Consider the following 116174-nt stretch of genomic DNA (forward strand, 5'->3'; position numbering starts at 1 on the left):
CACGCCTGGCTAATTTTTTGTATTTTTAGTAGAGACGGGGTTTCACCCTGGTCTCGATCTCCTGACCTCGTGATCTGCCCGCCTCGGCCTCCCAAAGTGCTGGGATTACAAGCGTGAGCCACCGCGCCCGGCCAAGCCCGTTCTTTCTCTTTCTTCCCTTCTTCCTTTCTTTCTTCCTTCCTTCCTTTCTTTCTTTCTTTCTTTCTTTCTTTCTTTCTTTCTTTCTTTCTTTCTTAGATAGAGTTTTGCCTCTTGCTGCTCAGGCTGGAGTGCAATGTAGCGATCTCGGCTCACTGCAACCTCTGCCTCTTAGGTTCAAGTGATTCTCCTGCCTCAACCTCCCAAGTAGCTGGGATTACAGGCGCCTGCCACCACGCCTGGCTAATTTTTGTATTTTTAGTAGAGACGGGGTTTCATCATGTTGGTCAGGTTGGTCTCTAACTCCTGACCCACTCACCTCGGCCTCTCAGAATGTTGGGATTACAGGCGTGAGCCACTGTGCCCGGCCTAGCCCCTTCTTTAAACATTTCTCTTTCTTTCTTTTTTTTTTTCTTTTTTTTGAGACAGAGTTTCACTCTTGTCGCCCAGGCTGGAGTGCAGTGGCACAATCTTGGCTCACTGCAACCTCTACTACCCGGATTCAAGTGATTCTCCTGCCTCAGCCTCCCGAGTAGCTGGGGTTACAGGCGCCTGCCACTGGGATTACAGGGGCCTGCCACAGCGCCCAGTGAATTTTTTGTATTTTTAGTAGAGACGGGCTTTCACCATCTTGGCCAGGCTTGTCTTGAACTCCTGACCTCGTGATCCACCTGCCTCAGCCTCCCAAAGTGCTGGGATTACAGGTGTGAGCCACTGCACCCGGCCTTTTCTTTCAACATTTAACACATAAGTTGGCTTTTTTTGAAGTATGTTGTTGTCATTTAGTGACACATCTCTAAATATTTACAATTTTTGTTGAAATGTTAGGCAGGGAAGAAGAACCACATTGTTCCACAGGGAAGAAGAACCACATTGTTCCACAGGGAAGAAGAACCCCAGAGAGTTTCATAGTTCACAGGGAAGAGGAACCGCAGAGTTTCATGTGCTGGAGTAGAAAGCAGGTGTATGAGTTCCACAATGGGACAGGGTTAAGGCAATGTACTGGTCCTGGAGTGTTTCCCTGTTGGGTTTATTTTCTTTAACCTGTCTTTGTGTCAAAATGAGATTTCACGTTCCTCTTAAAACATGCCATTTGAATACTGTGTTTTTGGCATTGTCCAAGGAAGACTGAAAACTTGTAGCATGAATAATGTATTTTTTTCACTTAAAATCTTGTGACCATATTAAATTGTATTACTTGTAAGAGACTGTGACGTTTCCTGTTTTAAGATAGAATACAAAGCTGTTGGCCAGGCGCGGTGGCTCACGCTTGTAATCCCAGCACTTTGGGAGGCCGAGGCGGGCGGATCACGAGGTCAGGAGATCGAGACCACGGTGAAACCCCGTCTCTACTAAAAATACAAAAAATTAGCCGGGTGTGGTGGCGGGCGCCTGTAGTCCCAGCTACTCAGAGAGGCTGAGGCAGAATGGCATGAACCTGGGAGGCAGAGCTGGCAGTAAGCCGAGATCGCGCCACTGCACTCCAGCCTGGGTGACAGAGCGAGACTCCGTCTCAAAAAAAAAAAAAAAAAAAAAAAGCTTTCCTTTGATACATTAAATGGTGCTGACGAAAGGAAATTTTTTAAAAAAAGCAAAAACTGGTTTAGTGGCTCCGCCCTTGAAAGAGATCAGCTGAACCCGAGTCATGTGACCCTCTGGCACCTCCTCCGTCGGCCGAATTGCGGCCGTATGTGCGGCTCTGTGGAGCGTGGCTGGGGTTGGGGGCACTGTGCCCCCAGCCCCCTGCTCCTTTGGACTCTACTTCTGTTTGCAGCCCCATTTGGCCTGCTGGGGGAGAAGACCCGCCAGGTGAGGGCCCTGGGGCTACAGCGATAGAAGTTTCAGGAAATGCTACCCTTGCAGGGTGGCTGGAACCCGGCATCCAGGGGCTAGGGGTGGAGGGTGGCTGCCAAGAGGAGGGTTCTTCAACCTGGAGGGTGTGGGAGATGGTCATGGGTTACGGAACGGGATTGTGGAGTAGGGCGAATGTGAGGGTGAATGTGAGGGGTCACCCCGACTCAGCCCTGGGTGACCCAGGTCCAGGCAAGTGTTGAATGTTTTCTCTTCCCAGCCCTGTGCCCTGACCTGCCCACCAGGGTCAGGGGAGTCCTGGCTGTACCCTCTACCTTACCCCTTTTCATCCTGCCCCTTACTCCAGGGTTCCCTCAGCTCCTGCACACATTCCTCTTGTCTAGTCCCCAAGATCCCATCCTTTCTCCAGCACTTTCCAAGCTCCCCTCCCCTCAAGCTTCTGTTTTGCCTGTGTCTCTCCTTGATCCTGTTCCCTCAACCCTCCACTACTCCATGTTCCAGGTGTCTCTGGAGATCATCCCTAACTGGCTGGGCCCCCTGCAGAACCTGCTTCATATCCGGGCAGTGGGCACCAATTCCACACTGCACTATGTGTGGAGCAGCCTGGGGCCTCTCGCAGTGGTGCTGGTGGCCACCAACACCCCCCACAGCACCCTGAGTGTCAACTGGAGCCGCCTGCTATCCCCTGAGCCTGATGGGGGCCTGATGGTGCTCCCGAAGGACAGCATTGAGTTTTCTTCTGCCCTTGTTTTTACCAGGGTGAGGAGGTTGGGAGAGAACCAAGGAGAAGAGTGCAGAGGAGAGAGTTCATCCCAATTAGAGGGTGGAACTAAAGACTGGGGGTGGGTGAAATAGACTCAGATATGAAAGCCTTGGTAGGAGGTGAGTGGGAGGTGTGGTCTCGGGAGAAAAACGGAGGCAAGCCCAGTTCCACCCCACCCCCACCCTCCAGCTGCTTGAGTTTGACAGCACCAACGTGTCCGATACGGCAGCAAAGCCTCCGGGAAGACCATATCCTCCATATTCCTTGGCCGATTTCTCTTGGAACAACATCACTGCTTCACTGGATCCTGCCACCCTGAGTGCCACATTTCAAGGCCACCCCATGAACGACCCTACCAGGACTTTTGCCAATGGCAGCCTGACCTTCAGGGTAAGGCATGGGAAATCAGAAAGAGCTCAAAAAGGCTGATTTGTGAGGGTGGGATTTAATGATGGAGGTGGCCCTTAAGCACAGGCATCCAGCTATTTCCCACACCTCCCATGCTTCTTCCTTCCTAGGTCCAGGCCTTTTCCAGGTCCAGCCGACCAGCCCAACCCCCTCGCCTCCTGCACACAGCAGACAGCTGTCAGCTAGAGGTGGCCCTGGTTGGAGCCTCTCCCCGGGGAAACCGTTCCCTGTTTGGGCTGGAGGTAGCCACACTGGGCCAGGGCCCTGACTGCCCCTCAATGCAGGAGCAGCACTCCATCGACGATGAATATGCACCGGCCGTCTTCCAGGTCAGGCTTCCTGAAGAGAGGCAGATGGGTGAGGAATGTAGGTGGGACACCATTGGGACCTAAAACTTATTCAACCATTTGCCATTTAGCAACACTTTCTTTGGGTCGTTTAAGAGCTAGGCACTGTGCTAATGAATCTGACCCAGTCTCCGCCCTCAGTGGAGACAGACAGGAAGTGCAATATGACTTACACTGGCAGGTGGAGATCTGCAAGGGGCCTGGGGGCCAAGAGAAGGGCTGAGTCCAGACTTGGAGGCTTGGGAAACAACTCAGTCCTCACCCAGTCGAACTCCCCATTTTTACAGAGGAAGGATTGAGGCCCTGCCTAGGACTCAGGACTCCTGCTGCTAGTCACAGAATAAGGCTGGGAGAGGCAGGGAAAATAGGGTTGGGCACAGGATGGTCCTCTTTACCCTCCCTTGTTTGCCTTTCTTCCCAGTTGGACCAGCTGCTGTGGGGCTCCCTCCCATCAGGCTTCGCACAGTGGCGACCAGTGGCTTACTCCCAGAAGCCGGGGGGCCGAGAATCAGCCCTGCCCTGCCAAGCTTCCCCTCTTCATCCTGCCTTGGCATACTCTCTTCCCCAGTCACCCATTGTCCGAGCCTTCTTTGGGTCCCAGAATAACTTCTGTGCCTTCAATCTGACGTTCGGGGCTTCCACAGGCCCTGGCTACTGGGACCAACACTACCTCAGCTGGTGAGAACAAAGGCTTGGGCTGGGGACTTGGGGAGTTGAAGTGGACAAAGGCTGAGCCTCCCAGCCTTTCCTCCTAAGCCCACTTACCTCTCTCTCTCTGCTCGCTCTAGGTCAATGCTCCTGGGTGTGGGCTTCCCTCCAGTGGACGGCTTGTCCCCACTAGTCCTGGGCATCATGGCAGTGGCCCTGGGTGCCCCAGGGCTCATGCTGCTAGGGGGCGGCTTGGTTCTGCTGCTGCACCACAAGAAGTACTCAGAATACCAGTCCATAAATTAAGGCCCGCTCTCTGGAGGGAAGGACGTTACTGGACCTGTCTTGCTGTGCCTCAGAACTCCGGAGGTTGGAGCATCAAGTTCCAGCTGGCCCCTTCACTCCCCCGTCTTGCTTTTCTGTGGAACCTCAGAGGCCAGCCTCAACCTCCTGGAGACCCCCAGGTGGGGCTTCCTTCATACCTTGTGGGGGGGACTTTGGAGGCAGGCGGGGGACAGGGCTATTGATAAGGTCCCCTTGGTGTTGCCTTCTTGCATCTCCACACATTTCCCTTGGATGGGACTTGCAGGCCTAAATGAGAGGCATTCTGACTGGTTGGCTGCCCTGGAAGGCAAGAAAATAGATATTTTTTTTTCACAGGGCTCCAGTCTCTTGACGTGTGTTGTTGGGCTGGGCTTGGGCTGGTTCCAGGGAATACTAGGGCTGAAAGATGGGCTTGGAAGGCAAGTTCCTGTTTGAGGCTCCATTTCCTTGCTGTGGAACCAAGGAACCTGCCAGCCCCGCTCCACCAGGTAGAGCTGGGAGGTTTCTATCGTCATCTGAATTAAACAGGGAAGGGACACTCGAGACTGGGGGACAAACAGGAAGAAAGAGCCAGCAAAGACTGGTAGTAATTTATTGTTACACACACACACTCACACTAGGTTAACATCAACCACCGCACCATCCAGGCACTCCCCAGCCACCACGTGTGGGCACAAACACATACACACCCCTCTTGGGAGGCAGATTTCCCTGTCTGCTCCCCTCTTCCCATGGGAGAGGCATGCCTTCTGGGCAGTTTAAAGGTGGGAAGTTACAGGGGCCTAAATAGGTGAAAGAGCAGCAGCTCTGGACTGGCCAACTGTAAATAGTAAATAAGCCAGTCAATGGAGGGTCCTGAATCCAGATCCCCAGGATGGTTTTCACCAAACACCACAGTCCCATTTGATGTGATGCCCAGTCTCTATCCTTAAGGCATTTCCAGCATCCCTGAGGCGCTCTGCTTAGACAACTGGCACAGAATTGGTCAGGGCTTTGGCTGTGGCTCTGCCTCCTGCCTCATGGGAAGCTGGGGAGTGGAGCAGAGACCAGCATTAGGGAGCCTTGTGGCAGTGGTAGGAGGCTGCTCAGGAAGGAGCTGTGCCTCTCCCCTGGTCGTGGCCCCATGCCCTCAGCATCCTTAAGAAACACGGCTCTCCACCTTTTTCCCTCAAGAAAACTAAGTCCATCCCTTATGACTGTGTCGGGCCCCAAAGGTGAAGGGCAGCTCCGGCAAGGGGAGAACTCTGATTGATTGGAGTCCCTGTTGGGGCAGTAGCAGGGTTCCACCCACGGCGGTCCTAGGCCTGGGGGCGAAGTCCAGGCCTGGCCACAAGGTTCAAAGACGTGTCAGACCCACGCCGCTACCCCCTACTCCGAGGGCGAGGGCGGAGCGGCTCAGCCCCAGGGGCGGGGCCTGTAGTCGGAGGCCGAGCGGGCGTGGTCCGGATAGTCCAGGCGGCTCTCGGTGGCAGTGAGCATGCGCTCCGGCTCTACCACGAACATGTAGTAGAGGTTCCACATCAGCATCGACAGCAGCGGCAGAAACGTCAGGCCATAGCCGAAGCCTCGGAAGGAGCGGCCCACGGCGAAGGTCAGCCAGTAGATCAGCCTATGGGGGCAAGAAAAAGGTCAGGCTACTTTCGAGGGAAGGGCGTCAGCCGATTGGCAATAGGCTAACGGTTGGGGGAGTAGATAGGGGAGGCAGATGCAGTTGGTGGGTATGGCTGGTACTTCCAAATACAGCCAAAGTTTATGCATTTAACATGTATTAGGCACAGGGCTAATTACTATAAGTGATTGATTTTGACTTCCCCACATCTTTATGAAGTTGAGTATGTTATTCCTTTCCCTCTTTTATTTACTTTTCGATTTATTTTTATTTTTTTAGAGACATGGTCTTGCTATGTTGCCAGTCTGGGCTCAAACTTCTGGCCTTGAGTGATTCTCTCACCTCAGACTCCTGAGTAGCTGGGATTACAGATGCGAGCCACCACACCTGGCTGTACAAACTTTAAAATGTTTGAGCAAATTCAATGAGTATAGTAAAATATCTTCCTCCCTTTACCGATTCCCACCCTATTCTCCCCCACCCCCATCCCAGACATCAATATTATGGTTTCTTGTGCACTGAGTGATTTTTTATTTATTTGTTATTATTATTATTTTTTTTTTAGACGGAGGCTCGCTCTGTCACCCAGGCTGGAGTGCAGTGGCGCGATCTCAGCTCACTGCAACCTCCGCCTCCCGAGCAGCTGGGACTACAGGTGCCCACCACGACGCCTGGCTAATTTTTTATATTTTTAGTAGAGATGGGGTTTCACCCGAGATGGTCTCAATCTCCTGACCTGATGATCCGCCTGCCTTGGCCTCCCAAAGCGCTGGGATTACAGGCATGAGCCACCGCGCCTGGCCTATTTTTTGTTGTTGTTGTTAGAGATGGGGTCTCTGTCAGCCAGGCTGGAGTGCAGTGGCAGCCCCCAACTCCTGGGCTCAGGCAGTCCTCCCACCACAGCCTCCCAAGTAGCAGGGACTACAGGTATGTGCCGCCATGCCCAGCTGATTTTTAAAATTATTTTTGTAGAGATGAGGGTCTCGAACTCCTGGCTTCAAGCAATTCTCCTGCCTCGACCTCCCAAAGTGCTGAGATTACAGGTGTGAGCCACCATGCCCAGCAGATTTTTTTTTTTTTTTTCTTAAAGACCAGTGTGCTTTTCTTGGAAAAAGAAGAAGAAAAGAGGAAAGAAGAAAGAAGAAGAAAGAAAGAAAGGAGGAAGAAGGGGGGAAAAGGAAGAAGGAAGAAGAGCCAGTGTGATAGTACATTGAGTGATTTTTTAAAAAGTGCATATATGAGCAAAAAGTTATTTTTCCCTTTTTTGAAGTATGGCAGCATACTATATAGACTGTTCTCTGCATGTTTATTTTTCCCCCATTTAATATATCCTGGAGATCATTTTATATCAATATAAAAATGGTTTTCTCATTCTTTTATAGCTACAGTGTGTTCCACTGTATTTATCCTTTTGCAGATGAAGAAACTAAGATTCCAAGGGGTTAAGTAAGACTGGTCCAAGATCACACATCTGGGAAATAGCAAAGCCATGATTTGAACCCAAACCTGTTTATTACCTTCCCTTCTGCCAATGTGAGGGACAGAGGTAAAGAGGAGAGCAAAGAAGCCACCTCCAGGAGGGCTTGAAGCCCAGAGGATGGGTCAGCCACAGATTTCGTGGAAGATTTGTTCAATACTCACCCCTCAATGGAGGGAGGGGAGAGCAACTTCCTCTTAATATATGAAGGATCACTTATTACATAATTCATGTGCCTCTATTCTTTTTTACCTGTGAAAGGGAGGGAAAAGTAACTGCTGCTTCTCTTCTGCACTAGGAAACAGCATAGCATAATGAACCCTTACCAAGTACCAGATTGTTTTTTTTTTTTGTTCTTGTTGTTTTATTTTTTGAGACAGAGTCTCGCTCTGTTGCCCAGGCTGGAGTGCAGTGGCCCCATCTCGGCTCACTGCAAGCTCCGCCTCCCAGGTTCATGCCATTTTCCTGCCTCAGCCTCCCGAGTAGCTGGGACTACAGGCACCCACCACCATGCCCGGCTAATTTTTTATTTTTATTTTTAGTAGAGACGCAGTTTCACCATGTTAGCCAGGATGGTCTCGATCTCCTGACCTGGTGATCTGCCCGCCTTGGTCTCCCAAAGTGCTGGGATTACAGGCACCCGCCACCACACCCGGCTAATTTTTTGTATTTTTATTAGAGATGGGGTTTTACCGTGTTAGCCAGGATGGTCTCGATCTCCTGACCTCATGATCCATCTGCCTTGGCCTCCCAAAGTGCTGGGATTACAGGTGTGAGCCACCACGCCCGGCCCCAAGTACCAGATTGTTTTAAGCACTCTACATGAATTAACTCATTTAATCCTCATAACAACCTCATTTTACAGATGATGAAACTGAGGCACAAACTGCTTAATGAACTTGTCCATGGTAAAGAAGAAAGGACCCTGGATAAGAGAGGGAAAGGACCTGGATTCTAGTCCTGCCACTATTGCCGACTGACCTGAGCAACTAACTCTTTTCCCCTAATCTGTTGTGATTTTCCCTTTGTAAAATGGGAAGTCTGGACCAGACGATCACTGACTCTTCCTTTAGCTCCCTGATGATTTTTACTGCTTAAGCCAACTTCTGAGACCAGTATTCCCCAAGAGTTTGAGATGGGAGGCTGAGTTACATGAGCAGGAACATATTTATTTTGGGAAAACCTACTGGGAGAAAATGCAAGGCTGCATGATGGTCAGGAGGCTGGTGGGACAACTGACTGCTGGACCACAACCAGAAGTGACAGGAAGACTAATTTTAGCTCAATAGGAAGAATATTTTATTTTAGCAAGCTACCTGGAATCCTGTATCAAAAGTAACAAGAGCAGGCCAGGTGTGGTGGCTCACACCTGTAATCTCAGCACTTTGGGTGGCCAAGGTGGGTGGATTATCTGAGGTCAGGAGTTTGAGACCAGCCTGGCCAACATGGTGAAACCCTGTCTGTACTAAAAATACAAAAAAAATTAGCTGGGCATGGTGGCTCACACCTGTAATCTCAGCTACTCGGGGGGCTGAGACAGGAAAACTGCTTGAGCCCGGGAGACAGAGGTTGTAGTGAGCCAAGATTGAGCCACTGCACTCCAGCCTGGGTAACAGAGTAAGACACCATCTCAAAAAAAAAAAAAAAAAAAAAAAAAGGAACAAGAGCGTATGTATTAGGGAAAATGGAAAGAAAAGACCTGCATTTGGGTTAAGAAATTCAAAGGTGCCCTCTAGATTAACAGTAGTTCATGTGAAAATACCCCTAAGGATTTTTTTTTTTTTTTTTTTTGAGACAGAGTCTCACTCTTTTGCCCAGGCCAGACTGCAGTGGCGCTATCTCGGCTCTTGGGTTCACGCCATTCTCCTGCCTCAGCCTCCCGAGTAGCTGGGACTACAGGTGCCCGCCACCGTGCCTGGCTAATTTTTTTGTATTTTTAGTAGAGAGGGGGTTTCACTGTGTTAGCCAGGATGGTCTCGATCTCCTGACCTCGTGATCCGCCCGCCTCGGCCTCCCAAAGTACCCCTAAGGATTTTAGGTGATGGCAAAGTCTGAATGAAAGGAGAGTAAGGCCCAGGCGCAGTGGCTCACGCCTGTAATCCCAGCACTTTGGGAGGCTGAGGCAGGCAGATCACCTGAGGTTAGGGGTTCAAGAACTGCCTGGCCAATATGGTGAAACCCCGTCTCTACTAAAAATACAAAAAATTAGCTGGGCCTGGTGGTGGGCGCCTGTAATCCCAGCTACTCGGGAGGCTGAGGCAGGAGAATCACTTGAACCCAGTAGGTGGAGATTGCAGTGAGCTGAAATTGTGCCATTGTACTCTCCAGCCTGGGCAACAAGAGTGAAATACTGTCTCAAAAAAAAAAAAAAAAAAAAAAAAAGGAGAGTAAGAAGGCTGCGAGGAGAGCTCACACGTCCTTGGTTTGTATGAAGAAAAAGATAGTACCGGCCGGGCGCGGTGGCTCAAGCCTGTAATCCCAGCACTTTGGGAGGCCGAGGCGGGCGGATCACGAGGTCAGGAGATCGAGACCATCCTGGCTAACACAGTGAAACCTCGTCTCTACTAAAAATACAAAAAATTAGCCGGGTGTGTTGGCGGGCGCCTGTAGTCCCAGCTACTCGGGAGGCTGAGGCAGGAGAATGGCGTGAACCCGGGAGGCGGAGCTTGCAGTGAGCCGAGATCGCGCCACTGCACTCCAGCCTGGGGCACAGAGCAAGACTCCGTCTCAAAAAAAAAAAAAAAAAAAAAAAAAAAGAAAAAGATAGTACCCTCACCAGGGCCCTCCCCTCATTGACAAATAGGAAGAGAAGGACAGTACCTTCAACCAGGGCCCCCAACCTTGACAGGCAGAAGTTTCTTCCCAGGACAATGAAGAAACCACGGCCATTTTGCAAAGTAGACACTAGCGGGACAGGGTGTTAGAGTGCGGGGATTGAGAGGTCGTGTCAAATATCTAAATTTGTCCTAGGCAATTCTGGAGGTCAGAATCTGGGCAAAAATGTTTAGTGTAGTATAAAGAACTGTCTAACAATTAGGACCTTTAAAAATGGAAAAAGACGGGTTTATATGAAGAACTGAGGCTGGAAGCAGTAGCATATGCCTGTAATCAGCACACTGGGAGGTTGAGGCAGGAGGACTGCTTGAGGCTGGGAATTTGAGACCAGCCTGGGCAACATAGTGAGACCTCATCTCTATTTTTTATTTTATTTTAATTAATTATTTCTTTATTTGTTTGAGACGGAGTCTCACTCTGTCACCCAGGCTGGAGTGCAATGGTGCAATCTTGGCTCACTGCAACCTCCACCTCCCAGGTTCAAGCGATTCTCCTGCCTGAGCCTCCTGAATAGCTGGGATTACAGATGCCCACCACCACACCCAGCAAATTTTTTTTATTTTTAGTAGAGCTGGGGTTTCGCCTTATTGGCCAAGCTGGTCTCGAGCTCCTGACCTTGTCATCCACCCACCTCAGACTCCCAAAGCGCTGGGATTACAGGCATGAGCCACTACACCTGGCTATTTATTTTTTTGAGATGAAGTCTAGCTCTGTCGTCCAGGCACGATCTTGTGTCATTGCAATCTCCGCCTCCTGGACTCAAGTGATTCTCCTGCCTCAGCCTCCTGAGTAGCTGGGACTACAGGTGTGCACCACCATGCCCAGCTAATTTTTGTATTTTTAGTAGAGACAGGGTTTCACCATGTTGGCCAGGCTGCTCTCAAACTCCTGACCTCAAGTGATCTGCCACCTCAGCCTCTCAAAGTGCTGAGATTACAGGCTGAGCCACTGCACCCAGCCTTGTCTCTATTTTGAAAAAATATATCTATTTTTAAGTTGTACATTTGGTCACAGGGGGTGTTCAACTAGAGACCAACACAGCTACTTGACCAGATTGCCACCGGAGTGGCTGCAATGGGTGCATTGATCTAGATGACACCTGAAAGCCTTCTTGTTCCACATGGTTATATGTGTCTCTGAAATCGGCTTCCATCTGCTGACCAGCTGAGGTAAGGTACAAGACAGAAGGTGGACTTATCTCCCCAGGGCACACATTTGGGCCAGTGTAGAATCTGGAAAGCTCCTGACCCTGGCTCTCCAGACATTCAGATGCCTAGGTTCTCTAGCACCATCCCTTCTCCCATGCCCCACCCCCTGCCCCAACTTACCGGGAGATGGCAAAGAGACCAGTGAGCAGAGGAAGCAGTTTGAGGGTATCCTGGGGCAGGTAAGTGGAAAGCACAGCCAGGTTGAAGAAGTAGAGGATAAAGAGCTGGACCGACTGGGCCACATATCGCCGGTGGATCTCCACCTCCTGCCGTGGCTCCCCAAAGGGCCGAAGGGCAGAAAAGCATAACAGACTCAGCCCGTACACCAGGATCCCTGGGTGGAGTTGGGAAACACAGGGTAGGGTCAGAAAAGGCAGGGAAAGGGTGCAAGAGGCAGTAAGCTGGGGGCAGGTTCACTGTGGGCAGTGCATGGGCTCTACACGGTGGGGTGGAGGTGGTCCTGGGAGGAGATGGGCATGCAGACTGGCAGGGGGTGGGAGACCCTGAGGGGCCCAGGCCAAGTGAAGGGAAACCCTCCTGCTCCCCACACCAGGCAGGCCCTGCCCTCCTCAAGTCCACTTCCCGATGCCCCCTTTCTTCTCACAAGCTCACCCAGCACAATGGGGAAGGTGGCAAAGACCCCGCAGCGCAGTGTGTAGATCAGGCGGGAACTCATGGTGGGCAGCCGTGGGACATCAAACGGCAGGAAGGCATATGCCCCGTATAGTAGGCAAGGGAAGAGGATGAGTGCGGCTCCCACGGAGGCCACAGCCCTTAGCCACTCACGGTCTCCACAGCTCCCGCAGCCCCCACAGGAACAGCTAGGTGGCCTCACCACTGCCTCAGCCCACTTGCGCTCAGTGGGGTCGGGGTGAGTGGCCCGGGGGGGCATGAAGGTTCGGCACTCGCCCTTGCCTGCCTCACAGCGCACGATAAGGTCTTCTTGGGGCTGCCGCTCAATGCACTGTAGGTCAATAGGCACGAAGGCACGGGCCGCTTTCTCAGGCAGTAGGTTGGCATCATCTTTGGGCAGCTCTTCTAGCTTGGTAAGTGGTTCTGACTCATGGGGCTCTGGTTCAATGTCCCGCCAGCCAGGGGGATCCGGGAACGGAGCACTGGGCTGAGGGCCAGTCCCCCAGGGCAAGGTGGCAGCCTCGCTTACTGTGCTGTCTAGACCATCCTCAGCCCCCTCTATGGCTGTGGGAGATCCAGCTGAAGACCCCACTCTGAGGGACTCAGCTCCCAGGGATTCGGCCTCACCTTCCCCTTCTGGCTGCCGGCCATTGGGAACCAAGGCCTGGGGTGAGCTCTTCTCTGGGGAATCAGACCTCTTCAATTCCAGCAGGGCCAGGGTCTCCTGTTCTGTCATTCTGGGGCCTCAGTTCTGGTATCTACCACAAGATCATGTCATCCTGCAGGGAGCAGAGGAAAGCTCTGTCAGAAACTCCTGTCTTCTTGTTATTAGGACAGGTTGACAGAACTCATACTCTCCAGGGCAACTGGCTTCATGGGTTTTGGCCCCTTCTGGAGCCTTAGGGAGAACGTGGTACAGAGGAAGACACTGAAACAGAGGGAGGAGGGAAGGAAGTGAGCAGCTGAAATGGAGGCACCCTTTCGACATCAAATGCCATCCAACAGGAGAGGGTGAGTCAAGGGACACAGGCCCTGGCAGCTGTGGCCTCAGTCAGCCTCCACCCACGCCTTCTATGCCCCTCCACCAAAACCCCTGGAGTCATGGCCACTCTAATGCAGGAATACGAGGCAGAAGAGGTGTCTAGAACTTTGCCAAGTTTCTTTCCCACCGATGATCTTGCTGTAGACGGAGAAGCTTCCCCTCCACTGTCCCATCTCCCCTTCTCCCTACACATCCCTGCTTGGAACCCTCCTGCATTCCAAGTGAGACCAGTGATTTGCCAACTAATCTGACCCAAAGAGCTGGCAGTTCCAGGCACCCTCTTCCTTCATTGGTACTTGGTCAGTTCCCAAACTCCTCACTAGCCCACCTCATCCATCTCTGCAGGGCCTGGGTCTGTTATTCCGATATTTAGGTCTGATCATGGTTGTTTTCTATGCCTTCTCTCCTGTCTTTCTCTCCTCCCTGCTGCCCTCCATCTCATTGCTTCTGGATGGGACTGATTCCCTTCCTTCATCTCAAGGGCCCTCCAAACCTTGCAGTTTAGACCCATGACATCCTCTTACTTTCCATATGGAGTGGAGGGTCCCCAGCGTCCATCCATCCGTCCGTCCGGGAAGGAGCTGCCCAGCTACCTGCTGGCTCTGCAAGTATTTCTCTCTGTCTCCCTCCCTTTACCTGTGTCTCAAAACCTGTCTGACCAGAGCAGGTGGGGCCCAGATTAAAGGGGCAGGCCCCGCCCTGCTGAATCTGCCGACAAAAAAAAGCATTACAGGAGGATGTCATCCTTTCTGAAAGTTGGGATGCAGCTGGGCAAAGGGGTAAGTTCACATTCTAGGCACCTGGAATGTGTAAGAGCTCGCAGCTCAGGAAAGCAGAGGGAGAAAAGTGGATTTGTGCAACAAAGGGTGCTCGGAGTAGGCTGGGATACCCAGAAATGGAATTTGTACACTTATTCATTCAGTAAATATTTACTGGACACCAATTATTAGCTAGGAACTGTTCTAGGCAGACACAGAAGAGAACAAGATGGCAGTCGAGGTCTCTGCCCTTGAGAAGCTTATGTTCTATTGGAGTAACAGATAATGAAGAAGCCTAGCAACTAAATCAATTAGACAATTTTAATAGGAAAGACCTCTTTGGTAAGGTAATATTTGAGCTGAAACCTGATGGGAAATCAGGAATATGAGTGTTACAGGCAGAGGAACATTAAGTGAAACACCAATGGATGGGAAAGACTTAGGCTGTTTCAGGAACAGAAAGAAGGTGGGTGGTTGGAGCCAGGAGCATAGCGGTAGAAGGGCAATTTATGTTCTCATTACAATTCATACACAGGCAAAAACAACAACAACAACAACAAAACAAACCACCCTTGCTTTTTAACTTAGGTTTTAAGCTAAAACAAGACAAAGCCGTCACGCTCCTAGCTGTGAGCCCACCTGCCCTGATTTCCAATGTGAGGATCAGGAGATAGAAACGTGAGGGACTAGCTTCTCATTTCTATGAGTCCTTATCCCTAAAGTCATTTGAGCTTTGTGAGGGCAGGGATAGTGTCTAGCTTGCTCACCTCTGTGTGTCTAGAATCCTGCACTGTGGCTGGAAGACGGCAGTTCAATAAATGTTACTGGCTGCTAAGAGATAGATATGCAAGCTGGAAATCTTTGGGAGGAGAGCTGAAGGTCCGAGACGCTTGTACAAGTCATTTCTTCCGGGGCTTTACTCCTACGTGATGCTCGGCCCTTTCCAAGGAAACTTTCACATGCACTTTTTGTTTGTTTAAATTATGGGGGGAAAGGGAAAGCTGGAGTCACTCTAACCAGTAATCTGAAAGAGGCTTGGCTCAAACGGGGAGGCGGGAAAGGGGCAGAAGGATGGACTAAATGACCATTGTAGGACAAAGCAGTCACGCTCCTAGCCGTAAGCTCACCTGCCCTGATCCAGTTAAGCTTTGGCCGCCTCAGTGGGTACACTGTCCGTTCTCTGATAGCTTTGCCAATAAAGTTTTTCGCAAGGGTTTGGAGAAGCCGGAAAGACGCCATGCTGCCCAGAGTTAGTTCTGGCAACTTCCCGGGAGGGAAAACGAGTTTCGCGAGATTTGGTAGCAGCAGGCCACTGGTCCGCAACTGTGCGGCTGCCATCGCGAGATTTGGCAGGCGGAGGAGGAGCTGTCGCGGGCAGCCGCCTCACAGCGATGGCGGCCGAGCAGGGCCGGTGGCGGCGGCGGCTGCGGCTACGGCCGGAGACGGCAGTGGTGGTGGTAGTGGTGGGTGGCGGGGGCCTGTGACCGGGAGCTGCCCCCGGACCCGGGCACCATGAGCCAAGGCCCCCCCACAGGGGAGAGCAGCGAGCCCGAAGCAAAAGTCCTCCACACTAAGCGGCTTTACCGGTGAGAGGGGCCAGGGCGTGAGAGCAGCCGCCGAGGGAAGTGGGGAGACGGCGAGGGGCGGGGCCTCCCGGGCAGGCGGGGCCCGGGTGTCAGGGTGAGGTGCGGGCGAGGAAGGAGGGTGCAATTTTGGAGGCGGGGCGGGGTCCCGTAGTAACTCGGGATGGAACTGAAAGGAGGAATTGGGTGGGTGGGAGGTTTGGAGGGAAGCACGTGGAGGAATCCCCTCTGCAGTGAGCTTGCTTGGGGCGGGCACTAAGCTTTGTGGAGTTGGGCTAATAGGGTGGGAATTGAAGGCTGGAATGGTTGGGTAGGTGAAGGTGGGGTCACAGGTGTAGAAAAACCCGGAAGGGAACGGTGCTTGGAATCCTGTGGGATTTACAAGGAAGAGTCTTGGACTGAAGTCCGTGGAGCTAGGTTCAGGTCCGTCCCTTGCCACTCTCAAACGGTGTGACCTTGGGCCTCAGTTTCATAATCCTTAAAAAGAAAGATTTGAATTGGATGTGCTCCGAAGTCCCATACGGCTCTAATTTTGAGGAGTCCGAATGAGAAAGTCTTGGCCTGGAAGGGTCACGAACGACTTTGTGTCCAGAGCGTTCTTGGGATTTGGGAGGCAATTCCGGGCACCTGGGGACTCCTGAGTCCTGCCTTCCTCCCAGCCTCATGACTGTAGTCTCTTGCCAGGCAACTTCCGTTCCTGGTTTCTGATTTCCATAATGCCACCCACGCTCCACAAGTCACATCTTCAGCCCTTCAGCCCTCTGTTGGGAACAGGCCCGAATGAGCTCTTCCCATCAAAGGTGGAGAATTTGTTGTGTAGGTCAACTAGAACATGGGCTGCACAACTGGGTCAAAATAGGATGACGCGTGGAAACTGAGTTTTGTGCCTTCTACTACAGAGTAGAGTTTGGGGTTTTCATTTAGCTCAGGCTTTATAGAACACGGATGTTTGCATGAGAAGACGACCCTCAGAGCCTTGGCCACATTTTGGCGGTGAAAGAGTCAAGAGCATGTTTTCTTTTCCTCTTTGAGTAGGCATCCTGCCTTCTCTGGCTTTGTAAGCCAGAGGCAGAGGGGAGTATAGGCTGCTCCAAAAATAGAACAGTGATTCAATCTAGAGGCCCCTGAGCTCCCACTATGGGCTGCCCCAAGCAGTCCCCAGGCGGGTGAGGAGTTGGCTGGGGGTGGCACGTGTGCCTCATCATGCTGCCGAGTGTCAGTGCTGCCTGTCAGACAGAGCGTGGGCAGTGTCTGCAATATTCCTTGTCTCCAGTTTTTGGGGATGGCTCTGGTCATCCTTCCGGTTGTTGTCAAATGTAGTTCTTAAACCACTATATTCGCAGGACTAACCTAAGCTGATGTGTTTGCCTGTGTGGCTTACCTATGTGCACATGGGTATCTGCCTGTAATTGTGTTGTTGGCTTTGAGCAGGGTAGAGGCAGCCAATCACTGTTTTTATAATTTATTATAGCAATGGTGATCAGTGGAAGGAACTAGGAGGAAAGTCTGATTTCTCTGCTTAAGATAAGTGTGTTGTTAGACTATGGACTTGTCACTCTGAGCTTCAGAAATTTGGGGAACTCCCACACCTAGCTGTTTATGGATATGAAATTCTGAAATATTTTAAGTCAGAAGAAAGGGCAGCAGGAGAAAGGAGCCTGGAAGCACCAATTAATTAATTAGGCCAATTCATTAGTTATTTGTTTTTAAAAACATTTTTGTTTTTGCTAGGCCCGGGAGTACAATAGTGAATGAAACACACGGCTAGATTTTGTAGTTTTTGTTCTAAGAGAGATTATAGTTTAGTGGAGGAGCTTATGATCTGATGGAAAATGAGAAAAAAGTGGTGAGCCCTCTCATATTTAAGCGTTTGCAATTAGAACTTCCTAGAATGGTGGTTATTTACCTTCTTTTGGATTAAGGATATAAGGAGAGCTGTGGAGCTTGTCTATAAAAATGTACACTCCCATTAGCTCTTTCCATGGCACCAAAGATAAAAGCCCTACCCTAGGGACTGAGATGGTATAAAGTAAATCACTGGTGCTGCCCCTGGCATCGAGGTCCAGGTTGGCCAAAAGGGCTTGGCATCCATCTCTAGGCTGCCCAGTTTGAAGAAACATGATTGCTTGTGAGAAGGTATCGATTACCATCCCACCCACTCTGCTGGGTGCTGGCAGTCACTTCACCCTGTGTGGGGCAGCGTAGTAGTGTGCCTCCTGAGCCACCACCACAGGGTGCCAACTGTTGTGGCCCACTTTCCCTGGCCCGGGAGCACCTCTTGGTTTGTTTGGGAATCTTCACTCTGTTTTTGTTGCTTTTGTGTCCACAGTTGTGCCTGATTCACATGTTCTTATAGCTCCTGCCTGATGTCCTCTGGGTTTTACCCTTCCAGATATGAGACCTACCTCTGGGACTTCTTGGCCATCCATTGTAGAGTTTCTGTGGCTTTTTCTTTGCTGTGATGACAGACTTACCTCTTAGTGCCTGGAGTCTCCCCCTCAGCCTTAGAACAAGAAGGATGGAGACTAACACTTGGAGTGATTACTATATACCAGGCACTGTTATGGGTGCTTTATGTATTAGCTAATTTAATCCTCACAAAGTAGGTAATAATATTCCCATTTTATGGTTGGGTGAAGTGAGATGTAAGGAAGTTAGGTATTTTGCCCAGGACCACATAGCTGGTAAGAAGTAGAGCTAAGATTTGAATCCAGGTGGTCTGGTTTCATGCCTACACTTCTAACCACTATGTTCAACAAATAATTCCTTCAGCAGAATCTAGGCTTACCAGAATCTTGCTTACAGCTAAGCAGCCAAGGAGCTCCCTCTACTTTCCCATCATACCCCACAATTCCATAGTAGAATTTTATACTAGAAATGCCTTTCCTTTATGTCAGGGATAATAAGGCCTTATATAATAATTTATTCATTCCACCATTATTGAATGTTTACCATATACCAGAGCGATATATAAATTATTATTTAATCCTCACAATGGTTCTCTGAAGTAGCTATTATTATCTTCGTTTTTATTGATGTGGTAACTAAGGCTTTAAAAGGATGGGTAATTTGCCCAAAGGCACAGAGTAAGACACAGCCAGGGTTCAAACCCTAGATTTTCTGCCTGGCATCACAGTGTGTGCTCTTACCACTGGGAGAGTCGACCTTACCATATCACAGAGTTTCTCTACTTTGACACTGTTGACATTTTGGGTAGGGTAATGCTTTATTGTGGTGGGCTGTCCTGTGCATTCCAGGAGATTTAAAGCACCCACTAAATGCCAGTGGCAACCCTCTTTCCCCCCAGTTGTGATGACTCTAAATGTTTCTACCATTGCCAAATGTCCCCTGGTGGGCGGGGGGTGGGGAGGGGCAGGGGTTACTGTAACAAGATGGAGACTGTGTTCACCTTGTTTTGTACAGAGCTCAGCCTGCAGCATTTTCCTTTTTTCCTCACCCCAATTCTGTAGCTCTTCCTCTAGAATCAGTGTCCCAGCATCATCCTCCGTGGACCATGCATATGGCTGAGGGGATATTTGCCTGTATTTCCCTGCAGGGCTGTGGTGGAGGCTGTGCATCGACTTGACCTCATCCTTTGCAACAAAACTGCTTATCAAGAAGTATTCAAACCAGAAAACATTAGCCTGAGGAACAAGTAAGCTAGAGACTCTAAACCACAGATCCTTACTGTTTCCCTGCCTATCTCTACCAGAAACCTTCTCAGATATATAAACACGTGCTCTGTTTTACCTGCTGACCTCATGGTACCTTAATAGTCTCTGAAATCTCTGGCCTTCCTAAGAGAGGAAATAGGATCCCTCACTCCGTCTGCAGGTTTTACATCTAATAGACTGGTGCCATAAAGTAGCACAGTCTCTACATCTAAAAAGTAGAGTAAAATAAAATAAAAAGAACGGCATTCGAGGCCGGGCACAGTGGCTCACATTTGTAACCCCAGCACCTTGGGAGACCAAGGCACAAGGAACACTTGAGCCCAGGAGTTTGAGACCAGACCTGGCAACATAACAAGACCCCGTCTCCACAAAAAAATTAAAAAATTAGTTGAGTATGGTGCCGCACACCTGTAATCCCGCACACCTGTAGTTAGGCTGAGGTGGGAGGATCATTTGAGCCAGAGGTTCAAGTTTATGGTGAACTATGATCCCGCCACTGCCACAGAGTGAGTGAGACCCTGTCTCAAAAAAAAAAAACAAAAAAAACCCAAAAATACATTTAAGTCAAGGGAGTCGGCCATACTGCATAATGAAGGGAAAAACGGGATAAAAAGGCAGAAAAAAAGGGAGCGAAGTGTGCAAAGGGAAAAAATGAGGATTATTAGAATATTTAGTGTTTCGTGCTTCTATCTTTTGGGGCTCCCACTGCCTTCCTAGGCTGCTGTTGTGCTGGGTCATATTGACCCTGCATGTCTCTTGGGAAGCACAGAGATTTGTTGGTGGGGTGTTGGCACACGACTCCTTGCCCTCAGTTCTTATGTCCTCACTCCAAGGGATGGGCTGTCTCTCTCATGCTCCTCTACACCCTCCCAGGCTGCGTGAGCTCTGCGTCAAGCTTATGTTCCTGCACCCAGTGGACTATGGGAGAAAGGCTGAGGAGCTGCTGTGGAGAAAGGTATACTATGAAGTTATCCAGCTTATCAAGACTAACAAAAAGGTAAGGGGAGGTCCTTGTCTAAAGAGGGAAAGCCAAGGAAGGAAGAGACAGCTAGGAAAGTGGGTGCAGAACATGGTTGGAGGTAGGGGAGCCTAGAAAAGATGGCAGAAAGAGGCTGGGCACGGTGGCTCATGCCTGTAATCTCAGCACTTTGGGAGGCTGAGACAGGCAGATCTCCTGAGGTTGGGAGTTCGAGAACAGCCTGACCAACATGGATAAACGCCATCTCTACTAAAAATACAAAATTAGCTGGGCGTGGTGGTGCATGCCTGTAATCCCAGCTACTCGGGAGGCTGAGGCAGGAGAATCACTTGAACCCCAGAGGCAGAGGTTGTGGTGAGCCCAGATCACGCCATTATACTCCAGCCAGGGCAACAAGAACGAAACTCCATCTCAAAAAAAAAAAAAAAAAAAAAAGATGGCAGAAAGGAAGGAGGGAAAGAGTCAGATGTAATTAGGATTGGAGAAGGAGGGGAGCCTGGTCCAAGATGGGAAGACCAGAGAGTTAGAGCTAAGAGTATGAGAGTAACTTGTGAGTGAGAGTAGATGGAGATGAAGTTCCAGAGCCAAGTGAGATGAACAGGGTAAGGGAGGGCGAGTGTGACTCTGAGTTTATTGCTTAACCAGCCCCTTCCCTTTCACAATCTGTAGCACATCCACAGCCGGAGCACTTTGGAATGTGCCTACAGGACGCACCTGGTTGCTGGTATTGGCTTCTACCAGCATCTCCTTCTCTACATCCAGTCCCACTACCAGCTGGAACTGCAGTGCTGCATCGACTGGACCCATGTCACTGACCCCCTCATAGGTCAGTGGAACCTGAAAGGTGGACTTGAGCAGATTCTCATGCTTCTACCTCTGGCCTTATCCCTCAGGGTTCATGTAGCTTGTGACCCAGCCAGGCAGCGAGAGTTCTAGCAGAACTACATACAAATGGTTTATGAAGTTTGGATTTATCCAGACAATCATATGAGTTAGGGTAAAGATCTTAAGGAAGGAGAGAGGTCTGGGATTGTGGACTAAGGCAGAGGAGGGACAGAAAGACCTAGAGTAGGTCTGGCAATGGAAGGTGATATTAATAACATTTCTTTTCTTCTCCCAATTGAATTTAGCCAGCACCGTTTCTTTTGACTTTAGAGATTATTTCCCAATGTTTGATGAAAGTTTTGAAATCTTTAGATATGTTGGGAAAATTGTGGACAGTCTTTCAAGATAGTGCAAGTTCCCTTTCCACCAGCTGAGGTACTGGCAGCTATAATTTTAACTCCTTTTCTAGTTGTTAAGTTTTCTCTTCAGTTCAGCCATCCTTTAGAGCTCCTTCCCCCAGCTCTCTCTGCTCTCTCTGTCCCCTCCATCACCAAGACAGGCATTCTGGGTCGGAGATGGAGGTTGTGTCCTTGTCACCACGTGGAGGAATTCTGTGATCAGAAGCAGAGCACCTGTGTTTTATGCATTTAAAAACATCTAGACTGGGCACGGTGGCTCATGCCTGTAATCCCAGCACTTTGAGAGGCTGAGGCAGGTGGATCACCTGAGGTCAGGAGTTTGAGACCAGCCTAGCCAACATGGTGAAACTCCATCTCTTTTTTTTTTTTTTTTTTTTTTTTTTTTTTTTTTTTTTTTTTTGAGACAGAGTCTCGCTCTGTCACCCAGGCTGGAGTACAGTGGCGCAACCTCAGCTCACTGCAAGCTCCGCCTCCCAGGTTCACGCCATTCTCCTGCCTCAGCCTCCCAAGTAGCTGGGACTACAGGCGCCTGCCACTGCGCCCGGCTAATTTTTTGTATTTTTAGTAGAGACGGGGTTTCACCGTGTTAGTCAGGATGGTCTTGATCTCCTGACCTCGTGATCCACCCATCTCGGCCTCCCAAAGTGCTGGGATTACAGGCGTGAGCCACCACGCCCGGCCGAAACTCCATCTCTATTAAAAATATAAAAATTAGCTGGGCATGGTGGCATGCACCTGTAATCCCACCTATTCAGGAGGCTGAGGCAAGAGAATCGCCTGAACCCGGCAGGTGGAGGTTGCAGTGAGCCAAGATCACGCCACTGCACTCCAGCCTGGGTGACAGAGTGAGACTCTGTCTCAAAAAAAACAAACAAACAAACAAAAAAAAACCCAAACCTCTAGACCAGGCGTGGTGGCTCATGCCTGTAATCTCAGCACTTTGGGAGGCCAAGGCAGGAGGATTGCTTAAGGCCAGGAATTCAGGACCAGCCTGGGCAACATAGTGAGATCCTACATCATCTCTACAAAAAATAAAATAATTTAACTGGGCATGGTGGTGTGTGCATGTTGTCCTAGCTACTTGGAAGGCTGAGGCAGGAGGATCGCTGAAGCCCAGGATTTCGAGGCTGCAGTGAGCCATGATTTCATGATTTTATCGCTGGTACTCTAGCCGGGGCAATACAGAAAGACTTTCTCTCCAAAAAAAAAAAAACCACCACATTATCTAAAAGACAAGATTCTTCTGGGACCATGTCCGTAGGTTACCAGCTAGCTAGAAGGGTCCACAGCTTTACAAAAAAAGGTCACGTAAAAGGGTTAGTTCCCTGCCCGGGCGCGGTGGCTCGCACTTGTAATCCCAGCACTTTGGGAGGCCGAGGCGGGCGGATCACGAGGTCAGGAGATCGAGACCATCCTGACTAACACGGTGAAACCCCGTCTCTACTAAAAATACAAAAAATTAGCCAGGCGTGGAGGCGGGCGCCTGTAGTCCCGGCTACTCGGAGAGGCTGAGGCAGGAGAATGGCGTGAACCTGGGAGGCGGAGCTTGTGGTGAGCCGAGATTGCGCCACTGCACTCCAGCCTGGGCGACAGAGCGAGACTCCGTCTCAAAAAAAAAAAAAAAAAGGGTTAGTTCCCCAAACCACTTTAGTTTTTATGTTCACTGATGTTTTCTCCATTCAGCCAACTGAGAAGTATCTATAGAAAACATTAGGAATGGCTTTTCCGAATGGAAGCAACCCATCTGAGTGAGGCAGTAAGGTGGAATGGATAAGAGGACAGTCTCTGGAGCCTTTTGTATCCTAACTCTGCAGCTTAGCAGCTGTGTGACTTATTTCCTCAACTGTAAAATGGGAGTAATAAGAGTAACCTCATAGGGTTGCTGTGAGGATTAAGTTAATACTGTAGAATGCTTAGGCAAGTTTCTGGCACATGAGAAAACTGCCTCCCAAAGATCTCAAGCTCTCTGAAGTTACCAGGCAGTTTCTTGGAAGGGAGAGGTGAGTGCTCAGGCATATTTGGCTTTGGCCATCAGCAGCCTCAGGCAGGGCAAGCCCACTTTTCTCCTTCATGGGCAGACTCTCTCTCCAGTAGGCCGCCTTCTCTGTGGACCTCCACTAGGAGCATCTGCCTTAGCCTCATTCACATGTCTTTCTTTTTTTTTTCTTTTTTAAATTTTGTTGTTGTCGTTGTTTTTGCTTTTTTTTTTTAATTGGCGTCATTCACATTTCATTCTTGGGCAAGTTAGTTTCCCATATTTATCCCAAACCTTTTACCTTTATGTGTGTAACTTCTACCCAAGACACTCATGACCCTATTCATACTTGAAGCTCATCCCTTCCTCCTTTCTGGAAGCCTTCCTGTGATGACCTTCCCGCAAGGTGCCATCCTAGGTTGAGGGCCCTAGCCCTCCTTTTCCAGTTCCTTCCTGTCCTATAAATGAATCTGCCCATAAGTCTCTGACTCCCTGCATATGGCCACCTGTGATCCTCTGTGTCTCTCCCTGTGTCCTGGATGAGTGTGTCTCTGCCCTGGAAGACAATGTTCCAAGACTGGCCCTGGATTCTTAGTCTCTACATCTCGGAGGGGTATTTCCTCATAGGTGCGGGGAGGCAGAAGAATGGGCTCACAAATCTCTTTCTCTTTGTCTCATAGGATGCAAGAAGCCAGTGTCTGCCTCAGGGAAGGAGATGGATTGGGCACAGATGGCATGTCACCGATGTCTAGTGTACCTGGGGGATTTGTGTAAGAATTTGCACCTTTCATTTTCTCTATTTTGGGGTGCAGGACAGGCCCAGGCTGCTTCAGTTGTTGGTAACACCCATTACATGGTTGGAGAGCAGGAGGGATAGTTTGGCTTCTGATAACTTTTTCCCTCCCATCTGTTTCAGTGATTTCTTCTTTTCACTGCCCTTCCATGAGTCAGAGAGGATCAGTGAATACAGGAAAAAGGGAAATTTCTTTGAGCTTTGAGCAAATGAAGATAATAATTCTCTTTCAGTAGTGGGTTGGGAAGATTTTAATTTGATATTTTTCTTCTTTGAGTGTTTTTTTTTATCTTTATAGACTGCTAGGTGAATAGAAACTTCAGCACAGGGATTGAAATTAGACATCAAGGGAGACTTACCTTCCTAACAGATGTTTCTAAGGATGGAAAAGTACTCTTTTGCTTTATAGCCCCTGGGGCCTCTCGTCCTGATAGACAGTGGTTTCTCATTAGGCTGCTGGTGTGTGGCTGTTGGGTGCATTATCTCTTACTGACCTGGGTCTCCTATCCCTGCCCCGAGCCCACTCCTGGACCCCTCATGAGCAATGTGTGCAGAGAGTCAGCTGTTTCATATATGATGGACCAGAGTGTATTAGTAGTGTCTTCTCTGTGAAATTGAGCATTTGCATTTCAGAACTAAATATCAGAGGTCTTTGCAAGCATTTTATGTGTGCTGCAGCTCCCCTTCATTGGAAAGAGATTATCAAGAAGAGCCTGTTCAGGCTGGGCGTGGTGGCACGCATCTGTAGTCCCAGCTACTTGGGAGGCTGAGGCAGGAGGATCATTTGAACCCAGGAGTTGGAGACCAGCCTGGGTGACAGCAAGACCCCATCTCTAAAAAAAAAAAAAAAGAAAAGAAAACAAAGAGCTTATTTACTTCACAAACACTAAATATTCTTTACATTTTGAACCTACCAGCAAGGAAGATAGTTGAACAATTTGCCCATAGTCATGCAGATTTAGGACTGTGCCAGAGACCCCAGCAACCTGCCTCCTAGCTCAGGTACCTTCCTTCCAGGCTCTTGTTACAGCTCTCAAAGTGGACTCCCAGATGTGGGGGAGGGTTTTCTGAAACTTAAAATCATCGAGTTTCCCTTCGTTTTCTGTCTTGTGCAGCACGATATCAGAATGAATTAGCTGGCGTAAATACCGAGCTGCTAGCCGAGAGATTTTACTACCAAGCCCTGTCAGTAGCTCCTCAGATTGGTAAGTTGTCCCCAACTTGGGCCTCCGAATCCAGTAGGATTTTCCTAGGGAAGATGATGTTGTTGAGATGGCAGGCAGTTCATACTCATTTTCCCCAGCTCCTCTTCATTCTCAGCTCTCGTACTTCACCTTGTTTATACCTTTTCCCTCTTGTAACACACTCAGAAAATGGTGGAAGGGGAAGATAAATGGGAAGGTCTTGAACTAAGAAGGAGTGAGGCAGAGTCGAAGGAAAAGAGAAGATGGCTTTCCTCTCCCTGAGGTGTCTTGTAGAAAGAGGAGCACAATGAGATAAAGCATAAGACTCTATTACAGAGAGAGATGGGGATTTGCATGTAGAAACAAGCACTCAGAGCTGAGATAGAGGAGAGGGCTCCATGGAGTTCCATCAACCTTGGAGGAGCCATAGTGGAAGCCACAGGAATGGTACTCTATCAATTCAGGTAATGCCTGTCACACCAGGTGGGCACAAGCTGATGGATATAAGAAGAGGTCAGTAGGCTGGGTGCGGTGGCTCACATTTGTAATCCCAGCACTTTGGGAGGCTGAGGCGGGCGGATCATGAGGTCAGGAGATTGAGACCACGGTGAAACCTCGTCTCTACTAAAAATACAAAAAATTAGCTGGGCATGGTGGCGGGCGCCTGTAGTCCCAGCTACTGGGAGAGGCTGAGGCAGGAGAATGGCGTGAACCTGGGAGGCAGAGTTTGCAGTGAGCCGAGATCACGCCACTGCACTCCAGCCTGGGCGACAGAGCAAGACTCCGTCTCCAAAAAAAAAAAAGAGGTCAGTAATCCTCTAGAGCAACAAGATTAAGCTGCTAATCACCTGAGACACCAGTGTTGCCTGCAGACTCAGCTGTTCTCCTGACAGATTCTCTGATGCTTAGCATTGGTTGGGCCTGGCAGCTTTGAGTGAGTATTGTGGCCTTAGACTGCATGAATTCTCTTTCTCCCTAGGAATGCCCTTCAATCAGCTGGGCACCCTGGCAGGCAGCAAGTACTATAATGTGGAAGCCATGTATTGCTACCTGCGCTGGTGAGTATTTGCCAGCTCTTTTTCCAGCCCTGCTTTTGTGTGCATATTATTCTGGCTTTGTTTTCCATCTTCCCTTCCTCCTTCCTCTAGCTTGTGGCTGAGATAGGGGAATGCTAAGATTGAAGGGTCCCTCCATTCAGGGGGACTCTGGTACAGCCCTGCTGCTTTTCACATAACCGCTGGATCTGTAGGCACTTGGGCAGCTAAAATAGCTATTTACTATCTTATGCAAAATACAAGATTGCTGTTTTCTTGAAGAAGGAAATAAATTTGATACAGTTGGTAAAATGTTGCTAAGGTGGCTTCTGGCAAGAGCATGAGAATTCTAGAGTGTGTTAATGTGGTAATATACGTGGAGGGACCAGCAGGGTGGGTCACTGCTTCCCTGGGTCTGACTCTTAGCTGTTAGAATAAAAAACAACATTTTTGGCAGGGCCTGGTAGCTCACACCTGTAATCCTAGCACTTTGGGAGGCCAAGGCAGGCGGATCACCTGAGGTTAGGAGTTTGGGACCAGCCTGGCCAACATGGTGAAACCCCATCTCTACTAAAAATGCAAAAATTAGCTGGGTGTGGTGGTGAGCGCCTCTAATCCTAGCTACTTGGGGAGGCTGAGGCAGGAGAATCACTTGAACCCAGGAGGCAGAGGTTGTAGTGAGCCGAGATCATGCCACTGCACTCTAGCCTGGGCAACAGAGCAAGACTCCATCTCAAAAAAAAAAAAAAAAAAAAAACCTTTTCAGGGCACCCAAAATTGATTAAGCTTAGGGCATTGAGTCGCCGTAACCAAAAGCACATGAGACTGATAGGTAAACCAGAATACTTTACCTGGAATGCTTTTAAGTTATACTGAGAAATAAACTGCCAGGAAAACAGAAGAATTCACCGTTGTCACCTAATCAGGGCTAAAGTTGAGAAGCCAAAATCATTCTCAGAAGAAGTTATATAATGAGCTTGGGCTTCAAGAAAAAGGAGTAGAGTTGGTCTTCGTAGCTTTAAGTGGTCGAGTACTAAAGTATATCCAAATAGTAAAGTAATCAGATAATAAAGTATAAAATAATGAAATACTAATTGTACCTCATAATTCCATGTGCCATGACTTTCGGTTCACCTGGCCAAGGTAACCTAGTTCCTGTATTAAGTTTAGCTTGTTGAGGGTCCCTCTCGTCTGGATCAGTTCAGGCTGGCCTTCTATACCTATACCGATACATTCATTCATTCTTTTTTTTTTGAGACGGAGTCTTGCTCTGTGCCCCATGCTGGAGTGCAGTGGCGCGATCTCGGCTCACTGCAACCTCCGCCTCCCGGGTTCACGCCATTCTCCTGCCTCAGCCTCCCGAGTAGCTGGGACTACAGGCGCCCGCCAACACACCCGGCTAATTTTTTGTATTTTTAGTAGAGACGGGGTTTCACCGTGTTAGCCAGGATGGTCTCGATCTCCTGACCTCGTGATCCGCCCGCCTCGGCCTCCCAAAGTGCTGGGATTACAGGCTTGAGCCACCGCGCCTGGCCCTCGTTCATTCTTAAGTATCATTACTAGGTTTATAACCTGGTGTATCTTTTGCATTTTTTTCTTTTTTTTTTTTTTTGAGATGAAGTTTCACTCTTGTTGCCCAGGCTGGAGTGTAATGGTGTGATCTCAGCTCACTGCAACCTCCACCTCCCGGGTTCAAGTGATTCTTCTACCCCAGCCTCCCGAGTAGCTAGGATTACAGACATGCGCCACAACGCCTGGCTAATTTTGTATTTTTAGTAGAGACGGGGTTTCTCCATGTTGGTCAGGCTGGTCTCGAACTCGCAACCTCAGGTGATCCGCCTGCCTTGGCCTCCCAAAGTGTTGGGATTACAGGCGTGAGCCACCGCGCCTGGCTATATCTTTCCCATTTCTTAAATGCCTTCCTGAGAATGACCCCGCCTTACTTGTCCTGGGTCCCTCATCATACTCATAAGCATGATTTAGGGTGGGTCAGTTCCAAAAGAGAGCCAGGCATATCCAAATTTGGGAGGTGCCCCCTAAGGGCATACCTGACTCTGCTAAAACAATTCTCTCTCATGGTTTATGGGTTAGACATTTGGGCAGGGCTCAGTTGGGCAATCCGCCTTCTCCTAGTGGCATTGTTTAGGGTTAGTCATTGGTATTCAGCTGATCGGAAGGTCTAATATGTCTGAAGCGTTGGGTCTTTTGGCCCGTCTCCTCTGTGTGGTCTTAGGACCACGTGTGGTATCTTCCACAGGGTAGAAGAACTTCTTATGTAGTGGCTCAAGGCTCCAACAGTGAACAATGACTTAAGAGACTTGGAAGCTGTTACTTCTATAATATTCTATTGGTCATAGCCCTTTCTCCCGCAGCCCCCTGCAAGATTTAAGGAGAGGAGATGTAGACCACACTTCTCAATGGAAGGAGTGTCAGATAATTTGTGGCTATCTTTAGTTCACCACAGACATTGGTTTCTTCTATTTTATACCTCACTTTTTATAATTAAAAACATGTTTTTAAGAAACAAGACACAAAATGTCATGAGTGTTAAGGTCATTGGGTTTTTTTTTTTTTTTGAGACAGAGTCTTGCTCTGTCACCTAAGCTGGTGTGCAATGGCGTGATCTCGGCTCACTGCAACCTCCACCTCCTGGGTTCAGGTGATTCTCCTGCCTCAGCCTCCTGAGTAGTTGGGATTAAAGGCGCATGCCACCATGCCCGGCTAATTTTTTTTTTTTTTTTTTTGAGACGGAGTCTCGTACTGTCACACAGGCTGGAGTGCAGTGGCGTGATCTCGGCTCACTGCAAGCTCCGCCTCCTGGGTTCACGCCATTCTCCTGCCTCAGCCTCCCAAGTAGCTGGGACCACAACACGCCCGGCTAATTTTTTGTATTTTTAGTAGAGACGGGGTCTCACTGCGTTAGCCAGGATGGTCTCGATCTCCTGACCTCGTGATCCACCTGCCTCGGCCTCCCAAAGTGCTGGGATTACAGGCGTGAGCCACCGCGCCCGGTCTGGCTAATTTTTTGTATTTTTAGTAGAGACGGGGTTTCACCATGTTGGCCAGGCTCATCTCGAACTCCTGACCTTGTGATCCGCCTGCCTCAGCCTCCCAAAGTGCTAGGATTACAGATCCCAGTACAGATGAGCCACTGCACCTGGCTGTGTTTGTTTGTTTGTTTTTAGTAAGACAGGGTTGAGGGCTGGGCACAGTGTCTCACACTCGTAATCCCAGGACTTTGGGAGGTTGAGGGTCACCTGAGTCCAGGAGTTTAAGGCCAGCCTGGTCAACATAGTGAGACCCCATCTCTACAAAAGAAAAGTTAAAAAATGAGCTGGGGCTGCGCGGTGGCTCGTGCCTATAATCCCAGCACTTTGGGAGGCTGAGACAGGTGAATTGCCTGAGGTCAGGAGTTTGAGACCAGTCTGGCCAACATAGTGAAACCCCGTCTCTACTAAAAATACAAAAATGAGCCGGGCGTGGTGGCAGGCACCTGTAATCCCAGCTACTTGGGAGACTCAGGCACGAGAATCGCCTGAACCCGGGAGGCGGAGGTTGCAGTGAGCTGAGATTGTGCCACTGCACTCCAGCCAGGGTGATAGAGTGAGACTCAGTTTCAAAAAAAAAAAAAAAGAGAGACAGTTGGATTGGGGACTTTTCTCTACCATATATTAGCTGTGTGACCTTGGTCGGTGTGCTTGTTCTCTCACAGGCTCTGTGTCCTCATCTGTGAATATGGACAATATTAGGGTACATTGCCTGACACAGTGGGTGCTCAGTACACATGTTTGTGTTTGCATGTTGGGAGGATTAACTGAAATAGTGCATGTAAATATCCTTGCACATAGTAAATGCTTGTTAAATGCTATCCATTATAAAGTATTCTATGCTTAAAAATAGATGAAGGATAGTGTATTTCAGGGATGGTAATAACTAAGTTTATAACAGGGTAGGATCGATATTCTCCTTTCTACATACAAAGGAGAGTAAGACATCATTTTTCCTCTGACTAATCTAGAAGTTATGTGTGTGTGCATTATCGGGAAGGACAGCTCATGAGCCTTTTACCCTGAGTATGTACATGGAAGCTGAGGCTGGGAGCAGCCTGTATTTACTAGTAACATTGTTTCCTAAAGCCCCAGCAGAGTAACATATCCTCCCCCTGCCAAGACTCAGTAGCTCACCTCTATCTCCTACAGCATCCAGTCAGAAGTGTCCTTTGAGGGAGCATATGGGAACCTCAAGCGGCTGTATGACAAGGCAGCCAAAATGTACCACCAACTGAAGAAGTGTGAGACTCGGAAACTGTCTCCTGGCAAAAAGCGGTGAGTGGGGCCTGTGAGGAGGAGGGGGGGTTTATCTGCAGTTGGTGCAGTAGGACCATAGGGACTGTGGGGCCATTCAGCATTTACTTTGGGCTCTTCTCATTTCAGATGTAAAGACATTAAAAGGTTGCTAGTGAACTTTATGTATCTGCAAAGCCTCCTACAGCCCAAAAGCAGGTGAGTGGAAGAGAGCATGAACCTGAACTGTCCTGTGAGCCCCAGCCATGATGCTTTACAGAAGGAACCTTGACAAGGGTGGACTGTCGAGTTCTGCCCTCAGTTTGAACATCCGTAGCCAATTCGTCCTTTCTTGGCATTCCTCACTGTTTCTCCCAAGGGTCCTGTGCCCATCCTCCTCCCAGCAGCTCTCCCTATGGCACAGAATGGGTGCTTAGGAGATGTGGAAGAGGGAATGGCTGAATGGGAAGCCTACTCACATCCCTTCCCCTGTTTTAGTTGCTATGGAGATCAATCCAGCACTACCCTTCCCTGCTGTGCTCTCAGGTCTCCCCTGCAGCATCCCATAGTCCTTTCTCTGAATCTTGTATTCCCTGCTCTTCTCCTTCCCCAGCCCCCACCACTGACCTCCCCTGTTAACTCCTACCCCTCTGTAGCTCCATGGACTCAGAGCTGACCTCACTTTGCCAGTCAGTCCTGGAGGACTTCAACCTCTGCCTCTTCTACCTGCCCTCCTCACCCAACCTCAGCCTGGCCAGTGAGGATGAGGAGGAGTATGAGAGTGGATATGCTTTCCTCCCAGACCTTCTCATCTTTCAAATGGTCATCATCTGCCTTATGTGTGTGCACAGCTTGGAGAGAGCAGGTAACCTTCCCTGTGTTCCTCTTTTCTCTTCCACTGGCTTCGGGGATCCTCACTCCCCTTTTCTGCAGCTCCTTATTCATAAACTTCCTTCCACAAGCAGTCTCTTCACTCCTGTGTCACTGCTTGGCTGTGGGCGAGTAAGGGCCAAGGGATCCTACCCTAAAGGAGCTCCTAGTAATTGAGTACAAGCAACAGCACATTTCCTTCCCCCTTCTCCTTACTGCCTCCCATAAATATGCACACCTTTGGCCAGGGCCTGTGCAGAGACAAGGGTCAGGATACTTAGTGATGATCCAGACAGAATTTTAGACCTTCTGTTGGAGGCATTTAGGCAATTCTGGAAGCCTTTCTGGCAGATGTGTATGTAGAGCAAGATTGGGAGGTAAGGAGGGATAGGACTGGATGTGAAGGCTCTTGAGGCATGGGGAGGAACCTCAGAGCCAGGGAGGAAGAGATGGGACAAAAGGATATGCTTATCTGAAGGAGCACAAGGTGAGATGGTACATTCTAGATTATGGAAGGGATAATAGGACACGTACAGTGCCTCACCCCTGTAATCCCAGCACTTTGGGAGGCCGAGGTGGGCAGATTGCTTGAGCCCAGGAGTTCAAGACCCAGCCTGGGTAACATAGTGAGACCCTTGTCTCTAAAAAGTTAAAAAAAAAAAAAAAAAAGAATCTTTGATGAGTAGTTGGATCCTTGGAAGAGTTGAGAACAGATGAGATGTGGTTGGAATTAGTGGTGCCTGCTCCTCATCAGGGCCCTAGGCCCCTAATTCCTGGCTTTGACTTCAGGATCCAAGCAGTACAGTGCAGCCATTGCCTTCACCCTGGCCCTCTTCTCCCACCTCGTCAATCATGTCAACATACGGCTGCAGGCTGAGCTGGAAGAGGGCGAGAATCCTGTCCCAGCATTCCAGAGTGATGGCACAGGTGGGAGAATGGGGGAGGTCATCACTATGGAAAGGTTGGTGTGGGGCATGGGGATGAAGGAAAGGAACACAGACTCGGGGGAAGTGGTGTTGGAGAGCACATTCCAGCTTCCAAGCTCCACCGGTTCCTCGGGCTCCACCTGACCTTCCTCTTTCTGCAGATGAACCAGAGCCCAAGGAACCTCTGGAGAAAGAGGAGGAGCCAGATCCTGAGCCTCCTCCTATAGCACCCCAAGTGGGTGAGGGCAGAAAGAGCCGTAAGTTCTCTCGCCTCTCCTGTCTCCGCCGTCGCCGCCACCCACCCAAAGTTGGTGATGACAGTGACCTGAGTGAAGGCTTTGAATCGGACTCAAGCCATGACTCAGCCCGGGCCAGTGAGGGCTCAGACAGTGGCTCTGACAAGAGTCTTGAAGGTGGGGGAACGGCCTTTGATGCTGAAACAGACTCGGAAATGAATAGCCAGGAGTCCCGATCAGACTTGGAAGATATGGAGGAAGAGGAGGGGACACGGTCACCAACCCTGGAGCCCCCTCGGGGCAGATCAGAGGCTCCCGATTCCCTCAATGGCCCACTGGACACCAGTGAGGCTAGCATTGCCAGCAATCTACAAGCCATGTCCACCCAGATGTTCCAGACTAAGCGCTGCTTCCGACTGGCCCCCACCTTTAGCAACCTGCTCCTCCAGCCCACCACCGACCCTCATACCTCGGCCAGCCACAGGCCTTGTGTCAATGGGGATGTAGACAAGCCTTCAGAGCCAGGTATTTGGACCACTTCATCATCCTGTTCTGGTCCGCACCTCCGTGCCATAGACACTCACCAGAGAGGCCACTTTCCTATCTGTGTGAATGACCTCTCGTCTCTACCCTTACCTTTGGCCCTCTGCCTGTGGTGTAGCCCAAGAGTTTTTTCCTGAGGGTCCGCTTTCCTCACTTCCTCATTCCCATCTCCCAACCCATTTGTTGGTTTTATTTCTCTTGCACTTCACCCTGCCCTGTGGGTTTGGGGCTTTCCTCCCTACACAACAATTGCAGCTGCAGCTTCCTTCCCTGGTGCCATCCCAAGTCCCTCCAGGGCTTCTGGAAGCTAGAAAAACTGGTACCCACCAGGGCAGGTGCATTAGAGTGAGACTTCTCTCCTGAGGATCTTCCCTGCAAAGAGAGTACCCATTTAGTAGCAGCAACCGTTTGTTAAGGCTACTCTCTGCATTGTTCTAGGGTGTTGTCTTATTTAACCTTCATAGCAGTCTTGTGGTAGAAGAGTTGTCATCCCTACTCTAGGCTTTTACTTCCAAAGTTGTTTTTTTTTTTTAAGACAGGGTCTTACCTATCGCCCAGACTGGAGTGCAGTGGCGTGATCTTGGCTCACTGCAACCACTGCTTCCCAGGCTCAAGCGATTCTCTTACCTCAGCCTTCTGAGTACCTGGGATGACACACATGCGCCAGCATGCCCAGCTAATTTTTGTGTGTGTGTATGTGTATATATATGTGTGTGTGTATATATATGTGTGTGTATATATATGTGTGTGTGTGTGTGTGTGTGTGTGTGTATATATATATACTTTTTTTTTTTTTGAGACAGAGTCTCACTCTGTTGCCCAGGCTGGAGTACAGTGGCATGATCTCGGCTCACTGCAGCCTCTGCCTCCCAGGTTCAAGTGATTCTTCTGCCTCAGCCTCCCAAGTAGCTGGGACTACAGGCGTGCACCACCATGCCCGGCTAATTTTTGTATTTTTAGTAGAGACGGGGTTTCACCATGTTGGCCACGCTGGTCTCAGACTCCTGACCTTAGGTGATCCACCTGCCTCGGCCTCCCAAAGTGCTGGGATTACAGGTGTGAGCCGCTATGCCCGGCCCCTCCAAACTTTTATACGTAGTGTTTTGTCTGTCTGGCACGTGCTTTTCCTCCCTTGCTCCCAGCCTGTCACTTAGCTAATTCTTACTTGCCCCCCCCTAGATTTTAGCTTAAAAGTCATTTGGTCTGGGACTCCTTCAAGGGTATGTTAGATTTGCTTCTTGTGGCCACCTGCACCTCTGCAGCCTCCAGTCATTTTCCACTCTGGTGAGGTTGCCTGTTGATTTGTCTGTCTCCCCAGTTAGTGTCTGAACTGCTTGAGAGCAGGACAGAATATATCTTACTTATTGCTGTATCCCCAGTACCTAACACAGTGCCTGGCACATGGATGGGACTTAAGAACTATCGAATGACTGAGTGAATGACAGAAATGAGGGATGCTCAGAGATGTGAAGGGACCTGCCCAGTGTTCTCACTTGCAAAGTAGAAGAGCTAGGAATTGAAAGTAACTTTTTTTTTTTGAGACGGAGTCTCGCTCTGTTGCCCAGGCTGGAGTGCAGTGGCGCAATCTCAGCTCACTGCAACCTCCACCTCCCAGGTTCAAGCAATTCTCCTGCCTCAGCCTCCCGAGTAGCTGAGATTACAGGCATGCACCACCACACCCAGCTAATTTTTGTATTTTTAGTAGAGACCGGGTTTCACCATGTTGGCCAGGCTGGTCTTGAACTCCTGACCTTGTGATCCGCCCGCCTCGGCCTCCCAAAGTGCAGGGATTACAGGCATGAGCCACCACACCCGGCTTGAAAGTAATTCTTTTCTCCCTCCCTCGTAGCTCCCCTCTAATTGTCTGCCCTGCCTTCCAGCACAGAGTAGGCACTTCATAAATCCTAGCTGAATGAATAGCTGTAGATCAACGTCACAAATTACTTGAGTCTATAAGAATCATATTTAAAAGGCACCATATTTAAAAAGCAACCTTGATAAAATGAATTTGAGGAGATTAAAAAGCAACAACAGTTAGTGGGCCTAGAAAAATTGAACAAGGACCTGTAAGTGGTTCCCCAGATTTTTCATATCCAAATTCCTCAGAAGGGCCCAGGCCAGGTGGAAGCATGCTCCCTGCACAGAGCTGAGGCCTGTTGCCAAGTGTCAGTTGTTTATCCCAGTTTTTTTCTCTTCCATTCACCCACCCCCCAGCCTCTGAGGAGGGCTCTGAGTCAGAGGGGAGTGAGTCCAGTGGACGCTCCTGTCGGAATGAGCGCAGCATCCAGGAGAAGCTTCAGGTTCTGATGGCCGAAGGTCTGCTTCCTGCTGTGAAAGTCTTCCTGGACTGGCTTCGGACCAACCCCGACCTCATTATCGTGTGTGCACAGGTGTGTAAGTCCACTCCATTGCCCCTGTCAGGTCCCAGGGTCTTGGAGGAGGGGATGAGCCAGGATGGGGCCTGAGGATCCCCCGAGATGGCCAAGGCAAGAATTATTGCCAAGCAATTAAGCACCTATCTGTGCTGGGCCCTTATGCTCTGACAGGGAAGGATTAGGCATGATCTTGGCCCTCACAAAGCCTGTGGCCAGGGAACAATGAGCGAGCTGCTTATTTTGCTTTGTATCCCCAACGCTGGGCATAATGCCTGCCATTATGAGTAATGCCAGTAGAAGTATGTGTTCAAGGACCAAACTTGATAAATACCAAAGAATCCAGAGAAGGGAGAGAACATTGAGTAGAAGATAGTGACAGAAGAGATGGGAACTTCTGACAAGAGTTGTGAAGATGTACTAGGCAGGGGAAACAGCTTAAGGAGAGTCACACAACAGGACCAAGCTCTTGTCAAGCCGGCTGCCATGGAGGCTGGGTGGGGCCATGGTAGCTTTCCCTTCTCAGGTTCAGAGTGTCAGCCTTGAACATCTAATTCCCAGAGGCATTTATTCAATGTTTTCTTCTAGGGGCATACCTGCCTTGCTGTGGAAGACTTTCTTCCCTGTGGGTCGCCCCAGTCCCTAGATGAGATGGTTTGGGTCAGGGCCAGGTGCACCCTTGGGTGTGTGCTTATGTCTGATGACAGTTACTCAGTCATCAGTCACTGAGGCAGGTGTGGTGAAGATGGAGATGCTGGGTCACATCCTCAGAGAGGTGTTCCAGTATGGGCACATGGGAGGGCTGGAAGGATAGGTTACTGCTAGACGTAGAGAAGCCATGTCCTTTAACATCCTGGCTTTTCCCACTACCAAGATCCAGAAAGTCCTTCTGGTTTCACTGCTTTCTCTTTTTTTTTTTTTTTTTTTTGAGATGGAGTTTGGCTCTGTCGCCCAGACTAGAGTGCAGTGGCGCTATCTCGGCTCACTGCAAGCTCCGCTCCCTAGGTTCACACCATTCTGCCGCCTCAGCCTCCCGAGTAGCTGGGACTACAGGCGCCACCACGTGCAGCTAATTTTTTGTATTTTTAGTAGAGACGGCGTTTCACCATGTTAGCCAGGATGGTCTTGATCCGCCTGCCTCAGCCTCCCCAAGTGCTGGGATTACAGGTGTGAGCCACCGCGCCCGGCCTGCTTTCTTCTTTCGTGAAGCATTCAGCTGGTGAAAAAGCTCAGCCAGGCTGGTCTCGAGCTCTTGACCTCAAGTGATCTGCCTGCCTCAGCCTCCCAAAGTGCTGGGATTACAGGCATGAGCCACTGCGCCCCGTCCGAATGTGGCTTTTTTTGTTTTGTTTTGTTTTGAAACAAGGTCTCACTCTTGCCCAGGCTGCAGTGCAGTGGCGTACCTCGGCTCCACTGCAGCCTTGACCTCCTGGGCTCAAGCAGTCCTCCCAACTGAGTCTCCCCAGTAGCTGGGACTACAAGTGCATGCCACCACGCCTGGCTAATTTTTTTTTTTTTTTTTTTTTTGAGAAGGAGTTTCATTCTCGTTGCCCAGGCTGGAGTGCAGTGGCACAGTCTCAGCTCACTCCAGCCTCCGCCTCCTGGGTTCAAGCGATTCTCCTGCCTCAGCCTCCCGAGTAGCTGGGATTATAGGCACCTGCCACCATGCCTGGCTAATTTTTTTTGTATTTTTAGTAGAGATGGGGTTTCACCATGTTGGCCAAGCTGGTCTCCAACTCCTGACCTCAGGTGATCCGCCTACCTTCGCCTTCCAAAGTGCTGGGATTTTAGGCATGAACCACCGTGCCCAGCCAGCCCAGCTAATTTTTGTATTTTTTGTAGAGACAAAGTTTTGCCTTGTTGCCCAGGCTTCTTTTGTTAATTTTAAAATCAAACCCACATAGGCCAGATCCCTCAGGGTGGTGCTTTCCTTGCTCACTGCTGTTCTGCACCACTATCTCTGGCTGAAGGCCTCCTCTCCCTTCTCTCTCCCCAGAGCTCTCAAAGTCTGTGGAACCGCCTGTCTGTGTTGCTGAATCTGTTGCCTGCTGCTGGCGAACTCCAGGAGTCTGGTGAGTGGGTCCCTGGCACTACCCTCCTTTCTTTTCTCTCTCATTGTCCCACTAAGCCCATTCCCCCTCCCCATAACCCAGCCCTTGGGGTAAGGAGGTTAATGGGATTCATTGCCAGCCTCCCTAGCACACAGCAGTCATTGTGTGGTCTAGGCCTCTCCGGTTTCCCACCCCAACACTGCTGTACTGTGGGCAGGTGGCCTGGTCAGCAAGGGAGTGTGCTCCCTGGGGAATGCAAGGGCAGAGTGAGAGGGCCCTGAGAGCCAGACCTAGCTGCTGCTGTTGCACTGATGCCTGTGGTCATTGAGAATTGACTTTGACCTACCAAGTTTGTTTGTCTGGTTCATCTCCTCCTACCACCTTCCAGCTGGAAAACTCCACCTGCTCTTACCTCCTAAGACTTGCCAAGGGCTATTCATTCATCCTGAGCCCCTCCTCTCATTTCTATCCCAATGTAATTGTCCCTTCTGTCAGGAAGCCTTCCTGACCTGAGCCATCCTTGTTCTTCCTGAACCCCTCTGCTCTGCCTGACTGGCTCTTACGTGTCCATCTGTCTTTACTTCACTCCCTCCATCTCTCCCCACTGTCCTAGGGTATGTCCTGTCTCATCGTCTCATCAGCCTGATAATTCCCAAAGGGAAGGGTTATGTCTCTGACTGGGAGTTCCCACAGGACAGATGGTCTTATGTGTCCTTCTTCTGCCCAGGTCTGGCCTTGTGTCCTGAGGTCCAAGATCTTCTTGAAGGTTGTGAACTGCCTGACCTCCCCTCTAGCCTTCTGCTCCCGGAGGACATGGCTCTTCGTAACCTGCCCCCACTCCGAGCTGCCCACAGACGCTTTAACTTTGACACGGATCGGCCCCTGCTCAGCACCTTAGAGGAGGTAAGGATAGCATTTCTTATGCCACAGCTCTGTTTGTCAGTCACAAACAGTGGCAAACCAGGGGTTCACGTCTGGGGAGGGAGGGGGCAGGATGCCCTCTTCCACCCAGACAGGGACAGTGTCCTTGGGGCTACAGGCTGTGCTTCCTTCTTCATTCAGTGAGCCATTTTAGCTTTTTTCCTGCCTTGGCAGGATGTCCTTCTAAAGGTCTGCCATTGGTAGTTTCTACTATTGTAGAACAACCACCCCCTTCCTTTTTCTGCCTTCTGTAAAGGGCAGAACAAATAGTTATTAGGGCTTCGAAATCTTTATCAGTCTCTTTTCTAACTCTGGGCCCAGCCTGCTCCGAACTGAACATCAAACAATCATAGAAAGTTAGAGCTGGAAGGGAATGTGCTGCCCCCTTAGTCCAGCAACTTTCACCCTTAAATCTCCATCACCACGTGGGCCATTTGGGGGCAGCAGAGGGAAGCCAAGCAGACAGGCCACCCAGTCCTGACATACACAAACCACCTGGCTGCTCCCTCCAACCAGAGCTGCTTGGCTGTTTTATATTTTAAAGTTCTAGATAAGATTTTTATTTGAGAGGGAAGAATGGTTTTACTGACCACAAAAATAAGTTGGGGCCAGGTGCAATGGCTCATCTCTGTAATCCCAGCACTTTGGGGGCCTAAGGCAGGTGGATCGCTTGAGCTCAGGAGTTTAAGAACAGCCTGGGCAATATGGCAGGACCCCATTTCTATCAAAAAATACAAAAATTAGCTGGGCATGGTGGTGCGCAGCTGTAGTCCCAGCTGCTTGGGGGCTGAGGCAGGAGGATGACTTCAGCCCAGGAGGTAGAGGCTGCAGTGAGCTGTAATCACACCACTGCACTCCAGACTGGGTAACAAAGCAAGATTCTGTCTCAAAAAAATAATAAATTGGAAAATGTGATCTAGTTTGGTCCCCTGGAGCATATGAGAAGCATTAGGAGAGAGATAGTATTAGAACTCAGGTCTCCTCACTTCCAGCCCGGTGTCCTTTGCTCTTGTTTCTTAGCCAAAGTCCTGGTTCTCTGGTTCTCCTAGGAGTTTTCTTGCTGTACCTACTCGTTTTCTGGCAGTTAGAGGCTCTGGGCCTTAGTGTTTCTCCTTCCCATCCCATAGACCACAAATCTTCCCCTGGAGCCCTTGTTGCTGAGGTGGCTGGGCCAGCAGGGAGGTGGGAGGGAGGGAGTGGGGGGTCCTGGAGGGCAGGGTGGCTCTAGAGGGCCCTGCTCAGCAGCGCTGGGCTCCTGTATCTCCCCACAGTCAGTGGTGCGCATCTGCTGCATCCGCAGCTTTGGTCATTTCATCGCCCGCCTGCAAGGCAGCATCCTGCAGTTCAACCCAGAGGTTGGCATCTTCGTCAGCATTGCCCAGTCTGAGCAGGAGAGCCTGCTGCAGCAGGCCCAGGCACAGTTCCGAATGGTGAGTCAGGCCTTCTGCTCCCTGTCAGCTCTGCTCCCATTGGGCTCACTGAGAAACCAGGGCAAGAGGCTCAGACCCTCTGGTGGTCTCCACCTGAAGGACATAGTAAGATGCCTAGGGAGGGGGGAGGGGAGGCTGGGAGGGAGGCCTGGGAGGGACTAAGGGATGGGACTGGTAGACAGGGACTGAGAGGGGGCTTTTTTTTGAGATGGAGTCTCACTCTCTTGCCAGGCTGGAGTGCAGTGGCGTGATCCCAGCTCACTGCAACCTCCGGCTCCCAGGTTCAAGCGATTCTCCTACCTCAGCCTCCTGAGTAGCTGGGACTACAGGCGCATGCCACCACGCCCAGCTAATTTTTGTATTTTTAGTAGAGACAGGGTTTCACCATGTAAGCCAGGATGGTCTCGATCTCTTGACCTTGTGATCCACCTGCCTTGGCCTCCCAAAGTACTAGGATTACAGGCGTGAGCCACCACGCCTGGCCTGAGAGGGGCTTTGAGCAGAGGCTGCCTAGCTCAAGACCTGTACCCAGACTGACCTGGGGTTGAGGCCATCTCTGTCACCTCTTAGTCTATGAATTGAGCAAGTCACTTAACCTCACCATGCCAGTTTCCTTGTCAGTTATGTGGGAACAAATAGAATCCACTTTATGGAGTTTTTTTGAAGATGGAATAATAGTGGATATGAGGTGCCTTGCACATTGTCTTATGGAGTATGTGTGTGCTTAGCAAATGCTCCCTCTGTTCCCTTTCATTCAAGAGGGATAAAGACTGAGGAATAGAAGGGAGTGGAGGGCTCCTGATACAAGGGGCCATGAAGGAACCTTCCCATCCCAGACGTGGTCCCATCCCACAGGGGCCCCAAAGGATGGAAAGTGGCCTGTGTTTCCTCTTTTCCATCCAGTAATTCATTCCACGAATATTTATTGAGAATCCACTTTGTGCCAGACATGACAGTATTCTAGGGACTGGGGTTACAGCAGTGAACAAGACAGTCCTTTCTCTTGTGGGCAACAATCTGGTTTTCACAGTGGGGCCTGCACAGCCTTGGGCATGTTTCCCAACACACCACCCTGAGCTAAGTGGCACCAGTACATATGGGGTGTTAGTGTCTGGCACAGGAAGTATGATGTGTCTCAGCAACCCCTCAGGGTTTCTTCTTCATCTCAAGCCAATCCCCTCCTCCACATTCTTCCTTTGCACCTGTCCCAGGGCCGGCAGCTTCCCCACCCTGTGTGAGTGCCATTTCTTGTGGGCATTCTGCTTGGCTGGAAAGGGGCGAAAGCTCCCCAGAAACTCCCTTCGTTACTGTCTGAAAAACAAGCACATTTTGTTAAACTTTTTGTGTTAAGGCTTTTATTGCTAGTCCATAGGGGAAGACATGGTGGGGGGGTTACAAAAATAATTATGGGGAAGTTAGACAGCTTCAAAAAATGTTAAGAGTTTTTGCAGGCATTTCCTCTAGCCTAAAGCTCCTGAAGACACTCTTCCTGTGGGGGGCAGGGAGTACGTGTAAGCCCTTCTCATGTGGTGCTAGACTCCACAGGCCAAGATAGACACAGGCCATGTTGCTTGCTGGGGCTGCCTCCTCCTCTGCTTGAGTCACAGGCTTCTACCCCAAAGGGCTTATCCCCAGCCAGAGGAGTGTTGTCGTTGTCATATTTATCAAGAGTTTTCTCTGTGCACAGCCTGGTTTGCATGTGATATCTCATTTAACCCTTGCAGCAGTCCAGTGAGGTAGGTGCTTGCATCCTCCATTTTATAGGTAAGAAACGGTAGGCTGGGTGCTGTGGCTCACGCCTATAATCTCAGCACTTAGGGAGGCCAAGGTGGGCGGATCACTTGAAGTCAGGAGTTTAAGACCAGCCTGGCCAACATGGTGAAACCTCGTCTCTACTAAAAACATAAAAAATAGTCGGGCATGATGGCAGGTGCCTGTACAAGTCCCAGCTACTCGGGAGGCTAAGGCAGAAGAATCACTTGAACCTGGGAGGCAGAGGTTGCAGTGAGTCAAGATCGTGCCACTGCACGCCAGCCTGGGTGACAGCGAGACTCTGTCTCAAAAAAAAAAAAAAAAAAGAAAAAGACAAAGGAACATTCCCAAGATCAGAAAGTATAGTCGGTGGTAGAGCCAGGGCTCTGGAGTTGGACACACTGTGGATTTCTTATCCTGGCTCTTTTGTGCTGCTTTAGAGACTTAGCTTCTCTGTAGGCCAAGTGGGCATTAGGAGTTGCGGGAGGTGTAGTACCTGCTGATGGGACCTCTGAAGGTAGGCTTTCCCTCTGAGGAACGCGTAGGCCCACATCTGTTTGAAATGCTGGGTTGGTAATATCAGAGCCTCATATTAGCACAGCTCCCTCTTCTTGGGTCCAGGTGGATCTCACCTACACTAGTTCTCTGGGGGAGCTTTTACACAAATGCCCCCATCCCCCTCTCTTGAATATGGGGTTTCACAATTACCATTTTAGTCTAAAAGCAACTCATGGGCTTTTTTCTGCAGTGGGAAAAGGAAAGTTTGTCTATAGTGCCTCCCTTGCTTACCAGTTTGCCCACAGGGCCTGTGAGAAAATGGCTCTTAGGTTGAGGCTGCTGCAGTGAGCCAAGACCTTGCCACTGCCCTCCAACCTGGGTGACAGTGAGACCCTGCCTCAAAAAAAAGAAAAAAGAAAGAGAAGATGGCTCTCACCTAGGCTCTGGCCTTCTGCTTCCATTCTTTCATTTGTCTACATTGTTTCTCAAGGGGACACTCTTGGCACCTTGGGCAGGACAATTCTTTGTTGTGCAGGACTCTGCAGGGGGTTGGGAGTGGATCTTGCAACTATAGACTTTATTCCTCTTTCCCTAGTCTTCCCACTAATGTGTTTTCTCTTTGTAATCCAGTCCAGGACCCACAGTATGTTTGACTGTCATGTATCCTTAGTCTCATGCAATCTCTGACAGTTCTCAGTTTTTCCTTTTCTTTCCTGACATGACACTTTTGAAGAGTACTGGTCAGTTATTTCATAGTGTCCCTCAGTTTGGGTTTGTGTGATGTCGTCTCAAGATGAGAATGAGAATTTTTTTTCTTTTTTTGAGACGGAGTCTTGCTCTGTCGCCCAGGCTGGAGTGCAGTGGCGCGATCTCAGCTCACTGCAAGCTCCGCCTCCCGGGTTCACGCCATTCTCCTGCCTCAGCCTCTCCGAGTAGCTGGGACTACAGGCGCCCGCCACCACGCCCAGCTAATTTTTTTGTATTTTTAGTAGAGACGGGGTTTCACCGTGGTCCCGATCTCCTGACCTCGTGATCCGCCCGCCTCGGCCTCCCAAAGTGCTGGGATTACAGGCGTGAACCACTGTGCCTGGCCCCAAGATTAATATTTTATTTTATTTATTTATTTTGAGACAGAGTCTTGCTCTATCGCCCAGGCCGTAGTACAGTGGCTCTATCTCGGCTCACTGCAACCTTTGCCGTCCAGGTTCAAGCAATTTTCCCTGCCTCAGCCTCCCAAGTAGCTGGGATTATAGGTGCCCGTCACCACACCCAGCTAATTTTTGTATTTTTAGTAGAGATGGGGTTTTGCCATGTTGGCCAGGCTGTTCTCAAACTCCTGACCTTAGGTGATCTGCCTGTCTTGGCCTCCCAAAGTGCTGGGATTACAGGTGTGAGCCACCCCGCCTGGCCAAGATTAGTATTTTAAAGCACCACTTTGATGATGCCACTTTGATCATCAAAAAGTCTTCAGTGGGCTGGGCGCTGTGGCTCACACCAGTAATCCCAGCACTTTGGGAGGCCAAGGCGGGCAGATTGCTTGAGCCCCAGGAGTTTGAGACCAGCCTGGGCAACATGGTGAAACCCAGTCTCTACAAAAAATACCAAAATTAGCCAGGCATGGTGGCGTGTGCCTGTAGTCCCAGCTAGTTGGGGGGCTGAGGCAGGAGGATCATTTGGGCCCGGGAGGCAGAGGTTGCAGTGAACGGGAATTGTGGCACTGCACTCCAGTCTGAGTGACAGAGTGAGACCCTGTCTCAAAAAAAAGAAAAACATAATAAAAGGAGTCTTCAGTGGCTCCCCATATCTTGCAGGATAAAGTCCCCATCCTTAACCTCGTCTTTTAGACCATAATTTGGGCTTTAGCCATAATACAGAGGAAAGGCATCAGAAGACTAAAGCAGGGCTATAATGGGCATCAGACGGTTTTTAAAAGATTGCCTTGGTTGTAGGTGGAGAAAAGGGATTGAATTAGAGGCAGAGACTAGTACGGTGGTTGTTACAGTAGTCAAGGAGAGGTGTTGGCTTAGACTAGGGTTTCACAGTGGAGGTAGAAGGATTTACATGCTGTTTAGGGGGGCACAATTGACAAGACAGGGAAGCTGATAACTTCTGGGGCTGAGAGAGAGGGAAGATTCAAAGCCAACCCTGAGCTTTCTGACTTGGGCAGACTGGTTTATTTACTAGGCTAGGGAACACTAGAGGAAGAGATGCAGGTTCTGAGGAGCAGGTGGGGCTGCTGAGTAGGCAGTTGGATGTGTGGGTCTGGAGCTCAGGATGGTCAGGCCTGGGCTGAATCTGCAGATTTGGAAGATGTTGGCAAGTGGATGGGGGTAGAAGGTGAGGAAGTGCATGGGTAGGATCTCCTGGGAGAGGAGACCAGATTGAGAAGAGCAGAGATTGAATCCTGAGGCACAGCCAGGTGATGTCCTGCATGGTGACCGCACATGGCTGTCTGCTCCCCCTCCCCTGCAGGGCCTGGAACATCATGACCTGCGTCGGGTTGGTAATGGAAGTTGTTCAAGAGTGCAGCAGAAGAATATTTTTTCTTCCATGCCTCTCCTCCCCTCATTCAGCAGCAGTGCTAGAGAGTGACTTTGCATGAGGTCACACTGAGACCTCAGGAAACCCTCTTGGTCTTCCTGATCACTGGAGAAGGGAATATATACCCCAACTCCTTACAGCTCGTTTTTTCCGTCATAGGCACAGGAGGAAGCTCGTCGGAACAGGCTCATGAGAGACATGGCTCAGCTACGACTTCAGGTAGGAAATCAGGGCCCAAGTGCTTCTTCTGCACTTGGTAGAGCTTTTGCGTCAACCCTACTGGCAGGTCTCCCCCTTCCGCTGTAGTCCCCCTGCTCTGTTGCCTCTGTGTCCCTCTGCCTCTCCCAGATGACCCTCCTTACTACTCACTCTTCACTCAGGCATTTGCCTCCTTTCTGCCTTCACTTCTGTCTCTGCCTTTCTCTTTAACTCTTATTTCTGTCTACTTTTCCCCCAAAGCCATTGGTAGAAAGGGTCCTCTATCCCCTTAACAACAGGGGGAGCCCCATAAGAGTCACCTTGAGCACCACTCTTCCCCTGGCCCAGCTACAGGGGTCCGCCACAGCTGTACCCACCTTGCCGTCTCTCACCAGCTTGAAGTGTCTCAGCTGGAGGGTAGCCTGCAGCAGCCCAAGGCCCAGTCAGCCATGTCTCCCTACCTCGTTCCTGACACCCAGGCCCTCTGCCACCATCTCCCTGTCATCCGCCAACTGGCCACCAGTGGCCGCTTCATTGTCATCATCCCAAGGACAGGTAAGTACATTGGAGAGGTAAAGAGACAGTATGACTAAAAGAGATTCTGGGCTTGGGATTAAGAGACCTTATTTGGGGCCCAGTTTATACGCAGTAACCTTGGTCAAGTCTTACTACCTTTGTGAACCCATCACTGCATCTGTGAAATGGACATAATCCCTATTCTGCCTCACAAGACAGTTGGGAGAAACAGAAAATGTAAGTGAATCTAATGTGAAAGCACTTGGTAAATTGCCAAGTATATTGCTGGCAGAAGGTCACATTTTCAGAGAACTTTGGGAGGCCTCTAGGGAGCCGGGGTCCCTTCTCTGCCTGAAGAGTGTACTGAGGTGAGCTCAGATACTTCCTCCAGAGCCCCTTGTCACAGCAGTCTGAGCTTATCTGTTTTGTCTTTCCCTACCCCTACCTTGCCCACCAGTGATCGATGGCCTGGATTTGCTGAAGAAGGAACACCCAGGGGCCCGGGATGGGATTCGGTACCTGGAGGCAGAGTTTAAAAAAGGAAACAGGTGAGTGCAGCCTTGGCTGGACCTGTGCTGAGCCCTGGGTCTGTCTTTTGGACAACACATGCTTATGAAAGCCCCTTGCTCCCTATGGGTAAGACACATACATACCCGTCTCTACTCACAGTTAGCTCACTGCCTGGGGAGTGATCCCAGAGATAGTTAGAAGTCAGGGATGTAGCTGCTGAAATAGAGGGTGACCAAAGGGGTCAGGAGCCCTGTGGGGAGCACTGAGCTGCTGTCCTTCCTCTGGGGCAAGCCCGTGATCAGCACCCACTGGGGAGAAGGGAGCAGACCTCCCTCCCCCAACTTTAGACTGTGAACTCCTTTATAAGAATTTCTCCTGCTTTAGGGTTGGGACAGGTGATCAGGTTTCTCAGAGTGTGAGGGCCTTCATCCAGGCTGCCCAGGGGCTTCCCACCTCCCTGCCGAGCTGAGGGAGTGGTGAGACCGAAGCCAGCCAGGGAGGGCCAGCTGGCAGCATGTGCAGGTGCTCAGCGGGTACAGGCTTGCCCTTCTGGCCTTTGGGGCTGGAGGAGGACTAGGCAGAGGGTGTAGGGAATAAGGAGAAAGCTTCCCGCTCCCTGCTAGCTGGCCCGCCCCCTCTTCTGCATGTGCTCTGCCTGGCCAGGAAGCTGCACAAGGCCTGATTGTTTGGACCTTGTCTCCAGAAGCCCTGGCTTGAAAAGCATCTGCTGCTTCTTCCCTCCCAGCTCCTCCCCTGAGAGGAACCAAATAATTGATGTTATCAGGAGGAAAAGTGAGCTGGGCCCAGCAGCCAGGAAGCCACTTAAGAATGGCTCCAAACAGAGCTGTGGTGGGAGAGACATGTTCCCCACCCCCGCCTGCAAAACCAGGCTCCCAGAGCCACAACGGACTGCTTTGTGTAAGGCACCCTGCCAGTCCCCTGCTTCTGACCTCCACTCGCACATCTCCTCTGCAGGTACATTCGCTGCCAGAAAGAGGTGGGAAAGAGCTTTGAGCGGCATAAGCTGAAGAGGCAGGATGCAGATGCCTGGTAACGTTTTAGCCCTCACCCCTAGAACCTCAGGCCACCTTCCTTGCTCCTCCACGAGCATTCCTAGGGAGAACGGGTAGGGCTGGAGAATTCTGAGGCTCCACACGCAGCCTGCCAGGGCCCTCCTGCAGGCCTTACCTTGTGGGGAGTACAAAGTTGCCGCAGCACCTGAGCTTTGCAGATGGGTGCACCTGAGCACCTCTGCAGATGGATCAGCCTCTTTGGGCCTTGCGATACTCAGGCTTGGTGTTTTCCCTCAGTGCACCTTTGCCTGCTCCCCATAGTGTCTCCAGGGCCAGCTTCCAGGGCCCGCTGCTGCTCGCTGCCCTCCCAGCCCCCAGCTGCCCCTGTCCCCTGGAGATCCTGGTGTTTGGGCTGTGCTAATGCTGGGTCTTGGCCCATCTTCCCCTCCGCCCCCATCCCCAGGACTCTCTATAAGATCCTAGACAGCTGCAAACAGCTGACTCTGGCCCAGGGGGCAGGTGAGGAGGACCCGAGCGGCATGGTGACCATCATCACAGGCCTTCCACTGGACAACCCCAGCGTGCTTTCAAGCCCCATGCAGGTGGGTCATGGGTGAGGTGGGGGGATGTGTGGAATAGGGACGAGGTAACAGAGCAGACTCCATCCCCAGACCCTCCACATAGCTGCCTTTTTCCCTTCCATCACTCCTTCCCCAGTGCCTCAACAATTTGCTCTTCAGTTCAGGAGGTCAGACCCTCTCCATCTTTCCTTCTCCCATTCCACAGGCAGCCCTGCAGGCCGCTGCCCACGCCAGCGTGGACATCAAGAATGTTCTGGACTTCTACAAGCAGTGGAAGGAAATTGGTTGATACTGACCCCCAGGCCCTGCAGTGGGGCTGACTCCAGATCTCTCCTGCCCTCCCTGGCAGCCAGGACCAGCACCTGTAGTCACCCCACCACACGCAGACTCATGCACGCACACAGGAGGGAGGCCTAGCTGCTCAGAGGCTGCAGGGAGGGCCCAGGAGCTGGCTGGGAGGGTGGGGTCCCTTTGTTGCCAAGACGTTAGGAAAGCGAGGAAAGTGCTTGGATTAGGAGAGTCTTGTGGGCCCCTGGCCAGCGTTCCTGCCTCAGCTCCCCTGCTGTCTCAGGGGCAGGTGGCAGGCATGGGTACCTGCATTTCACCGGAGTGGGTTCTTGGATCTCTGAGGGGAAAGAACAGCAGAAGAGGCCCTTCTTCCTCACCCAAGATGCAGGGTGGTTGGGGCCAGGAGTTTGGACCCTCCAGGTCTTGGGGGAAGAGCTGGGTAATACCTGGTGTCTGAGTGATTCTCTGCAGACCCTTCCCCTCCTCAAGGATCACCCATCCTCCTTTCAGCCCCCTTTATGGGGACCAGGCAGCTCTGGAGCCAGCCACAGGGGCTCTTAGAGAAGCAAGGCCTGGAGTGGCCTGCACCGAGTAGCAGGGTCAGGGTTCGTGTGCTCCTCCTCCTGCTGCAGGGGCCGCACATCCCATTGCCCCACTTCTGCTTTCTGTCTTCTCTGTCTAGCTTCCAGGGCAGGGAGCAGGCCCCACCTAGGGCTGCAGGCAGTCTGGCCTGTGCCAGCACGGTCTCCTGTGCCCACCAGCCCCACAGGTGCTGTGCTTTGTGCTCTTGGCTGCTGTGCTGGGACAGAATGGGATGCCAGGAAGAGAAGAAAGGGGGTGCAGTCTGAGGCCACCACCCCCCTTCCTATCTAAGGGAGGACTGAAGACAAGGGGCCGGCATTCAGTGGGCAGCAGAAAGGAGAGGCCCCTTGTCCCTCCTTTTGCCCTCCCCAGGACTAAAGACCTGAAGGGGCTGGCTTTTGGAGTGTTGAGGTGAATATGTGGGAGCAGAGATCATGAATAGCTCAGGGCAGTGAATGGCGCACCAAGAGCACGGCTGTGTGTGGGAGGCTGTGGCCAGCCAGGATTGCCTCAGCTCCTCCTCCTCAGGCTGGGAGGACAGCACAGGCTAGGGGCTGGGGGTGGAGGGTCTCAGCTCTGCTGCCCCCACCCCAGTACTAGCCTAGCTTCCCAAGCTGTGGCTTAGAGGATAGTTGGCTTCCTGCCTCTTTCCTCTAAAACAGCAAGTCTGGGAAATCCTGGAGTGAGTGGAGTCACCCCACTCCCAGTTGCTGGCAGAGACTGAGACTAAAGCATCACTTAATAAACCCCCCAAGCCCAATCTCTGTCTCCTGGTGCCTGTCTGTACAGAAGTTTTATTGGGGGGTAGGACATTGAAGATGGCATCCTGAAGTGCATTTTGGAAAGGCTTCTTTGAAGTGGATGGAACAGAACAAGAAGCAGGCAATTTGAGTGAAAGCCCTGGAGATGATTTGATAGGCCCTGTCAAGTTCCTTGACCCTGTAAACTGATGCGGTGCCTTTGCAGGGGTGATAGTGAAAATCTCTTGCCAGCAACATCGCTGCCTGTGATTGGTTCGCTGTCACCAGCTGGGTCCTCTTCCTCAAGGGGGTGGGGAGGTGAGCCTTGAAACCAGCCTCTGGCCGGGCGCGGTGGCTCACGCCTGTAATCCCAGCACTTTGGGTGGCCAAGGCGAGCAGATCACAAGGTCAGGAGATCAAGACCATCCTGGCTAACATAGTGAAACCCCGTCTCTACTAAAAATACAGAAAAAAATTAGCTGGGCGCGGTAGCGGGTGCCTGTAGTCACAGCTACTTGGGAGGCTGAGGCAGGAGAATGGCGTAAACCCGGGAGGCGGAGCTTGCAGTGAGCCGAGATAGCGCCATTGCACTCCAGCCTGGGTGATAGAGCGAGACTCCACCTGAAAAAAAAGAAACCAGCCTCTGAGTCAAGTCCTGTCCTGCAAGGATTGGCACCTCAAATTGCATTCAGGGTGCAGATGGGGAGGTGGTGAGCCTGGCGAATCCCCCGTGATAGAACAAACATTTACCCATTTACCAAAGGCAGTTTGCTCTGAGCCCTACTCAGCACCAGGTGCTAAGAGGCAGCAAAGCATGGTGAGAGATGGCTTCTGAAATCTGTTCTGCATTTGGGGATTTGGGTTCCTCTGCCAGCCTAAGGCAGAGCTGTCCCCACCTGCTGGGAGAACCTGGAACAGGGGAACACTGCTCTGAGTCGCGGGGGGCACTCTATAGCACCGTGGCCACATCCTGGCTTGGGCCCCTAGCCTGTTCTAGCCAGTCAGCACAGGGAGTTTGGGTCGTGCTGGAGGAGCTGGCTGTGTGCAGGCGGCCGAGTGAGCTGCCTGCTAATGGGGTTGGGCCACCCCGTGCTGCTCCCTGGAGGCTGGACAAGGCTGGGATTGTTCCCTGGCTCCCCTTTGTCTCCCCACTCCCCGCCCAGGCCTGGCCCGCCTGCCTGGCCACTCTTCCTCCATCAGCCTGGCTGGCAGCAGCCTCGGACTCCGCCCGTGGAGCCCTGGGCCTGTTGACCCACCAGCTTAGGAGCACCCACCAAGCTCTGGGTAAGGAAGCTCACCTTCTGGGGCTCTTCTGGGAAAATAGAGGTAAAGCATCTTGCTCCAGCTGTCCCTCCCCCATTTCCACAGCAACTGTACACACCCCACTCCAGAGATCTCCAAACCCTACTACTAAGGGAAGGCGTGAGGGCAGCTAGACCCCCAGCGTATTCCTCACTCTTCCCCCAGATAGATGGGCAGCACTCAGGGTAGGGGAGACCTCCCCCATCCCACTTGTGGGAGCGAGCAAGGGATACCCTGGGAGGCCCTCATCCATCTTTGTTCTGCTGGGGTGCAGGGACTAAGGCCAGGTTTGCCTTGTGCCCAGCAGGGTCTCCAGCACCCATCTCGGGCAGAGGCTGGCGGAGTGACTGCTGGTGCAAGCCCCAAAGTGCACGCAGCAAAAACACGGATGCAGAGCTGGTGGCAGGAAGAGGAGGGGCTAGGCTATAGAGTTCCTGCAAAGTTTTGGCCTGGGGAGGTCGGGGGAGTGTCCTAGTCCTCCTCCTGGGGCAGCTCCCCCTGCCCAGCTGGCCCGGCCCCTCCACTTGTGCCAAGGAATGTGCCGGGAGAGGCAGGCGGGCGGGGCAGCAGAGCCTCGGCCACCCGGAGGCAGTGCACAGGTCTGGGGCTGAGGGATACCGGGGCTCAGGAGGGGCAGGGACCCCAAAACTCTCCTGGGGGCACAAGTGTAGTCCTCAGAGAAAAGCCAGGCATCCCCCTAACTCCTTGTCCCACCTGATGGCATCTGGCTTCTCCAGAGATTCTGAGTGCCAAGAGTGTTCTGTGCGCAGTTCGGGTGCTGTGGGCAAAGCACATTCTGGTGGGAAAGGGAGTGGTACTTGGGCTGTCTCTGTGCTGGCCTCCAGGAGTCAGGATTCTTCCTGAGACAAAAACTGGGGCCTGGGGGGCTGGATCACTATTTGAGGCAGCCTCCCAGCTGGGAGGACCCCACCACTCTATGCTGGGCTGAGGCTGCCAAGCCCCTCAGTGTGGGGACTGAATGCCCCAAGGAGAACAGGGGTTGGAGTTAAGTGGTGCAAGGGCTGGGGAAGGTGGACCAGCCTCCCCAGGCCTGAAGGAAGCAGCTCCAGGAGGGAGGGTGCCTATCTGCCTCCCACATGCACAGCCCATCCTGGGGCTGAACCCAGGTGAAAGGGGCCTGTGGATGGGGGCAGATATCTGATCCCCTACCCCCAACTCTGTCTCTAGGTCAACGTGGAGGTACCAGGCCACCATGCTCAGTCTCAAGCTGCCCCAACTTCTTCAAGTCCACCAGGTCCCCCGGGTGAGGGGCTCCACCCACTGACCCACCAACCCCCATTCCCTAGAGGACTGACTAGGGGCTGACGTTCTTCTCTTTAGCTATTGGGGCAGCCCCTCCTGCAGGCGAACTCTTACCCTCCCATTCCAGTGTGAGACTCTTCCTCTGTTCTCTGAGGAACAAGCTTGTGGCCCTCCATCTGGAGTCCCCTTCCCCAGAGCGCCCTGTGTGCTGCGCTCCACCCCCATCCCACCCCAGTCTGGCTCTTGGGTTTCCTATCTGTTTTGTGGGTTTGTGGGTACTGGAACCTGTGGTAAGATCAGATCAGATTTAGTTTGGCTTGGGGGCCACATTGATCTCCAGCCCAGCCTCTTTGACCCTGCTTCCAGAGATCTCAAATGGAGGGAAATGGTCCGGGCACAGTGACGGCCTTCCTCTCCCACCACTACCCTAGGTGTTCTGGGAAGATGGCATCATGTCTGGCTACCGCCGCCCCACCAGCTCGGCTTTGGACTGTGTCCTCAGCTCCTTCCAGATGACCAACGAGACGGTCAACATCTGGACTCACTTCCTGCCCACCTGGTGAGGGGAGGCTCTGCCCCAGGCCGCGGCCTTGAGCTCAGAGGGGGTACCCAGGCGGGCAGGGACCGTCCAGGCCCACGGGCTGCAGCGGCAGTCGCTGGGGTCCGCGGCGGCCTGAGCACGCGCCCGCCGCAGGTACTTCCTGTGGCGGCTCCTGGCGCTGGCGGGCGGCCCCGGCTTCCATGCGGAGCCGTACCACTGGCCGCTGCTGGTCTTCCTGCTGCCCGCCTGCCTCTACCCCTTCGCGTCGTGCTGCGCGCACACCTTCAGCTCCATGTCGCCCCGCGCGCGCCACATCTGCTACTTCCTGGACTACGGCGCGCTCAGCCTCTACAGCCTGGGTGAGCCAGAGAGGCGCGGGAGCGCGGGGTCTGGGCGCCCCAGAGCGGGGCGAGGGGTGGGACGCGGGACACAGGGGCGCGCCCCTCAGGCCTCAGCTGCACGCCCCCACCTCACCGCAGGCTGCGCCTTCCCCTATGCCGCCTACTCCATGCCGGCCTCCTGGCTGCACGGCCGCCTGCACCAGTTCTTTGTGCCTGCCGCCGCACTCAACTCCTTCCTGTGCACCGGCCTCTCCTGCTACTCCCGGTGGGTTCCCAGGCCCCTCCAGTGGGGACGGGGAAGGCGGAGGCACAGGAGAGGACACACCTCACTGCTCTCGAACAGCAATGGTGACATCGAGACCACGTACTGAGGACTTCCTCTGTCAGACCCTTTATGCTCATACTCATGCTGTCTCCTTTAATTCTCACAAGCCACCATAAAAGGCAGGTGTCTTTATCCCCACATACAGATATGGTCCTTTACACAGGAGGTCATATGCCCTAACGGTTTTCTTAGCTGCAGGCTGTGCTGATATTCCATCTTTGCCCAAGTCCTCTTGACTTTCTCTGACCCCCTACCCCAAGCACAGCGATGGTGACCAGCCTTTTCCTCCCGCCTCCCAGTTTCCTGGAGCTGGAAAGCCCTGGGCTCAGTAAGGTCCTCCGCACAGCAGCCTTCGCCTATCCCTTCCTGTTCGACAACCTCCCACTCTTTTATCGGGTAAGGAGGCCTGGGGCCTCTGCCCAGACTCCTGCTTTCCTGGCCTGACCCTCAAGGTGCCCACTTCCAGCCCTGCCCCCCTCAGTCCCTGCCTCAGCCCAGCCGCCTCTCTTCGGGTCCAGCACCCCGCCTAGCTGTGCCCGCCCGCTCTGCATCCTCACCAGATCCCAGACACACCCCATGTTTTGGCTCCTGAGTCCCTCCCCAGCAGCCTTGCTTTTCCTTTGCCAGCTCGGGCTGTGCTGGGGCAGGGGCCACAGCTGTGGGCAGGAGGCCCTGAACACCAGCCATGGCTACCATCTCTTCTGCGCGCTGCTCACTGGCTTCCTCTTTGCCTCCCACCTGCCCGAAAGGCTGGCACCAGGACGCTTTGACTACATCGGTGAGGGCACACCTGGCCCGGCCCGGGAAGAGGCGGGGGCAGATGCCTTCCCAGAGCACAGAATGAACTGGGTAAATGGGTATTACAGTCCCAGGATGGAGGCAAATTATAGGAGGGACTTCTCTGTCTTCCTATAACGAGAGCATCACTGGAAGGGTCCTCCACCTGCTACTTCTCAGGTAGCAAAACTAGTAGCATGTGTGCTGGGGCTGTATGCACAAATGCTCATTCATTCCTTTCAGTCACTCTGGGAGTCAGGGTTTCTTATTCTCAATTTATAGGGGAGTAGCAGGCCCAGAGGATGGGGTGACTTGCACTGGGAACGGTGTGGCTCTGACCTGCCCATCCTCTCCACAGGCCACAGCCACCAGCTATTCCACATCTGTGCAGTGCTGGGCACCCACTTCCAGCTGGAGGCAGTGCTGGCTGATATGGGATCACGCAGAACCTGGCTGGCCACACAGGAACCTGCCCTGGGCCTGGCAGGCACAGTGGCCACACTGGTCTTGGCTGTAGCTGGGAACCTACTCATTATTGCTGCTTTCACAGCCACCCTGCTTCGGGCCCCGAGTACATGCCCTCTGCTGCAGAGTGGCCCACTGGAGGGGGGTACCCAGGCCAAACAACAGTGAGGCCCCATCCCTGACCCTGTCCTGGAGGGGGCAGAGGCCAGGCCCCAGTGCTGACGAGGAGCCCAGATTTGGGCCTAATCAGGTGGGGATGCATCTCAGCCTGGAACGAACAGGGGCTGAGGAGAGGGCACAGGAGAGAGGGCAGAGGAGAGGAGGGGTGTCTAGGGGGACTGGCAGAGTGTGAGAGGGACCATGAGGGGGCTCTTGATGGGAGTGGAAGAAGTGCTGAGGGTCTGAGAGGGGAGATGCATGTGTGTCCAGGCTGAAGATGCCCCTATACGTCAAAGGTTGGAGTGGGGAGGTGTTGGGGTCCTTTCATCTGGCTTTGTTTCTGGTGCTCCAGGAAGTCTCTGCTCAGCACAGGGAAGAACTAACACAACTAACCTAGGCCTACTCTGAATGCTTCTTGCTAACCAGGCCGAGAGGCCACACACTTGCCCCCCCCATCCCCACAAACCAGGTAATGCCAGTTTGCCAGCAGCTATTTGCATATAGAGATGAGTCTGTCCTGGTCATAACTGTGTACTCAAGGTGTCCAGGCTTTTGGGGGTGGGCCTATCTGGGTGCATTATGGATGGTTTGGTGGATTGAGGTGTGGGGAGGAGGGTCCTAGGCTAGAGGGGGGACCCCTAGTTAGACTTTGGGAAGCCACCTTCAATGTTTTCTGGAACAAGGCAGGTACAAATAAAAAAATAAAACTTTGGAAAGCACTTTCTAGAACTGAAGAAGGTAAAATCTCCTCACCCCCATCCTCCTGACACCTCCCTCCCACACTCCATAAACTGGACAGACTCACAGGCCCATGGATTCCTCTTCTGGAGTTTATTTGGGAGCAGCTGGGATGATGGGGACCCCACATCCATAGGGCTGGGAGGTCAGGGCAAGGGCAAGGAGAAGGGGGAAGAAGGGGGCCTGGAGAGGAGCAGAACTGGGGTTGCCGGCCAGGCCAGCAGAGCAACACCCTAGACTGGGCCGTAGAAGCGCCGATAGGCCTCCTGAAAGCCGATGTGGTCAGCCAGCTCGTCACAGTCCGGATTGAGCTCACACACCTCCCTCTTGGGCTCCAGGGGATCCGGGTAGGGGACTGGGGCTCTGAGACACCCGACATGGTGGCCTCAGCCCCCGTGCAAAATGCCCATCCCTCCTCTCACTACACAAGGCTCCAGGGTGCCCACCAGGGCAGGCTGCCTGTACCCCCACCACAACCCAGAGAGGCCACTCCCTGCTGCAGCTCCCCGACAGACCATCCCGGAGAGGCAGGGCCTTGGCCCAGCTCCGCCTTTTCTCTCACCCCAGCCATTGATATAGGTAGCGCCTGGGTCTCTTCACCACCTCGCTGCCCTCCTGCTTGGACACAAACGCTGTGGAGCAGAGGGGCAGGCATCAGGTGGCTCTAGGTTTGGGAGGATCAGGTGGGGAGCAGGCTGGCCTTCCTGACAGCCAGACAGGAGGTGGCAGGAGTGGGGGAATGAGACTGAGGGACCAGGGTGAGAGGGGAGGGTCCAGGAGCCCGTCAGGTCCATCCTCATACCTGCACCTTTGCTGGACTCTGCACCGCTGGGCTTCGCACCTGCGAAGGAAAGGGAGCCTGGTTCACCCCAGCTCATCCCCAGGGCCCTCATCCTCCTTCCCCTGCGTCTGGGGCAGCTTGCTCTTCCCTCCTCTCCCTCTGCAAGGGCAGAGCTGGGGCAAATGGATTGAGCCTGCAACAGGGTGGTTAGACTGCAAAGGGACTGCCAGCCAAAGGGGTGAGAAGAGGTGGGCCGTGGTGCTTCCTCCTCTCAGCCCCCATTGCAATGAGGCCTGAGGGGAGGTGGGGGCACTCACCTGCCTGGCCAGCGATGCAAAGTGCGGCCAAGGCCAGCAGGGCGAGGAGTGTGAGGGCTCTCATGGCGTCTTGGTGGCTGCGCTGGGCTGCTGCTCAGGACTCAGCTGGCCTGCCCCGCCAGCTTCCAGCACTGTTTATACCCTCTGGGCTGTGCCCAGCGATGAGGAGGGGCATGCCTGACCATGGTGCGGGCGGGTCTAGGGGGAATCTGCCAGGGCTATTTGGGGGTCATCCGCCCCAGCTCCGTAGGCCAAAACCCAAAGGATATTGTGGTTGGGAGCTGCAGCTGCTGGGCCAGGGGCCCCTGGGAGTGATGGAGGGTAAGCCACAATCAGACTGCCCGGCTCTTGACACTGCCTCTGGCCCCTTTCTCAGGGGGCAGCCCCAGGCCCCTCAGCCCCGACTCGCTCTTCCTCAGAGACCCCCAGCCTGAGGTTGAGCACTGGCTGAGCTCTAGGGGAGTCTACAGAGGAAGCGAGGGTCAGAGACCTAAAATAGGTTCAAGCAGAGCTGGGCTCCAGATGTCTCACAGCCTGTGATTTCTACTGTCAGCCCCGTGGGCAGGAGCCAAACCCAGGGAGGCGATGCCTCGCAATGCCCTCGTTCACCCGGTGAGACACCAAAGGCAGCCTGCTGTGGGTGCAGCTCGACAGCTCAGACCCTGCCCTGCGCATCGGGACAGGAGAAAGGGTCGGGCAGCACAAGGCCAAAAGCCAAAGCCAATGGAGGTGGGGCCGGGCAGGAGACGAGGTCAGTGGTTGGTTTCTGGGACACGCCAGGTGGCTGTGACTGCCAGGTATGCAGACACAGAGCAGGGAGGCAGGCACTCACTGAGCTGGGGACCCCCTTCCCTGTGCCCTTATTAGGCAGGGAGGCAGGGCCTGTGAGGAGCACGGAGATGGAGTGTGCCTCCGGCCTCCTGGCCCCCCGATTCTCCTCCTGACCCTGCAGCCTCCAGTGTTAACCACCCTGGGGAGGGACCTGCCCTCCCATAGTGCTCCTGTAAGTAATAGGAAGGCCTATCCTCTACAGTACAGATCATCCCAGCCTGAAAACCCCATCCCACACCTGAGAGCCTCCACTGCCTCAGGTCAGCCCAGAGAGGGAAGACGTGTCCTGAGACCTTCCCCTGTCTAACCTGTGTCCTCACTCACCCACCCACCAACCAGGGCTTGAGACCATCTGCCCAACCTGACAAAGCATCCGACGGGGCAGGCCTGACAGAAGCAGGGCATTTGGATGCTTGAATGCCACAGCTCCATGGTGACAAGTTGGGCAGAGGGAGACTGAACCTAGTGCTGCTTATGGGAGGGGGGTGGGAAGTGGGGACCACCTGATGCTTGCCTGTGTCCCCAGTGTGCCTCCAGCAGACCTCACCAAGGCTCTCACTAGGGAAAAGTTCTGCCCCCATACACACCCAACTCCTTTCCCCCTCTGGTGGATCCGGGAAGCACCCATCCTGCCTTTGGCTGCCCTGGCTGAAGAAGAGTGAAGTCGAAGAAGCAACAGAAACAAAGTGCCCGCGATTCTTTTTTTTTGAGACAGTCTCGCTCTGTCGCCCAGGCAGGAGTGCAATGGTGCTATCTCGGCTCACTGCAACCTCTGCCTCCCAGGTTCAAGCGATTCTCCTGCCTCAGCCTCTTGAGTAGCTGGGATTACAGGCACACGCCACCATACCCGGCTAATTCTGTATTTTTTTTTTTTTTTTTGAGATGGAGTTTCACTCTCGTTGCCTAGGCTGGAGTATAGTGGTGCAATCTTGGCTCACTGCAACCTCCGCCTCCCAGGTTCAAGTGATTCTCCTGCCTCAGCCTCCCGAGTAGCTGGGATTACAGGCACACGCCACCATGCCTGGCTAATTTTGTATTTTTAGTAGAGATGGGGTTTCACCATTTTAGCCAGGCTGGTCTCGAACTCCTGACCTCAGGTCATCTGCCCACCTCAGCCTCCCAAAGTGCTAGGATTACAAGCATGAGCCACTGCGCCTGGCCTAATTTTGTATTTTTAGTAGAGACAGGATTTCACCATGTTGGCCAGGCTGGTCTCGAACTCCTGACCTCAGGTGATTCACACGCCTCGGCCTCCCAAAGTGCTGGGATTTCAAGCATGAACCACTGCACCCGGCCATAATGATTCTTGGAGGGTGCCAAGAGTGACACCTCCTTGGCAGCTCATCCTATCCACAGGGAACCCAGGGGTCCTGGTTTTTGTACAAGGGGCTCTGCTGCTCTCTGCACATGATGGTCTAGTAAGCCCCTTGCCAAACCACCCCAGCCTGGACGCTCCCAGAGGACCACGACTGAAGACTTGACTGGAGCCAGCATTTGGGAGCCCAAGAGCAGGTCTTGGCCCAAGAGAGGCCAGGGCAGAGGAAGCATCCTCACAGATTACAGTGTAGTGGAGGAAGTTTATTTACGGATGTGGGGAGAACATGGTAAAGGCCCCTGGGCTGGCCAGCAAGGGGGCAATCAGTGGAGATTGAAAACAGATTCTCCAAGCCAGGCCCAGGGAAAAGGGCTGAGGAACCAGCAGGAGCGGGGCGGAGGGGCAGAGCTGACCTGAACCTAGAGAAGAGAGAACATGGCCAAGAATTATCCAGGTAGAAGAAACAGAGGAATCTAAAGGGGGTGTGTGTCCAACCCCAAGGGTGCCCCAAAGGCACAGTGGCAGTGAGACTTGCTCTGGCCTAGTCCTCCAGCAAATTCCATCACTGCTGACGGACTGGGCACCATTTCGGCCATTCTCAGAGGCAGCCCGCCCAGGCCAGGCATGCTGGACCACAGGCTCTTGACCTTGACTGCCCTCTGCTTCTGGGGCTGGCGGTCTCCTCATTCGGGCTCCCTCAGCACAGCAACCAGCTCCCTCTGTTCTCTGTGTAGAGCCTGAAATCAATGGGAGACAACAGACAAACTGGGATCTACGAAAACTCAAATCCTTGCCCTCCACTGTCCCTGACTCCAGGCCTGGGGTTTCCCCCAGGACAATATGGATGGAGTCTGTGGCTTAAGTCATGGGCCCTGCAGAGCATGTTAGGATGAAGGCACATTAGAAAGTCCCCACCACTCGGCAAGTATTTATTGCAAGCTGGGCTCTGTGACCACCTAGGCTGGGCATCCCCAGAGCAGAGCCCATCTTCAGTAAGCGTCCCCAAAGTGGCCCTTAGATCCTCTGACCTCAACAGAGCTTTCTAGCGAGAAACGTTCTTGAATTAAGTACACTTTCAGTTGAGTTACAGACATGGAAATTGCCCATGTCAAATAACGTGAGGGTCTGTAGCTGGAATGGGTGGAGCATGGCTTTAAGAGCAGGGGGCTTTGTTCCTCTTAGGATAGCACCGAATCTCAGAGCTGGTGAGGCCTTGGGATCATTATCTGGCCAATTTGGAAGCCAGGACCCAGAGACAGGAGTGACCCATGGCCTCATGGTGACTGAGTGGCGATGGTGGAGCAGCGCCTTGCCTGAGGACTCAGCAGGGGGCCCTGGGAGTGCCCGAGACACAACTCGGAGCTGTGCCCTGCAAGATGGCACCAGGCTTGGGTGGGGGGCCTTGGTCACCACCACATTCGCGCCTGCTGCCCAGTCCCCCAGGCCAGTCTGTGATGTCGGGAGAGCAGAGGGAGTGGGGACAGTAGGGAGCAGAGCAGCTGCCGGCCTTCCACTTGTCACTGCCTCCCAGCCGGGGCCCTTCCCAAGCTACAGCAGGGCCTTCAGGCTGCAGCTAACTGGTATTGGGAAGAGAAGACCAAGGAGATCCAGGAGCCATAAATTTGTGGACCTGTATCCCTCAGGAATATGAGGCTTTGCCCCAGGAAGGGGGCTGTCAAGTGGCCATAAGTAGAAGTACACTGGATACTGACATGATGGATGGAGAGAGTTCGACAGAGATGCCGCCACTTGAGCCCTACTAGAAAGCTTCTCTTGGAAATGCACTTTGAGCCCATAGGAAAATCTGTCTCACCACAGTGCAGCCAAGCTGCTACTGTGTCATCCAGCTTGATCATCTTCTTCTCCTTTCTTCACTCAACGTGGCCCCAAGTGACGTCGGGCCACTTTCAAAAGTTAAGTTCGCCCTCAAAGGACACACAATTGTGGCATGGAGGATGTGTGTTAGATGTATGAAGGCTCTACAAGTCATTCTAATATACACGTTATTTAAATATTGGGCAATGGCAGATAGTCAAAATAATCCTCAGCACAAAGAGCAAAGCTGGAGGCATCACAGTGCCTGACTTCAAACTGTACAAGGCTATAGTAACCACAACAGCATGGTACTGTTATAAGAACAGACACATAACCAATAGTATAACAGAATACAGACTCAGAAATAAATCCGTTTACTTATGGCCAACTGATTGTCTGCAAAGGTGTCAAGAACATACAATGGGTAATCTCAGCACTTTGGGAAGCTGTGGCAGGTGGATCACCTGAGGCCAGGAGTTCAAGACCAGCCTGGCCAACATGGTGAAACCCCATCTCTACTAAAAATGGAAAAATTAACCAGGTGTGGCAGCAGGTACCTGTAATCCCAGCTACTCGGGAGGCTGAGGCAGGAGAATCACTTGAACCCAGGAGGCGGAGGTTGCCGTGAACCAAGATCATGCCACTGCACTCCAGCCTGGGCAACAGAGCAAGACTGTCTCAAAAACAAAGTTGAAATAGAACATTTTTGGGGCTGGGTGGGGTGGCTTAAGTCTGTAATCCCAGCACATTGTGAGGCTGAGGTGGAGGAATTGCTTGAGCCCAGGAGTTTGAGACCAGCCTGGCCAACATGGTGAAACCCCGTCTCTACTAAAAATACAACATTTAGCTGGGTGTGGCAGCTCACGCCTGGAATCCCAGCTACTCAGGAGGCTGAGGCATGAGAAAGGCTTGAACCTGGGAAGTGGAGGTTGCAGTGAGCTGAGATCGTGCCACTGCACTCCAGCCTGGGCAACAGAGTGAGACTGTCTAAAAAAAAAAAAAAAAAAAAAAAAGACAAAAAATAACATGCTGGTGAGGATGCAGAGAAAAGTTGATCTCATAAAGGTAAAGAGTAGAATGATAGTTAACAGAGGCTGGGGGAAGGGGTGGGGGATGAAGAGAGGTAGTTTAATGGTATAAACATACAGTTAGGTAAAAGGTGTAAATTCTATTGTTCAACAGTAGAGTAAGGTAACTGTAGTTAACAACAATGTACTCCATATTGCAAAGTGGCTAAGAAGAGTCTTGTGCAGTGATGAGCACATGTAATCCCAGCTATCCAGGAGGCTGAGACAGGAAGACTGCTTGAGGCCGGGAGTTCGAGACTGGCCTGGGCAGTACAGCGAGATCCCCATCTCAGAACAAAACCAAAACCAAAGTAGTTAGAAGAGAGGTCTTGAATTGCTCCCAACACATGGAAATGATAAATACTCAAAGTGATGAACACCTCAAATACCCTGACTTGATCACTGCACGTTCTATGCATGTAGCAAAATATCACATGTACTTCCTAAATATGTAAAATACGATGTATCAATTTAAAAAAATTCCTTCCTTCCCTTCCTTCCTTCCTTCCTTTTCTTTCTTTCTTTCTCTTTCTTTCTTTCCCTCTGTGGCCCGGGCTGCAATCTACTCAGCTCGCTGCTGCCCGCGCCGCGGACTGCCTGGGACTACGGGCGCGCGCCACCGCTGCCTGCTTTTTCTCCTCTGGCTGCAGACACGCATTCGCAATCTTGGCGACGCTGGTCGCCAGCTCCTGACGCCGAGTGCTCTGCCCGCCTCAGCCTCCGGAGGTACTGGGACTGCAGACGGAGCTCGGTGTTGCCCGGCCTGGAGTGCGGTGGCGTGGTCTGGCCTCGCGACAGCCTCCGCCTCCCAGCCGCCTGCCTTGGCCTACCAGGGTGCTGGGATTGCAGCCCCTGCCCGGCCGCCGCCCCATCTGGGAGGTGGGGAGCGTCTCTGCCCGGCCACCCATCATCTGGGAGGTGAGGAGCGCCTCTGCCCGGCCACCCATCGTCTGGGAAGTGAGGAGCGCCTCTGCCCGGCCGCTCCATCTGGGAGGTCTACCACGGAGGCCAGAAGCAATGTGGGGGCTGGACGTGGTGGCTCACGCCTGTGGTCCCGGCACTCTGGGGGGCGAGGCGGGTTGATCACTTCGGGCTAGGGGTTCGAGACCAGTCTGGCCAACTTGGCGAAACATGAAAAATACAACAGACAAACTAACCAACCAACTCAGTGACAACAAAACAGGTCTACCCTGGAGTCATACTCTAATTTTTTCTATTTTCCTCCCTTTCTGATCCTTTATCCCACTTTCTTTTTCTTCCTCTTCCTTCTCCCTCTTCTTTGTCAAATAGGGGATTGAGTTATTATCACTGATCCATATAAAGTCCCTCTCTCATTTATTTTAACTCCCACCCCCCATTTCTATTCCCCGACTTCCCATGTGCAACCTTCCTAATATGTTTGATATGCATCTTTTTGTTTGTGTGTATTTTTGGAGGATGTTTATTGTTTTTTTGTGTGCAAAAAAAATTAAAAAAAAAAAATACTGTCTCATCCTCTGTTCTTGTTCTCTACCCATCCCCCTACCATATACCAGGTTTAGAATATATGTATCTATGTTGGGCAGTGGTCACATGGAGCAGTAGAACAACCACCAGGTTTTAACTCCAAATCTGATGGGGAGGCACTGTTACCATGGGTGACTCATCTGCCCTCTCTGGGCCTGTGTCCTCACCTGCTCCATCAGGGGAACACATGCCTGTGCCTGGTGGAGGATCTGAGGGAGACTGTCTGCTAGGGCTGGCAGAGACTACTGCACATGCCCAAGGAGAGGTCATGCATGGCTGTTCTCCAGGGGGCAAGCTCTCCTACCCGCTGTGGGGGTCGCTTGTGTTGGAATGGAGGAAGCCACCTATTTGCGTATCTCAGAGGGCCCATTAGAGAAGGAAGAGGAAGAGGCAGGCTGGGACACTGACCTGCCAGGCCTGCTGCCGGGCCTGGACCTGTAGCTGCAGCTCCTCCACTTGCCTCCGCCCTGCCAGGACGGCATCTGCCAGCTGCTGGTTCTCGGCCTCCTGTTTCTGCACGTGGCGCCGCAGGGTGTCCCGTTGCTGCAGGAAGTAGGGTGCCATGACACTGTGCAGATCCTTCTCTGGGGTCCCGCTGGGGCGCCTGGAGGGCCACAAGGAATGAGGGAGGCGGAAGGCCCTCGTGGAAGAGGGTTCAGCTTCCAAGCCCACACTCGGTGCTATGCCTGCCTTGTCCCAAGTTGGGCTGGCTTCCCAGGTCTCTCCCGTGGTCCCTCTCACCTCCCAAGACCTGTTCCTCATAGGAATGCTCACTTCCTTTCCCTGGGTTTCAATGCTTAGGGGTCCACCTCTCCCCCTTCTCACTTCAGCCCCTATCTTAGCCTTCCCGACCATACCCCACATTCCCCTCCTTTCCTCCATACACACTCCCCTATCCAGAACACTTCAGGGTGACTTTCTAGCCCCTGCCTCTGTCCTTGTGACCATGTGCCCGTCTAGTGCATCCAGTCCACCAGACTGTGAGCTTGAGAGGTTGGGGGTGGCTGCTGACAGAGGGCCCAGACTGTGGGAGGACCCCATAAGTGTTGACTGATCTGGGAAGATAAGGAAAGGCAAGTCTGAGGAGGCAAGATTACACAAGAGGTGGAAGGCACTGTGAGTTCTTTAAAAATTATTTTTCAGGCCGGGTTTGGTGGCTCACGCCTGTAATCTCAGCACTTTGGGAGGCCAAGGCAGGTGGATCACGAGGTCAGGAGATCGAGACCATCCTGGCTAACATGGTGAAACCCTGTCTCTACTAGAAATACAAAAAATTAGCCGGGCGTGGTGGCAGGTGCCTGTAGTCCCAGCTACTTGGGAGGCTGAGGCAGGAGAATGGCGTGAACCCAGGAAGTGGAGCTTGCAGTGAGCTGAGATTGTGCCACTGCACTCCAGCCTGGGAGACAGAGCGAGACTCTGTCCCAAAAAAAAAAAAAAAAAAAAAAAAATTATTTTTCAATGGCCAAGCGCAGTGGCTCATGCCTGTAATCTCAGCACTTTGGGAGGCCAAGGCAGGTGGATCACCTGAGGTCCGGTGTTTGGGACCAGCCTGGCCAACATGGTGAAACCCCATCTCTACTAAAAATACAAAAATTAGCCAGGCATGGTGGTGGGCGCCTGTAATCCCAGCTACTCGGGAGGCTGAGGCAGGAGAATCGCTTGGACCTGGGAGGCTGAGGTTGCAGTGAACTGAGATCACACCACTGTACTCCAGCCTGGCCTGGGCAACAGAGTGAGACTCCATCTCAAAAAAAAAAAGAAAAGAAAAATTCTTTTTCAGTTGTGAAACTTAATTCTCTTAAGTATTAAGGTCACAGAGCAGTTTTAAAAATTGGAAATTACAAAAAAGATTTCTACGCCCTCTGGCCTAGGATTCTACTAAGGGACGGAGGGTTGCAGGAGGCAGGGGCTCAGCTGCTGGGGTCTTGCTGGCCCCTGCTCTCTATTGCTCATCCCAGGCCCCGCTTCTCCACCTTGCACTTGGTGTACCAGGTAGCCGGCTGCTGCTGAAATGTCAGCTCCAGGAGAGCAGATACTTGGTCTGTCTTGTTCACTGCTAAGTTTCTGGCATCTAAAACAGTATCGAGGCTGGGCGCGGTGGCTCACACCTTTAATTCCAACACTTTGGGAGGCCGAGGCAGGAGGATCACCTGAGGTCAGGAGTTCGAGATCAGCCTGGCCAACATGGTGAAACCCCGTCTCTACTAAAAATACAAAAATTAGCCAGACATGGTGGTGGGCGCCTGTAATCCCAGCTACTCACGAGGCTGAGGCAGGAGAACTGCTTGAACTCAGGAGGTGGAGGGTGCAATGAGCCAAGATCACACCACTGTACTCCAACCTGGGCAACAGAGCAAGACTCCGTCTCTAAAAAAAACAATATCGAGCATATAGTAGGTGCTCCCTAACCTGCTGAATGAACAAATGTATAAAAACCAGTTGCCCCACCAGCCTCATCTACACCTGTAAGATGTACATGGTGATTCCAAACCTCACGATTCTGCCTCCTCCCACTCCCCCCACCCTCCCTTTCTCCCACAGGCCCAACAGGCCCTAAAATAAGCTCCCTCAGGAAGGCTTCTTCAGTCTGGCCTCAAACTACTTCCCTCCCTAATCCCCTCAACAACATGGCTTACCTGGGGCTCTCCTCCCCTGAAGGGAACTGTGTGGTACAACAGTTTTCGGTTACAGTTTGGTATCTGTCTGCTCTACTTGTCCCTGTCAAAAGGTTCTCTCTCAGGGGCAACAAGCCCAGAGTCTCATGGATATGGTGGACACAGGGTCAGCCTTTTAAAAGTTTTTTTTAGAGACAGGGTCTCACTATATTGCCCAGGCTGGTTCTGAACTCTTGAACTCCTGGTCTCAAGTGATCCTCCCACCTCAGCCCCCTGAATAACTGGGATTACAGGCATGAGTCACCACTCCCTGCTTGGGTCAGTCTTAAAGTCTCCTTCAAGAAGCTGAACTGTCCAGGTGTTGTGGCTCAAGCTTGTAATCCCAGCACTTTGGGAGGTCAAGGTGGGAGGACAGCTTAAGGCCAGGAGTTTGTGACCAGCCTGGCCAACACAGTGAGACCCTGACTCTAGAAAAAAAAAAAAAAAGCTTAATTGCTGCCTCTTTCCTGTGCCTTCTCACCTCCCCACCCCACTCTCACCAGGCTGGCTCTTTGCGGACTTTGCCTTCTTCCACAATTTTATCCAAGGCATTCAAGACAGCTTCTAGGTTCCCCTCCTCTTTGATGTCAGAGATTTCCTCCTGAAGAGAAAGGAGGAAAGAGCTATAATGACACGAGATAAGCTCATGGCAAAAATATGCTAAACTGCTAACAGCACTTGGTAAGATTTTGGCTAATTTCTGTTCTAGGTCTTTATGCTTTCCCTAACATTCCAACTTTTCTACATGTGGCTTTTATAATTAAGAAAATAGGCTGGGCGCCGTGGCTCACACCTGTAATCCCAGCACTTTGGGAGGGCCGAGGTGGGTGGATCACTTGAACCCAGAGTTTGAGGCTGCAGGGAGCTGTGATTATGCTGCTGTATTCAAGCCTGGGTGACAGAGCAAGATCCTGACTTAAAAAAAAAAAGACCCCATCAGCCTTTGCTGAGTTTGCATGGTCTAGAGAGCAGGCAACATAAAACACATAATCACAATACAGGACAGTGAGCAAAGGCTGCATCTAAGATACTCGCATCATTTGGAGGGGAGGGATGATGGATGCTGCAGCCTGCTGGGCACCCAGGACAGCTCTAGGGGCTGAGGAGACAGAGGTGTAGAGGGTGGGGCCACTGCCCTCAGGGGACTGACAATCTGGAGACAGAACCCAAGTCAACAGCACTTGCCGGTCTTCCCACCACTCACCCGGATAGATGTCTGCAACTGAGCTACAAACTTGTCATAGATTCGCTGTGTCATCTCAGGCTGCAACTGGTAGAAGCGCTTGTAGCAGTCAGTGAATCTCTGGTAGCTGGCGGGAAGGAGAGAAGCAAAGGTGGGGAGGGCCAAGCACGAGGCCGGCCATCAGCCTGCCTGGGCACCTCCACTTCGCATTACAGGACTCTGAGCTCTGTCCACTTCATGGCCCTGGTTAAAGGCAGTGAATGCAAATCTCTCATCTAAGCACGAGTCACCGAGAATGGTTCAACCCCATCAATGCCCCATCAGCATCCTCACTTCCTCTTAGAAGAGCCCTAGGTGAGTTTAAGTGTTTATCTCTTAAAGATTACTCCTCACTCCTTCCACGGTTTCTAACAAGCTCTCAGGTGAGGCTGATGGTGCTGGTCTGGGGAACCACACTTTGAGAGCCTCTGGTCATTCCAGTGCCCTGAAGGACTTGGATTAGGACAGGGCATGTGACATCTGGGAAAGATTGGCTTACTCCTAAAAAGAGCCACATGGAAAGCAACTGATGCTCTCTTGGCAACCATGGGGGCCCCGGCCTGAGGGCAGAGTTTACACCAACCTGCAGCCACTCTACTTTGGGGCTTCTTGTTACATGAGGTAATATATTTCTCTTATTGTTGAAGCCTGATTTTCTTTCCTTTTTTTTTTCTTGAGGCAGTCTCGCTCTGTCGCCCAGGCTGGAGTGCAGTGGCGTGATCTTGGCTCATTGCAATTTCCACCTCCTGGGTTCAAGCGATTCTCCTACCTCAGCCTCCCGAGTAGCTGGGATTACAGGCACCCGCCACCACGCCTGGCTAATTTTTATATTTTTAGTAGAGATGGGGTTTCACCATGTTGGCCAGGCTAGTCTCGAACTCCTGACCTCAGGTGATCCACCCACCTCAGCCTCCCAAAGTGTTAGGATTACAGGTGTAATCCAGCCTGAAGCCTGATTTTCTACTTTTCTTTTTGAGACAGGATCTCATTCCATCACCCAGGCTGGAGTGCAGTGACACAATCAGAACTCACTGCAACCTCCAACTCCAACTCCTGGGCTCAAGGGATCCTCTTGCCTCAGCCTCCTGAGTAGCTAGGACTACAGGTGCACACCATCATGACCAGCTAATTCTTTTATTTTTTTTTTTTTGAGACGGAGTCTCGGTCTGTCACCCGGCTGGAGTGCAGTGGCGCGATCTTGGCTCACTGCAAGCTCCGCCTCCCGGGTTCACGCCATTCTCCTGCCTCAGCCTCCTGAGTAGCTGTGACTACAGGCGCCCACCACCACGCCCGGCTAATTTTTTTTGTATTTTTAGTAGAGACGGGGTTTCATCGTGTTACCTAGGATGGTCTTGATCTCCTGACCTCGTGATCTGCCCATCTCGGCCTCCCAAAGTGCTGGGATTACAGGCATGAGCCACCGCGCCCGTCATACCAGCTAATTCTTTTAGTTTTATTTTTTTTGTAGAGTCGGGGTCTCACTGTGTTGCCCAGACTTGTCTCAGAAAACTCCTGGGCTCAAGCAATCCTTCTGCCTCAGCCTCCCAAAGTGCTGGGAGTCTAGGGGTGATTTTAAATCAGGTCTCTGCCACTAGCAGCTGAGAGCTCCTCACTGATAAATCCTTTGCGGCTGGAAGTATTAAACGGTATCCAGTATATTCCCAATGGCTTATTCCTCTTGGACAGAGAAACTCAAGTTAAATGAACTCTTTTGGCTGTTTTTCTCCCTCCCCTTTGTTTCCTCCCTCTCCCTTGCTTGTGTCTCTCTGTCCACTCTCTCAGGCCCTTCCCCTTCAACAAATATTCACTAAGTGTCTGCTATATGCTGATTGCCCACCAGGAACTGGGTATTCGGGGCGGATAAGACTGACACAGCCCTCCCAGAGCTTCCAGTAGAGAAGGAGAGATGGCAGAAATGCAGAAACTCACATGCAAGTAATAATCATCTCTTGTGGTGAGTGGTTTAAAAGAAAAAGGCCAGCGTTACAGGGCTAACAGTGTATCAAGGATCTTCTTTAAATTGGGAGCAGGTGTGGTCAGATGAAGCCGTGTTCAAGTGACTTGCAGAAAGCGCCTGAGCCAAGAAGATCTTCAAATACACAAAAGCTCACACTGATGCTGTACTATAGGTCAGGATGCTCCTTGGCTGTGAGGATCAGGCTGGCGGGCCACTGGGTAAACAGGGCATTAGGGCCCTGATGCCCAATGCAAGGCCCCACCCCCTGCCAGGGAGTCACTGCTGGGTCCTCCCTTTCTCGTGGCTCTTTAAGCCTCCTCACGAAACCTGCCCCCAAACAATATTTTTGGAAACAGGTGAAGACTAAGAGCAGTGGTGTACTGGAGCCAGTTCACAGTGGCCTGCAAGACAGAACTGCCAAATTTCCAGGAACTCTGGGCCAAGTGTTAAACACAGCCGTTATTAAGAATTAAATTACATAAACTGACAATAAATTAACTTTAAAAACAAAGGTCCTGGGCGCAGTGGCTCATGCCTGTAATCTCAGCACTTTGGGAGGCAGAGACCAGTGGATCACCTGAGGTTGGGAGTTTGAGACCAGCCTGACCAACGTGGAGAAACCTCATCTCTACTAAAAAATACAAAAAATTAGCCAGGCGTGGTGATGCACGCCTGCAATCCCAGCTACTCAGGAGGCTGAGGCAGGAGAATTGCTTGAACCCGGGAAGCAGAGGTTGCGGTGAGCTGAGATTACGCCATTGCACTCCAGCCTGGGCAACAAGAGCGACACTCCGTCTCAAAAAAAACAAAAACAAAACAAAGGTCCTAAAGACTCCAAACATACCACTTCCTAATCATTCTACCACCTTTTACTCTGCTCTTGAGGTAATTCGTATATATTGTCTCTGTCTGGTGGAAATACTGGATCAAGGTATGCTGCTGCCCAGCTCTTCTCAACTCTGTGTCTAGTGATGCCATGTTGGTAGCTTAGGAGTACCTACACCTTGGAAATTGGCAACCTGTCTCGTCCTCCTCCGGTTCAGCCTTCTCCCTCAGCCTCTCGTATGGGATCAGGCCCACCACCGCCGGTAGAGACGGGGTCTCACCGTGGTCTCGATCTCCTGACCTCGTGATCCGCTCGCCTTGGCCTCCCAAAGTGCTGGGATTACAAGCGTGAGCCACCGCGCCCGGCCTCCAGGGCTCTCTTTTCAGAGAGCTGGTTGTAAGCAACTACCAGTACACTTCTGGGTCAGAGTGGCGGTCTCTCACCTTTTCAGTGATACACATTCCATGTGAGTGCACCTTGGAAACTAAGCTTAGGTACCTAAAAAACAATACTGTAGGCCGGGTGCGGTGGCTCACGCCTGTAATCCTAGCACTTTGGGAGGCCAAGGCGGGCGGATCATGAGGTCAGGAGATGGAGACCATCCTGGCTAACATGGTGAAACCCCATCTCTACTAAAAATACAAAAAATTAGCTGGGCATGGTGGCACGTGCCTGTAGTCCCAGCTACTCGGGAGGCTGAGGCAGGAGAATCACTTGAACCTGGGAGGCGGAGGTTGCAGTGAGCCGAGATTGCGCCACTGCACTCCAGCCTGGGCGACAGAGCAAGACTCTGTCTCAAAAAAAAAAAAAAAAAATACTGTACACAGAATAGACAATGGGCATTCCTTCAACCCTCAGCAGACTCCCAGACATCTTGTTTTGCTGCTGGCCTGACTAGCCACGCAGTCTGTGGCTACCAGGAGGAACGTGGAGGAACACATGATGCTGACCATGAAGGGCTGGAATTGAAACTGGGTAATTGTGGCTTAAAACAGGTTTGGCTTAGACATGGGAGATCCTGTTCCTCCACCCAACCTACTCAGCAGGCAGAGGGTCTGAGCTGGACGCATCTCTCTTCAGCTCAGGCAGCTGACAGCGGATAGGGCCCAGGGCAGGGGTGACGCAAATTCTGACCGCCAGCGCTGCCTGTGACCTGTTCTGAGGTCTCCTTTATGGTATAATAATTCAGTGAAAGTGAAGGACCACAGAAACACAGACACAAGATGAAATATATGCTAACAGGACAATGTGGCTTAACCAAGGAGAAAGGCAGCCAGATTGGTGCCAATGTCAGTGAGTACAGGAGGAAGGTGATGTCTTTTTTTTTTTTTTTTTTTTGAGACGGAGTCTCGCTCTGTCGCCCAGGCTGGAGTGCAGTGGCGTGATCTAGGCTCACTGCAAGCTCTGCCTCCCGGGTTCACGCCATTCTCCTGACTCAGCCTCTCCGAGTAGCTGGGACTACAGGCGCCCGCCACCATGCCCGGCTAATTTTTTGTATTTTTAGTAGAGACGAGGTTTCATCATGGTCTCGATCTCCTGACCTCGTGATCCGCCCGCCTCAGCCTCCCAAAGTGCTGGGATTACAAGCGTGAGCCACCGCGCCCAGCCGTGATGTGTTTCTTGAGAGCCAATGCAGAATTGGGAATGTTTTGAATGCCCTTGTGGATTTTCTGAAAAATATACTCAGGGGAGAAGCAGGAAAGTGACACACTAAAAAAAAAAAAAAATTCACCAGGTGTGGTGGCTCACGCCTGTAACCCCAGCACTTTGGGAGGCCGAGGCGGGCTGATCACCTGAGGTCAGGAGTGGATCACCTAAGGTCAGGAGTTCGAGACCAGCCTGACCAACATGATGAAACCCTATCTTTACTAAAAATACAAAAATTAGCTGGGCGTGGTAGCGCATGTCTGTAATCCCAGCTACTTGGGAGGCTGAGGCAGGAGAATCACTTGAACCCGGGAGGCGGAGGTTACAGTGAGCTGAGATCATGCCATTGCACCCTAGTGTGGGCAACAAGAACGAAACTCCATCTCGGAAAAAAAAAAAAAACATGTCAGGTGCAGTGGCTCATGCCTGTAATCCCAGCATTTTGTGAGGCTGAGGCAGGAGGATCACTTGAGCCCAGGAGTTGGAGACCAGCCTGTGCAACACAGCAAGACCCTGTCTCAATCAAAAAAAATTTAGGGTCAGGTGCAGTGGCTCATACCTGTTATCCCCGCACTTTGGGAGGCTGAGGCAGGGGGATCACTTCAAGTCGGGAGTTCGAGACCAGCCTGACCAAAATGGAGAAACCCCATCTCTACTAAAAATATAAAAAATGAGCCAGGCATGGTAGTAGGCACCTGTAAGTAATCCCAGCTACTCAGGAGGCTGAGGCATGAGAATTGCTTGAACCCGGGAGGCGGAGGTTGCAGTGAGCCAAAATCACGCCACTACACTCCAGCCTGGGCGACAGAGCAAGACTCTGTCTCAAAAAAAATAAAATAAAATAAATTAAATAAAATAAATTTTTTAAAAAATTAAAAGAAATTTTAAGTCTCAGCTCACTGCAACCTCCACCTCCCAGCTTCAAGCAATTCTCATGCCTCAGCCTCCCAGGTAGCTGGGATTACAGGTGCCTACCACCACGCCCAGCTAATTTTTGTATTTTTAGTAAAGACAGGGTTTCACCATGTTGGCCAGGCTGGTCTTGAACTCTCAGTCTCAGGTGATCCACCCACCTCGGCCTTCCAAAGTGCTGGGATTACAGGCATGAGCCATTGAGCCTGGCCAAAAAAAATTTTTTAATTCATGACCATTTGCCCCAAGTGTCAAATTTTATCTTCTTACGCAAATTACAATATCCTTGTGAACAGGGATGCCATCTGCAATGCTGCTGGGATCTCTAGGGTGCCCACAACCATGTTAGATGCACAGCAGCATGTAAGACACTCTGTAGACTGGGCGACTGGGGCTAAGGTAAGGCCTGGGCTGCCCACCCTGGACCCCAGGATCCCAGGATCTGAAAAGCTTAGGAAGAGGAGTCCTCCCCCAGAAGCCTCCTCTGCAACCTCTCTGCCAAGGCCCCTCTTCACCCCATGATGGGATGGTCTCTTGGCCCTGGCTTCCAAGGGTACATAAGTGGTCACCCAGCTACCCAGTGCTTACTGGGTAACTTTACTGGTTCTCTGGACAGACTGCCTATCATTTTCCCTGGATTCAAATCCTATCTCTACCACTAATCAACTAGTGACCTCAGACAACTTCTTTACCTCTGTAAGTCTCAGTTTCCTCCTCTGTCAAATGGGGATAATAACTATCTAGGCCTCACAAAATTACTGTGCAGATTAAGTGAGGTAAAATATATAAAGTCCTCAGTACGGTGCCCAGCACATTGAAATGCTTCATGTTAGCTACAATTATTCTTACTAATCTCAAAATAACAGTCCTCACTGCCCTTCAGAAGTATAGAAGTCAGTAACTTGGCTCCCCAGAGCTGGGAAGTCTCCTCCCAGGTGGAAGGCAGGTGCTAGTGAATGAGGCTTTTGTGCAATTGCACGTGAAGAAACCAACCCAGCAGGTGTAAGAACCAGCTGTCAGGATTTGTCCCTACTAGAGAGAAAAGACCAAATTGTGGCCTCAAAAAGGCTAAATTTATCAGAAATGAAAGTAACTTTTAAAAACCACATTTACTGAGTTTCAAAACTGAGATGACTATATTAACTGATTTTAACCTGTTATTTTTTCTTGGGAGGCCAATGCGGGAGAATCACTTGAGCCCAGGAGTTCGAGATCAGCCTGGGCAACATAGTGAGACCCTGTCTTCACAAAAAATTTTTTAAAATAAAAATTAAAAAATTAACTGGGCACAGTGGCTCATGCCTGTAATCCCAGTGCTTTGGGAGGTCGAAGTGCGGGGTACACTTGAGGTCAGGAGCTTGAGACCAGCCTGGCCAACATGGTGAAACCCCAACTCTACTAAAAATACAAAAATTAACCAGGTGTGGTGGTACACGCCTGTAATCGCAGCTACTTGGGAGGCTGAGGCAGAAGAATGGCTTGAACCCAGGAGGTGGAGGCTGCAGTGAGCAGAGATCGTGCTACTGCACTCCAGCCTGGGCAACAGAGTGAGACTTCACCTCAAAAAAATAACAAATAAATAAAAATATTTAAATAAATTTGACTTCAAAATATTTAAGCACAGAATCAGGCTCTGGTCATTTGTCAATCTGTTGGTTTACATATGCAGATAAATTGTGCAGGACAGCATGGAAAGATAAAAGAGGGTAACACAATATCATGGTGTACACAGTGCTGAGGGAGCCAAAAAAGGAGCCAGGACTTGCCTTCTTCCCCTGTGGTAACCTGCACACCACCCAACTGAAGGCCTGTTTGTTTTTTTTTTTGTTTTTTTTTTGAGACGGAGTCTCGCTCTGTCACTCAGGCTGGAGTGCAGTGGCGTGATCTCGGCTCACTGCAAGCTCCCCCTCCCGGGTTCACGCCATTCTCCTGCCTCAGCCTCTCCGAGTAGCTGGGACTACAGGCGCCCACCACCACGCCCGGCTAATTTTTTTGTATTTTTAGTAGAGACGGGGTTTCACCGTGGTCTGGATCTCCTGAGCTGATCTACCCGCCTCAGCCTCCCAAAGTGCTGGGATTACAAGGGTGAGCCACCGCACCCGGCCCTGAAGGCCTGTTTTACAGGCTGTCCACCAGAGGGCAGGCGGGGACCAGCACTTCCGTCCCAGTGAAGGAGTGGAGAGCCGGGAAGGCTGAGAACAAAACAAATAAAAGCTGGGGACGCAAAGGCAGAAGAATGGTACGATGGACTTTGCCAACTGGGGGGAAAGGGTGGGAGGGGGGTGAGGGATAAAAGACTACATATTGGGTACAGTGTACACTGCTCGGGTGATGGGTGCACCAAAATCTCAGAAATCATCACTAAAGAACTTATCCATGTAACCAAACACCACCTGTTCCCCAAAAAACTACTGAAATTTAAAAAAAAAAAAAAAAAAAAAAGCTGAGGACTGGAGTGACAGAAATTCTTGCTCTTCATCCCCTATTCACTATAAGGCTGTCCATTTCATTAAGAAATGTTTCTCATCTGGGCATGGTAGCTCATGCCTGTAATCTCAATACTTTGGGAGGCTGAGGTGGGCGGATTACCTGAGGTCAGGAGTTCGAGACCAGCCTGGCCAATATGGCAAAACCTCCTTTCTACTAAAAATACAAAAATTAGCAGGGCGCAGTGGCAGGTGCCTGTAATCCCAGCTACTCGGGAGGCTGAGGCAGGAGAATCGCTTTAACCCGGGAGGCAGAGGTTGCAGTGAGCCAAGATGCCACCACTGCCCTCCAGCCTGGGCAACAGAGCAAGACTTTGTCTCAAAAAGGAAAAAAAAAAAAGATTATCCATTTGGTCTTTTTCTCTCTCCACTTTCTGGTCCTGTGTACACTGGGAGGCCCCAGGACTGAGAAAGGGAGAGGAGGAAAGAAGAAAGAGATAAATGTTTCTTTTTTTTTTTTTTGAGACGGAGTCTCACTCTGTCGCCCAAGCTGGAGTGCAGTGGCGTGATCTCGGCTCACTACAAGCTCCGCCTCCCGGGTTCACGCCATTCTCCTGCCTCAGCCTCCCGAGTAGCTGGGACTACAGGCGCCCGCCACCACGCCCGGCTAATTTTTTGTATTTTTAGTAAAGACGGGGTTTCACCGTGGTTCTCCTGACCTCGTGATCCGCCCGCCTCAGCCTCCCAAAGTGCTGGGATTATAGGCGTGAGCCACTGCACCCAGCCTGATAAATGTTTCTTAATGAAAATAAGAGGAAAGTCTCCAGGCCAGTGATTCAAGATGAATCGTTGTATTAAAAGGTTATCCTTTAAAAATTAGCCTTTCAACAGGTACAAAGTTACAATTAGATAGGAGGAATAGGTTCTGGTGTTGTACAGTAGAGTGACTGTGGTTAACTGTAAAATACTGCATATTTCCAAGTAGCTAGAAGAGATGCTTTTGAAGGTTCTCACCACAAAGAAATGATAAATCCATGAGATGACATGCTAATTACCCTGATTGGATCATTATACAACATAGATATGTACCCTATAAATATGTGCAATTACAATGTGTCAATTAAAAATAAATACTTAAAATTAATCCTAATTATATCTTTAGGTTATTTGGTCTCTTGGACTAATTTAACCTTTTATTGTTTAGCTTCTTCCTTTGAAAACTGCTGAAAAACAAAAATCTGAAATTGGGATACTTTTCCTGAGAAAGATAGAAAAAACTTTGTGGTTTGATAAATATTAGCATGAAGATAAAAAATACCAGCAGGATAATTGTATTCATTTAATAGACACTTACTGAGCACCGACCAGGTACCAGGCCAAGCTTGGTGGTACAAACCCAAAGACTAAACAGTACAATTCCTGCCATCAAAGGGATTGCAGATCAACCTTCAGGAAAATGGGTATGAGACAGCGTGATGTCTTAGCAGGGGCTCGGGGAAGGCTCCCTAGAGGAAGCAATGTCAGAGAGAGAAGCAGGAGCTGGCCACAGGACAGGAGAACAGCAGCATGGAGTAAGTTCAGGCAGTGTAGCTGAAGGGCGGGGTGTGTGTGTGTGTGTGTGTGTGTGCACATGCACATATGTGCGTGTGTGTGAAGATGCAGTAATAATAGGAAACTGAGGACTGATTAGTGCTAGGCCCTGTTCTATGTATTCTACATAACTCACTGAATCCTTACCATGACTCTATGAGGCAGGGTTCTATTATCATCACCGCCATTTTTCAGATGAGGAAGCTGAGGCAGAGAGAAGCTTGCCCAAGGTCACACAACCAGCATGTGATGGAGCCAGCTGGGACTCAATCCAGGCCATCTGGCCATGTTGGCTTCCATGCAGGGCCAGAAACAGAGTCTGGAGTGTGGATGTATCATGACTGGAGGAGCTAGAAAAGGGACTGAAGCAGAGATGTGATATGAACAGATCTACACCTTAGGACGTGCACTTGGCTGCTGTGTGAGGGTGGCTTCAGAAAGCACAGCTGAGACAACAGCAGCCCAGAGCAAGGCAGAAACAGTGGGGACAGAAAGAGGCGGATGGTCTGGAAACATACAGAGGGAAAGTATGAGCATGCCAGGCCTGGAGCCACACACCACAGTTTGATGACTCATGCCCTCCCTTCAGAAACAAATCACCACCAGTAGCAGGCATCACCTGACCATTCAAAGAGGGTGAGATATTTCCAGGGCATTTATAGTCAGAATAGTTTATATATTAAACCACTCTTTTTTCTGTGATGAACTATTTCCTATGAACACCAACAGTCTTTGGCACTAGTTTAGAACTCTGAGTTCATTACAAATGCAATTCGCTTTCTTTTCTTGGTCACTGCCAGATGTAGGCTTTAAGTCACTTTACACATCGTACCCTGTGCGGCATATCCCAGGCCAGAAGACTGGACCACAAGGACATCTCTAAGTATGGCATCTAAGAACTTAAGAACTGTCGCCATACACAGTGGCTCACGCCTGTAATCCCAGCACTTTGGGAGGCTGAGGTGGACGGATCACCTGAGATCAGGAGTTTGAGACCAGCGTGGCCAACATGGTGAAACCCCGTCTCTACTAAAAATACCAAAATTAGCTGGGCGTGGTGGTGGGTGCCTGTAATCCCAGCTACTCAGGAGGCTGAGGCAGGAGAATCACTTGAACCCAGGAGGCAGAGGTTGCAGTGGGCAGAGATTGCACCACCGCACTCCAGCCTGGGTGACAGAGTGAGACTCCATCTCAAAAAAAAAAAAGGCCGGATGCAGCAGCTCACGCCTGTAATTCCAGAACTTTGGGAGGCCGAGGTGGGCGGATCACAAGGTCAGGAGTTCAAGACCAACCTGGCCAATATGGTGAAACCCCATAGCTAATAAAAATACAAAAATTAGCTGGGCGTGGTGGCAGGCGCCTGTAGTCCCAGCTACTCCGGAGGCTGAGGCAGGAGAATTGCTTGAACCCAGGAGGCGGAGGTTGCAGTGAGCCAAGATCATGCCACTGCACTCCAGCCTGGGTGACAAAGCGAGACTCCATTTCACAAAAACAAAACAAAACTGTCAAACACCTCTCTCTCCCTTAGCCCCCACAAACTGACACATGCGGCACAGTTGCCAGGGTGCCAAAAGCGCCTGTAGCAGACCCAGCTTTTCTCTGAATAGTACTAACTGGTCCTCAATCTGAGCCCCACTAATGATGGCTCTAACTGACTGCCTCTCTTGGTGGGTCATGGTTCGTAACAAAACACAAAAAGGAAGCACCCTTGTCTGCTTGCTTTAGCTCAACAGGAGAATGGTTTTCAGATGGCTCAGGAGGCCATGGGGACAGAAAAGAACCCTTCGTTTCCAGAGACCAAGGCAGAGGTTACAAAGGGTAGGCTCCAATAAGGCCATGTTTCTCTGCTCTGAAGCCTGAGAGAGAACATATTGGGGAGTCTTTCCCTTGGCCAAGACAATGAAAGGAAGATAGCTTAAAGGAAGACAGCAGGGTGTGAATCCATGGGATCTGAAAGCCCACCGTGGCCAATCATCTTTCAGTCATTTCGGGTGCATCATATGATGTACCCTCTCACTCAAACTGACATTTATACGGAAAATATGCTGAATTGTGGGGAAAATCTATCTATTTGTTATCCTTTTGGATAATAAACATGTGAATAAACTCAGATTAACTATGTTCAGACTCCTGTCCCAGGTATAAGTACTTCATTCTTGGGGCTGAGGACTTTAAAGGCTTTTAACGTAATGGCTTGGGGCTGGAGAAAATCAAGTGTTTGCACACATCTTAAAAGTCTGTATTCGGCTGGGAGCAGTGGCTCATGTCTGTAGTCCCAGAACTTCGGGAGGCCATGGCGGGCGGATCACCTGAGGTCAGGAGTTTGAGACCAGCCTGATCAACATGGAGAAACCCCATCTCTACTAAAAATGCAAAATTAGCCGGGGGTGGTGGTGCATGCCTGTAATCCTGGCTTCTTGGGAGGCTGACGCAGCAGAATCGCTTGAACCTGGGAGGTGGGGGTTGCGGTGAGCTGAGATCATGCCATTGCACTCCAGCCTGGGCAACAAGAGTGAAACTCCACCTCAAAAAAAAAAAAAAATATGTATTCATATATGACACTTATTGAGCCCTTTCTCTGGAAACCAGCTGAGAGTAAGTTCCTATTTAATCAAATGAGGAGAAGGATGTTCTAGTGAGGAGAAGCAGCAGTGGGAAGACAAGGTGGCAGGGGTGAAGGCAGGGAGGCAGCACTTGGTGCAGAAGAGCTTCCGTGCCCATGTGTGGTCTGCACTGGCACTCAGGTGTGCATGCGCTGTACTCCCACGGCCCTGACTTGAGGTTGGTGAGTTGGGAAGGAATGGCCTTGTACGCTGTGCTAAGGAGCTTGCATTCATTCTGGAAGCAACCCTGAACCAATTAAACATTTTAAGCAGGAGAAGGGGATCAAATCTGAGCTGTAGACTGGAGGGAGGACACAAGACTGAGGCTGGAGGGCCAGTTTGGAGGCAGGTGCGAGAGTCCAGTGAGAGACAGTAAGGGCCTGAACTCAGACAGTGTCAGCAAGGATGGAAAGGAGGAGTCGGAGGCTAGAGAGGCTGGAGCCAACAGGGGTGGGCAGTTGAATGGAAGTGAAAGTGATGGACGGGCCAATGAGGACTCCCAAATCTTTAGCCTAGAGAATGGATAGTGGTAATTCCTTCAACCAACTCAGGGATCACAGGAAGGGAAGAGGTGGAAGAGAAATCCTGTTCGCATGCTGAGCTGATGATTCTGTGGGACACCAAATGGAGATCTGTAGTAGTAGACTGTTGGAGTTAGAGGTCTGAAACTCAGGGGAGATATTGCTTGGGAATCCTCATGTATCTAAAACTATGTACTGAATGCCTCCTGTATACCAGGCACCGTGATGAGTAAAGAATAGAGAATGATGAACAAGACAGACAAGATTCTGCCCTCAAGGACCTTAGGTTTTATGTAGGGGAGACTGACCACAAATAAGTAAACAAGCAGACAACAGAACAGCAGACTGCAATATGTGCTATGAAGGAATAAATAACCAGTGTCTATCGTGACAAATAACCAGGGGAGCAAGGTGGCCTTAGAGCGGGTCAGGGAAGAGATGGAGGAAGACCATTCTTGGCAGAGCAAACGGCAAGTGCAGATGCCAAGGCAGGAAAGCACTTGAAGTTCCAGGCAATGAGGAGGTCAGTATGAGTGAGTATGAGTGCCCCGGGCCACAAGAGGTAGGCAGGGCCTAGAAGCCCTGGTGAGGAGCAATGGGCAGTCACCGAAGGCCTTCAGTAGCAGTGAGACATCAGATGGGAGGAGGGGGTGAAAGTAAGGAGAGGGCAACGTTCACACGTTTAAAGGACAGGAGAAGAGGAGCCCGGGAAGGAGCAGCTAGTCACGTAAAGGGGCAGAGAATGATGTCGGAAACCAAGGGAGAAATCTGAAGAACAGAGGAGTGGTTGACAATGTCAAAGCCTACAAGGAAAGCAAGTACGTTAAATATTTAAAATATATATATCCAGCGGGTGCGGTGGCTCACGCCTGTAATCCCAGCACTTTGGGAGGCTGAGGCAGGTGGATTACCTGACGTTAGGAGTTTGAGATCAGCCTGGCTAACATGGTGAAACCCCATCTCTACTAAAAATACAAAAATTAGGCCGGGCGCGGTGGCTCACGCTTGTAATCCCAGCACTTTGGGAGGCCGAGGCGGGCGGATCACGAGGTCAGGAGATCGAGACCACGGTGAAACCCTGTCTCTACTAAAAATACAAAAAAATTAGCCGGGCGTGGTGGCGGGCGCCTGTAGTCCCAGCTACTCGGAGAGGCTGAGGCAGGAGAATGGCGTGAACCCGGGAGGCGGAGCTTGCAGTGAGCAGAGATTGCGCCACTGCACTCCAGCCTGGACGACACAGCGAGACTCCGTCTCAAAAAAAAAAAAAATACAAAAATTAGCTGGGCGTGGTGGCGGGCACCTATAATCCCAGCTACTCAGGAGGCTGAGGAGAATTGCTTGAATCCAGGAGGTGGAGGTTGCCATGAGCTGAGATCACGCCACTGCACTCCAGTCTGGGCAACAAGAGTGAAACTCCATCTGAAAAAAAATAAAATATATATACACACAAACACACACACACACATACATGTATATATCTCCAAAGTATTTAGCAACGAAGAGGTTATTAATTAGGTTGAAAGGGGTAGTTTTAAAGGAAGGGTGGCGGAATGCCCCAAGATGAGGAAAAACTGGAGACAGGCTGGGTGCAGTGGCTCACACCTGTAATCCTGGCCTTTTAGGAGGCTGAGGCGGGAGGATCACTTGATCCTAGAAGTTGGAGACCAGCCTGGGCAATGTAGCAAGACCCCATTTCTATAAAAAAATTAAAACAAAAGTATTAAAAAATTGGCCAGGTGAGGTGGTGCATGCCTGTAGTCTCAGGCAGCTACTCAGGATGCTGAGGCAGGAGGATCACTTGCGCCCAGGAGTTCAAGACCAGCATGGGCAACATATCAAAACCCCATTTCTACAAAAAATACAAAAATTAGCTGGGTGTGGTAGTGTGTGCCTGTAGTCCCAGCTACTCGGGAGGCTGAGGTGAAAGGATCACCTAAGCCAGGGAGGCGGAGGTTGCAGTGAGCTGTGATCATGCCACTGCACTCCGGTCTGGGCGACAGGGCATGACCCAGTCTCAAAGAGAAAAAAAAAGTTAGCCAAGTGTGGTGGTACACATCTGTAGTCCCAGCTACTTAGGAGGCTATGCTGGGAGGATCACTTGAGCCCAGGAGGTTGAGACTACAATGAGCCATGATTGTGCCACTGCACTCCAGCCTGGGCAACAGAGCAAAACCCTGTCTCTAAATAAATAAATAAAGAGAAAAGATGGGACTTGCTGGACCAAACATAAGGTTTCCTACGAGGGCCTGGTTTTAAGAACCCACATGCACTGGCAGAGACAGGCAGATCGGTGGGGCAGGAGAGACTCAGGGACATAGTGGGCTAGGAGCTGGCCATTGGTAAGGGGGCTCCATCAAGCAATGGAGATGAGCTGTGTAGTTGATGGTATTTGGGAAAGTTAGAAAAATAAGCCTGGCTTGAGACTATCACTTTGTACCTTAATCCAGCCAGATTAAAGATTAAAAGAGTAAAACGATGAAACAGCTAACAGAAGAAAACACTGGAGATTATCTTTGTGACCTAGATGTGGGCATAGCCTTTATAAAAAAGACCCTAAGGGCCGGGCATAGTGGCTCACGCCTGTAATCCCAGCACTTTGGGAGGCTGAGGCGGGCGAATCACCTGAGGTCAGGAGTTTGAGACCAGCCTGGCCAAAATGGTGAAACCCCGGTCTCTACTAAAAATATAAAAATTAGCCAGGCGTGGTGGTGTGCACCTGTAGTCCCAGCTACCTGGGAGGCTGAGGCATGACAATTGCTTGAACCTGGGAGGAGGAGGCTGCAGTGAGCCAAGATCACACCACTGTACTACAGCCTGGGTGACAGACTGAGACTCCATCTCAAAAAATAATAATTAAAAAATAAATAAAAAAATAAACAAGACCCCAAAAGCACAAATCATAAGGTGAAAAAAAATGAATGGAAGTAATGACATGAAAATTAGGATTTAAAAAAAAAACGGATTAAGCAATATCTGTTTTTTTGTTTTTGTTTTTGAGACAGAGTCTCGCTCTGTCACCCAGGCTGGAATGCAGTGGCGCAATCTCAGCTCACTGCAACCTCCGCCTCCCAGGTTCAAGCAATTCTCCTGCCTCAGCCTCCCGAGTAGCTGGGACTACAGGTGCACGCCACCATGCCCGGCTAATTTTTTTGTATTTTTAGTAGAGAAGGGTTTTACCATGTCGGCCAAGATGGTCTCAATCTCTTGAACTCATAATCTGCCCGCCTCAGCCTCCCAAAGTGCTGGTGATTACAAGTATGAGCCACCACGCCTGGCCTATATCTGGCATTTTTTTAAATGGCTCTTTGAGTTAGTCAAGAGGCTGAGAAAAGGAGTCAGGAGGATCCATACAGCTCATGAAGGGTCTGCAGGGATAACTGCATTTCCCTTCTGTGTCATCCTCTTAAGGGAAAATAGAAACAGTTAAAATGTGTGCTGCTTTTTATTTAATTGAAGACTTCTATTCCTCAAAGGACATCATCAACAAAGTTATCACCCAACAGACAGATATTTCCTTCTATACTAGCAACTCTAGCAAATCAACCAGATAAAAACTCCCATTTTTAAAAAAGGTCTGAAAATGAAAGGCTGGAGGAAATGAGCAGGCAGTTCTCAGAAGAGGAAGCCGAAATGACTAAGTACATGAAGAAATGCCCAAACCTGCCAGGAATCAGGGACACGCAAATTAAAACAAGATACCCCTTTCACACCTGGCAGAATGACAAATATTAGAATGGTAAAAACCCAGTCATGGTGAGGAGGTGGGGGGACAAGAACAGCTTTTCTGGAAAGTAATCTGATGAACAGAGGTAGGTGTAAACTCTAGGATCCAGTGATCCCTCTCCCAGTTATATGTCTCAGAGAAATTCTAGCACTAGCTCCTGTGGAAATGTACAAGGATATTCACCCTGGAATAATTTATGGATGAGGAGCTGATAGGAAATGGGAAAGTGGTGGATGCATGTCAAGGACTGACAGGCAGCACTAAGAAGCTATGAACCATGTGCACTTTTAGAGCATAGTTAGATCTTTTTTTTTTTTTGAGTTGGAGACTCGCTCTGTTGCCCAGGCTGGAGTGCAATGGTGGGATCTCTCGGCTCACTGCAACCTCCGCTTCCCAAGTTCAAGCGATTCTCCTGCTTCAGCCTCCCGAGTAGCCGGGATTACAGGCACGCGCCACTAGGCCCGGCTAATTTTTGTATTTGTAGTAGAGATGGGGTTTCGCTACGTCGGCCAGGCTGGTCTCGAACTTCTGACCTCAAGTGATCCACCCACCTCCGCCTCTCAAAGTGCTGGGATTACAGGTGTGAGCCACTGCGCCAGGCTCAATTTTATTTTTATTTTTTTTTTTTTTTTTGAGACGGAGTCTCGCTGTGTCGCCCAGGCTGGAGTGCAGTGTCGCAATCTCGGCTCACTGCAAGCTCCGCCTCCCGGGTTCACGCCATTCTCCTGCCTCAGCCTCTCCAAGTAGCTGGGACTACAGGCGCCCGCCACCACGCCCGGCTAATTTTTTTGTATTTTTAGTAGAGACAGAGTTTCACCATGGTCTCGATCTCCTGACCTCGTGATCCACCCGCCTCGGCCTCCCAAAGTGCTGGGATTACAAGCGTGAGCCACCGCGCCCGGCCTTTATTTTTTTTTCAATGGTACCAGAATGTCTACTCCAAGAAGATTGGAACCTTGTCCATCTTGATCACTGCCTTATCTCCAGCAACTAGAACAAACCCTACTAGAACTAGAACAAATTTATTGACACTGTCAATGGTCAATAAATATTTGTGTTATAAATAAGTGGCTGAGGCAGGTGGATCACCTGAGGTCAGGAGTTCAACACCAGCCTGGCCAACATGGCAAAACCCCATCTCTACTAAAAATACAAAAATTAGCTGGGCATGGTGGTGCATGCCTGTAATCCCAGCCACTCGGGAGGCTGAGACAGGAGAATCGCTTGAACCCAAGAGGCAGGGGTTGCAGTGAGCCTAGACTGTGCCATTACACTCCAGCCTGAGCAACAGAGCAAGACCCTGTCTCATAAATGAATAAATAAATGGGCCGGGCACTGTGGCTCACGCCTGTAATCCTAGCACTCTGGGAGGCTGAGGTGGGAGGATCACTTGAGCCTCAGAGTTTGAGATCAGCTTGGGCAACACAGCAAGACCTCATCTCTGAAAGAAATAAAAATAAATAAATAAATAAATGGGGGACATATAACTAAGAGAAAGTAGGGACTATGGGAGGGGAGACAAGGGCAAGAATGAGTAGGGAAAAATAAATACAACAAGGGAGGGGCCATGCCAGGACATATGATGATGACGTGCCATGATTGATTCATAAAAGTGATTACAAATTATTTTATCAAATTCATTATTATGGCAAACTAGGCCCTGCATGATAAGGTTGTCACCTGCCTCTCCAGCCTCATCTCATTTTACTATGATCACTATGCTGTAGCCAAGAAGGTCTCTGCCAGTTCCTGGAATATCTGATCACCTCAGGGACTTTGCACAGGCTGTCCCCTTTTCCTATATACTCGTTCTGTAATTCTTCAAAAAGGTGGTTCCGCCTGGGTGCGGTGGCTCATACCTGTAATCCCAGCACTTTGGGAGGCAGAGGTGAGTGGATCGCTTGAGCTCAGGAGTTTGAGACCAGCCTGGCCAACATGGTGAAACCCTGTCTCTACTAAAAAATACAAAAATTAGCTGGCTGTGGTAGCGGGCACCTGTAATCTCAACTACTCGGGAGGCTGAGGGAGGAGAATCACTTGAACCCGGGAGGTGGAGACTGCAGTGAGCCGAGATCGAGCCACTGCACTCCAGCCTGGGCAACAGAGCTAGACACGGCCTCAAAAAAAAAAAAATAATAATAATAATAATCTGGGTCCTTCTCATCCTTCAAGTTCCAGCTGAAATGTCACCTCAGAATGGGCGCCCCAACCATCCTATCTAGTGGTATCATTACCTGTTCATTATCTTTTTTTTTTTTCCTTTTGTAGAGGCAGGGTCTTGCTCTGTCACCTAGGCTGGAGTGCAATGGGGCTATTATAACTCACTGAAGCCTCAAACTTCCGGGCTCAAATGATCCTCCTGCCTCAGCCTCCCAAAGCACTGGGATTACAGGCATTGAGTCACTGTTGACACATAATAATGGCCTCATTATCTTACCAGGCTATGTGATGATGTTGTTGGCGTCTCTACCCATTGAATGCAAGCTCTAAAAAGACAAGAGGCCTTGTCTGCCTCATGGTATCCCCAGCACCTGACACTCAAATATTTGATGAGTCATGAGTGAAGAGAGATCATTAATTATGTGTAGGAAAGGTAAAGTGCTGAACCCAGGAGGAATGGACTGGGAATAGATGAGAGTCATGGTGAAGCCAAAGAACAGGGAAGTGGGGATAGAGAGGGCTAGAGGAGGAGAGGCTGTGGTCAGGGCACCAAACTCCTGGAAGCATTTCAACACTGATGTGCTGGGGTGGTGGGATCATGGGCAAAACTCTTGAGTCATATACGTTATATAAAAGTCAAGGCCGGGTGCGGTGGCTCACGCCTGTAATCCTGGTACTTTGGGAGGCCGAGGTGGGTGGATCACGAGGTCAGGAGTTCGAGACCAGCCTGGCCAACATGGTGTAAACCCCGTCTCTACTAGTAAAGATACAAAAAATTAGCCGGGTGTGGTAGTGTGCGCCTGTAATCCCAGCTACTTGGGAGGCTGAGGCAGCGGAATCCTTTGAACCCGGGAGACCGAGGTTGCAATGAGCCGAGATCGCGCCACTGCACTCCAGCCTGGGCGACAGGACGAGACTCCGTCTCAAAAAATAAAAATAAAAATAAATAAAATAAAAGTCGAGACAAGAAAAATGTTTCTTTTCATGGTAACACATTTAGTCCTGGTAATCTCCCAGTGAAGAAGATATTCTCATAATAGCTAACAAATCTTTCTATGTGGCAGGTCCTGTCCTAGGCGCCTTAGGTGTATTTACTCATTTAATTCTCAAAACGACCCTATGAGAAAGGTACTATTGCTGTCACTTGACTGACAAGGAGCCGAAGAGGGACAGGGGGCTTATGTCTTGCTCACATAGTGGTGGGCAGCGACTTAAACCCTGTTCTGTAGCCGGGCGCGGTAGCCCGAGCCTGTAGTCCCGGATACTTGGGAAGCTGGGGCGGGAAGATCGCTTGAGCCCAGGAGGTCGAGGCTGCAGTGATCACGCCACTGCACTCCAGCCTGGGCGACAACGCAAGGCCCTATCTCAAAGATAATAAAAAAATAAAAAACCCTGCTCTAATTTGCAAAGGCTCTATCTTTCCTCCCAACCACCTGAAATTTTAGTGAAAACAGGGCTTCCTGGAGGAAGGAGTAACTAGCTAGCCCAGTCCGCTACAGGTTATCCGTGCGAAAACACCCTGACTCCTCCGGCTCAGGATTTGACTGGGTCGCCTGGCCCGACTGCCCCGCCCCCAACGCGGACCCACGTGACCGCGCGCCAGCCTACGGCCGTCCTGAGCTCGCGGGATTTGAGCTTCGGTGCCGACAAACACTCCCACCGCGGCTCCCTCCACTTTACCTGCCGGCGGCGACCAGCTTCTGAAGAAAAGTGTCCACCATGGTGTCGAGGAGCTTCACCCTCGAAATGGTAGTGCCAGGTGGCACAGACTCCGGAGACGACCCCTCATGCCTTTTTTCCTCACAGCCGCTGCCTACATTGGCGTTACTTGCTTCGGCCATGTTGAAGTTGAACCGCCAAATCTAACTGGCCCGGCCTCCCCGCCCGCCGGAGCTCCCGATTGGCCGCTCCCGCGACGGGCGCCTCCGATTGGAAGTGGTAGAACGTCTGTCACCGAGCAGGGTGGGGGCGGGGAAGTCACCGGAGGCTGAGGGTCGCGGGAAGGCGAGGTTCTGCGCGGTGGGATGTCCGCGACCGGAAAAATATGCGCAAGCCAAAGCTCGGGGGCTCAATAAAAACTTTTAATTACATTTCAGAGACTTAGTACAGTGCAACAGTGAATATTCACTGTTAATATTCACAAGAGTCCATTTCATCAAACGGTCAGAGTCTGCCTTTTCATTACGTTGTTCCTCAATGCTCCAATCGTTTCCAGTCTCCCAGAGGTTTCTTTTAGTTTTGGTTACCGACCAAAACTCCAGTTTAGGGAGAATGGAAGTCCACCGAACCATCCCCACCAAAACATATTTCAGTCAAACCCAATCCCAGCCCCTAAAGAATTAGGAAAGTATGGGCCAAGGGTCCCTTTAATTATACACACATCATCCTTAAAACTGCGTGTGTGTACGAGAAACGAAAAACACAAGAGGGGCTGTAAAATACTGCACAAGACAACAAAACAGAAGGAAAGTCTTGGGGGAGAAACACCAAGACGCGAGCGGCAGGATCCTACCTCCTGTCCGTGACACTTTCCCCATTGACACGTTCCCCACTGTGCCATGGCGGGGAAGGACTGAAGTCTCTAGGGTCTCTCGAGGTCTTGCTAGGATAAGCTTAAAGAGATGGAGTGAGGGTGGGGGAAACTGTTTCCATTATATTTGTGGTTCTCAGGGTAAAGCAGTGAGGAGGGGCAGGAAGATTCAGAATGATCGGTGGGTCCAACCCTTTGGATGTGAACATTCCTGGATAGAAACTGGAGGACTCTCTTGACAAAGTGCAGGAAGGGATAAACAAAAATAAAATAAAGTGAAAGGGGAAAACCCTCAAAGAGATCAAGATGGGCAGTGGTGGTGGCGAAGGTAAATAAGCGGTTTTCAGAACCTGTTCTGGCCAAGATGGAAGAATGTGCGGCAGCCATGAAGAAATATCAAGGCTTCAGGTAGCTAGCACCTTTCAAATTGGCACCATGGCCTTTCCCAGGGGGTGGGACCAATAGGGTTTGGAGGATCATCCAGGTCACACGTCTCAGGTAGAAATGCAGGGTTTGACATGCCTTCTCTATTTGCTGCACCTCTCTACCTGCAACACAGGCTTGGGGAGAGTAGCGGTAGTGAGGATGAGGCAGGGAAGAAGGAGCACTCCTCTCCTAGCTCCTGAGGAGAGCATCAGATAATCTTGGCAGTGTCAGGTTGGTAAATGCAGTGGTCCTGGTATTGGGTGGCTTTCTGAACTGCTCTATGTTCTTCCAGCATCCCTCCACAGGGTACCATGACTGGGATGACTACGCATCCAGTGATGTGGATCTTAGAGATCACCATAGTGAGACAACACTTGTTGCCATAAGTCTGAGTGATTGGGGTATTTATGTGTATGTCATGGCTGCCTGGGGCAGAGAATCTCCCCACTGCCCTCTCCTAGGTTTGGCTCTGCTGGCCTGGGTAATGTGCTGGGGAACACATGCCCACTTGTTGCCTTCTAGATCAACTACTTTCTCAACCTGACTTCTCAAGGTAGTGCTCCAAGTCCAGTGCACCCAAGACAGCCTGATCCACTTAGAACTGTGCCCACCACAGGAGTCCTCTGGGCCAGGGGATGCCCCAGCTTAGACTCTCCTAGGGCTCCTGAGACTGAAGGGACAGGGAACTGGATTGTGGAAAAAGCTACATTACACTTTTCTACCTGTCTTAGGAAGGGGGTGAGCTCTGACAGCAGGATTGGCGCTTTAGCAGGACTAATAGCCTGGTTCACAGATGTTAAAACACACACACACACACACACACACACAACAAAAGTATCAACATTTCTTCCCAACCTAATAACCCCTCCAAAGAGAGGACGAGTGCTCTGGAGAACCAGAGATTTTTTGCTGCTCCTGCTCCCTGTGCAAATAAGTACCTGGCACCTTAGCCCCAAGTGCAGGAAAAAGCAGAGTCATCTAGTGGGCAGCTCGGTCCCAAAATAAAAATAAGCAAGGCTAAGAGATGAAGGGAGAGAGGGTTGATAGCAGCTGCTTGGAGTCTGGGCTGAAAGCCCAAGAGGAAGAACCAGTGGTAGTAAGCAAGCTCTATGTACAGCTCTTCTCAGGGTCTCAGGGACACAGATGGAGGGGGAAGCCAGAAGAAGGGCTGGCAGGGTGGAGGGTGGGGTCTTTAGGCCGGTATCGAATACAGGGACTGAGTGAGGGAGCCCAGCTCAGAAGAGAATTTTAAATAGTAAGGGCAAGGGATCCAGGCGTGGAGCCTCTTCAGCAAGAGCAGTTCAAAGTCTCTATCCCTATCCCAGATAGGCCACCTGGCCCAGGGCAGGGCTGGGTATGTGGTGGGGGCATCTGGAGAGGGTGCTGTCCTCTCCACTCTGCCCCTGACCCACGGTAGTGTGGAAAACAGCAGGCTTCTCTCCCCACCACTGGTTACCAGTGTCTTGAGTCCACCAGCTCAGGTCGGAGGCTGAGTTTCTTGAGGCTCTCATAGCCCACCACAATGACAATGGTGGAAGGTGTGGCTGAGATGATTCTGGCCGAGAGGCCTTTCATGAGGCCCCAAGGCCCTTCTTCTGCCATCAGCTGTCTGAAGGTCAGGATGATGGAGTTCTTGCCCTCAACCTGGGAAAGTCAACACAGTGGAGGTCCATTGTCTGTAGTCAGAGCCCCTCTGCTCAATCTCCCTCTGCCTTAGGCTAAAGTGGGGAGAACCAGACTCCGGCGTCGGAAGGCGTGGATTCTGCTTGTGAGGGATGGTACAGCACAGTGATTTAGTATGAGCCCTGGTGCCTGACTGCCTGAGTTTGAATTCTGCTCCCCAACCTACTAACAACATAACTTTGGGTAATTTACTTAACTCTTTGTGCCCCAATTTCCTCAAATATAAAACAGCGATAATAGTACCTGTACCATGAGGTTGTTATGAGCAAGAAAAAAAAAAATATTCATAAATACTAACAAGAGTGGTGGCAGATAGTTAAGTGTACAATAAATGTTAGCTATCATTGATATCATGAGATAATCTATGTAGCTATGAGTCTTTGGACTGGATGCTGCTCTCTGGTCTCAGGAAGCCTGAGTTAAATCCTCTCTAAGACCTTCTGCAGCTCTGCCAGTCTGATTTTGATTCTGATCATTTCAATCCCTTGAAGCCCCAGAGTGGAACCTTCCTCTCCATCTCTGCCATCTCTCACACACCCCATGAACAAATATAGGCATCTTCCCTATCACGCTGAAAGCCTGGCCAAGCAGAAATCACTTCTCTCTTCTTTCTCAACAGTCCCACACCCTCCCCCACCCCTAAACTACACCTTTAGAAACCACTCCTCAGCCCCTCGGCCAATACAGGACAGACTCACTCCTTGTTCATACCTCCCCTTATATGATATGACCTTCACAAGGTATCCCAGCCATGGCTAAGAACATCCCCCGCTTCCGCCCTACCTCCTTCAGCACCCTCCTCCACACTCCCTTCTTCCTCTCCAATACTCTCTCATGTGACCGTCTCTGCTTCCCTAACCCTTCCACTTTTTCCACAGCCATGTCAAGGACTTTTTCACCTATGCCTCTGGGTCTTTCCAGCCTGGAAGCTCCTCAAAGTACAGACCTGTCCTTTCCCTTGGATCTCCTCCTAGAACGCCCAGAACAAGGCTCAGGAAAGAATGAGGACTGACCCTGTGCGCTTTATTATTTGCAAACCAACCAGATGCCAGTGTATTCATTTTCAAATGAGGGGGCATTCTTTCCTAGGAACAAAAATACCTATATTTGTCACTTATGTGCTTCCCAACATGCTGGTACTAGGGAAGCTGATTTTATCCCCAACCTGTTATCTTCCTTCCCTCCTCCCCTCACCATAACCCAGTGACTTCATTCTCTTGTACAACTTTGATTCTCCACCTCAAATCAGACATAAAACTTTATATGGCAATACCTACTATTTGCATATTACATATCATCATTCAGATTCTATTTCCCTGGTCTAGGTGCTGTGTAACTGTCTTTAAGCTGACTGAAGACAAGCATTACTAAGGGCTTTGTCAGGGTTTTGCTGCATCCACACCATAAAATCTGTGAAACCTATTTAAGTCACTCTCATAATCCATAGAGAACTTATGGCCTACTGGAAAAACCAGACAGACTTATGAATTAACTGAAATCAATATTTCTTATAACCACAAGCCTGCAAGGTAAAGGAAAGAGTTGTTGACAGGCTATGCTAATAGGCTATGGAATAGGACTCCAGTAAAGGCTGGAAGAAACCAGTAAGATTTCCTGGAGGCATGGGCATGTGACGGAGGAGAGAGAGGTATGCAAGGTAGCAGACAGAGTGAGAAGCATTCCAGGTACTTTAAGTGCTGAGCGGGCTTCTTTTTTTTTTTTGAGACGAAGTCTCACTCTGTCACCCAGGCTGGAGTGCAGTGGCGCGATCTTGGCTCAATGCAACCTCCACCTCTGGGTTCGAGTGATTCTCCTGCCTCAGCCTCCCGAGTAGCTGGGACTACAGGCACATGCCAACACACCCAGCTAATTTTTTATTTTTAGTAGAGACAGGGTTTCACCATGTTGGCCAAGCTGGTCTCGAACTCCTGGGCTCAGGTAATCTGCCCGCCTCGGCCTCCCAAAATGCTGGGATTACAGGCGTGAGCCACTGTGCCTGGCTGTGGGCTGGCTTCTGCAGATGCTAAGCACACAGAAGGGGCTTAGATGTTCAGGAGAAGACTGACTGGACTAGAGGGCCAGGACACAAAGAGGTCAGGGCAACACTGGAGGGCTTGAAGGTCATGCTTCTAATGGCTTCTCCAGGAGGAGGGTGAGGGAAGTGGCCAGTCTTACCTGCACACGGGTTCGTATGACATCCATGGGATTGGTGAGGATGGAGGCAGTGGCTGCAGCCAGGGGCCCCGAGACGGCTTGAAAGACAATGTGAGGGCACTCCTTAGGACACAAGTAGGAGAGCTGCTCTGGAATCCAGGGAAAGACAATGGCTCAAGACACAAAGCACCACCGGTCTGCCCTCACTGTGCTTGCTGCTTCTACCAGGTGGCTTTCCCAATACAGACAAACCCTCCACCCTTCGCCACCCAACTCCTATCTTTTATTTTCTCTGCTTCCTTCAAAAAACTATTAAGTCTCAGGCCCTTTCCAGGAGTCATCTTGGTGATATCACCCGTTTATTTTGATTGATTTTTTTTTCTTTTGAGACAACCTGTCTGTGTCACACAGGTTGGAGTGCAGTGGCATGATCATGGCTTACTGCAGCCTAAATCTCCCGGGCTCAAGCAATCCTCCCATCTCAGCATCCCCAGTAGTTGGGTCTATAGGCTTTTGCCACCATGCCCAGCTAATTTTTAAAAAAATGTTTTGTAGTGCCGGGCGCGGTGGCTCACGCCTGTAATCCCAGCACTTTGGGAGGCCAAGGCGGGCAGATCACAAGGTCAGGAGATCGAGACCATCCTGGCTAACACGGTGAAACCCCGTCTCTAGTAAAAATACAAAAAAAAATTAGCTGGGCATGGTGGCAGGTGCCTGTAGTCCCAGCTACTCGGGAGGCTGAGGCAAGAGAATGGCGTGAACCCGGGAGGCGGAGCTTGCAGTGAGCCGAGATCACACCACTGCACTCCAGCCTGGGCGACAGAGCAAGACTCTGTCTCAAAAAAAAAAAAAATTTTTTTTTGCAGAGACAGAGTCTCACTATGTTGTGCAGGCTGGTCTTGAACTCCTGGACTCAAGCAATCCTCCCACCTCAGCCTCCCAAAGTGTTGGAATTACAGGTGTGAGCCACTGGACCTGGCCAACATCATCCATTTAAACAAGACAAGATTCTTTGGAGAGGGAGATTTCAAAACTTGCTTGCTGACTCCTTTCATCTGATGGGCAGAAAATCCTTCCTGATGTAAAAGCCTTATGCCTCTTGCCCTGTTCCTCCCAACTCATAGGCTAGAAAAGCACACACTAAATATTTGCTTCTTTATGCATTGAGTAACTCTGGTAGGATACATTAAAAGCCAGTGACATGGCCAGGCAGTGGTGGCTCAAGCCTGTAATCCTAGCACTTTGGGAGGCCAAGATGGGTGGATCACTTGAGCCCAGGAGTTTGCAACCAGACTGGACAACATGGTGAAACCCCTCCTCTACCAAAAATACAAAAATTAGCCGGGCATGGTGGTGCGGGCCTGTAGTCCCAGCAACTTGGAAGGCTGAGGTGGGAGGATCACCTGAGTCCTGGAAGTAGAGGCTGCAGTGAGCCATGATCACGCCACTGCACTCCAGCCTGGGTGTCAGAGTAAGACCCTGTTTCAAAGAAAAATTAAAGCTGGATGTGGTGGCTCACACCTGTAATCCCAGCACTTTGGGAGGCAGAGGTGGGCAGATCATCTGAGGTCAGGAGTTTGAGACCAGCCTGACCAACATGGTGAAACCCCATCTCTACCAAAAATACAAAAATTTACCGGACGTGGTGGTGCACACCTGTAATCCCAGCTATTCGGGAGGCTGAGGCAGGAGAATCACTTGAACCTGGGAGGCAGAGGTTGCAGTGAGCCGAGATCTCGTCATTGCACTCCAGCCTGGGTGACAGAGCAAGAGTCCATCTCAAAAAAAAAAATTAAAAATGAAATAAAAACTAGTGATGACACTGACTGTCTCTACAGAAGGGAACCAGGTGGGTAAGGAGCCTTTTCGTTGCATACTACATACCCTTTCTTAACTTTTGAATTTTGAAACGTGCATATTTTAAAAAATAAAAACAATATTAAAATAGAAAGTCACATCCTACAATAAGCACTTTTCTCCAGCCTATATCAAGAAAGAAAATTCATCTTTCAAAATGCTAATGAAGATAGAATGGTACCCAGGTTAACCCATCCCAGTACCACTGAGAAGTCTACCTGCAATTGAATTTTCTTTTTACTCTCTCTGGAGGTGAAAGACAACATGTGGCTGGGCACGGTGGCTCACGCCTGTAATCCCAGCACTTTGGGAGGCCGAGGCAGGTGGATCACGAGGTCAGGAGATCGAGACCATCCTGGCTAACACGGTGAAACCCCGTCTCTACTAAAATACAAAAAATTAGCTGGGCGTGGTGGCGGGCGTCTGTAGTCCCAGCTACTTGGGAGGCCGAGGCAGGAGAATGGCGTGAACCTGGGAGGCGGAGGTTGCAGTGAGCCGAGATCGCGCCACTGCACTCCAGCCTGGGAGACAGAGCAAGACTCTGTCTCAAAAAGACAACATGTTCATTCATTTATTCAACAAAGATTTATTGAGTGACTACCATGAGCTGGTCATCTTGGACCCTGAGGATTTAACAGTAAATAAAAGAGCCTCAAATTCCTGTGCTTAGGAAATTTATATTCTAGTGTGAAGAGATAATAAACAAATAAAAAGCAAAATACACAGCTATGTCAGCAGATATGTGCTATAGATAAAAATAAAGCAGGAAAGGGAGATAGGGAGGCCAACGGTGGAGGGGAAGGGGTTGCCATTTTATTTTTTATTTTTTTTCTCAGGGATAAAGGATGAAAGCCCATTCCAAGAAGGTGAAGTCTGAGCAAAGACCTGAAGGAGACAGTGCAAGCCACATGGATCTGTGGACAGAGCTTTCAAAGCAAGGGATAACATCCTATGCAAGGGCCCTGAGGACAAGCATACAGCAAGTGTTCGACGGGCAGCCAAGTCCAGTATCCTGGAGCAGTATGAGTAAGGTTAGGAACAGCATATAAGATCCAAGAGGTAAGTCACTTAGGGTTTTCTCTTCTATAGTTCAGCTATCATACCTTTTTTTTTTTTTTTGAGACGGAGTCTCACTCTGTCGCCCAGGCTGGAGTGCAGTGGCGCAATCTCAGCTCACTGCAAGCTCCGCCTCCCGGGTTCACGCCATTCTCCTGCCTCAGCCTCCTGAGTAGCTGCGACTACAGGCGCCCACCACCACGCCCGGCTAATTTTTTTTGTATTTTTAGTAGAGACGGGGTTTCACCGTGGTCTCGATCTCCTGACCTCGTGATCCGCCCACCTCGGCCTCCCAAAGTGCTGGGATTACAAGCGTGAGCCACCGCGCCGGCCTTTATCATACCTTTAAGAATTTTTTCCTCAGCCAGGTGGGGTGGCTCACGCCCATAATCCCAGCACTCTGGGAGGCAGAGGCGGGCGATCACCTGAGGTCGGGAGTTCAAGACCAGTCTGACAACATGGAGAAACCCCGTCTCTACTAAAAATGCAAAATTAGCCAGGTGTGATGGCGCAAGCCTATAATCCCAGCTACTCGGGAGGCTGAGGCAGGAGAATCGCTTGAACCCGGGAGAGGTTGCGGTGAGCCAAGATCACACCATTGCATTCCAGCCTGGGCAACAAGAGCGAAACTCCATCTCAAAAAAAAAAAAAAAAAAAATTTTTTTTTCCTCATGCTCCTAGTTTTAGTAGTTTGTGGCCACAGAGAAGTAGGGAGGTGGAGGCTGGCAGGGCAGAAGTGAGAGCTTCCAAGTCTCAGCTGGGATGGCAGAATTCCCTAAACCTCACCAGAACCACCTCTCCACCAGTTCTAATATACTGTCTTCCCCAGAATCAGCATACAAACAGAAACAAAGTGAACTGGTGGCTCAGCCTCACTGGTATCCTGTTTCTCCCAAGAAAAAGGCATTTTGCCATCATTAAACTGTAGCATCTGGACCGGGCATGGTGGCTCACACCTTTCGAAGGCTGAGCAGGTGGATCACCTGAGGTCAGGAGTTCAAGACCAGCCTGGCCAACATGATGAAACCCATCTCTACTAAAAATACAAAAAATTCACCGGGTGTGGTGGCGGGCACCTGTAATCCCAGCTACTCAGTAGGCTGAGGCAGGAGAATCACTTAAACCTGGGAGGTAAAGGTTGCAGTGAGCCAAGATCACACCATTGCACTCCAGCCTGGGCAACAACAGTGAAACTCCGTTTGAAACAAACAAAAAAAACAACTGTAGCATGTGGACTGCCACTGCCTGCCTCCTTGGGCCTGTCTATTCTGGCCTCCAGGCCTGCAAGCTACAGCAGGATCCAGATTCCAATTTTAATCATGCACATATGCCATTTTCCTGGGGCTTGGGGAGAAGATGAAACACAAAAGCAAGAAAGTGGTAGAAATAACTCCATGTCAGACAGGGCACGGTGGCTCATGCCTGTAATCCCAGCACTTTGGGAGGCCAAGGCAGGCGGATCACCTGAGGTTGGGAGTTTGAGACCACTCTGGCCAACATGGAGAAACCCCATCTCTACTAAAAAAGCAAAATTAGCCAGGCGTGATGGCTCATGCCTGTAATCCCAGCTACTCGGGAGGCTGAGGCAGGAGAATTGCTTGAACCCGGGAGGTGGAGGTTGCAGTGAGCCAGGATCACGCCATTGTACTCCAGCTTGGGCAACAAGAGCGAAACTCCATCTCAAAAAAAAAAAAAAAAGAAAGAAAAGAAGGGCCGGGTGCGGTGGCTCACGCCTGTAATCCCTACACTTTGGGAGGCTGAGGCGGGCTGATCACGAGGTCAGGAGATCAAGACCATCTTGGTTAACACGGTGAAACCCCATCGCTACTAAAAATACAAAAAACTTGGCCGGGCATGGTGGCATGTGCCTGTAGTCCCAGCTACTTGGGAGGCTGAGGCAGGAAAATGGCATGAACCTGGGAGGCGGGGCTTGCAGTGAGCCGAGATCGCGCCACTGCACTCCAGCCTAGGTGACAGAGTGAGACTCTGTCTCAAAAAAAAAAAAAAAAAAGGAAAGAGAATGAAAGAAGGAAGGAAGGGAGGGAGGGAGGGAATCCACATCTTTCATTTTTCTCAATTAGTCATTCAAGAAACATTTAAGAATCTCTTATCTGCCAGGCAAAAGATGAACTCAGGCTGACTTGGTTTAAGTCCCACTTGGCTAAGACTGGCTTGACTCTGGACAAGTATTTAATGATATAAGTGAGTATTTACTTAATAATAGATGCCAGGCACCATGATAAGTACCAGACATAGAACAGAGACATGGACAGGGAGATGCCTTCATGTATATTCTAACTAAGGAGCTGGGAGTTGGGGATAAAATAACTGCAAATTATGACAAGTACTAAGAAGGAAACAAGGTGCTGAAATATAAAACAGAAAGAGCCCTCTTTCCAATAGAATAAAGTCCTTTTTGCAAAGGTGACATGTAAGCTGAAGCCTGAAGCATGAGAAGGAGCCAACCACATAAAGAACAGGGGAAAGGGTGTCCGGGCAGAGAACAGTATCTGCAAAGGCCTTGAGGCAAGAACAGAGCTTGATGTATACCAGGAACTGAGGGAAGAGCAGTGAGGAAGAGCAGAGTGGCACAAGGTGGGGCTGGAAAAGCAGACAGGAGTCAGATCAATAGAGATGTATAGACCATGGAAAGGAAAACTGATTTTATTCTAGATGCCAGTAAGGCAGCACTGGCAGATTTTAAGCAAAAGGGAGTGGCAAGAACCAGTCTATTAATTCAAAAAATATTTACTGAGCAATTAAGGTTCACCAGACCCTAAGCTAGGTGTTGGGAGGTACAATAGTGAACAGAAACAGACATGATCCCTGTTCTTACAGACCACTTACATCGCAGGGTTATTGTGAGATTGGAATTATGACATATGCAAGCCCTCACACAGAGCCCTGGCACACATGGGCATTCAATAAATGTTAGTTTCCTCCCCCTTCCAAGAACCTTTCCACGTAGTAGAAGAGAGAGGGCACACACATAACATCAAGGCAAATGTATAACTGCCTTAAGAAAGATTCAATGTCACGGGGATGAAAAAGGGGAAAGATCACTTCTGGGTTAAGGGTTACATGGAGAGGAAGGAAGAGGAGGCAATAAGGAGCACTTAAAGAGGTAAGTCATGATTGCGCCAAGGGTAAGTAAACCTGGGAGGAATCTAGGTAGAGGGGTGGCAGGAACAAAACACGGTGGTAGGAGAGGTGATGTATGGTTGAGGAATTGTGCGCTACCTGCCCAGGCTACAGCACAGACTGCCTATACCTAGGGGAGAAGCAAGAGATTTCACTGTGAAGGGAGGCTGAAGCCAGGCTGAAGAGTTTGGATTTTATTCAGTAAGCAGTGGAAGCCACTGAACATGACAACTCGAGTTGAAAAGGTCAGTCCATTAGAGATGTATGTGATGGACGGGAAGGAAGAGAACTCAGGAGGGAACAGCTAGAAAGCTGATGCAGCAGTCTGGGAGGAACGTTAACAGAGGCATGGTTTCCAGGGAAGGCAGCAGGAATGAAGAGAAAGTTGGCAGAGAAATTCTAGAGTTACCAGGACTAGACATGGGGACAAGAAAGAAGGAGTGGTCAAGCACAATCCCCAAGACTTCAGTCTCAGTGAACTGAAGAATAACAAGGCCACTGACCGATGAAAGTAAGTCAGAAAAGAGAGCCAGCTTGGGATGAAGACTAGTTAATTGAAGAAAGTTTTAGACATAAGTTGATGCATGTAGATGGAGAAGTCCTACAGTCAGAATGTCTGTCCAGAACTCTTGACAAGCTAGTCTGGGAATGGAAGTAGAGATGATGGACACGTCAGAAAAATGCAGCTCTAATTGTAAATGCAGTCAAGTGAAGAGAGAAGGCTAAACACAGACTCCAGAGAAAATGCTCACATTTCCTGGGAAGCTTTTTTAACATTAAAGGGTCAGGGTAGAGTCCAGGAACCTGACTTTTAACAAATACCCCAGAGGAAACATTGTGCTAAATAGAAGTAATAGAGCTAGCAAAAAAAGAAGAAGAAAGAAGAAAAAGAAAGAAGAAGAAAGAAAGAAGAAGGAAGAAGAAAAGAAGAAGAAAGAAGAAGAGGAGGAGGAAGGAAGAAGAGGAAGAGGAAGAAGGAAGAAGAAGAAAGAAGACAGAAGAAAGAAGCAATAATCAGAAAAACAAAAGAAGCACCAGGAAAGTACAGAGCCACAGAAACAAAATCATTACAGGTTAAGAAGGCATCAAAATTTTGGTCAGAAGTTTCCAATGGGGTGGGACAGAATGCCCACTACCAAGGGTTGGGAGCCAACAGCAGGGATTAGGGAGGCTGCAAACATAGGCTGCCCTAATGGGAGTTTCGTGGTTACTCAAAGCTGTGGGTGGATGTCCCAGGGTAGCAGGCACACTCAAGTCCTGCTCTTCAACAATGCACCCCGCCCTTTGAGAAGGCAATCTGGCAGTATGTTTATGGAAGTCCTCAAAAATGTTATCTTTGACTCAGTAACCCCATTTCTAGGAAATAGGAAATACTTAAAAAGTAAAATGTCTTATGAACAAAGATACATTACAGGAGTGGAGAGGTTCAAGGTCATATCACACCTTGAATTTAAAATGCTAAGGGGCTGGTGTCTCACTCCTGTAATCCCAGCACTTTGGGAGGCCGAGGCGGGCAGATCACAAGGTCAGGAGCTCAAGACCAGCCTGACTAACATGGTGAAACCCCATCTCTACTAAAAATACAAAAGTTAGCCAGCCATGGTGGCACCCGCCTATAGTCCCAGCTACTCGGGAGGCTGAAGCACAAGAATCACTTGAACCCGGGAGGTGGAGGTTGCAGTGAGCCAAGATCTCACCACTGCACTCCAGCCTAGGTGACAGAGTGAGACTCCATCTCAAAAAAAAAAAAAAGAAAAGAAAAAAATGCTGAGGAAAACATCCAACTCAAAAGCTCACTATTACCCATCAGATTCATCTTCAAATCCTAAACATCCCATGGCTTTTGTCCTCCCCCACCTTCCAGTGACTCCAAAGCACACAGAGCATATGCTGCACACTGTTCTAGTCTTTTTACCTGTCTGCTTCCCTCGCTACATTAGAAGCTCCTTGAAAGCAAAAACTATGTTTTATGCATCTTTAAATCCTCTTGGATTCAAACATTTGCTGAATGAATGACCCATTCCTCCATTAAATCTCACCTCCACTCTAACATGCACAAAGCAGCAGTATCTCAGCCCCATTAGAAATCCCACCTTCCTCCCCCACTGTCCTGGCCCCTGCTTACCTGCGTAGAAGTGATAGAAGGGCCACCAGACAGCACTGTTTGGGATATAGGTAAGCAGTGAAGCCACATAGCCTCGATAGAAGCCGCGAAGTCCATCAGCCCGCAGGATCTGCCTGATGATGTCCTTGGTTTGGCCAAAGACAAGTACCCCTTGTCCCTCTGGGTTCCCCCGCACCTGAAAGCGGCCCATTTTCTCACCCTTGCGTTGCATCATCAGGTGCTGGGAGACTACATCAATGGGCACTGTGATGCTCTGGGCCACAAGGGAGGCTGAGCCACCAGCCACCAGTGATTTGACTGTGTTACTCTGGCTGTAGTCAGCTACAAACTTCCGGGTGAGCTCATAAGTGGTGACATAACACTGGCCAGAGATGAGGGTGAAGGTATTGACCAGGAACCCTCGGTAGAGGCCAGTGATACCATCTGCTCGCAGGATCTTGATGAAGGCATCGAAGGTCCCATGGTAGAGGCTCTTCCCCTTCTGAACTTGCAACCGGGTGCGGATGAGGGTGAATGGGTAGACGCTGACACGGATCATCATTGTCATTGCCACACCAAACACGTAGAACTTCTTCTTGTCCAGGTGTTCCCACTCGATGATCTGGATGTTGCGTTTGTCCTCCATGGTGCCTGAAGACCTGGGATTTGAGCAGCATGGAGGGATGTGAAGAAGGAGGGTGGAGCTTTGTGCTTTCCCCTTCTGGCTGGGCTGTGGAAGGCCCATTCTCAGCCCTCATCTCCTGGACACTCACCTGCCCAAAGCTTGGACTCCACCCAATCTGGCTCTGTCAATCCCCACTTGAGTCTTCTTTCATAGATCAGGATACTGTCCCCTTCTCGGTCCTTGGCCAGGCCTTCCTTACTCAGTTTCCCTCCTCCAGAAATTGTCCCTCACTTCAATAATTCCCCTGGCTCCATGGCCTCCTCAGCTCCCTACCCCAGCTTACAGGATCTTCTATCCGGACTCTCTGCCTCTGTCTGGGCCCTGGTATCACTACTTTGGCCAGGGATCATTCTTTTTGTCTGGCTCACCCAGGCAGAGCTCAGGATGCTATGGACAAACCCACTACCTGGCAGGATGCAGGGCCTTTAAGCAGGTGAATGGGATGTCACTAAGTGACATTTGGGAGGCTCCTGAAGGCTGAAAGGGACTGTTCCCGTTTCAATGCTCCTGGGCCTACTGAGGAGGCATCACCTTTGGCCTTGCACCCTCAGCAGGGTGCCTCTGATCGCCACCTACCAACTCACTGATTTTGTCTCTCATTTCCCGTGCTGGCCCCTCAGAGCTCCCCTGACCCACAGTCACTACATTTATATGATACTTTCTCCTGTCTGCATTGGAAGAAAGTATAGAGGAGAGGGCAAGTGGGGCTTTCACACCACAGGGCACCCTCCACCCCCTCACCTCCCCTTCCTCCAGCAAAAGGAGTTAGAAAGTCAGGAACAGGCCAAAGGGCAGAGTCCTCTTCAGTTATTAGATAACTCACTCTGAGAAAAACAGAAAAGAACCACCTGAGAGCTAAGTAGTTTCCCTGGACAGTCTGGGGAACTACAGAGTACAGAACACGTTGGACCCCAGGCTTTCAACTCTAAGCATATAAACCACAACCTCAGCCATAGATAATGAAAGGGGAGAAGTGACAGAGGAGATAGACTCTGACTTCAAGAAACCGTCTGTTCAAGGATACACAGTATCGCTCTGGGGAATGGACACAAGATACAGAAGAAAAGGCTGGACATGGTGGCTCATGCCTATAATCCCAACACTTTGGGAGGCCAAGGTGGGAGGATCACCTGAGCCCAAGAGTTCAAGGTCAGCCTAGGCAACATAGGGAGACTGTCTCTACAATATATAAAAATAAGTTAGCCGGACATGGTGGCATGCACCTGTGGTCCCAGCTACTTGGGTGGCTGAGGTGGGAGGATCACCTGAGCCCGGGAAGTTGAGGCTGCAGTGAGCCATGATCACACCACTGCACTCCAGCCTAGGAGACAGTGAGACTCCATCTCAAAAAAAAAAAAAAAAAAAAAAAAAGATACAGAGGGAAGGAGGAAACCAGAGTATGTTGATGCACATGTAGCCCTCATGTTAAGTGTATCCAATGCCTAGAATTTCAAACAAAACTAACAAGCTTACTAATTTCAAAATTGTATAAAATCAGGAGCTTCACATTTAGGAAATGTCAAATCAGAGATGTCATTTATTAGACATACTTAGTGGTAATATGATGTGCTCCAGTGTATCCCACCACTGTTCGGTAAGATACTAGAAATTTTCAGCCAGAAAGGGAGACTGGGAAGATAAATTCCAGGAAATGAGAAGCAGGGGCTCCCCAGACTTTAAGAGAAATCCCAGAGAAAGGAGGTAGCCACATCACAGGGACAACTCTAGGGGGCTGAAGCATTCTACACTAGCAGTTCGAGTAGCAAACCTCATGCCAAGCGTCTAATCAGAGTCCATCCTCAACCACCTTCCCCAACCAAAGGTCCCAACTCAGGCTTCAGGTGGCTTTTATTCCATGAGAACTGCCTTTTGGTTACCATGGAAGCAAGGGCAGCTTTTCAGGATTCCCTGAGCTGGACTGTATAACTTTCATTAAAATAGGGACTACCTGCAGTGCAAACTGAGTACCTGAGAGCTGAGGGGAAACCTCAGCTTCAAGGTAAGGATTGAGGGAGGTGTACATAACCCGCACAGGCTTCCTACAGGACAAGGCAGTTTTTTTTTTTTTTTTTTTTTTGAGATGGTGTCTCGCTCTGTCGCCCAGGCTGGAGTGCAGTGGCGCAATCTCCGCCCACTGCAAGCTCCACCTCCCGGGTTCGCCATTCTCCTGCCTCAGCCTCCCAAGTAGCTGGGACTACAGGCGCCTGCCACCACGCCCGGCTAATTTTCCATATTTTTAGTAGAGACGGGGTTTCACCATGTTAGCCAGGATGGTCTCGATCTCCTGACCTTGTGATCCACCCGCCTCGGCTCCCCAAAGTGCTAGGATTACAGGTGTGAGCCACCGTGCCCGGCTGGGACAAAGCAGTTTGAATGAAGGATAATCCATGTAGATAGTGAAAGAGAGAGAACAATGGCTTGGAAATGAGAAGACAGAAGTCAACTGGATTGGCAAGATTGGAAAATCTAGGCTGTAGAAAATGAGCTAGAGGCAAAGTTCTGCCATCAAGAGAACCCCTAGAACAATGATATGCCACTTGCTGTAGGCAAAGGTGGCCCTCCTCCCCAGCCTCAGCCTGGGGGACCCACTAAGCCCTGTGGGACAAAATTCTCCTTTGAGCCCTTCAAAAGGTGGTCATTGTCTCTCCTGCCCCAGAGTGGCTGCCATCCAGGGTCGCAAGATTATATTTTCAACACCAGTGAGAGGTAAGAAGATACAGAGAAACAGCAAGATTGACTATCTACTACCTCATGTAATCCTTACAGTTTAACTTGTGTACAGTTAGACACTTCTGATAAATGAGGAAATGGAGAGTCAGGTAAGTTAAAAGTAACAGGCCCAAGGTCACACAGCTGGTCAATGGAAGAGGCAGATATGAGCCAAGATTTCTCCTTTACTCCACCATGCCTTCTACCTTATGGGATTTGAAGAATTCTAACACAAATCACTGTTTAAAGCCAAGTCATTCCCACCTCTGGAAGGCAGAATTAATGCCCTTATGGCTGCAGGTCACTCAACGGTTAAGCATAAGCTCCTGGCCATGCAGATGCTCAGAGACTTCTTGCAGCTCTGTTCCAGAGAAACCAAGAGCGGCCTCTGCTTTCCTAGTGTGTCTGTGGAGTGACCAAGCTTAGTGGCTGAGCAGTCATGTTGTCAACACAGACAAATACAGCAGGGCTCAAGCAGGAGGGCCTCCTGCCAGGCACATGCAAAATGCGTGCTCTGCAGGGCAGAGGGTCAGAGCAGCTAAAAGACAGAGCAACCAGGGATTCTGTTCCAGGACCTGGTTTCATGGCACCTTCTCATTTATCAAGCTGAAGCACCAAGTACCAGCATCTCCTGATGAGAAATCCTAAGACAGGATCCGATTTCCCACCTCGTCTCCATCTCTCACATATGCCAATCTATTTTAAACTCCCACAAGGAAGTGGGGACTTTCCGAGGCAGGTAACCCCTATCCAAGGGTCATGACTTGGAGGGATAAGCCACTACAACAGAAGGGGAGAGGGCACTGCACTCACTCCCTTTACCCTTTCAAAAGGGGCAGGCTGCTCCTAAAAGGTAGGATCTCAACCTGCTCTTTTCCACTTCCTGTGGAAATATCAATCTCATTCTTCTTGTTTTACCCTCTGAAAAATCCTCTTTGCAGATACCTGTATGCAAAGTTCCTCCAGCCTTCCCTTCTCCCAACTTAGCCCAGCTTCTTTAGGGCTCTTTCTCAGACCCTCATGTGCATGGCTCCAATTCCAGATTTTCTTCCACTTTTTAACACTGCTCAGGCACAAATGTTGAAGTGCTTCCTCAAGGGACCTAACAAGTGACCCAGAATTAGTGAGCACTTTGTCCTGAAGTAATCAAGTGAAATGTTAGAGGCAGAGCTGTCACTACTGACCCCACCAATGGAAAGGGACAAATAGGCCCAGGGGCATATGCCTCCTCCTCTCCACTTCTACTCTCCTGGTACCAGAAAATTCACATGGGACTGACTATTCACTAGGTTCTGGGATAAGATTCTGGCTCGAGAGAAGGTAGTGTCACCTAGAAGGCAAGGTCATACAACAGAAAGAACACCAGCAATCAGGAGATCCATGTTGAGTTTCACTTCCATTACTCAGTAGTGTAAGACTGGAACCAAGTCACTTCACTGAAATTCAGTTTCCTTGTCTGTTGAATCAGGCTAATAAAGCCTATCAATGCTGTATATGATATGCAACCCTCAGTCTATCCATAGTTCCCAGCGAATGCCGTCCGCTGGTCGCATCTTCCTCCATCTCGACTTGGCTCCCAGTACTGCCAGAACCGGAAATTTGGACTCTGTCTTTACCGCCCCCTGCGGGGGGTGGAGGATGAGCTGTCGGCGATTCCACCAACGGCATTTGAGCCTTTGAGCCTCCCAGGAGCGAGGATGAGCTGCCCTTCCGAGAACTGAGGTGAGGCCGGGCGTGGTGGCTCACGCCTATAATCCCAACACTTTGGGAGGCCGAGGCGGGCGGATCACGAGATCAGGAGATCGAGACTATCCTGGCTAACACGGTAAAACCCCGTCTCTACTAAAAATACAAAAAATTAGCCGGGCGTGGTGGTGGGCGCCTGTAGTCCCAGCTACTCGGGAGGCTGAGGCAGGAGAATGGTGTGAACCCGGGAGGCAGAGCTTGCAGTGAGCCGAGATTGTGCCACTGTACTCCAGCCTGGGCGACAGAGCGAGACTCTGCCTCAAAAAAAAAAAAAAAAAAAAAGAGTTGTAGTACAACTCATATGAGTTAATCATTGTGAAGGCATTTTGTTAACAGCAAAGCATTATCATTACAGAAAGTTCTACTGGACAGTGATGCTCTAAGTCCTTGCCACCCAAGGTGGTCCACAGACTGGCATCATGGACATCACCTGGGAGCCTGTTAGAAATACAGAATTTCAGGGTGCACCCTAGATCTGCTGAATAAGAATCAAACTTTTATAATATATATAAGAATTATAACAACTACTCCAGGACTCTGGGACCATTATGACTAGGTTAGGAGCCCTCTGACTCCATCCTGACTTGTCACTGGAACTGAGCACAATGATGACCATTCGATCGATTCGGATCTTTTCAAATCAAATCATCTTCTACAGCTCCTGACAAGACACCCATGGGTCCTCACTTCTCAGCTGGAAACAGGGACTAGAGACCAACATCCTCCATTCCTTCTGTTCTCCCTATTGCATCAGCTATCTACCACATGAACGTGAATATATGTACATGCTTGCCCACCTGCGCTGCTGAATATACATTTCCCTAGGGGAATGCCTGGGGATGCCTCCGAACCCTCCTTGGAGATCATCTCCTCCCTACCTCGCACATGGTGAGATTCCCACCCAGCTTTCCTTTGGTCTTCCATAGGTAACCACGTGATCCCTCATCACAGACACCACATGACAATCCTCTCAAGATACTCCATGGGACACCCCATTTACGCAGCCTCTGTCCTGGCCCCCGCACACCCAACTCTGGGTCTTCGAACATGCCCCTTGCCGTGCTTCTTCGCTGTCAGCGAATCTCACGCTACTCTGCCAGGAAGAGACGCCTCACCGCAGTTGTCCTTCATTCCCAAAACTGCATGGTACCGCATCCTGGCACCCCAGGCATCTTTTGCCTCCTTGACAAGTGCAGATCCTCAGAGACCTTAGTTGTCACAGACCCCAAGCCGGTGGCTTCTTACCTTCTCAGACTCCGGCGGCTCCACCGCGTCTGAGGAGAACTCCAAGCCCGGACCTCTAGGCCGCAGCCCACAGTCTATCCGTCGTTCCCAGCGAATGCAGTCTGCCGGTCGCATCTTCCTCCATCTCGACTCGGCTCCCGGTACTGCCGGAACCGGAAATTAGGACTCTGTCATTACCGCCCCCTGCAGGGGGCGGAGGATGAGCTGTCGGCGATTCTGCCAATGGCGTTTGAGCCTTTGAGCCTCCCAGGAGCGAGGATGGGCTGCCCTCCCGAGAACTGACGGCCTCCTGCTAGCCATCTTGGATTTGGGCGGTAGCCACGCCTTCTTTACCTTCGTTATGCCCTCAGCGTTAAGGCGCCTGCGTGTTCTGGTTGGGCTCTTTCTAATTGGCGGAAATTGAATCACCAGACGCTTATTGAAGATCCAGTTGTAAATGGGGTCACCTTGTGTTTGGGGATGTTGGAACCTTTATATTCAGATCAAGGCCGGACACGGTGGCTCACACCTGTAATCTCAGAATTTTGGGACGCCGAGTCGGGCGGATCACCTGAGTCAGAAGTTCGAGACCAGCCTGGCCGCCTTGGCGAAACCCTGTCTCCACTAAAAATACGAAATAAATTAGCCGGGAGTAATGGCGCGCGCCTGTAATCCCAGCTAGCCGGGTGGCTGAGGCACGAGAATCGCTTGAACCCGGAGGTTGTAGTGAGCCGAGATCGTGCCACTGGACGGCGACAGAGTGAGACCGTCTCAAAAAGAAAAAGAACAGGCCGGGCGCGGTGGCTCACGCTTGTAATCCCAGCACTTTGGGAGGCCGAGGCGGGCGGATCACGAGGTCAGGAGATCGAGACCACGGCTGAGGCAGGAGAATGGCGTGAACCCGGGAGGCGGAGCTTGCAGTGAGCCGAGATCGCGCCACTGCACTCCAGCCTGGGCGACAGAGCGAGACTCCGTCTCAAAATAAATAAATAAATAAATAAAATAAAAAGAAAAAGAACAAATCTAATGTGTGATTTTTGTACAACTATTTCTTCTTTCCTCTTTTTTTGTTTTTTAGAGTCAAAATATTACTCTATCGCCCAGGCTGGAGTGCAGTGGCAAGATCATAGCTCATTGTAACCTGAACTCCTGGGCTCAAGCGATGCTGTGGACTCAGTCTCCCAAAGCGGTGGGATGATAGGCGTGAGCCACTGTGCTGGCCACATTTCTCATTATTTATAGAGCCAAAATAGTAGAGGACAACATGCAGCAGGAATCACTGAGGATACATAGCCAGTTTTGAAGTTTGGGAACTCAAAAAACTGCAGGAATGGGGGACAACCTGAAGGTGGAGAAAAATGACATTAAGGGTCTCTTCCAGCTTTTGAAGCTATTTGCCGGTATATAGACTTAAAAGAAGAGGAGGAGCACTTTAAATGAGGGGCTAGGAGGCATAGGCTGGAGAGTCAGTTCATTTCAAAGTTGATATCTCTACAACTCAACAACAAAAAGACAAACAACCTGTAGGGTCCAGCCCCACAGGGTTGGTGGGTTTTCTCCTCGTGTGCGGAGACGAGAGAGCGTAGAAATAAAGACACAAGACAGAGATAAAAGAAAAGACAGCTGGGCCCGGGGGAACCACTACCACCAAGACGTGGAGACCGGTAGTGGCCCCGAATGCCAGGCTGCGCTGATATTTATTGGATACAAGACAAAGGGGCAGGATAAGGAGTGTGAGCCATCTCCAATGATAGGTAAGGCCACATGGGTCACGTGTCCACTGGACAGGGGGCCTTTTCCTGCCTGGCAGCCAAGGCAGAGAGAGAGATGAGAAAGAGAGAAACAGCTTACACTATTTCTGCTTATCAGAGACTTTTAGTACTTTCACTAATTTGCTACTGCTAACTAAAAGGCAGAGCCAGGTGTACAAGATGGAACATGAAGGCAGACTAGGAGCGTGACCACTGAAGCACAGCATCAGAGGGAGACGGTTAGGCCGCCGGATAACCGCAGGTGGGCCTAACTAATGTCAGGCCTTCCACAAGAGGTGGAGGAGTAGAGTCTTCTCTAAACTCCCCCGGGGAAAGCGAGACTCCCTTTCCAGGTCCGCTACCGCTAGACCACGGTCCGCTTGGCAACGGGCGTCTTCCCAGACGCTGGCGTTACCGCTAGACCAAGGAGCCCTCTGGTGGCCCTGTCAGGGCATAACAGAAGGCTTACACTTGTTTTCTGGTCACTTCTCACTATGTCTCCTCAGCTCCTATCTCTGTATGGCCTGGTTTTTCCTAGGTTATGATTATAGAGCGAGGATTATTATAATATTGGAATAAAGAATAATTACGACAAACTGCAGATTAATGATATTCATATATAATCATATCTAAGATCTATATCTGGTATAACTATTCTTATTTTATATTTTATTATACTGGAACAGCTCGTGTCCTCGGTCTCTTGCCTTGGCACCTGGGTGGCTTGCCGCCCACACAACCAAATTAAAAAATAACACAGAAGGGTAAGGTAAGTCTCCATTAAATCCAGGAAAGAGACTGGAAAACTCCTCTTTGGATCCTGTCTATAGTCACAGGTGAAATAAAAGAAATAAAAGGAAAGAAAAATGGGCAAGAGACTTGAATAGACCTTTCCCCAAAGAAGATATACAAATGGCCAAGAAACACATGAAAAGATGCTCAACATCATTAGTCATTAAGGAAATGCAAATCAAAACTAAGCTGATAAAATGCCACTTCACACCCGCTAGGGTGGCTAAAATTAAAACAAACAAAAAGCAGAAAATGAGCGTTGGTAAGGATGTGGAGAAATTGGAACCCTCAGATATTGCTGGTGGGAATGTAACATGCTACAGCTGCTGTGGAAAACAGTGGCAGTTCCTCAATAAGCTAAACATAAAATTAGCATATGATTCAGCAATTTTACTCCTGGGTATATACCCAATACAACTGTAAACAGACATTCAAACAAAAACTCATACACAAATGTTTATTTTTAGCAGCACTATTCACAATTGCCAAAAGTAGAAACAACCCAAATGTCCATCAACCCAGGAATGGGTAAACAAAATGTGGTATATTTATACAGTGGAATAGTATTAAGCAATAAAAAGGAATGAATGTATGCTACAACATAGATGAACCTTGAAACCATTAAGCTAAGTGAAATAAACCAGATACAAAGGCCACATATTATGTAATCCTATTTATTTGAAATAACCAGAATAGACAAATCAATAGAGACAAAAAGCAGATTAGTGGATAAGTGATTGCCGGGAGTCTGGAGATTGAGGGAGAGGATGGAAAGTAACTAATGGGTTCAGGGTTTCCTTTTGGGCAATGAAAATGTTCTAGAACTAGGTAGTGGTGATGGTTGCACAGTATTGTGTATGTATTAATGTTATTAATAGTAAATTTTATGTTGTATTTTACTATTTTTATTTTTGTTTATTTATTTTTTTGGAGACAGAGTCTCACTCTGTCTCCCAGGCCAGAGTGCAGTGGCATGATCTTGGCTCACTGCAATCTCTGCCTCGTGGGTTCAAGTGAGTGATTCTCCTGCCTCAGCCTCCCGAGTAGCTGGGATTACAGACACCAGCCACTGTGCCCGGCTAATTGTTTGTATTTTTAGTAGAGATGGGGTTTCACCATGTTGGCCAGGCTGTTCTCAAACTCCTGACCTCAGGTGATCCACCTGCCTCAGCCTCCCAAAGTGCTGGGATTACAGGCATGAGCCACCGTGCAGGGCCTACTATTTTTAAAAACTGATATTTCTAGGATGGGTCCCTCCTCCTAAACTCCAGACTTATTTATAACTGCCTTAAAATATCTAATGGACTTTTCAATCTTAGTGTGATGGTTAGTTTTCTATCAATTTGGCTAGGTTATACTACCTTTTGATTCAGTCAAACACTAATATAGGCCAGGCATGGTGGCTCACACCTGTAATCTCAGCACTTTGGGAGGCAGAGGTGGGCGGATCACTTGAGGAGTTCGAGAGCAGCCTGGCCAACATGGGGAAACCCTGTCTCTACTAAAAAGAAAAAAATACAAAAATTAGCCGGGCATAGTGTCACGTGCCTGTAGTCCCAGCTACTTGAGAGGCTGAGGCATGAGAATCACTTGAACCAGAGAGTATAGGTTGCAGTGAGCCCAGATTGTGCCACTGTACTCTAGCCTGGGCAATAGAAGGAGACTCTGTCTCAAAAACCAAACAAACAAAAACCCCACTAATCTGGATGTTGCTATAAAGGTTATTTTGCTGGCACAGATAACATCTAGTCTGCTGACTATAAGTAAAGGAGATTGCCTCAATAATGTGGGTGGGTCTCATCTAATCATTTGAAAAGCCTGAAGAGCAAAACCGAGGTTTCCCTGAGGAAGAAATTCTGCATTAAGACTGTAACATCACCTCCTGCCCCCAGAGTTCCCAGCCTGCAGGCTTGCCCTACAGATTTCAGACTTGCCAGCTCCTACAATCAAATAGCCAGTTCCTTGAAAAAAGAAAAAGAAATATGCAGGCCAGGCACAGTGGCCCATGCCTGTAATCCCAGCACTTTGGGAGGCCAAGATGGACAGATCACTTGAGGTCGGGAGTTCAAGACCAGCCTGGTCATCATGGCGCAACCCTGTCTCTACTAAAAATACAAAAATTAGCTGGGCATGGTGGCGTGCACCTGTAATCTCAGCTACTCGAGAGGCTGAGACATGAGAATTGCTTGAACATGGGAGGCAGAGGTTGCAGTGAGCTGAGATCATGCCACTGCACTCCAGCTTGGGTGATGACACGAGACTCTGTCTCAAAAAAAAAGAAAAAGAAAAACTGTGTATATGTATATAAATGCTCTGTATATAGAATATATATTCTCTATATACATATTTTACATATTATTTATAATGTATTTTTATATATTATAAATTTTATATATTGTAGGAGAGTGGTCAGGGTGGTGGGAGAAATTACAGGGAAAGACACAAACCTTCTTGGAAGGCCGGGAGGTTTTGCAAAAGCTTCCAAAGAAAATTTGGCTGAAGGCAGCCAAATTCTCTTATCCAGAGCCTGAGGGCAAATGGTAGATAACAAGGGAATGTAAAGGAACTTATCTAGATAAATTTGTTTACTCCTGTCTCCGGAAACCAACCTTTGATCATTTGCACACAGGACTGGTCTCTACTTGGGGGGTCGACAATGTTTATTACCCACAAATTGTGTTTGCTCCAAGCCCTTGTCATTAAATCTGTGCTAAATAGGCCGGGCACAGTGGCTCACGCCTGTAATCCCAGCACTTTGGGAAGCCGAGGTGGGCGGATCACAAGATCAGGAGATCGAGACCATCCTGGCTAACATAGTGAAACCCGTCTTTCCTAAAAATACAAAAAAAAAAAAAAAGAAAAGAAAATTAGCCAGGCGTGGTGGTGGGTGCCTGTAGTCTCAGCTACTTGGGAGGCTGAGGCAGGAGAATGGCGTGAACCCAGGAGGCGGAGCTTGCAGTGAGCTGAGATCGCGCCACTGCACTCCAGCCTGAGCGACAGAGCGAGACTCCATCTCAAAAAAAAAAAAAAAAATCTGTACTAAATAAATGCATTACCGAGCCGGGCGTGGTGGCTCATGCTTGTAATCCCAGCACTTTGGGAGGCCGAGGCGGGTGGATCACGAGGTCAGGAGATGGAGACCACAGTGAAACCCCATCTCTACTAAAAATACAAAAAATTAGCCGGGCGTGGTGGTGGGCGCCGTAGTCCCAGCTACTCAGAGAGGGTGAGGCAGGAGAATGGCGTGAACCCGGGAGGCGGAGCTTGCAGTGAGCCGAGATCGCGCCACCGCCCTCCAGCCTGGGTGACAGAGCGAGACTCCGTCTCAAAAAAAAAAATAAAAATAAAATAAATGCATTACCGGCTTAGGGGGGCTGTGAATTCACTGGATACCCGTGTCTGAGTACTCCTTTCATTCATTGCTCGGCCAGAGTCTGTGGGACAGACTTGGCAACATATATATAAAATCTGCTTGTGGCCAGGCGCCGTGGCTCACGCCTGTAATCCCAGCACCTTGGGAGGTCAAGGTGAGCGGATCACGAGGTCAGGAGTTCAAGACCAGCCTGGCCAAGATGGTGAAACCCCATCTCTACTAAGAATAAAAAAATTAGCCCGGCGTGGTGGCACATGCCTGTAATCCTAGCTACTCAGGAGGCTGACACAGAGAATTGCTTAAACCCGGGAGGCAGAGATTGCAGTGAGCGAGATTGTGCCATTGCACTCCAGCCTGAGCAACAGAGTGAGGCTCTGTCAGGCCGGGTGCGGTGGCTGACGCTTGTAATCCCAGCACTTTGGGAGGCCGAGGCGGGCAGATCACGAGGTCAGGAGATCGAGACCACGGTGAAACCCCGTCTCTACTAAAAACACAAAGAAATTAGCCGGGCGTGGTGGCGGGCGCCTGTAGTCCCAGCTACTCGGAGAGGCTGAGGCAGGAGAATTGCTTGAACCCGGGAGGCGGAGCTTGCAGTGAGCCGAGATTGCGCCACTGCACTCCAGCCTGGGCGACAGAGCGAGACTCCGTCTCAAAAACAAAAAACAACAACAACAAAAAAACAGAGTGAGGCTCTGTCTCAAAAAAAAAAAAAAGAAAAAAAAATCACTTGTTCTGTTTCTTCGAATAACCCAGACTGATACTTAGCATCAATGGAATCCTGTTCTCCCAAATCTCAGCTATCTGCTGTCTTCATCTCAGCTTATTAGCAACACCATCTTCCACTTGACCGTGCCAAAAATATGGAAGTCACCCTTTGACTGGTCTCTTTTGCTCACACCCCATGTGCAATGTATCATCAAATACCATTAGCTTTATCTTAAAAATATGTCTACTGGTCAGGCGCGGTAGCTCACGCCTGTAATCCCAGCACTTTGGGAGGCCGAGGCAGGCGGATCACAAGGTCAGGACTTCGAGACCAGCCTGACCAACATGGTGAAACCCTGTCTCACACACACACACACACACACACACACAAATTAGCCAGGTGTGATGGCGTGCACCTGTAATCCCAGCTACTCAGGAGGCTGAGGCAGGAAAATTGATTGAACCCGGGAGGCAGAGGTTGCAGTGAGCCAAGATCACACCACTGTACTACAGCCAGGGTGACAGAGCAAGACTCCATCTCAAGAAAAAAAAGAATGGAAAAAAAAATCTACTTTGGGAGGCTGAAGTGAGAGGATTTCAAGACCAGCCTCAGAAACATAGTGAGAACCCCACCTCTAAAAAAAAACAAAGTCCAGGCACCGTGGCTCACACCTGTAATCCCAGCACTTTGGGAGGCCAATGTGGGCAGATCACCTGAGGGGTTCGAGACCAGCCTGGCCAACATGGCGAAACTCTGTCTCTATTAAAAATACAAAAACTAGCCAGGCATGGTGGCAGGTGCCTGTAATCCCAGCTATTCAGGAGGCTGAGCCAGGAGAATCACTTGAACCTGGGAGGCAGAGGTTGCAGGGAGCCAAGATCACGCCACTGCAGCACTCCAGCCTAGGCGACAGAGTGGGACTCCATCTCAAAAAAGAAAAAAAAAAGGCAGGCAATGTGGCTCATGCCTGTAATCCCAGCACTTTGGGAGGCCAAGGAGTGAGGATTGCTTAAGTCCAGGAGTTCAAGAACAGCCTGGGAAACATAGTAAGATCCTGTCTCTACAAAAAATAAAAAACGGCGCGGTGGCTCACGCCTGTAATCCCAGCACTTTGGGAGGCCAAGGCGGGCGGATCACTTGAGGTCGGGAGTTCAAGAACAGCCTGACCAACATGAAGAAACCCCGTCTCTACTAAAAAAAAATACACAAATTAGCCGGGCGTGTTGGCGCATGCCTGTAATCCCAGCTACTTGGGAGGCTGAGGCAGGAGAATCACTTGAACCTGGGAGGCAGAGGTTGCGGTGAGCCGAGATCGCGCCATTGCACTCCAGCCTGGGCAACAGGAGTGAAACTCCGTCTCAAATAAATAAATAAATAAATAAATAAATAAATAAATAAATAAAAATAAAAAATTAGCCAGGCATGACAGCACCTGCCTATAGTCCCATCCACTTGGGAGGCTAAGCAGGAAGCTCACTTGAGCTCAAGAGGTTGAGAGTGCTGTGAGCTACAATTGAGCCACTGCACTGCAGCCTGGGCAACGGAGTGAGACCCTGTCTCAGAAAAAAAAAAAAAATTGTAGACACCCTTCCTACTCCCAAACTGCTTTCCCCAGATCCATTTTTTCTCTATAGTACATCATCATCTAATGTACCCTACCTAGCTTACTTATTTATACAGTTGAACCTTGACCAACATGAGTTTTAATTACGTAAGTCCTTTTTTTTTTTTTTTTTTTGAGACGGGGTCTCGCTCGGTCGCCCAGGCTGGAGTGCAGTGGCGCGATCTCGGCTCACTGCAAGCTCCGCCTCCCGGGTTCACACCATTCTCCTGCCTCAGCCTCCCGTGTAGCTGGGATTATAGGCATGTGCTACCACACCTGGCTAATTTTTGTATTTTTAGTAGAGACGGGGTTTCACCGTGTTGGCCAGGCTGGTCTTGAACTCCTGACCTCAGGTGATCTGCCCACCTCGGCCTCCCAAAGTGCTAGGATTACAGGCGTGAGCCACTGCGCCCGGCTTAAGCAGATTTCCTACTGCCTCTGCCCTGAGACAGCAGGACCAACCCCCTCCTCTTTCTCCTTCTCCTCAGACTACTCGGCCAACATTTGTGATGATCTATTTCCACTTAATGAATAGTAAATATATTTTATTTTTCATATTATTATTATTATTTTTAGAGACAGGGGATTACTCTGTTGCCCCAGCTGGATTGCAGTGGCATGATCATAGTTCACTGCAGCCTCAAATTCCTGGGCTGAAACAATCCTCTCACCTCAGCCTCCTGAGTAGCTGGGACTATGGGCATGGGCTACCTACCATATCTGGCTTATATATATATATATATATATATACATATAGGTAGAGATGGCTAAGAAGGGTTGGGGGTGGGCATGGTGGCTCATTCCTGTAATCCCAGCATTTAGGGAGGCTGAGGGAGGGGTGTTGCTTGAGGACAGGAATTTGGGACAGCCTGGGCAATATAGCGAGACCCCATCTCTAAAAAAAAAAAAAAGATAGCCAGGTGTGGTGGCATGTGCCTGTAGTCCTAACTACTCAGGAGGCTGAGGCAGGAGAATCCCTTAAGCTCAGGAGTATGAGGCTGCAGTGAGCTAGGATCACGCCATTGCACTCCAGACTGGGTGACAGTCAGACTCCGTCTCTAATTTAAAAAAATAAATATACACTTGTTAGGCTGGGCGCAGTGGCTCACACCTGTAATCCCAGCACTTTGGGAGGCCGAGGCGGGCGGATCAGCTGAGTCCAGGAGTTCCAGACCCACCTGACCAACATGGGGAAAGCACGTTTCTACTAAAAATACAAAAATTAGCTGGGTGTGGTGGCAGGTGCCTGTAGTCCCAGCTACTCAGGAGGCTGAGGCAGGAGAATCGCTTGAACCCGGGAGGCAGAGGCTGCAGTGATCTGAGATTGTACCACTGCACTCCAGCCTGGGCAAAAGAGCAAGACTCTGTTTCAAAAAAAAAATATATGTATATATATATATATACACACACACACACACACATATACACACAGTGGCGCAATCTCAGCTCACTGCAGACTCCACCTCCCGGGTTCAAGTTACTCTCTTACCTTAGCCTCCAGAGTAGCTGGGACTACAGGTGCCTGCCACC

General features: G+C 50.3%; 7 protein-coding genes and 1 pseudogene across 29 annotated transcripts; 4 read left to right on the forward strand and 4 right to left on the reverse strand.

Moving 5' to 3' along the window:
• The first annotated feature begins 1793 nt into the window (after positions 1–1793).
• On the forward strand, positions 1794–7129 carry GLMP (glycosylated lysosomal membrane protein). 2 transcript variants are annotated; one of them, XR_009213603.1, is made up of 7 exons: positions 1806–1947; positions 2452–2709; positions 2903–3103; positions 3232–3450; positions 3890–4146; positions 4257–4580; positions 7022–7129. XR_009213603.1 is itself a non-coding variant. In XM_032154160.2 (6 exons), the coding sequence occupies exons 1-6, from the start codon at positions 1828–1830 to the stop codon at positions 4420–4422; spliced, it is 1221 nt and encodes a 406-aa protein (XP_032010051.1). In that variant the 5' UTR covers positions 1794–1827; the 3' UTR covers positions 4423–4778. The 2 variants fall into 2 exon arrangements, 1 of the variants encoding a protein (XP_032010051.1); XM_032154160.2 differs by lacking the exon at positions 7022–7129 and having other exon boundaries at positions 1794–1947; positions 4257–4778.
• On the reverse strand, positions 5019–15370 carry TMEM79 (transmembrane protein 79). Of its 3 annotated transcripts, XM_058439158.1 has the most exons (5): positions 14770–15010; positions 13769–13894; positions 12182–12981; positions 11690–11903; positions 5019–6049 (listed from the first exon to the last, which is right to left on the reverse strand). In XM_058439158.1, exons 3-5 carry the CDS (start codon positions 12936–12938, stop codon positions 5836–5838), a joined length of 1185 nt encoding a protein of 394 aa, XP_058295141.1. In that variant the 5' UTR covers positions 12939–12981; positions 13769–13894; positions 14770–15010; the 3' UTR covers positions 5019–5835. The 3 variants fall into 3 exon arrangements, with proteins under 3 accessions (XP_058295141.1, XP_032010053.1, XP_058295142.1); XM_032154162.2 differs by lacking the exons at positions 13769–13894; positions 14770–15010 and adding an exon at positions 15130–15370; XM_058439159.1 differs by lacking the exons at positions 5019–6049; positions 13769–13894; positions 14770–15010 and adding exons at positions 7699–7778; positions 15130–15370.
• SMG5 (SMG5 nonsense mediated mRNA decay factor) lies at positions 11420–49339 on the forward strand. 4 transcript variants are annotated; one of them, XM_032154133.2, is made up of 22 exons: positions 11420–11530; positions 19142–19240; positions 20133–20256; positions 20908–21064; positions 24138–24227; positions 25366–25455; positions 26414–26492; positions 30668–30793; positions 30902–30970; positions 31408–31616; positions 32411–32548; positions 32709–33308; positions 35541–35716; positions 37695–37770; positions 38477–38652; positions 39942–40100; positions 45051–45110; positions 45485–45644; positions 46063–46153; positions 47091–47165; positions 47592–47730; positions 47915–49339. In XM_032154133.2, the coding sequence occupies exons 3-22, from the start codon at positions 20158–20160 to the stop codon at positions 47996–47998; spliced, it is 2853 nt and encodes a 950-aa protein (XP_032010024.1). In that variant the 5' UTR covers positions 11420–11530; positions 19142–19240; positions 20133–20157; the 3' UTR covers positions 47999–49339. The 4 variants fall into 4 exon arrangements, with proteins under 4 accessions (XP_032010024.1, XP_032010023.1, XP_032010022.1 ...); XM_032154131.2 differs by lacking the exon at positions 11420–11530 and adding an exon at positions 15352–15588; XM_032154132.2 differs by lacking the exons at positions 11420–11530; positions 39942–40100 and adding an exon at positions 15351–15588.
• Positions 49340–49476: 137 nt separating this feature from the next.
• PAQR6 (progestin and adipoQ receptor family member 6) lies at positions 49477–55211 on the forward strand. Of its 4 annotated transcripts, XM_032154157.2 has the most exons (8): positions 50515–50603; positions 51810–51885; positions 52316–52443; positions 52579–52784; positions 52905–53031; positions 53391–53487; positions 53719–53869; positions 54227–55211. In XM_032154157.2, the coding sequence occupies exons 2-8, from the start codon at positions 51835–51837 to the stop codon at positions 54499–54501; spliced, it is 1035 nt and encodes a 344-aa protein (XP_032010048.1). In that variant the 5' UTR covers positions 50515–50603; positions 51810–51834; the 3' UTR covers positions 54502–55211. The 4 variants fall into 4 exon arrangements, with proteins under 4 accessions (XP_058295135.1, XP_032010045.1, XP_032010047.1 ...); XM_058439152.1 differs by lacking the exons at positions 51810–51885; positions 53391–53487 and having other exon boundaries at positions 49477–50603; positions 52316–52784; positions 54227–54712; XM_032154154.2 differs by lacking the exons at positions 51810–51885; positions 52905–53031 and having other exon boundaries at positions 49477–50603; positions 52316–52784; positions 54227–54712.
• Positions 55212–55269: 58 nt separating this feature from the next.
• Positions 55270–58023, reverse strand: BGLAP (bone gamma-carboxyglutamate protein). Its single transcript, XM_032154204.2, has 4 exons — positions 56329–58023; positions 56033–56071; positions 55793–55862; positions 55270–55593 (listed from the first exon to the last, which is right to left on the reverse strand). Exons 1-4 carry the CDS (start codon positions 56390–56392, stop codon positions 55464–55466), a joined length of 303 nt encoding a protein of 100 aa, XP_032010095.1. The 5' UTR covers positions 56393–58023; the 3' UTR covers positions 55270–55463.
• A 693-nt stretch (positions 58024–58716) lies between these two features.
• On the reverse strand, positions 58717–86984 carry PMF1 (polyamine modulated factor 1). 3 transcript variants are annotated; one of them, XM_032154197.2, is made up of 5 exons: positions 86785–86971; positions 66721–66826; positions 66017–66117; positions 63271–63466; positions 58717–59211 (listed from the first exon to the last, which is right to left on the reverse strand). In XM_032154197.2, exons 1-5 carry the CDS (start codon positions 86943–86945, stop codon positions 59158–59160), a joined length of 618 nt encoding a protein of 205 aa, XP_032010088.1. In that variant the 5' UTR covers positions 86946–86971; the 3' UTR covers positions 58717–59157. The 3 variants fall into 3 exon arrangements, with proteins under 3 accessions (XP_032010088.1, XP_058295154.1, XP_032010089.1); XM_058439171.1 differs by lacking the exon at positions 86785–86971 and adding an exon at positions 76244–76555; XM_032154198.2 differs by having other exon boundaries at positions 59172–59211; positions 63271–63405; positions 86785–86984.
• A 180-nt stretch (positions 86985–87164) lies between these two features.
• Positions 87165–106747, reverse strand: SLC25A44 (solute carrier family 25 member 44). Of its 12 annotated transcripts, XM_058439162.1 has the most exons (5): positions 106441–106747; positions 100077–100714; positions 93602–93675; positions 91919–92041; positions 87165–89704 (listed from the first exon to the last, which is right to left on the reverse strand). In XM_058439162.1, the coding sequence occupies exons 2-5, from the start codon at positions 100699–100701 to the stop codon at positions 89513–89515; spliced, it is 1014 nt and encodes a 337-aa protein (XP_058295145.1). In that variant the 5' UTR covers positions 100702–100714; positions 106441–106747; the 3' UTR covers positions 87165–89512. The 12 variants fall into 12 exon arrangements, 11 of the variants coding, with proteins under 11 accessions (XP_058295145.1, XP_032010061.1, XP_032010062.1 ...); XM_032154170.2 differs by lacking the exon at positions 93602–93675 and having other exon boundaries at positions 91919–92046; positions 106441–106745; XM_032154171.2 differs by lacking the exons at positions 93602–93675; positions 106441–106747 and adding an exon at positions 100829–102797 and having other exon boundaries at positions 91919–92046.
• Positions 106748–108873: 2126 nt separating this feature from the next.
• Positions 108874–109008, forward strand: LOC116470078 (small nucleolar RNA SNORA26; annotated as a pseudogene).
• Positions 109009–116174: the final 7166 nt, after the last annotated feature.

The sequence above is a fragment of the Hylobates moloch genome, unplaced genomic scaffold (assembly GCF_009828535.3).
Source record: "Hylobates moloch isolate HMO894 unplaced genomic scaffold, HMol_V3 SCAFFOLD_5, whole genome shotgun sequence".
Classification (NCBI taxonomy): domain Eukaryota; kingdom Metazoa; phylum Chordata; class Mammalia; order Primates; family Hylobatidae; genus Hylobates; species Hylobates moloch.

What these genes read in the sequence shown, in the direction of transcription:
- SLC25A44 (XM_058439160.1), bottom strand. Translation starts at nt 100,800, where the DNA reads ATGGGCCTTCCACAGCCCAGCCAGAAGGGGAAAGCACAAAGCTCCACC. An exon ending in CTTCTATCACTTCTACGCAG is followed by an intron (nt 93,676 to 100,076) that starts GTAAGCAGGGGC and finishes TTTTTTTTTGAG; the next exon opens with ATGGACTCTTGCTCTGTCAC. An exon ending in TCATACGAACCCGTGTGCAG is followed by an intron (nt 89,705 to 91,918) that starts GTAAGACTGGCC and finishes TGACTTTCCCAG; the next exon opens with GTTGAGGGCAAGAACTCCAT.
- BGLAP (XM_032154204.2), bottom strand. Translation starts at nt 56,392, where the DNA reads ATGAGAGCCCTCACACTCCTCGCCCTGCTGGCCTTGGCCGCACTTTGC. An exon ending in TTGCATCGCTGGCCAGGCAG is followed by an intron (nt 56,072 to 56,328) that starts GTGAGTGCCCCC and finishes TTTCCTTCGCAG; the next exon opens with GTGCGAAGCCCAGCGGTGCA. An exon ending in AGAGTCCAGCAAAGGTGCAG is followed by an intron (nt 55,863 to 56,032) that starts GTATGAGGATGG and finishes TCTGCTCCACAG; the next exon opens with CGTTTGTGTCCAAGCAGGAG.
- PMF1 (XM_032154197.2), bottom strand. Translation starts at nt 86,945, where the DNA reads ATGGCCGAAGCAAGTAACGCCAATGTAGGCAGCGGCTGTGAGGAAAAA. An exon ending in AGTTGCAGACATCTATCCGG is followed by an intron (nt 66,118 to 66,720) that starts GTGAGTGGTGGG and finishes CTTTCTCTTCAG; the next exon opens with GAGGAAATCTCTGACATCAA. An exon ending in GTCCGCAAAGAGCCAGCCTG is followed by an intron (nt 63,467 to 66,016) that starts GTGAGAGTGGGG and finishes GTGGCCCTCCAG; the next exon opens with GCGCCCCAGCGGGACCCCAG.
- TMEM79 (XM_032154162.2), bottom strand. Translation starts at nt 12,938, where the DNA reads ATGACAGAACAGGAGACCCTGGCCCTGCTGGAATTGAAGAGGTCTGAT. An exon ending in CACCTTCCCCATTGTGCTGG is followed by an intron (nt 11,904 to 12,181) that starts GTGAGCTTGTGA and finishes AACTCCACCCAG; the next exon opens with GGATCCTGGTGTACGGGCTG. An exon ending in GGTCTCTTTGCCATCTCCCG is followed by an intron (nt 6,050 to 11,689) that starts GTAAGTTGGGGC and finishes TTGCCCCCATAG; the next exon opens with GCTGATCTACTGGCTGACCT.
- GLMP (XM_032154160.2), top strand. Translation starts at nt 1,828, where the DNA reads ATGTGCGGCTCTGTGGAGCGTGGCTGGGGTTGGGGGCACTGTGCCCCC. An exon ending in TGGGGGAGAAGACCCGCCAG is followed by an intron (nt 1,948 to 2,451) that starts GTGAGGGCCCTG and finishes TCCATGTTCCAG; the next exon opens with GTGTCTCTGGAGATCATCCC. An exon ending in ATGGCAGCCTGACCTTCAGG is followed by an intron (nt 3,104 to 3,231) that starts GTAAGGCATGGG and finishes CTTCCTTCCTAG; the next exon opens with GTCCAGGCCTTTTCCAGGTC.
- SMG5 (XM_032154131.2), top strand. Translation starts at nt 15,515, where the DNA reads ATGAGCCAAGGCCCCCCCACAGGGGAGAGCAGCGAGCCCGAAGCAAAA. An exon ending in TGTCATCATCCCAAGGACAG is followed by an intron (nt 45,645 to 46,062) that starts GTAAGTACATTG and finishes CTTGCCCACCAG; the next exon opens with TGATCGATGGCCTGGATTTG. An exon ending in GAGTTTAAAAAAGGAAACAG is followed by an intron (nt 46,154 to 47,090) that starts GTGAGTGCAGCC and finishes TCTCCTCTGCAG; the next exon opens with GTACATTCGCTGCCAGAAAG.
- PAQR6 (XM_058439152.1), top strand. Translation starts at nt 50,144, where the DNA reads ATGGCTTCTGAAATCTGTTCTGCATTTGGGGATTTGGGTTCCTCTGCC. An exon ending in GCTCAGCCTCTACAGCCTGG is followed by an intron (nt 52,785 to 52,904) that starts GTGAGCCAGAGA and finishes ACCTCACCGCAG; the next exon opens with GCTGCGCCTTCCCCTATGCC. An exon ending in AGGACGCTTTGACTACATCG is followed by an intron (nt 53,870 to 54,226) that starts GTGAGGGCACAC and finishes TCCTCTCCACAG; the next exon opens with GCCACAGCCACCAGCTATTC.